This window comes from Aythya marila (assembly GCF_965140915.1).
Source record: "Aythya marila genome assembly, chromosome: 36".
NCBI lineage: Eukaryota > Metazoa > Chordata > Aves > Anseriformes > Anatidae > Aythya > Aythya marila.
Window position 1 is genome coordinate 1 of NC_139077.1, and position 133,524 is coordinate 133,524.

General features: G+C 54.4%; 8 protein-coding genes across 10 annotated transcripts; 4 read left to right on the forward strand and 4 right to left on the reverse strand.

Annotated features, from left to right (window-relative positions):
- Window positions 1–2,152: 2,152 nt before the first annotated feature.
- Window positions 2,153–17,113, forward strand: LOC309889331 (leucine-rich glioma-inactivated protein 1-like; the record flags this gene model as incomplete). The annotated part of the gene is made up of 8 exons (XM_082782104.1): window positions 2,153–2,324; window positions 2,825–2,896; window positions 3,471–3,542; window positions 5,009–5,080; window positions 7,602–7,771; window positions 10,044–10,208; window positions 12,568–13,076; window positions 15,018–17,113. Coding segments are annotated over 8 exons (1,535 nt in total), but the record flags the coding sequence as incomplete, so codon positions are not given.
- LOC309889344 (FXYD domain-containing ion transport regulator 3-like) lies at window positions 17,097–21,050 on the reverse strand. Its single transcript, XM_082782118.1, has 8 exons — window positions 20,981–21,050; window positions 20,277–20,334; window positions 19,696–19,731; window positions 19,136–19,159; window positions 18,937–19,011; window positions 17,890–17,920; window positions 17,338–17,381; window positions 17,097–17,188 (listed from the first exon to the last, which is right to left on the reverse strand). The coding sequence occupies exons 2-8, from the start codon at window positions 20,317–20,319 to the stop codon at window positions 17,169–17,171; spliced, it is 273 nt and encodes a 90-aa protein (XP_082638244.1). The 5' UTR covers window positions 20,320–20,334; window positions 20,981–21,050; the 3' UTR covers window positions 17,097–17,168.
- A 2,661-nt stretch (window positions 21,051–23,711) lies between these two features.
- Window positions 23,712–32,793, reverse strand: LOC309889336 (sushi, nidogen and EGF-like domain-containing protein 1; the record flags this gene model as incomplete). Its single annotated transcript, XM_082782110.1, has 6 exons — window positions 23,712–24,008; window positions 25,819–25,956; window positions 27,306–27,593; window positions 29,419–29,564; window positions 31,599–31,654; window positions 32,783–32,793. 6 exons carry the CDS (start codon window positions 32,791–32,793, stop codon window positions 23,712–23,714), a joined length of 936 nt encoding a protein of 311 aa, XP_082638236.1.
- A 1,446-nt stretch (window positions 32,794–34,239) lies between these two features.
- Window positions 34,240–62,688, reverse strand: LOC309889334 (IgGFc-binding protein-like). Of its 2 annotated transcripts, none has more exons than XM_082782107.1 (21): window positions 62,619–62,688; window positions 61,430–61,483; window positions 58,107–59,327; window positions 57,209–57,552; window positions 56,244–56,814; window positions 55,020–55,621; window positions 53,916–54,480; window positions 52,703–53,292; window positions 51,670–52,237; window positions 51,007–51,206; window positions 50,075–50,216; window positions 49,198–49,529; window positions 48,264–48,837; window positions 46,759–47,357; window positions 45,394–45,958; window positions 43,060–43,661; window positions 41,604–42,117; window positions 39,724–39,923; window positions 37,865–38,239; window positions 35,332–35,616; window positions 34,240–34,379 (listed from the first exon to the last, which is right to left on the reverse strand). In XM_082782107.1, exons 2-21 carry the CDS (start codon window positions 61,479–61,481, stop codon window positions 34,377–34,379), a joined length of 8,904 nt encoding a protein of 2,967 aa, XP_082638233.1. In that variant the 5' UTR covers window positions 61,482–61,483; window positions 62,619–62,688; the 3' UTR covers window positions 34,240–34,376. The 2 variants fall into 2 exon arrangements, with proteins under 2 accessions (XP_082638233.1, XP_082638234.1); XM_082782108.1 differs by lacking the exon at window positions 62,619–62,688 and adding an exon at window positions 61,739–61,813.
- Window positions 62,689–64,766: 2,078 nt separating this feature from the next.
- LOC309889330 (alpha-tectorin-like) lies at window positions 64,767–68,921 on the forward strand. Of its 2 annotated transcripts, XM_082782102.1 has the most exons (8): window positions 64,773–64,938; window positions 65,620–65,661; window positions 65,749–65,781; window positions 66,052–66,182; window positions 66,651–66,932; window positions 67,934–68,071; window positions 68,476–68,666; window positions 68,803–68,921. In XM_082782102.1, the coding sequence occupies exons 1-8, from the start codon at window positions 64,926–64,928 to the stop codon at window positions 68,804–68,806; spliced, it is 834 nt and encodes a 277-aa protein (XP_082638228.1). In that variant the 5' UTR covers window positions 64,773–64,925; the 3' UTR covers window positions 68,807–68,921. The 2 variants fall into 2 exon arrangements, with proteins under 2 accessions (XP_082638229.1, XP_082638228.1); XM_082782103.1 differs by having other exon boundaries at window positions 64,767–64,938; window positions 65,752–65,781; window positions 68,476–68,921.
- A 2,527-nt stretch (window positions 68,922–71,448) lies between these two features.
- On the forward strand, window positions 71,449–85,279 carry LOC309889337 (IgGFc-binding protein-like). The gene is made up of 12 exons (XM_082782111.1): window positions 71,449–71,529; window positions 72,294–73,541; window positions 74,069–74,385; window positions 74,990–75,320; window positions 75,711–76,306; window positions 77,498–78,062; window positions 78,726–79,318; window positions 80,195–80,768; window positions 81,363–81,562; window positions 82,179–82,559; window positions 83,062–83,348; window positions 85,003–85,279. The coding sequence occupies exons 1-12, from the start codon at window positions 71,463–71,465 to the stop codon at window positions 85,058–85,060; spliced, it is 5,217 nt and encodes a 1,738-aa protein (XP_082638237.1). The 5' UTR covers window positions 71,449–71,462; the 3' UTR covers window positions 85,061–85,279.
- Window positions 85,280–115,679: 30,400 nt separating this feature from the next.
- Window positions 115,680–119,163, reverse strand: COX6B1 (cytochrome c oxidase subunit 6B1). The gene is made up of 4 exons (XM_082782105.1): window positions 119,008–119,163; window positions 117,648–117,755; window positions 117,444–117,544; window positions 115,680–115,870 (listed from the first exon to the last, which is right to left on the reverse strand). The coding sequence occupies exons 2-4, from the start codon at window positions 117,751–117,753 to the stop codon at window positions 115,817–115,819; spliced, it is 261 nt and encodes an 86-aa protein (XP_082638231.1). The 5' UTR covers window positions 117,754–117,755; window positions 119,008–119,163; the 3' UTR covers window positions 115,680–115,816.
- LOC309889338 (uncharacterized protein) lies at window positions 118,227–132,419 on the forward strand (the record flags this gene model as incomplete). Its single annotated transcript, XM_082782112.1, has 10 exons — window positions 118,227–118,239; window positions 119,011–119,158; window positions 120,950–121,095; window positions 122,340–122,411; window positions 122,897–123,052; window positions 124,500–124,594; window positions 126,688–126,858; window positions 128,244–128,376; window positions 131,071–131,216; window positions 132,399–132,419. 10 exons carry the CDS (start codon window positions 118,227–118,229, stop codon window positions 132,417–132,419), a joined length of 1,101 nt encoding a protein of 366 aa, XP_082638238.1.
- Between the last annotated feature and the right edge of the window lie 1,105 nt (window positions 132,420–133,524).

Consider the following 133,524-nt stretch of genomic DNA (forward strand, 5'->3'; position numbering starts at 1 on the left):
CCCTTTGACCCCCCAAACCCTTTTGGGACCCCCCCCATTGCCCCCCCCTCCCCAAAATCCCCCCAGGACCCCCCCCGGGACCCCCCCCCTCCCCAAAATCCCCCCCAGGACCCCCCTTTGACCCCCCAAACCCTTTTGGGACCCCCCCTGGGACCCCCCCCACCCCAAAATCCCCCTGGGACCCCCCTGGGAACCCCCCCACCCCCAAAACCCCCCCCCGGGACCCCCCCCAATTTCCCCTCCCCCCCCTTTTGACCCCCCCCCAAACCCTTTTGGGACCCCCCCTGGGACCCCCCCACCCCCAAAACCCCCCCCGGGACCCCCCCAATTGCCCCCCCATTGCCCCCCCCTCCCAAAATCCCCCCCTGGGACCCCCCCAATTTCCCCTCCCCCCCCTTTTGGACCCCCCCAAAGCCTTTTGGGACCCCCCTGGGACCCCCCCACCCCCAAAATCCCCCCGGGACCCCCCCCCCAAAAAAAAAATCCCCCCCCGGGACCCCCCCTAAGGGACCCCCCTTGGGGTCCCCCCTCCCCCGCCCCTCGGAATCCCCCCCTGGGACCCCCCCACGGGGACCCCCCCCCTCTCCCGGGCATCCCCGTGACGTCATCGCGCGAAGCCCCGCCCCCTCCCTCTACTGGTTTCTCCCAGTTTGGCCCAGTTAGAGCCCAGTTTGGACCAGTTAGAGCCCAGTTTCTCCCAGTATGGCACTGGGTTCTCCCAGTTTGGCCCAGTTTGGCCCAGTTTGACCCCAGTTTGGCCCCAGTTTGTCCCAGTTATGCCCCGGTTTCTCCCAGTATGGCACTGGTTTCTCCCAGTTTAGCCCAGTTTGGACCAGTTAGAGCCCAGTTTCTCCCAGTTAGAGCCCAGTTTCTCCCAGTTTGGCACTTGTTTCTCCCAGTTTAGCCCAGTTTCTCCCAGTTTGGCAATGGTTTCTCCCAGTTTAGCCCAGTTTGGCCCAGTTAGACCCCAGTTTCTCCCAGTTTGGCACTGGTTTCTCCCAGTTTAGCCCAGTTTGGCTCTGATTCTCCCAGTTAGACCCCAGTTTGTCCCAGTTAGAGCCCAGTTTCTCCCAGTTTGGCACTGGTTTCTCCCAGTTCGGCCCAGTTTGGCCCAGTTTGACCCCGGTTTGGCCCAGTTACACCCCAGTTTATCCCAGTACGGCACTGGTTTCTCCCAGTTTATCCCAGTTTGGCCCAGTTAGAGCCCAGTTTCTCCCAGTTAGAGCCCAGTTTCTCCCAGTTTGGCACTGGTTTCTCCCAGTTTCTCCCAGTTTGGCCCAGTTAGAGCCCAGTTTCTCCCAGTTATGCCCCAGTTTGTCCCAGTTTGGCACTGGTTTCTCCCAGTTTAGCCCAGTTTATCCTAGTATGGCACTGGTTTCTCCCAGTTTAGCCCAGTTTGGCCCAGTTTGACCCCAGTTTGTCTCAGTTACGCCCCAGTTTCTCCCAGTTTGGCACTGATTTCTCCCAGTTTAGCCCAATTTGGCTCTGATTCTCCCAGTTAGACCCCAGTTTGTCCCAGTTGGTCCCCAGTTTCTCCCAGTTTGGCACTGGTTTCTCCCAGTTTAGCCCAGTTTGGCTCTGATTCTCCCAGTTAGACCCCAGTTTGTCCCAGTTACGCCCCAGCTTGTCCCAGTTTGGCACTGGTTTCTCCCAGTTTATCCCAGTTTGGCCCAGTTAGAGCCCAGTTAGAGCCCAGTTTCTCCCAGTTTGGCACTTGTTTCTCCCAGTTAGACCCCAGTTTCTCCCAGTTTGGCACTGGTTTCTCCCAGTTTAGCCCAGTTTGGCCCAGTTTGACCCCAGTTTGTCTCAGTTACGCCCCAGTTTCTCCCAGTTTGGCACTGATTTCTCCCAGTTTAGCCCAGTTTGGCTCTGATTCTCCCAGTTAGACCCCAGTTTGTCCCAGTTACGCCCCAGCTTGTCCCAGTTTGGCACTGGTTTCTCCCAGTTTCTCCCAGTTTGGCCCCAGTTTGTCCCAGTTACACCCCAGTTTTTCCCAGTTTGGCACTGGTTTCTCCCAGTTTGGCCCAGTTTAGGTCTGGTTTCTCCCAGTTCATCCCAGTTTGACCCCACTTTATCCCAGTTCATCCCAGTTTGACCCACTTTACCCATTTTTCCCCAATTTGAGCCTTTTTTGGGCCCCACCCCCTCCCAGTTTGGCACTTGTCCCCACCCCCTCCCTCTCCCTGGTCCCAGTTTATCCCAGTTTGTCCCAGTTGGTCCCAGTTTGGCCCAGTTTGGCCCCGTTTCTGCAGGTCCCTGGTGCGGTGGCACATCGATGTCCTGGGCGAGGGCAGCTTCCGGGACACCCCGGCCCTGCAGCTGCTGTGAGTGTCCCCAAATGTCCCCAAATGTCCCCAAAATGCCCCCCAATGTCCCCAAATGTCCCCAAGGGTCCCCAGGGTGTCCCCAAATGTCCCAAAATGTCCCCAGGTGTCCCCAAAATGTCCCCAAAGTGTCCCCAAGGTGTCCCCACATGTCCCCAGGGTGTCCCCAAAATGCCCCCAAATGTCCCCAGGGTGTCCCCAAATGTCCCAAAATGTCCCCAAGGGTCCCCAGGGTGTCCCCAAGTGTCCCCAAATGTCCCCAAAATGCCCCCCAATGTCCCCCATATGTCCCCAAGGTGTCCCCATGTATCCCCAGGGTGTCCCCAAGTGTCCCCAAATGTCCCCAAATGCCCCCCAATGTCCCCTAAATGTCCCCAAGGTGACCCCAAGGTGTCCCCAGATGTCCTCAGGGTGTCCCTAAATGTCCCCAAGTGTCCCCAAATGTCCCCAAAATGTCCCCGAGGTGTCCCCAGGGGGTGGCAGCGTCTCTGTCCCCACAGGCTGGTCACTGCTGGGCGCCTGGGGACCATTGGGGACGGGGCCTTCGCCGGACTGGTGCTGCTGGAGTACCTGTGAGTGGCACTGGGAGGCACTGGGAGGCACTGGGATGGGCTGGAGAGGGGCTGGGGGGCACTGGGAGGGACGGGGGGGCAGTGGGAGGGATGCTGGGGGGTACTGGGATGGACTGGGAGGCACTGGGAGGGAGACTGATATGGACTGGGAGGCACTGGGGGATACTGGGATGGACTGGGAGGCACTGGGAAGGACTGGAGAGGGGCTGAGGGGCACTGGGAGGGACTGGGATGGATTGGGGGGCACTGGGGGGCACTGGGATGGACTGGAGAGGGACTGGGAGGGACACTGAGGGGTACTGGGAGGCACTGGGATGGATTGGACAGGGACTGGGAGGCACTGGGAGGGACACTGGGGGATACTGGTATGGACTGGGAGGCACTGGGGGGTACTGGGAGGCACTGGGATGGATTGGACAGGGACTGGGAGGCACTGGGGGGTACTGGGATGGACACTGGGGGATACTGGGATGGACTGGGAGGCACTGGGGGGTACTGGGAGGGACACTGGGATGTACTGGGATGTACTGGGATGGACTGGGAGGCACTGGGGGACGCTGTGGGGTGTCCCCAGGTTCATCGAGGACAATGAGGTGGGGACCATCGCCCCCACGGCGCTGCGGGGGCTGCGGGGGCTGCTCTACCTGTGAGTGACACGGGGACATTTGGGGACATTTGGGGACATTTGGGGATTATGGGATATCCCCATATCCCATATCCCATATCCCCGTGTCCCCATATCCCATATCGCATATCCCAAATCCCAAATCCCATATCCCATATCCCCTGTCCCCATATCCCATATCCCATATCCCAAATCCCAAATCCCATATCCCATATCCCCGTGTCCCCATGTCCCCATATCCCATATCCCTGTGTCCCCATATCCCAAATCCCATATCCCAAATCCCAAATCCCAAATCCCAAATCCCATATCCCATATCCCATATCCTCCTGTCCCCATGTCCCCTGTCCCCAAATCCCATATCCCCATGTCCCCATATCCCAAATCCCAAATCCCATATCCCAAATCCTATATCCCATATCCCCAAATCCCAAATCCCATATCCCAAATCCCATATCCCATATCCCAAATCCCATATCCCATATCCTCCTGTCCCCATGTCCCCTGTCCCCAAATCCCATATCCCCGTGTCCCCATATCCCAAATCCCATATCCCCATGTCCCCATATCCCAAATCCCAAATCCCAAATCCCAAATCCCATATCCCCGTGTTCCCATATCCCATATCCCATATCCCCCATCCCCAAATCCCATATCCCATACCCCATATCCCATGTCCCCATATCCCCACGTCCCCTGTCCCCATGTTCCTAACCCCATATCCCATATCCCCGTGTCCCCATATCCCAAATCCCAAATCCCAAATCCCATATCCCCTGCCCCCATGTCCCCTGTCCCCAAATCCCATATCCCCGTGTCCCCATATCCCATATCCCAAATCCCATATCCCATATCCCAAATCCCATATCCCATATCCCATATCCCAAATCCCAAATCCCAAATCCCATATCCCCGTGTTCCCATATCCCATATCCCCCATATCCCATACCCCATATCCCATGTCCCCATATCCCCATGTCCCCTGTCCCCATGTTCCTAACCCCATATCCCATATCCCTGTGTCCCCATATCCCATATCCCATATCCCATATCCTCCTGTCCCCATGTCCTTGTCCCCATATCCCATATCCCATATCCCCCGTCCCCATATCCCATATCCCATATCCCAAATCCCATATCCCAAATCCCATATCCCCTGTCCCCATGTCCCCTGTCCCCAAATCCCATGTCCCCATGTCCCCTAACCCCATACCCCAAATCCCAAATCCCAAATCCCATATCCCCATGTCCCCATATCCCATATCCCAAATCCCATATCCCCATATCCCAAATCCCAAATCCCAAATCCCATATCCCATATCCCATATCCCATATCCCCATATCCCAAATCCCATATCTCAAATCCCAAATCCCAAATCCCATATCCCCGTGTCCCCATATCCCAAATCCCATATCCCCATGTCCCCATATCCCAAATCCCAAATCCCAAATCCCAAATCCCATATCCCCCGTTCCCGTCCCCACAGGAGCCTGGCCAACAACCGCCTGGAGACGCTGCCCCGGGGCCTCTTCCAGGGGCTGGAGACCCTGACACAGCTGTGGGTCACGGGACGGGGTTATGGGGTCGGGGTGTGGGGTCACGGGGTTATGGGGTCACGGGGTTATGGGGTCGGGATGTGGGGTCATGGGGTTATGGGGTCAAGGGTTATGGGGTCGGGGTGTGGGGTCACGGCGTTATGGGGTCACGGGGATGGGATATGGGGTCGGGGTGTGGGGTCGGGACATGGGGTTGGGATGTGGGGTTGGGATATGGGGTCATGGGGATATGGAGTCACGGCGTTATGGGGTCACGGGGTTATGGGGTTGGGGTGTGGGGTCATGGGGTTATGGGGTCACGGGGTTATGGGGTCACGGGGTTATGGGGTTGGGGTGTGGGGTCACAGGGATATGGGGTCATGGGGTTATGGGGTCATGGGGATGTGGGGTTGGGATATGGGTCATGGGGTTATGGGGTCACGGGGTTATGGGGTCATGGGGATGTGGGGTTGGGATATGGGGTCATGGGGATGGGATATGGGGTCATGGGGATATGGGGTCACGGGGTTATGGGGTCACGGGGTTATGGGGTCAGGATGTGGGGTCACGGGGTTATGGGGTCACGGGGATATGGGGTCAGGATATGGGGTCGGGATATGGAGTCATGGGGTTCTGGGGTCAGGGTGTGGGGTCATGGGGTTATGGGGTCAAGGGTTATGGGGTCGGGGTGTGGGGTCATGGGGTTATGGGGTCATGGGGTTCTGGGGTCAGGGTGTGGGGTCATGGGGTTCTGGGGTCAAGGGTTATGGGGTCGGGGTGTGGGGTCACGGGGTTATGGGGTCACGGGGATGGGATATGGGGTCATGGGGATATGGGGTCACGGGGTTATGGGGTCATGGGGATATGGGGTCAGGGTGTGGGGTCACGGGGTTATGGGGTCACGGGGATGGGATATGGGGTCGGGGTGTGGGGTCGGGATATGGGGTTGGGATATGGGGTTGGGATATGGGGTCATGGGGTTATGGGGTCATGGGGTTATGGGGTCAGGATATGGGGTCATGGGGATATGGAGTCATGGGGATGGGATTAAGGGTCATGGGGATATGGGGTCACGGGGTTATGGGGTCGGGATATGGGGTCACGGGGTTATGGGGTCATGGGGATGTGGGGTTGGGATATGGGGTCATGGGGATGGGATATGGGGTCATGGGGATATGGGGTCACGGGGTTATGGGGTCACGGGGATGTGGGGTCGGGATATGGGGTTGGGATACAGGGACATGGGGTTATGGGGTCATGGGGATATGGGGTCATGGGGAGGGGGTGTCATGGGGCTATAGGGGGTGTCATGGGGCTATAGGGTTGTAATGGGATTGGAGGGGTGTCACGGGGATATAGGGGATGCCATGGGGTTATAGGGGATGCTACGGGGTTATAGGGGATGCCATGGGGATATAGGGGATGCCACGGGGTTATAGGGAATTACATGGGGTTATAGAGGATGCCACGGGGATATAGGGGATGCCACGGGGATATAGGGGATGCCACGGGGTTATAGGGGATGCCATGGGGTTATAGGGGATGCCATGGGGCTATAGGGGATGCCACGGGGTTATAGGGGATGACATGGGGCTATAGGGGATGCCACGGGGCTATAGGGGATGACATGGGGTTATAGGGGATGCCATGGGGATATAGGGGATGACACGGGGCTATAGGGGATGAAATGGGGTTATAGGGGATGCCACGGGGTTATAGGGAATGCCACGGGGCTATAGGGGATGACATGGGGCTATAGGGGATGCCACGGGGCTATAGGGGATTCCACGGGGCTATAGGGGATTCCACGGGGTTATAGGGGATGCCACGGGGCTATAGGGGATGCCACGGTGTTATAGGGGATTCCATGGGGTTATAGGGGATGCCATGGGGCTATAGGGGATGCCACGGGGTTATAGGGGATGACATGGGGTTATAGGGGGTGAGATGGGGTTATAGGGGATGACATGGGGTTATAGGGGATGCCACGAGGATATAGGGTTGTTATGGGGCTGGAGGGGATGCCACGGGGATATAGGGGATGCCATGGGACTATAGGGGATGCCATGGGGCTATAGGGGATGCCACGGGGTTATAGGGGATGCCATGGGGTTATAGGGGATGCCATGGGGCTATAGGGGATGCTACGGGGTTATAGGGGATGCCATGGGGTTATAGGGGATGCCATGGGGCTATAGGGGATGCCATGGGGCTATAGGGGATGCCACAGGGATATAGGGGATGCCACGGGGCTATAGGGGATGCCACGGGGTTATAGGGGATGCCACGGGGCTATAGGGGATGCCACGGTGTTATAGGGGATGCCACGGGGCTATAGGGGATGCCACGGTGTTATAGGGGATGCCACGGGGCTATAGGGGATGACATGGGGTTATAGGGGATGCCATGGGGATATAGGGTTGCCACGGGGTTATAGGGGATGCCACGGGGTTATAGGGGATGCCATGGGGCTATAGGGGATTCCACGGGGATATAGGGGATGCCACGGGGTTATAGGGGATGACATGGGGGTTCCGGTGCCAGGGACCTTCGGGGGAACCCCTTCCAGTGCGACTGCCGCCTGCGCTGGCTGGTGGCCTGGCTGGGCAGCGCCGCCCCCGCCGCCGAAGCCGGGCGCTGCCGGGGACCCCCCCCTCGCGCCGGGACCCCCCTGGCCCAGCTCCAACCCCGCGACTTCGACTGCCTCGTGTCCGGTACGGCGTGCCCGTGACCCCAAAAATTCGGGTCCCCGTTGTTCCCGAATGCTTGGGTTGGCCTTGTCCCCAATATCTCGGTCCTATATGTCCCCAAATTGTGGGTCCTATATGTCCCCAATTTCTGGGTCCTGTTGTCCCCAATATCTTGGTCCCCCTTGACCCCAATACTTGGGTTGACCTTGTCCCCAACACCTTGGTCCTATATGTCCCCAATTTCTGGGTCCTCTTGACCCCAATTCTTGGGTTGACCTTGTCCCCAACATCTCGGTCCTATATGTCCCCAAATTATGGGTCCTCTTGTCCCCAACACCTTGGTCCTATATGTCCCCAATTTCTGGGTCCTCTTGTCCCCAATGTCTTGGTCCCCCTTGACCCCAATACTTGGGTTGACCTTGTCCCCAACACCTTGGTCCTATATGTCCCCAATTTCTGGGTCCTCTTGTCCCCAAATCTTGGTCCCCCTTGACCCCAATACTTGGGTTGACCTTGTCCCCAACACCTTGGTCCTATATGTCCCCAATTTTTGGGTCTTCTTGTCCCCAACATCTTGGTCCTATATGTCCCCAAATTATGGGTCCTGTATGTCCCCAATTTCTGGGTCTTCTTGTCCCCAACACCTTGGTCCCCCTTGACCCCAATACTTGGGTTGACCTTGTCCCCAACACCTTGGTCCTATATGGACCCCAATTTCTGGGTTGACCTTGTCCCCAATGTCTTGGTCCCATGTCCCCAGTACTTGGGTTGACCTTGTCCCCAACACCTTGGTCCTATATGGACCCCAATTTCTGGGTCCCCCTTGTCCCCAATTTCTGGGTCCTCTTGTCCCCAACACCTTGGTCCCCCTTGACCCCAATACTTGGGTTGACCTTGTCCCCAACATCTCGGTCCTATATGTCCCCAAATTATGGGTCCTCTTGTCCCCAACACCTTGGTCCCCCTTGACCCCAATACTTGGGTTGACCTTGTCCCCAACACCTTGGTCCTATATGTCCCCAATTTTTGGGTCTTCTTGTCCCCAACATCTTGGTCCTATATGTCCCCAAATTATGGGTCCTATATGTCCCCAATTTCTGGGTCTTCTTGTCCCCAAAATCTCAGTCCCCCTTGACCTCAATACTTGGGTTGACCTTGACCCCAACACCTTGGTCCTATATGGACCCCAATTTCTGGGTCCTCTTGTCCCCAAATCTTGGTCCCCCTTGACCCCAATACTTGGGTTGGCCTTGTCCCCAACACCTTTGTCCTATATGTCCCCAATTTCTGGGTCCTCTTGACCCCAATTCTTGGGTTGACCTTGTTCCCAACATCTCGGTCCTATACGTCCCCAAATTATGGGTCCTCTTGTCCCCAACACCTTGGTCCTATATGTCCCCAATTTCTGGGTCCTCTTGTCCCCAATATCTCAGTCCCCCTTGACCCCAATACTTGGGTTGACCTTGTCCCCAACACCTTGGTCCTATATGTCCCCAATTTTTGGGTCTTCTTGTCCCCAACATCTTGGTCCTATATGTCCCCAAATTATGGGTCCTATATGTCCCCAATTTCTGGGTCTTCTTGTCCCCAAATCTTGGTCCCCCTTGACCCCAATACTTGGGTTGACCTTGACCCCAACACCTTGGTCCTATATGTCCCCAATTTCTGGGTCCTCTTGTCCCCAATATCTCAGTCCCCCTTGACCCCAATACTTGGGTTGACCTTGTCCCCAACACCTTGGTCCTATATGTCCCCAATTTTTGGGTCTTCTTGTCCCCAACATCTTGGTCCTATATGTCCCCAAATTATGGGTCCTATATGTCCCCAATTTCTGGGTCTTCTTGTCCCCAATGTCTTGGTCCCCCTTGACCCCAATACTTGGGTTGACCTTGTCCCCAACACCTTGGTCCTATATGGACCCCAATTTCTGGGTCTTCTTTTCCCCAATTTCCGTGTCCTCTTGTCCCCAATGTCTTGGTCCCCCTTGACCTCAATACTTGGGTTGACCTTGTCCCCAATACCTTGGTCGTATATAGACCCCAATTTCTGGGTCTTCTTGTCCCCAATTTCTGTGTCCCCCTTGTCCCCAACACCTTGGTCCCCCTTGACCCCAATACTTGGGTTGACCTTGTCCCCCAACACCTTGGTCCTATATGTCCCCAATTTCTGGGTCCCCTCGTGTTCCCTCCGGTGTCCCCACCCTATGGTGGCACAAAGGGGGCACCCCAGGGTGGGGAGGGTCCCCAGGGGGGGGTGTCCCAGGTGTCGGGGGGGGTCTAACGGGGGGGTCCCGCAGAGCTGCGGCCCTTCCAGTCGCTGCCCTTCGCCTCGCTGGCGGCCGAGCCCTTCGCCCTGGGGGGGCACCCAGGGGTGGCCCTGGCCCAACCCTTCGCCGGTGCCTGCGCCCTCCTGGAATGGGACCAGTTGGCCGGGCGCTTTCGGGCCCCCACCATCATCAACGGTGAGTGACGGAACCCCAAAAATGAACCCGGGGGTCGGGGGAACCCCAAAACGACCTGGGGGGGGACGGTGGAAGGGGTTAAAAATGGTTGGGAGGGTCTCGAAAATGGCCTGGAGAACCTCAAAAATGGGTTGGAGGACCTCAAATATGGGTTGGAGAACCTCAAAAAATGGCCTTGGGGACCCAAAAATGGACCTGGGGTTGGGGGAGAACCCCAAAACGACCTGGGGGGGATGGTGGAAGGGGTGGGGAATGGGGTTAAAAATGGTTGGGGGGTCTCGAAAATGGCCTGGAGAACCTCAAAAATGGCCTCAGAAGGCCTCAGGGCCCCAAAAATGGACCTGGGGTTGGGGGAACCTCAAAATGACCTGGGGGGGAAGCTGGAAGTGGTGGGGAATGGGGTTAAAATGGGCTGGGGGCTCTCAAAAATGGCCTGGAGAACCTCAAAAATGGGTTGGAGAACCTCAAAACTGGCCTGGAGAACCTCAAAAATGGGTTAGAGAACCTCAAAAATGGCCTCAGAAGGCCTCAGGGCCCCAAAATGGACCTGGGGTTGGGGGAACCCCAAAACGACCTGGGGGGGAAGCTGGAAGTGGTGAGGAATGGGGTTAAAAATGGTTGGGGGGTCTCGAAAATGGCCTGGAGAACCTCAAAAATGGGTTGGAGAACCTCAAAAAATTGCCTCAGAAGGCCTCAAGGCCCAAAAATGGGCCTGGGGTTGGGGGAACCCCAAAAAGACCTGGGGGGGATGGTGGAAGGGGTGGGGAATGGGGTTAAAAATGGTTGGGGGGTCTCGAAAATGGCCTGGAGAACCTCAAAAATGGGTTGGAGGACCTCAAAAAATGGGTTGGAGAAAGTCAAAAAATGGGTTGGAGAACCTCAAAAAATGGCCTTGGGGACCCAAAAATTGAATTGGGGTTGGGGGAACCCCAAAATGACCTGGGGGGAAAGCTGGAAGTGGTGGGGAATGGGGTTAAAATGGGTTGGGGGGGTCTCGAAAATGGCCTGGAGAACCTCAAAAATGGGTTGGAGAACCTCAAAAAATGGCCTCAGAAGGCCTCAGGGCCCAAAAATGGACCTGGGGTTGGGGGAACCCCAAAAAGACCTGGGGGAGATGGTGGAAGTGGTGGGGAATGGGGTTAAAATGGGTTGGGGGGGTCTCAAAAATGGCCTGGAAAACCCCAATGTCCCCATAGGGTCATCACCATCACCCCAACCTTGAGGTCCCCGTAGGGTTTTCTCCATCCCCTTGACCCCAAACCTTCCACGGGGTTCTCCCCACCACCCCAATGTCCCCATAGGGTCATCACCATCACCCCAATGTCCCCAACATCTCTATAGGGTTTTCTCCACCCCCTCGACCCCAAAACCTCCATGGGGTTGTCCCAACCACCCCAAAGTCCCTATAGGGTTTTCTCCATCCCGTTGACCCCAACGTCTCCCCAGGCTTCTCCCCACCACCCCAATGTCCCTGTAGGGTCATCACCATTACCCTAAGGTCCCTATAGGGTTTTCTCCATCCCCTTGACCCTAATATCTCCCCAGGTTTCTCCCCACCACCCCAACATCCACCTAGGGTCATCACCACCACCCCAATGTCCCCAATGTCCCCATAGGGTCATCACCATCACCCCAATGTCCCCAATGTCCCTGTAGGGTTTTCTCCACCCCCTCGACCCCAAACCCTCCACGGGGTTGTCCCAACCACCCCAATGTCCCTGTAGGGTTTTCTCCATCCCCTTGACCCCAAACCCTCCACGGGGTTGTCCCAACCACCCCAATGTCCCCATAGGGTCATCACCATCACCCCAATGTCCCCAACATCTCTATAGGGTTTTCTCCACCCCGTTGACCCCAAACCCTCCACAGGGTTCTCCCCACCACCCCAATGTCCCCATAGGGTCATCACCATCACCCCAATGTCCCCAATGTCCCTATAGGGTCATCACCATCACCCCAATGTCCCCAATGTCCCTGTAGGGTTTTCTCCACCCCCTTGACCCCAACATCTCCCCAGGCTTCTCCCCACCACCCCACCATCTCTATAGGGTTTTCTCCACCCCCTCGACCCCAAACCCTCCACGGGGTTGTCCCAACCACCCCAACATCCCCATAGGGTCATCACCATCACCCCAATGTCCCCAATGTCCCCGTAGGGTCATCACCATCACCCCAACGTCCCCAATGTCCCCGTAGGGTCATCACCATCACCCCAACGTCCCCAATGTCCCCGTAGGGTCATCACCATCACCCCAATGTCCCCAACATCTCTATAGGGTTTTCTCCACCCCGTCGACCCCAAACCCTCCAGGGGGTCCCTCCCACCCCCCTTACCCACCCACCCCCTTCTCCCCCCCAGGTTCCTCCCCGGTGGCCTGCCACCCCCTCCAGCTCGGGGGGTCCCTGGTGGTGGTGGTGGCCCAACTTGGGGGGGGCTCGGCCGTCTGGCGCCGGGCCGGCGGCCCCGGTAGCCGCTTCGTCCGCCTTCAAGCCTTGGGCAACGGGCGACTCCGACGCCCCCACGCGGTGGCCAGCGCCCGTTTGGGGGGCCACTGGTACTTGGGGGTGGCCGACAGCTCCAAGGGGGGCACCAGCACCCTCTTCCGATGGGGGGGACGGGGTTTTTACCCCCACCAGGCCTTGAGGCCGTGGCACCGGGACACCCACTTGGAGTTTTTGGAGTTGGGGGGCCGGCCGGCCATGGTGGTCTGCAGCGGGACGAGGAGACCCCTGGTCTACCGCTGGAGCGGGGCGGCCTTCGCCCCCCACACGGACATCCCCCACGTCCCCGACGTCTACGCGGCCAAGCATTTCCGGCTGCGGGGTCACGTCTTCCTCTGCCTCACCCGCTTCTTGGGGGACGCCAAGGTGAGGTTGGGTGGGTGGGGGGTCTCGTGGTGGGGAGGTGAGGTGGTTTTTTGGGGAGTGGGGGGGCCACCGGCAGCGTGGGGTTGCGGGGTTCCGTCGGGTTGGTGGGTTTGTTGGGGTCTGTCAGCTGGAGGTGGTTGTGGGGTCTCAGAGGCGTCATGGGTTTATGGGGTTCCATCATCATCATGGGTTTATGGGGGTCCACCACCATCATGGGTTTATGGGGTCCCATCACAATCATGGGTTCTTGGGGTTCCACCATCATGGGTTTATGGGGTCCCATCATCATCATGGACTCACTGGGGTCCCATCACAATCATGGGTTTATGGGGTCCCATCACCGTAATGGGTTTATGGGGTCCCATCATCATCATGGACTCATTGGGGTCTACAGTCATGGGTTTATGGGGTCCCACCAGCATCATGGGTTCATGGGGTTCCAAAACCATCATGGGTTGATGAGGTTCCACCACCATCATGGGTTTATGGGGTCCCATCATCATCATGTACTCATTGGGGTCTACAGTCAAGGGTTTATGGGGTCCCACCACCATCATGGGTTTATGGGGTTCCATCATCAGCATGGGTTTATGGGGTCCCATCACAATCATGGGTTTATGGGGTTCCATCATCATCATGGGTTTATGGGGTCCCATCATCATCATGGACTCATTGGGGTCTACAGTCATGGGTTTATGGGGTCCCACCACCATCATGGGTTTATGGGGGTCCACCACCATCATGGGTTTATGGGGTCCCAGCACCATCATGGGTTTATGGGGTCCCACCACCTCTACCATGGGTTCATGGGGTTCCACCACCGTCATGGGGTCCCACAACCATCATGGGTTCTTGGGGTTCTACCACCATCATGGGTTCATGGGGTCCCATCATCATCATGGACTCATTGGGGTCTACAGTCATGGGTTTATGGGGTCCCAGCACCATCATGGGTTTATGGGGTCCCACCACCTCTACCATGGGTTCATGGGGTTCCACCACCATCATGGGGTTCCACCACCATCATGGGGTCCCACAACCATCATGGGTTCATGGGGGTCTGCCATCATCATGGATTCTTGGGGTCCCACCATCATCATGGGTTTATGGGGTCCCACAACCATCATGGGTTCTTGGGGTTCCACCATCATCATGGGTTTATGGGGTCCCACCACCATCATGGGTTTATGGGGTCCCACCACCATCATGGGTTTATGGGGTCCCATCACAATCATGGGTTTATGGGGTTCCATCATCATCATGGGTTTATGGGGTCCCATCATCATCATGGACTCATTGGGGTCTACAGTCATGGGTTTATGGGGTCCCACCACCATCATGGGTTCTTGGGGTTACACCATCATGGGTTTATGGGGTCCCATCATCATCATGGGTTCATGGGGGTCCACCACCATCATGGATTTATGGGGTCCCACCACCATCATGGATTTATGGGGTCCCACCACCATCATGGGTTTATGGGGGTCCACCACAATCATGGGTTTATGGGGTCCCATCATCATCATGGGTTTATGGGGTCCCATCATCATCATGGACTCATTGGGGTCTACAGTCAAGGGTTTATGGGGTCCCACCACCATCATGGGTTTATGGGGTCCCACCATCATGAGTTTTTGGGGTCTCACCACCTCTATCATGGACTTATGGGATCCCACCACCACCATGAGCTCATGGGGTCCTACCACCACCATGGGCTCTTGGGATCCCACCATCATAATGGGTTTATGGGGTCCCACCACCTCTATAATGGGTTTATGGGGTCCCACCACCAACATACGTTTATGGGTTCCCACCACCTTTATCCTGGATTTATGGGGTCCCACCACCTCTACCATGGATTTATGGGGTCCCACCGCCACCCCCGCTCCGTGACGCCCCCCGCCCCATACCGACCCCTTCCCGTGGTCCCTTTGTTCCCAGGTGATGCGGTGGGAGGGGTCCATGTTCCGCGAGGTCCAGCAGGTGCCGGCGCGGGGCTCGATGGTCTTCCAACCCTTGTCATTGGCCGGCCAACGCTACGTCATTTTGGGCAACGACTACGCCCCGAGCCGCGTCTACCGCCTGGGACCCGGGGGCCACCTAGAACCCGCCCAAGAGCTCCTGGCCCCCGCCCCCCGGGCCTTCGCCCCCATCTCCTTGGGTCACGGGCACTTCTTGGTGGCCTCCAGCTTCAAGGGGGCCACCCAGATCTACCGGCACGTCACCGTGGACTTGGGGGCTTGAGGGACGCGGGGACGTCCCGGCGTCGTGGGGACAGAGGTGACGTTGTCGGGGGGTTGGGAGGGTGGTGGGCTTGGGGTTGTTTGGCCATGATGTCACCGTGGGGCCTAGGTGCACAAGGGACGTGGGACATTGGTCATTGTGTCATCTAGAACCTTAGGACCTGGGGACATGGGGACATTGGTCATTGTGTCATCTAGAACCTGAGGACATGGGGACCTGAGGACATGGGTCATCATGTCACCTAGAACCACAGGACTTGGGGACATCAGCCATTGTGTCATCTAGAACCTGAGGACCTGGGATCTTGGCCATCATGTCATCTAGAACCTCGGGGCCTAGGGACATGGGACATTGGTCATCATGTCATCTAGAACCTGAGGACCTGGGAACTTGGCCATCATGTCATCTAGAACCTCAGGACCTGGGGACATCAGCCATTGTGTCATCTAGAACCTCAGGACATGGGACACCGGCCATTGTGTCACCTAGAACCTCAAGACCTGGGGACATGGGACATTGTGTCATCAAGAACCTCAGGACCTGGGAACATGGGACATTGGTCATTGTGTCATCTAGAACCTCAGGACCTGGGGACATGGGACATTGGTCATCATGTCATCTAGAACCTCAGGACCTGAGGGACATGGGACATTGGTCATCATGTCGTCTAGAACCTCAGGACATGCGACATCGGCCATTGTGTCATCTAGAAACTTAGGACCTGAGGACATGGGACATTGGTCATTGTGTCATCTAGAACCTGAGGACCTGGGGACCTGAGGGCATTGGCCATCATGTCATCTAGAACCTCAAGACCTGGGGACATGGGGACATCGGCCATTTTGTCATCTAGAACCTCAGGACCTGGGGGCATGGGGACATTGGCCATTGTGTCATCTAGAACCTGAGGACCTGGGGACGTTGGTCATCATGTCATCTAGAACCTCAGGACCTGAGGACATGGGGACAACGGCCATTGTGTCATCTAGAACCTCAGGACCCTGGGACATGGGACATTGGTCATCATGTCATCTAGAACCTCAGGACATGGGGACATCAGCCATTGTGTCATCTAGAACCTGAGGACCTGGGAACTTGGCCATCATGTCATCTAGAACCTCAGGACATGGGACATTGGTCATCATGTCATCTAGAACCTCAAGACCTGGGGACATCAGCCATTGTGTCATCTAGAACCTCAGGACCTAGGGACATGGGACATTGGTCATCATGTCATCTAGAACCTGGCGACCTGAGGACATCGGCCATTGTGTCATCTAGAACCTCAGGACCTGGGGACATCAGCCATTGTGTCACCTAGAACCTCAGGACCCAAAGAACATGGGACACCGGCCATTGTGTCACCTAGAACCTCAAGACCTGGGGACATGGGGACATCGGCCATTGTGTCACCTAGAACCTCAGGACCTGGGGACATGGGGACATCAGCCATTGTGTCACCTAGAACCTCAGGACCCAAGGGACACGAGTTGACGGCCACCCCGTCACCACGTTTTTGGTGGCCACCGCGTCACCGTTGACTTCGGGGTGTCACCGTTGTCCCCTCCCAGTGCCCCCACCCACCCACCGCTGTCCCCAACGTCACCGTGACCCCGTTGTCCCCGTGTCACCCAACGCCCCCCCCCGTCCTCACGTCCCTTTGTCCCCTCCTTGTCCCGCTGCAGGGATTTCCCTCAAAATAACCAATTTTCCCTTTTTTTAACACTTTTTTTTATTAATTTCCCCTTTTCCTGGATTTTTTTTTGGGGGGTTTCGCCCCCAAATAAATTCTCCCCCCCCCACCCCTTCCACGCGTCCCTCCTGGGGTTGGGGACGTTTGGGGACACCTCAGCACGAGCTGGCGGCTCCTGGGGAGAAACGGGGGGGGGGGGGGGGGTCAGGGGGGTCCCCAAAACCTGGGACCCCCCCCCAAAAAAAATTTGGGGTGTCCCCCCCCCCGAGGTCACTTGGGTCCCTTTTTTTTTTTGGGGTGGGGGGGACAGGGGGGGACACGTACCGGGGCCGACGAGGTGGGACGCCTCCGGAGGGGGACGGTGGCGGCTGTGGGGGGAGGGGGTCATGGGGGGGGTTGGGACGTCCCCGTGTGTCCCCATGTCCCCCCCCCATGTCCTCCCCATGTCCCCAATGTCCCCCCCATGTCCCCAATGACCCCCCCATGTCCCCAATGTCCCCCCATGTCCCCATGACCTCCCCTTGTCCCCATGACCCCCCCAATGTCCCCCCCATGTCCCCAATGTCCCCCCATGTCCCCCCCATCCCCCCCATGTCCCCATGTCCCCCCCATGTCCCCAATGTCCCCCCATGTCCCCATGACCCCCCCATGTCCCCAATGTCCCCCCATGTCCCCATGACCCCCCCTTGTCCCCATGTCCCCCCCATGTCCCCAATGTCCCCCCATGTCCCCATGACCCCCCCATGTCCCCCCCCATGTCTCCATGTCCCCCCCATGTCCCCAATGTCCCCCCAATGTCCCCCCCATGTCCCCATGACCCCCCCATGTCCCCAGTGTCCCCCCCATGTCCCCAGTGTCCCCCCCCCACCCCCCCACCTTGCTTTGCTCCGGCACTTGCACTTCCCACCTGGGGGGGGGACAACAGAGGTGACAGGCATGGGGGGGGGGACACGATGTCACCCATGGGGACCCCCAGGTGACACCGGGACCCCCCAGTGACACAGGGACCCCCCCTCAGTGACTTGGGGACACCTTGGGGACAACTTGGGGACAATTTGGGGTCATCTTGGGGATATCTTGGGGACACTTTGGGGACAACCTGGGGACACCTTGGGGTCACCTTGGGGACATTTTGGGGACACTTTGGGGACACTTTGGGGACACCCTGGGGACACCTTGGAGACAATTTGGGGACATTTGGTGACAATTTGGGGACACCTTGGGGACAATTTGGGGACACTTTGGGGACAATTTGGGGACACCTTGGGGACAATTTGGGGACACTTTGGGGACAATTTGGGGACACTTTGGGGACAACTTGGGGACACCTTAAGGACACTTTTGGGACATTTTGGAGACACTTTGGGGACACCTTGGGGACACCATGGGGACACCCTGGGGACACTTTGGGGACACTTTGGGGACACTTTTGGGACATTTTGGGAACAATTTTGGGACAATTTGGGTATAATTTGGGGTCATCTTCGGGACACTTTGGGGACACTTTGGGGACACCCTGGGGACATTTTGGGGACACCTTAGGGACACTTTGGGGTCACCTTGGGGACACCCTGGGGACATCCTGGCGACACCATGGGGACACTTTGGGGACACCTTAAGGACACTTTGGGGACATTTTGGGAATAATTTGGGGACAATTTGGGGACACTTTGGGGTCACCCTGAGGACACCTTAGGGATACCCTGAGGACACCTTGGGGACAATTTGGGGACACTTTGGGGACACTTTTGGGACACTTTGGGGACAACTTGGGGACAATTTGGGCATAATTTGGGGTCATCTTCGGGACACTTTGAGGACACTTTGGGGACACTTTGGGGACACCCTGGGGACACTTTGAGGACCCCTTGGGGACAATTTGGGGACATTTGGGGACATTTGGGGACATTTGGGGACACTCACTGAGCAGCACGACGATGCCGGTGACGCACAGGACAGCCGCCACCACCAGGCCCCCCACCCGCAACTGGTGCCAGTCTGGGGGGGGGGGGGGAGGGGACACGGTGACAGAGGGGGAGGGGACATCGTGTCCCCTCCCCCCCCCCCCCTTGGGGACACCGCTGTCACCCCCCCTTGGGGACACCGCTGTCCCCACACTCACCGTAATAGAAGGGACTGGTGGCATCTGGGGGGGGGGGGGAGGGGTCAGAGGGTTGCTGGTACCAGTATGGCCCCTCCCCCAATCCCAGTATAAACCCCCAATCCCAGTATGACCATCCCAATCCCAGTATGAATCCCCCAATCCCAGTATAACCCCCCAATCCCAGTATGAACCCCCCAGTTCCCAGTATAAACCCCCATTCCCAGTATGACCCCTCCAATCCCAGTATGACCCCTGTTCCCAGTATGACACCCCCAATCCCAGTATGACCCCCACAATACCAGTATGATCCCCCCCAATCCCAGTATGTCCCCCCCAGTCCCAGTAACCTCCCATTTCCAGTATGTCCCCCCAATCCCAGTATAGCCCCCCCAATCCCAGTATGACCCACCATTCCCAGTACAGCCCTCCTATTCCCAGTATGACCCCCCCAATCCCAGTATAACCCCCCTATTCCCAGTATGCCCTCCCCATTCCCAGTATAACCCCCCATTCCCAGTACAGCCCCTCCCCACTTCCCAGTTCATCCCAGTTCATCCCAGTTCATCCCAGTAACTCACCCAGGGACTCCGAGCTCCCTCTTGCCAGGGGAAGAACTGGGAGGGGCAAAAACCAGTTTGGGGGGGGGGACAAAAACCCAGTGCCCCCAGTTCCCCCCCAATTACTCCCAGTTCCCTCCCAGTCCCCCCCCAACCCCCTCCCAGTCCCCTCCCAGTCCCTCCCAGTCCCCCCCAATCCCCCCCAGTCCCTCCCAGTTCCCCCAATCCCCTCCCAGTTCCCTCCCAGTCCCTCCCAGTCCCCCCCAATCCCCCCCCAGTTCCCTCCCAGTGCCCCCCAGTCCCCCCCAGTTCCCCCCCAATCCCTCCCAGTCCCTCCCAGTCCCCTCCCAGTTCCCTCCCAGTTCCCTCCCAGTGCCCCCCAGTCCCCCCCCAATCCCCCCCAATCCCTCCCAGTCCCTCCCAGTCCCCTCCCAGTTCCCTCCCAGTCCCCCCCAATCCCCCCCCAGTTCCCTCCCAGTGCCCCCCAGTCCCCCCCAGTTCCCCCCCAATCCCTCCCAGTCCCTCCCAGTCCCCCCCAGTCCCCCCCAGTCCCCCCCAGTCCCCTCCAACCCCCTCCCAGTCCCTCCCAGTCCCCCCAGTACCTGCAGCCAGCAGCACCAGCACCCCCGCGCCGCCCCCCCCCATGGTGACCTTTGACCCCTGGGGGGGGGGGAGGGGAGGGGTCAGGGGGTGCCCCTCCCCCCCCCCGCACCCATCGCTCCCCTCCCCCCCCCCCCAAAAAAAAAGGCACCCTTGGGTGGGGGAGGGGCGGTGAGTCACCCGCCCCGGCGGGCGAATTCCTTACTGGGGCGTTACTGGGAGGCAACTGGGAGGAATGGGAGGGGGGAGGGGGGGGCACCCAACTGTCCCTCCCCACCCCCCCCCCAAAAAAAATGACCCCCCCGGGGTGCCCCCACCCATGGGTGCCCCCCCCCGGGGTGCCCCCCCACCCATGGGTGCCCCCCCGGTCCCCCCCCAATAGCACCCAGCTGCCCCTCCCCCACCCAAAAGGCCCCCCCCCCCCCAAGGTGCCCCCCCCAAAAGACCCCCCACCCATGGGTGCCCCCCCCCAGGGTGCCCCCCCCACCCAAGGGTGCCCCCCCCACCCATGGGTGCCCCCCCCGTAGCACCCAGTCCCCCCCCCTCGCTAAAGAGCCCCCCCCAAAGGTGCCCCCCCCCGAATTACCCCCCCCAAAAGACCCCCACCCATGGGTGCCCCCCCCAGGGTGCCCCCCCCCCCCAGGGTGCCCCCCCCCACCCATGGGTGCCCCCCCCACCCAAGGGTGCCCCCCCCCCCCCCGCTCACCTTCCCGCACCGACACCACCAAAACAGGAACAGGACTGGAGGGGGAGGGGGCGTGGCCTCACCTGGAGGGGGCGTGGCCAACCAAAGGGGTGTGGCCAGGCGAGGGGGCGTGGCCACGCCTCCCCCCCAGGGTGTAAACGAGTAGTGCAAGGTGTAAACCAGTTGTAGTGCGAGATACACGCTGGTAGTAGTGAAAAACACTGGTAGTGTAAGGCACTAGTTGTAGTGCGAGGTGTAAACTAGTAGTAGTGCAAGACGTAAAGTAGTTGTAGGGCAAGATACTAGTTGTGGTGCGAGGTGTAAACTAGTTGTAGTGTGAGATACACACTACTAGTAGTGAAAAACACTACTAGTGTAAGGCACTAGTTGTAGTGCGAGGTGTAAACTAGTAGTAGTGTGAGATACTAGTTGTGGTGCAAGGTGTAAGCTAGTTGTAGTGTGAGATACTAGTTGTGGTGCGAGGTGTAAACTAGTTGTAGTGTGAGATACACACTGGTAGTAGTGAAAAACACTGGTAGTGTAAGACACTAGTTGTAGTGTGAGGTGTAAACTAGTAGTAGTGTGAGATACTAGTTGTGGTGCAAGGTGTAAGCTAGTTGTAGTGTGATACTAGTTGTAGTGCAAGGTGTAAACTAGTTGTAGTGTGAGATACACACTGGTAGTAGTGAAAAACACTACTAGTGTAAGGCACTAGTTGTAGTGCGAGGTGTAAACTAGTTGTAGTGCAAGATAGTAGTTGTGGTGCAAGGTGTAAACTAGTTGTAGTGCAAAATAGTTGTGGTACAAGGTGTAAGCTAGTTGTAGAGCAAAATGTAAACTAGTTGTAGTGCAAGGCACTCACTAGTTGTAGGGCAAGACGTAAACTAGTTGTAAACTACTTTACAAAACTAAACTAGACGTAAACCCATTGTAGCACCCAGTGTAAACCCATTGTACCACAAGTTGTAAACCCATTGTAGCACCAGGTGTAAAGCCACTATACCACAAGGTGTAAACCCATTGTACCGCAAGCTGTAAACCCATTGTACCACAAGCTGTAAACCCATTGTAGCACCAGGTGTAAACCCATTGTAACACCCGGAGTAAACCCATTGTACCACAAGCTGTAAACCTGTTGTAGCACCCAGAGTAAACCCCTTGTAGTGCCAGTTGTAAACCCGTTGTACCGCAAGGTGTAAACTAGTTGTAGCTCCAGGTGTAAACCCATTGTACTGCAAGCTGTAAACCTGTTGTAGCACCCAGTGTAAACCCGTTGTAGCACCAGCTGTAAACCCATTGTACCACAAGGTGTAAACCCATTGTAGCACCCGGAGTAAACCCATTGTAGCACCCGGTGTAAACCCATTGTAATGCCAGGTGTAAACCTCTTGTAGCACAAGCTGTAACCTGTTGCAGCATCCGGAGTAAACCCCTTGTAGTGCCAGTTGTAAACCCGTTGTACCGCAAGGTGTAAACTAGTTGTAGTGCAAGGTGTAAAACCGTTGTAACACAAGGTGTAAACCCCTTGTACCGCAAGCTGTAAACCCATTGTAGCACCCGGAGTAAATCCCTTGTAGTGCCAGGTGTAAACCCATTGTAATGCCAGGTGTAACCCCCTTGTAGCACAAGCTGTAAACCCATTGCAGCACCCGGAGGTAAACCCCTTGTAGGCACCCGGAGTAAACCCATAGTAATGCCACGTGTAAACCCATTGTAGTGCCAGGTGTAAACCCATTGTACCACAAACTGTAAACCCGTTGCAGCACCCGGAGTAAAACCCTTGTAGCACCCGGAGTAAACCCCTTGTAGGCACCCTCCCCCAGCGTCCCCGCCGCCGCCGCCTCCTCCTGGCCCCGCGCCCGTCCCCGCGTCACCCTCCCGGCGGTGCCACCCGGCGCCGGGGGCGGTGTCCCCTCCCCCCCGCCTCCTTGTCCCCAAGTGTCCCCGTGTCCCCCCCACCCCCAAAAATGTCCCCCCCACCCCAAAAATGTGTCCCCCCCCCCCCAAAAAAAAATGTCACACGGGGGGGGTGCTCGGCGGGGGCTTTATTGGCGCTGCCGCGGTGACGCGTCCCTGTTGACCTCCTGGGGGGGGGACATTTTTTGGGGGGGGGGGGGTCAGGGGGTCCCCAACCCCCAGGGGACATCGGGGGGGGGTGGGTTAGGGGGGGGGTCCCCAAATTTTCGGGTGGCTCAAGAGGAAAGGGGTCCCCGAAAGGACACGGGGGGGCCCAAAAATATGTCCCCATGTCCCCAAATGCCCCCCAAAAGGACCCAAATGTCCCCAAACCCTTGTCCCCATGTCCCCAAGTGCCCCCCCAAGGTGACCCAAATGTCCCCAACCCCCAGGGTCCCCAAACACCCCCCAGACACCCCCAACCCCAAAAACCCCATGACCCCAAATGCCCCCCAGGATGCCCCAGATGCCCCCCAGGAGTCCTAAAATGTCCCCAAATGTCCCCAACCCCTTGTCCCCATGTCCCCAAGTGTCCCCCCAAGGTGACCCAAATGTCCCCAACCCCCAGGGTCCCCAAAAACCCCCCAGACACCCCCAACCCCAAAGACCCCATGACCCCAAATACCCCCAAGATGCCCCAGATGCCCCCCAAGATGACCCAAATGTCCCCAACCCCATGTCCCCATGACCCCAAATGCCCCCTCCAAGGTGACCCAAATGTCCCCAACCCCCAAATGTCCCCAAACACCCCTTTATCACCCCCCCAGACCCCAAATCCCCCCCCAAAACCTCACCCCTAGCAGAGATACTCCCTCTCCTCCTCCTCCTCCTCCTCCTTCTCCTTCTCCGTGCTTCGTCCCCGGCTCGTCGCGGTGACCGCCACCGCCGAGGGATTGGTGACGGGGGGTGACACCGGCCGGGGGGGGGTCTTGGGGACCTCGGGGGGGGGCTCGGTGGCCGTGAAGACGTCGACGCGGAAAATCCAACGCCCCGGGACCCCCACGTTGCTGGTGCGGCCTATGGCCAACACGGCGGGCGAGCGCGAGCCCGGGATGTTGTAGTAGTGGACGTCGTCCCCGCTGTTGAAGCCGGCCTGGGGGGGTGGGATGGGGATTTAGTGGGGGTTTTTGGGGGGGTTATGGCATGGGGAAGGGGAATCGGGGCTTTTGGGGGTGGTGTGGGGGTGGTTGGGAGCAATTCCTGGTGGTTTGGGTTCAAATCCTATGAGTGGCGGCCCAAATCCTATTAATTGTATCCCAAATCCCTTTAACTCTGCACCAAATTCCCTGATTTGGGCACCAAATCCTATTGATTCTGCCTCAAATCCCTTTAACTCTGCCCCAATCCCCTTAACTCTGCCCCAAATCCCCTTAACTCTGCCCCAATCCCTTTAACTCTGCCCCAATCCCTTTAACTCTGCCCCAAATTCCCTGATTTGGGCACCAAATCCTATTAATTCTGCCCCAATCCCCTTAACTCTGCCCCAAATTCTATTAATTCCATCCCAAATCCCAATGATTTTGCCCCAATCCCCTTAACTCTACCCCAATCCCCTTAACTCTCCCCAAATCCCCTCAATTGTGCTCCAAATCCTATTAATTCTGCCCCAATCCCCTTAACTCTGCCCCAAATTCCCTGATTTGGACACCAAATCCTATTAATTCTGCCCCAAATCCCATTGATTCTGCCCCAATCTCCTTAACTCTGCCCCAGTCCCCTTAACTGTGCCCCAATCCCATTAACTGTGCCCCAAATCCTATTAATTCTACCCCAAATCCCATTGATTCTGCCCCAATTCCCTTAACTCTGCCCCAGATCCCCTGATTTGTGCACCAAATCCTATTGATTCTGTCCCAAAACCCCTTAACTCTGCCCCAATCCCCTTAACTCTCTCCAAATCCTCTTCACTCTGCCCCAAATCCTATTAATTCCGTGCCAAATCCCATTGATTTTGCCCAAATCCCCTTAAATCTGCCCTAAATCCACTTAACCCTGCCCAAATCCCTTTAACTCCACTAAAATTCCCTTAAATCTTCCCAAATCCCCTTAATTCCCCCCAAATCCCCTTAACTCTTCTCAAATCCCTTTAAATCTTCCCAAATCCCCTTAACTCCTCCCAAATCCCTTTAATTTCACCAAAATCCCCTTTCCTCCCCCCAAAACCCCCTTTCCTCCCCAAAACCCCCATTCCTCCCCAAAACCCCCTTCCCTCCCCCCAAACCCCCTTTCCCTCCCCAAAACCCCCTTTCCTCCCCAAAACCCCCATTCCTCCCCCAAAACCCCTTTCCTCCCCCAAAACCCCTTTCCTCACCCAAAATCCCCTTAACTCCCCCCAAATCCCCTTAACTCCCCCCAAAATGCCCTTAATTCTTCCCAAATCCTCTTTAACTTCATCAAAATCCCCTTTCCTCCCCCAAAACCCCCTTTCCTCCCCCAAACCCACTTTCCTCCCCCAAAACCCCTTTCCTCCCCCAAAATCCCCTTAACTCCCCCCAAATCCCCTTAACTCTTCCCAAATCCCTTTAAATCTTCCCAAATCGCTTAACTTCACCAAAATCCCCTTAACTCCCCCCAAATCCCCTTAACTCCCCCCAAATCCCATTAACTCTTCCCCAACCCCCTTCCCTCCCCCAAAACCCCCATTCCTCCCCCAAAACCCCCATTCCTCCCCCAAAACCCCCTTTCCTCCCCCAAAACCCCTTTCCTCCCCAAAAACCCTTAACTCCCCCCAAAACCCCTTTAACTCCTCTAAAATTCCCTTAAATCTTCCCAAATCCCCTTAACTCCCCCAAAACCCCTTTTCCTCCCCCAAAACCCCTTTCCTCCCCAAAACCCCCTTTCCTCCCCCAAAACCTCTCCCCTGGGGTCGGGGTGTCCCCGCTGTCCCCCGCCATTGTCCCCACCTGTGCCGGGACGCCCCCCAGCCCGGTGTGGGGGTCTCCCTGGTTGGCGATGCCGGTTGTCCACTGGATGTCCCCGTAGTTGAGCATGATGAAGGAGGTGACACCGTCGGTGGCCAGCACGGCCTGGAAGGTGTTCACCTGCGGGGACACGTGGCACCGCGTCACCCTGTCACCCTGTCACCGTGTCACCTTGTCACCCTGTCACCGTGTCACCCTGTCACTGTGTCACCCCGTAACCGTGTCACCCTGTCACCCTGTCACTGTGTCACCTCATCACCGTGTCACCCTGTCACCTTGTCACCCTGTCACCCCGTCACTGTGTCACCATGTCACTGTGTCGCCTTGTCACCCTGTCACCTTGTCACCCTGTCACTGCATCACCGCATCACCCTGTCAGCTTGTCACCCTGTCACTGTGTCACCGTGTCACTGTGTCACCGTGTCACCGCATCACCCTGTCACCCTGTCACCATGTCACCGTGTCACCATGTCACCGTGTCACCATGTCACTGTGTCACCCTGTCACCATGTCACTGCGTCACCCTGTCATCGTGTCACCCTGTCACTGTGTCACCCTGTAACCGTGTCACCCTGTCACTGTGTCACCTCATCACCGTGTCACCCTGTCACCTTGTCACCCTGTCACCCCGTCACTGTGTCACTATGTCACTGTGTCACCTTGTCACCCTGTCACTGTGTCACCCTGTCACCGTGTCACCCTGTCACCCTGTCACTGCATCACCGCATCACCCTGTCACCTTGTCACCCTGTCACTGTGTCGCCATGTCACTGTGTCACCGTGTCACCGCATCACCCTGTCACTCTGTCACCACGTCATCCTGTCACCCTGTCACCCTGTCACTGCATCACTGCATCACCCTGTCACTCTGTCACCCTGTCACCCTGTCACCATGTCACCCTGTCACTGTGTCACCGTGTCACCATGTCACCCTGTCACCGTCACCACATCACCGTGTCACCGTGTCACCCTGTCACCATGTCACCCTGTCACCGTGTCACCCTGTCACTGTGTCACCCTGTAACCATGTCACCCTGTCACCCTGTCACTGTCACCACTTCACTGTGTCACCCTGTTACCATGTCACCCTGTCACCGTGTCACCGTGTCACCCTACCACCGTGTCACCCTGTCACCGTGTCACCGTGTCACCCTGTCACCCTATCAACCTGTCACCGCGTTACCGCATCACCATGTCACCCTGTCACCGTGTCACCCTGTCACCATGTCGCCATGGTCCCCGGATCCACGGCACCCTCTTGTCCCTCTCCCCGTTGTCCCCCCGTGTCCCCGTTGTCCCCTTGTGTCCCCGTGCCCTATATCCAGCCTCATGTCCATCCCGTGTCCCCACCCCCCACCCCGACGTCCCCCCACCGCCCCCCACCCCCTCCCCGTGCCCCCTCTCACCCCCCCCTTTTCATCCCCTCCTTGTCCCCTCCTTGTCCCCACGTGTCCCCCCCCTGTCCCCACCTTATCAGAGGCGGCTCCGAAGAAGGCCACGCGGTCCCAGGTGGCCACGAAGGCCCAAGTGGGGCTGGGGGCTTCCTCGGTGGGGGGCACGGCGGGGGCCAGCTCGCGGGTCAAGCGGGCCAGCAGCTCCGGGGACCGGGTTTGCCGGTAAAAGACGTCCCCTCCCAGTCTGGTGTCCACGTCGGCCCAGTACGGGGCCACGAAGGGGCGGTGGCCGGGCAAGGGGAAGGGGTTGGGGGTGAATTCGGAGACCCCCGTCCCGAAGGAAACCACCCCGTTGTTGTTCACCTGCGGGAGAGGTGGCGGTCAGCTGGTGGCACCCATGGGTGGGGGTGGGGGATGGGGGGGGGGGTGGGGGGTGGGCACCAAGCGTGGTGGCACTCGGTCACGGTGGGGGACACCGGTGGCGGCGTGGTCAAGCGTGGTGGCCACCAGTTAGGGTGTCCCCAACCCATGGTGTCGCCAACTCATGATGTCATCAACTCATGATGTCATCAACTCATGATGTCATCAGCCATGATGGCCCGAACTCATGATGTCATCAACCATGGTGGCCCAACTCATGGTGTCCCCAACCATGGTGTCCCCAAACCATGGTGTCACCAACTCATGATGTCATCAACCATGATGACCCAAACCCATGGTGTCCCCAACCATGATGTTCCCAACCATGGTGACCCCAACTCATGACGTCATCAACCATGATGACCCAAACTCATGATGTCCCCAACCATGGTGTCCCCAACCACGATGTCCCCAACCATGGCGTCCCCAATTCATGACGTCATCAACCGTGACAGACCAAACTCATGATGTCCCCAACCATGGCACCTCCAAGTCATGACATCATCAACCATGATGACCCAAACCCATGGTGTCATCAACCATGGTGGCCCAACTCATGGTGTCCCCAACCATGGTGTCCCCAACCATGGTGTCCCCAACTCATGATGTCATCAACCATGATGACCCGAACTCATGATGTCATCAACCATGGTGGCCCAACTCATGGTGTCCCCAACCATGGTGTCCCCAAGCCATGGTGGCTCCTACTCATGGTGTCCCCAACTAATGGTGGTGTCAACCATGATGACCCCAACCATGATGACCCCAACCATGGTGTCCCCAACCATGGTGTCCCCAAACCATGGTGTCGCCAACTCATGATGTCATCAACTCATGATGTCATCAACCATGGTGGCCCAACCCATGGTGTCCCCAACTCATGGTGTCCCCAACTAATGGTGGCGTCAACCATGATGACCCCAACCATGGTGTCCCCAACCATGGCGTCTCCAACCCATGATGTCATCAACCGTGATGACCCAAACTCATAGTGTCACCAACCACGATGTCCCCAACCATGATGTCCCCAACCACGATGTCCCCAACCACGGCGTCCCCAACTCATGACGTCATCAACCATGATGACCCAAACCCACGGTGTCCCCAACCATGGCATCCCCAACTATGATGTCCCCAACTCATGACGTCATCAACCATGATGACCCAAACCCGTGATGTCCCCAACCATGATGTCCCCAACCATGGTGACCCCAACTCATGACGTCATCAACCATGATGGACCAAACCCATGATGTCCCCAACCACGATGTCCCCAAGCATGGCACCTCCAAGTCATGATGTCATCAACCGTGATGACCCAAACTCATAGTGTCACCAACCACGATGTCCCCAACCATGATGTCCCCAACCACGATGTCCCCAACCATGGCATCCCCAACTCATGACGTCATCAACCATGACGCCCCAAACCCGTCATGTCCCCAACCACGGCGTCCCCAACTCATGACGTCATCAACCATGATGACCCAAACTCATGATGTCCCCAACCATGGTGTCCCCAACCACGATGTCCCCAACCACGACGTCCCCAACTCATGACGTCATCAACCATGACGCCCCAAACCCGTCATGTCCCCAACCACGGCGCCTCCAACCCACGACGTCGTCAACCAACGTGACCCAAACCCACGGCGTCCCACCCCCGGTGTCCCCAAGGGTGTCCCCAAGGGTGTCCCCAACCCCCCGCCCCCCCCCCCCAGCGCCCCGCCCCCTCTTTCCCACAATGCCCCGGGGCCCAGGCACTCACGTAGAGGGAGCGGTGGGGGACCCCGTAGAAGGAGAAGGTTTCCCACAGCGCGATTTCGGGGCTCATGCCGTCGTCCTCGCGGGGGGTGGCCGTGTCCCCCTCCTCCGGCCCGAAGGGGTAGAGCAGCTCGCTCGTGGGGCGCCCACCTGGGGGACCCCAAAAAAAAAACCAAAAAAAAGCGGGCCGGGGGGGGTGGCCCAGGAACACCAGTATCACCTTGGGAACATCCCAGTATGGGGTTGGGACTCCCAGTGTAACCTCTTGACTCCCCAGTATGGGTTTGGGACAACCAGTGTTACACTGGGACCATCCCAGTATGGGTTTGGGACTCCCAGTGTTACACTGGGACCATCCCAGTATGGGTTTGGGACCCCCCAGTATGGGGTTGGGACCCCCAGTGTAACCTCTTGACTCCCCAGTATGGGTTTGGGACATCCAGTGTTACACTGGGACCATCCCAGTATGGGTTTGGGACCCCCCAGTATGGGTTTGGGACCCCCAGGGTCACCTGGGATTATCCCAGTATGGGTTTGGGATCCCCAGTGTCACCCCGGGACCATCCCAGTATGGGGTTGGGACCCACCAGTATCATCTTGGGAACATCCCAGTATGGGGTTGGGACTCCCAGTGTAACCTCTTGACTCCCCAGTATGAGTTTGGGACTCCCAGTGTCAGCCTAAGACCATCCCAGTATGGGTTTGGGACTCCCAGTGTTACACTGGGACCATCCCAGTATGGGTTTGGGACCCCCCAGTATGGGGTTGGGACCCCCAGTGTAACCTCTTGACTCCCCAGTATGGGTTTGGGACATCCAGTGTTACACTGGGACCATCCCAGTATGGGTTTGGGACCCCCAGTGCCACCTTGGGACCTCCCAGTATGGATTTGGGATCCCCAGTGTCACCCTGGGACCATCCCAGTATGGGTTTGGGACTCCCAGCGTTACACTGGAACCATCCCAGTATGGGTTTGGGACCCCCCAGTATGGGGTTGGGACCCCCAGGGTCACCTGGGATTATCCCAGTATGGGGTTGGGATCCCCAGTGTCACCTCAGCACCTCCCAGTATGGCTCTGGGACCTCCCAGTATGACACTGGGACCTCCCAGTATGGCTTTAAAACCTCCCAGTATGGCCCTGGGACCTCCCAGTATGGCTCTGGGACCTCCAGTGTCACCTCAGCACCTCCCAGTATGGCTCTGAGACCTCCCAGTATGGCTCTGAGACCTCCCAGTATGGCTTAAAGACCTCCCAGTATGGCCCTGGGACCTCCCAGTATGGCTTTAAAACCTCCCAGTATGGCTTAAAGACCTCCCAGTATGGCTTTAAAACCTCCCAGTATGGCTCTGGGACATCCAGTGTCACCTCAGCACCTCCCAGTATGGCCCTGGGACCTCCCAGTATGACACTGAGACCTCCCAGTATGGCTTTAAAACCTCCCAGTATGGCTTTAAGACCTCCCAGTATGGCTCTGAGACCTCCCAGTATGGCTCTGGGACCTCCCAGTATGGCTCTGAGACCTCCCAGTATGGCTTAAAGACCTCCCAGTATGGCCCTGGGACCTCCCAGTATGGCTCTGGGACCTCCAGTGTCACCTCAGCACCTCCCAATATGGCTGTAGGACCTCCCAGTATGGCTCTTGGACCTCCCAGTATGGCTTTAAAACCTCCCAGTATGGCTTTAAGACCTCCCAGTATGGCTCTGGGACCTCCAGTGTCACCTCAGCACCTCCCAATATGGCTGTAGGACCTCCCAGTATGGCCCTGGGACCTCCCAGTATGGCTTTAAAACCTCCCATTATGGCTTAAAGACCTTCCAGTATGGCTCTGAGACCTCCCAGTATGGCTTAAAGACCTCCCAGTACGGCCCTGGGACCTCCCAGTATGGCTCTGGGACATCCAGTGTCACCTCAGCACCTCCCAGTATGGCTCTGAGACCTCCCAGTATGACACTGGGACCTCCCAGTATGCCCCTGGGACCTCCCAGTATGGCTTTAAAACCTCCCAGTATGGCTTTAAAACCTCCCAGTATGGCTCTGGGACCTCCCAGTATCCCCCAGATGGGCCTGGGAGCCTCCCACACCCCACGGGTGCCCCATGGGTGCCCCCCCACGTCCCCAGGGTGTCCCCCCCGTGTCCCCAGGGTGTCCCCCCCGTGTCCCCGGGGGTCCCCCCGCACTCACCCGTGTGGCCGAGGAGGAGGAGGAGGAGGACGGGGGCAGCCTTCATCTGCCTGGACCTGGGGGGGGGGCGGTTCCGTGGGTGTCCCCAAGGGTGTCCTTGTCCCCAAGAGTGTCCCCAAGGGTGTCCCTGTCCCCACGGGTGTCCCCTGTGTGTCCCCATCCCCGTGGGTGTCCCTGTCCCTAAGGGTGACCCCATGGGTGACCCCATCCCCATGGGTGTCCCCGTCCCTATGGGTGTCCCTGTCCCCATGGGTGTCCCTGTCCCCAAAAGTGTCCCCATCCTCAAGGGTGTCCCTGTCCCCATGGGTGTCCTTGTCCTCAAAGGTGTCCCCATGGGTGTCCTTGTCCCCATGGGTGTCCCTTTCCTAAGGGTGTCCCTGTCCCCATGGGTGTCCCTGTCCCTGTGGGTGTCACCATGGGTGTCCCTGTCCCCAAAAGTGTCCCCATGGGTGTCCCTGTCCCCACGGGTGTCCCTGTCCCCATGGGTGTCCCCATGGGTGTCCCTGTCCCCAGGGGTGTCCCCATGGGTGTCCTTGTCCCCATGGGTGTCCCTGTCCCTAAGGGTGACCCCATGGGTGTCCCTGTCCCCAAAAGTGTCCCCAAGGGTGTCCCCATCCCCAAGGTGACCCCATCCCCATGGGTGTCCCCATCCCAAAGGGTGACCCTGTCCCCAAGGGTGTCCCTGTCCCCAAAAGTGTCCCCATGGGTGTCCCTGTCCCCATGGGTGTCCCCATCCCCATGGGTGTCCCCATGGGTGTCCCTGTCCCCAGGGGTGTCCCCATGGGTGTCCCCATCCCCATGGGTGTCCCTGTCCCTGTGGGTGTCACCATGGGTGTCCCTGTCCCCAAAAGTGTCCCCAAGGGTGTCCCTGTCCCATGGGTGTCCCTGTCCCCAAAAGTGTCCCCAAGGATGTCCCTGTCCCCATGGGTGTCCCTGTCCCCAGGGGTGTCCCCATGGGTGTCCTTGTCCCCATGGGTGTCCCTGTCCCTAAGGGTGACCCCATGGGTGTCCCTGTCCCCAAAAGTGTCCCCAAGGATGTCCCTGTCCCCATGGGTGTCCCTGTCCCCAGGGGTGTCCCCATGGGTGTCCTTGTCTCCATGGGTGTCCCTGTCCCTAAGGGTGACCCCAAGGGTGTCCCTGTCCCCCCCCCAACCGCAATGTCCCCCCCCAGTGTCCCCACTCACCCCAGTGCCATGGTGCCACTGGTGCCCACTGGGGTGGCCCGGAGCTGATTTATCCCCTGGGAGGGGACGGGGACAAGGGACAGGGACAAGGGGGGGGGGAGGGGGGGGACGGGGGGGGCACCTCCCAGAGCCCTGGGGCGGTTCCGCCTCCGTTCCCACGGCACTGGGGACACTGGGATGTACTGGGAGGGACTGGGGGAGCCAAAAGGGAGGGGGGGCACTAGGGTGGATTGGGGACACTGTGTTGGGGGGGGAACTGGGAGGGACTGGGAGGACTGGAGGGGGTGCTGTGAGGGACTGGGATATACTGGGAGGGACTGGGGACGCTGGGGGTGAGACTGGAGGGGTGAATTGGGATGTATTGGGAGGGCTGGGGGACACTGGGATGTACTGGGAGGCACTGGGGACATAGAGGGGGGTGGAACTGGGACATACTGGGGGGGGGCTTGGAGGAACTGGGGCTACTGAGGATCACTGGGATGTACTGGGAGGACTGGGACATAATGAAAGAGGATGGGTCACTGGGAGTGAACTGGGAGATAACTGGGGACACTGGGAGCGGACTGGGACAAACTGGGGGATAACTGGGAGTGGACTGGGACAAACTGGGGGATAACTGGGACGTAGCCAGGACACCCTGGGGTTAACTGGGGGGGTGGGAACCGCGACACCTTTGGAGTGGGGAGGTGGGAACCGGTGCCAACTGGGACATACTGGGAGGGACAGCGGTGGCCCGGGGCGATGCCAGTGGCGGTTCCCAGTATCCCTCCTGGCACTGGGGACGCATCCGGGACTGGGGGGGGGGGACAGGGACACGTGGCCACCCCCTCGGGGGACCCAGGTGCCACCCCTCACCCAGGGGACCCAGGTGCCACCCCCCCAGGGGACAAAATTGTCACCCACCCCCAGGGTCCCCAAGTGCCACCCCCCCCCCAAGGGGATCCCAGTGTCCGGGTGTCACCCCCCCAGGGGACCCAATTGTCACCCCCCCAGGGTCCCCAGGTGCCACCCCCCCTCCCAGGGGACCCACACGTCTGGATGTCACCCCCCCCAAGGGACCAAATTGTCACCCCCCCCCCAGGGGACACACGTGCCACCCCCCTCCAAGGGGACCCAGATGTCCGGGTGTCACCCCCCCACACCCCCCCACACCCCCAAGGGGGTGCCCTGGGGCCATGGGCAGGGAGGTGACAATGCCACGGGAGGTGACAATGACGTGGTGGCCGTGACGGGAAATATTGACTGAGGGGGGGGAACGGGGACACCTCGGGGGGGGGACAGGAGGTGCCTGGGGCACCAAAGGGCTGGCAGGGGACCCAGGCATCCGGGTCCCCCCCCCCCCACCCATGGGATCCAGGCATCCGGTCCCCCCCCCCCCCCCCCACCCAACCCCCTTTTACCCTAAGCCTGCCCCTTTTTTTAAAAAAAAAAAACACTTTTTTTTTTTTTTTTTTTTCTCCTTAATTTCAGCCATTTTATTGCAAAAACAAAACCCTGTAGTTCTGGGGAGAAAAAGGCCTGGTTTGGGTTAAAAGCCGGCTTTTTGTTACGCTGTGGCCTCAGGGGCAAGGCGTGACATTTCTGTCTCTCTGCGTCACTGGGTTAAAAAAAAAAAAAAAAGAGAAAAATCCACATTAATTAACCCCTTTTTCAGTTCTTTTGCTCATTTTCAGTTTTTTACTCCCTTTTCTCTTTCTTTTTCTCCTCTTTTTATTTCCCCCCCCCCCCCCCCGCCCTCAGTTTAGGCTCTTCCCCCCCGTTTCTCCCCCTTTTGGTGCTGATGAACCAAGCCATTCATTGCAAACCCCAAAGGGCTTGATTCTGGGGGGAGAAAATAGGATTTTGGTTAATATGGTCTACAGTCTGTGGGGGTTCTCCTTGTGTTAAATTTATGGGGAGAAAAAGGTGATTTTGGGTTAATCTGAAGGGATGAGCTGACATATGAAGACCGACTGCTGCTAGCAGGATAACTGACAACTGCTTCTTTTGTGTGAAACTGATGGAAAAAAGCCAATTTTGGTAAATCTGAAGGGATAGGCTGATGAACAGCGGGCTATTGGCAATACCCATGGGTATCTGCCGTGCTTGAAACTGGGGGAAAAACAAACAATTATGGTCAAAATGAAGGGGTTGGCGCCTCCTGGTGAGGGCAGCCCACCTGGGTGCTTCCCTTCCATGAAAATGGTGGGGGAAAAAAAGACAGTTTTGGTTAATTTTGCATGGATATCTTTTGGTGATAAGGGGTGGAGGATGGCAGTTCTATGGACTTCCCTTGCAGCAAATTGAGGGAAAAAAGGCAGTTTTGGTTCATCTGAAGGGTGAGGATGATGGTGGGATGAAGGACAACTCCTGTTGCTACTTCCTTCTACAAAAATTTGTAGAAAAAAAAGGACAATTTTGGTTAATCTGAAGGGTTTTGACCAACTCATGGGCCCTTCTCCAAGATGGCGGCACTGCGGCCTACAAGGCCGCAACCAAACACTACCAATATCACCCCGAATCTCCCCAAAAAAAGCCTCCCAGCGTTGTCACCCGTGGGGGACGCTCACGTGGGTGAAGTCGGGCGCTCTCCAGGCCTTCATGGCCGCCGCCATGTTGGCCACCAAACCCCCATCGGGGCCACGGAGGTCGTTGGCCGCGTCGGCGTCGTAGTTGCCGCACAGGCCGCAGAGGAGCTTGCTCATCTCCTTGGGGACCGTCACCGTCACCTCGCCGGCGGGGCTGAGGCCGATGAGGACGGCGGATTTTTGGGAGAGCCACACGGTGTTCTCGGACTCGTAGACGGTCAACTGGCCGGAGATTTCGGCCGGGATGGAGGCCGGGACCCCGTTGACCTGAAGGAGAGAGAAGGGGGTAGAACACAACGCCTCCATGGGTTAACCTCAAATTTTGGGGAGAAATAGTTGGGGAATTGGTTCTTCCACTCTATTATAGAGGGGGAGCCTAAAATGGGGTGAAATCGCTTGATTTGAGGGCTTTTAGTTGAGTCATGTGGTGTTCTTGGCCTCAAAAATGGTCAACCGGTCAGAGATTTCGGCCAAGATGGAGGCCGGGACCCCGTTGACCTGAAGGAGAGAGAAGCGGGTAGAACACAACGCCTCAATGAATTAACCTCAAATTTTGGGAAGAAATGGATAGGAAATTGGTTTTCCCTCCCCACCATTCTTGGGGAGCCTAAAATAGGGTGAAATCCCTCAAATTTGATGGGGGTTAGTTAAGTTATTTGGTGTTTTTGGCCTCAAAAAAGGTCAACCAGTTGGAGATTTCGGCCAAGATGGAGGCCGGGACCCCGTTGACCTGAAGGAGAGAGAAGCGGGTAGAACACAACGCCTCAATGGGTTAACCTCAAATTTTGGGGAGATATAGATGGGGAATTGGTTCTTCCACTCTATTATAGTTGGGGAACCTAAAATAGGGTGAAATCCCTTGATTTGAGGGCTTTTAGTTGAGTCATGTGGTGTTCTTGGCCTCAAAAATGGTCAACCGGTCAGAGATTTCGGCCAAGATGGAGGCCGGGACCCCGTTGACCTGAAGGAGAGAGAAGAGGGTAGAACACAACGCCTCCATGAGTTAACCTCAAATTTTGGGAAGAAATGGATAGGAAATTGGTTTTCCATCCCACCATTCTTGGGGAGCCTAAAATAGGGTGAAATCCCTTAAATTTGAGGGGGTTTAGTTGAGTTATGTGGTGTTTTTGGCCTCAAAAATGGTCAACCGGTCGGAGATTTCGGCCAAGATGGAGGCCGGGACCCCGTTGACCTGAAGGAGAGAGAAGGGGGTAGAACACAACACCTCAATGGGTTAACCTCAAATTTTGGGGAGAAATAGTTGGGGAAATGGTTTACCCTCCCCACCATTCTTGGGGAGCCTAAAATAGGGTGAAATCTCTTAAATTTGATGGGGTTTAGTTAAGTTATTTGGTGTTTTTGGCCTCAAAAAAGGTCAACCAGTTGGAGATTTCGGCCAAGATGGAGGCCGGGACCCCGTTGACCTGAAGGAGAGAGAAGGGGGTAGAACACAACACCTCAATGAATTAACCTCAAATTTTGGGGAGAAATAGTTGGGGAATTGGTTCTTCCACTCTATTATAGAGGGGGAGCCTAAAATGGGGTGAAATCCCTTGATTTGAGGGCTTTTAGTTGAGTCATGTGGTGTTCTTGGCCTCAAAAATGGTCAACCGGTCAGAGATTTCAGCCGGGATGGAGGCTGGGACCCCGTTGACCTGAAGGAGAGAGAAGCAGGTAGAACACAACGCCTCCATGAGTTAACCTCAAATTTTGGGGAGAAAGAGTTGGGGAATTGGTTTTCCATCCCACCATTCTTGGGGAGCCTAAAATAGGGTGAAATCCCTCAAATTTGAGGGGGTTTAGTTGAGTTCTGTGGTGTTCTTGGCCTCAAAAATGGTCAACCAGTCGGAGATTTTGGCCGGGATGGAGGCCAGGCCCCCCAAATTGGTGGAAAAAAAAAGGCATTTTGGGTCAAAATAAAGGGCTGGGCAGCTGCATGGAGATCTCTTGGTGGTGGGATGAAGGACAAAAATGTGGGGGTCCTTCACTTGCAATATTGGTGGAAAAAGACATTGATTTGGTTAAAATGGAGGGACAAACCAACTCATGGACATCTTGTGGTGAAGGATGGCACCCATGGGTGTTTCCTCTGCTATAAATTGGAGGAAAGAAAGTGATTTTGGGAAAAATTAAGGGCAACAGAGCTGCGTGGCAATCCCATGATGGTGGGATGAAGAACAACACATGGGTGTCCTTCTCTTGCAATAAACCAATGAAAAAAAATATGGTTTTGGTTAAAATTGAGGGACAGGCCAATACATGACCATCTTGCGATGATGGTGGGATGAAGAATGGCACCCATGGGTGTTTCTCCTGGAATAAATTGGTGGAAAGAAGGAAATTTGGGTTAAAACGAAGGGATGAGCTGAAGGATGAAGATCTCCTGATGACGGCAGGATGAAGCCTTGCACGAAACCGGTGCCCCGTGCAAAATATTGATGGAAAACCCACCAAATTTGGTTCCAATGAAGGGCCGGGCTGACAGCAGGGGATTTTTGGGGTGGATTCAACCTACCCAAATCTTCTTGTCCCTCTTGATGGTGATGAAAGACGAACCACCGAAGAAGTGGAGGGCCACCACGACCGGCCGGTCCTCAACCTCCCCGACGTCAACCAAGAGCCGGAACCACTGGGGATGGCCGGGGTTGCAAAGCGAGGTCACCACGTAGTTGCCAATGGCCATGGTGGCTCCGGTGGCCCCGTCGAAGGAGGCGAAACGGGTGGCGGGGACCAGGGTGCAACGGCCGGGCTGCTCCACGCACCCGCGGACGCCGTCGCGCGTGCCGCAGACTTGGCCGAAGGGGCAGCCGGCCGGTTGGCACAGCATGCCGCCCGCCGCCCGGCACGTGCAGCTCTCGCTGCAGTCGGCGGAGAGGATGGTCTCGGCGATCTGCGGGGTGGGAAGGGGGCAGTTAGGGTGGTAAAATCCTTTTGGGGGGGCTGAAAATGCAGCACGCGACGGGGTTCTGCCTTGCTATGGGTGCAAAAATGGGAGAAAGATGCGTGCAAGCAGTTTTTGCCCTTGAAAAGAGTGAAAAAAAATGAAAAGAAGATGCATGCTACAGGGTTCTGGCTTGCTAAGGGTGTAAAAATGGGAGAAAGCTGCATGCAAGCAAATTTTTTCCTTAGCAAAGGGTGCAAAAATGGAAAAAAGCTGCATGCAACAGGGTTCTGACTTGCTAAGGGTGCAGAGAAAAGGAAATAAATGCAGTATGCAATGGGGTTCTGCCTTGTTATGGGTGCAAAAATGGGAGAAAGATGCATGCAAACAAATTTTTTCCTTTGCAAAGGGTGCAAAAATAGAACAAAGCTGCATGCAACAGGGTTCTGACTTGCTAAGGGTGTAAAAATGGGAGAAAGTTGCATGTAAGCAAATTTTTTCCTTAGCAAAGGGTGCAAAAATGGAAAAAAGCTGCATGCAACAGGGTTCTGACTTGCTAAGGGTGCAGAGAAAAGGAAATAAATGCAGCATGCAATGGGGTTCTGCCTTGTAAAGGGTGCAAAAATGGGAGAAAGATGCATGCAAACAAAATTTTTCCTTTGCAAAGGGTGAAAAAATGGAAAAAAGCTGCATGCAACAGGGTTCTGACTTGCAAAAATTGCAAAGAAAATGAAAGAAACGCAGTATGCAGAGGGGTTCTGCCTTGTAAAGGGTGCAAAAATGGAAGAAAGATGCATGCAAGCAGTTTTTCCCCTTGTAAAGAGTGAAAAAAATGGAAAAAAGCTGCATGCAACAGGGTTCTGACTTGCTACAGGTGCAGAGAAAAGGAAATAAATGCAGCATGCAATGGGGTTCTGCCTTGTAAAGGGTGCAAAAATGGGAGAAAGATGCATGCAAACAGTTTTTCCCCTTGCAAAGGGTGAAAAAAAAAAAGCTGCATGCAATAGGGTTCTGCCTTGCAAAAATTGCAAAGAAAATGAAAGAAATGCAGTATGCAATGGGGTTCTGCCTTGTAAAGGGTGCAAAAGTGGGAGAAAGATGCATGCAAATAAAATTTTTCCTTTGCAAAGGGTGCAAAAAATGGAAAAAAGCTGCATGCAACGGGGTTCTGACTTGCAAAGGTTGCAAAGAAAAGGAAAGAAATGCAGCATGCAATGGGGTTCTGGCTTGCTAAGGGTGCAAAAATGGAAAAAAGCTGCATGCAACAGGGTTCTGCCTTGCAAAAGGTGCAGAGAACAGGCAAGAAATGCAGCATGCAATGGGGTTCTGCCTTGCAAAGGCTGCAAACACCCACAGTGGTGCAAAGCTGCCGGTGCAAAATGCAAGCACCCACAGGGCGTGCAATGCTGCACCACTCCCTTTGCAAGGCTGCAAGCACCCACAGCACCTACAAAGGTGCAAAGCCGCCCGTTCGAGCGCCCAGCAGCACCCACCTCGAAGAAGCGGCCGCGGTGCATGCACCCACAGGACTCCATGGGGACGCACTCGCCCCCGTTGAAGACGAAGCCCTCGTCGCACTGGCAGCCCTCGAAGCACTTGCTGGTGCAGCTGCTGCCAGCGGAGAGGCTGGCGCACGTCTGGTCACAAGTGCGGGCACAGAGCTCGTAGTGGCTGTCGGGAGGGCAGGAGAGAGCTGGCGGGGGGAAAAGCAGAAAGAAAAGCTCCAAAATTTGCCATTTTTTGCTTATTTTCTTCCTCTCCCCCCACAAAAGCACCCAAATGTGTTGCAAGATTTGTTCGTGCCCAAAAGACGGGGCTGCGTGCAGGCTGCTCCTCCCTAGCAAAAGCTTCCCCCAAATTCCATGCAAGGTGTTTTCCCTCTGCAAATTTTTCCATATACCAACAAATTGTTGACGCAGCCACCTTTTTCCCCCTTGCAAAAGTTTGCAAGGCCTAAAGGACTGCAGCATGCAGCTGCTCGACCCCTCGTGACGATTTAAAATTGCTGCATGCGTTTGCTTCCCCATGCAAAAAATCAGCAAAAGTAAATTTACATTGCTGCATGCAAACACTTCCTCACTTGCAGACATTTGACACTGCTGCTTGCAAACAGGAACCCCTGCAAGTGGTTTGACCCGTGCAAAAATGCAGTCACTGCTGCATGCAACTGCTTGCAAGCCCTGCAGAACCAAACTGCTGCTGCATGCAACTGCTGGCACTAAAATATGCAAGCATTGCTGCACGGTAATGCGTGCAAAATGTGGCACCAAGCTGTTGCTGCATGCAACTGCTCACATTCTTAGAAAAATGCAAGTGTCTCTGCAGATAATGGTGTGAAAACTCTGCAGAACTACGTGCAAACTGTGGAATTAAACTGCTGCTGCATGCAGCTGCTGGCATGGAAAAAAAAAAAACACAAGCACTGGTGCATGCAACTGTGTGCAAACTCTGCAAAACTGCTGCATGCAACTGCACACAAACTCGGCAGAAGAAGTGCATGCAATAATTTGCAAACTCTGCAGATCTGGTGCATGCAACTGTGTGCAAACTCCACAGAACTGGTGCGTTCAATTGCATGCAAACTCTGCAGAACAAGTACATGCAATCACGTGCAAATTCTGCAGAACAAGTGTATATGATGGCATGCAAACTCTGCCAAATTGGCACATGCAACTGCATGCAAGCTCTGCAGGGAAAAAGTGCATGCAACCATGTGCAAACTGCAGAACCTCTGCATGCAATGGCGTGCGAACCAGGGAACTAAGCTGCTGCTGCATGCAGCTGCTGGCACAGGGAAAAAAACAACAAAACAAACAAGCACTGGTGCATGCAACGACGTGCAAACTCTGCAAAACTGCTGCACACAACTGTGTGCAAACTTCACAGAACTGGTGCGTTCAATTGCATGCAAACTCTGCAGAGCAAGTACATGCAATCACGTGCAAATTCTGCAGAACACGTGTTGGCATGCAAACTCTGCCAAATTGGTGCATGCAACCTCTGCACAAAAAAGGGCATGCAACCATGTGCAAACCGCAGAACCTCTGCATGCAATGGCATGCAAACCAGGGAACTAGGCTGCTGCTGCATGCAGCTGCTGGCATGGGAAAAAAAGAAAAATAAATATGCAAGCACTGGTGCATGCGACCATGTGCAAACTCTGCAAAACTGCTTAATGCAACGGTGTGCAAACTCTGCAAAACTGGCACTTTCAATTGCATGCAAACTCAGCAGGAAGAGTGCATGCAACCATGTGCAAACCGCAGAACCTCTGCATGCAACGGCGTGCAAACCAGGGGACGAAACAACTGCTGCATGCACCAGCTCCCCCCTTTGCCGAACCGCCTCCCCGCCTCCCCCCACGCCCACTCACGGCACTTGGCTGCCTCCCTCCACTCCTGCAGCTCCCCGCCGGCGGCCTGGCAGGCGGCGGCGTAGGCCTGCAAGACCCTGCACAGCTCCGCGCCGCCCGCCTTGCCGCAGCCCTCCTGCGCGCAGCTAGCCGCGTGCTCCCAGGGCGCCACCACCTTGTGGCACCCCCCGAAGGGCCCCGTCTCGTCCTCCAGCAAGCTGCAGAGCTCGGGTTTGCTTTGGGGACAGGGTTCCGGCTGCGAGCCGTGCGTGCAACCCCGGACGGGGATGCCCCAGCTGCTCCCCAGCTCCTCCGGGTCGGCGGCGTCGTTGGCGGCGTCGCCGTCGAAGTTGCCGCAGAGGCCGCCGGTGTGGTGGCGGTAGGAGGCGGGGAGGGTGAGCAGGACGTAGGAGACGGTGTCGTAGAGCAGCTTGAGCCCCCCCTGCGCCCGCAGCACCTGGTGGGCCCCCTCCTGCGTCACCGTCACCGCGCCCCCCGCCAGCGTCAGGGGCAGGAGGTGCCGCTCGCCGTCCACCTGCAAATGGGGAAGGGGAGAAAAGGGGGCGTCAGGGTGGGCATCCCGGGGGGTTGAGGGGGTTTGGGGGGCGGTCTGCAACTTGAAATGGGGTTGCAGGGAAAGTTTGGGTTGCGTTGGAAGTAGGGTTTGCATTTAAAATGGGGTTCGTGCCCTCTGCAGCCTGAAGTGGGGTTGCAGGGAAAGAGAGGATTGCGTGCTCTGCAACTGAAATGGGGTTTGCATTTAAAACAGATTTGCATTTAAAAGGGAGTTTGCATCTAAAATGGGGTTTGTGTGCTCTGCAGCCTGAAATGGGGTTGCAGCTAAAGTGGGGATTGCTTGCTCTGTGACCTAAAACCCCACAGAATCACAAAATTTTAAATGTTTTAAATGCAAGCCCCGTTTGCACGCTTTGCAACCCGAAATGGGGTTGCAGCGAAAGGGAGGGTTGCATGCTCCGCCCTGCAACCTGAAATGGGGTTTGCATTTAAAACAGATTTGCATTTAAAAGGGAGGTTGCATTCCAAATGGAGGGTTTGCGTCCTCTGCAACCTGAAATAGGGTTGCAGCTGAAGTGAGATTTGCATGCTCTGCAACCTAAAACCCCATGGAATCACAAAATTTTAAATGCAAGCCCCATTTGCACGCTTTGCAAGCCGAAATGGGGTTGCAGCTAAAGGGGAAGTTGCATGCTCTGCTCTGCAACTAAAATGGGGTTTGCATTTAAAACAGATTTTTATTTAAAAGGGAGTTTGCATCTAAAATGGGGTTTGCGTGCTCTGTAGCCTGAAACGGGGTTGCACCCAGAACAGGGCTGCAAGAGCACTGCAACAAGATGCACAAGTTCTCCACCTCCAAGCAGCACCTTTGGGTGCACGCATGACCACGACAGGGCGGCAGGAGCCCAAGCAGCACCCTCGGGGGCTCACGGACCCCTTGCACCAACCCCCGGCCCCTCACCTTCACCTCCCACTGCTTCCCCCGGCTCATGCTGATGGTGACGCCGTGCACGGTGATCAGCAGCTGCTGGGTGAGCGGCTCCGGCCCCCTGTGATCCTTCTGCACCCGCACCATGAAGGGCACCAGCTCCACCTCGGGACCCGCGTCCTCGGCCGCCGCCAGGGTGTAGGTGCAGGAGCCAGCAAAACGCAGCGTGCGCCCGTCCAAGGTGCGGAAAGACGCGGCGCCCAGCACCTCGCAGCGCCCGCAGCTGCTGGGGTAGCAGCCCCGCACCCCGTCCTGCACCGTGCACGTCTCGCCCTCGCCGCAGCTCGCCTCTTTGCACTCCACCTCCCCGTCCCCTTTGCAGGTGCAGCGCTGGCTGCAGCGGGGGCAGGAGAAGAAGTCCTCGCCCCGCTGGTAGTAGCGGCCGTCGTGCAAGCAGCCGCAGCGGGCCAGGGGGACGCAGCGGTCGCCGCTCTGCAAGAAGCCGGCGTCGCAGAAGCAGCCCTCGGTGCACGGGGACGACTCGTCGCAGCCTTCGTCCTCCGTCTGGCCCTGGCACGTGGCCGGGCAGGAGGAGCCGCAGAGCTCGTAGTGTTGGTTCGGGGGGCAGACGGGACCTGCAAAGTGGGGGGCAAAACGGGTGCAGGGTCTCACGTTTGTCTGTGCTCAAAGCCCTCCCTGCAATCCCCGGAATCCTGCAGAGATGTGGGCCCAAATTCCTTCCTGCAATCCCCAAACCCTGCAGAGATGTGAATCTCAAATCCCTCCTTGCAATTCCAAAACATTGCAGAAATGCAAACCCAAATCCCTTCCTTCATTCCTGAACCCTGCAAAAATGTGACCCCAGATCTCTTCCTGCAATTCCAAATCCCTGCAGAAATGTGACCACAAATCCCTTCCTGCAATTCCAAAACCATGCAAAAATGCAAGCCCCGAATCCCCTCCTGCAAACCCTAAACCTTGCAGAAATGTGAGCCCAAATCCCTTCCTGCAGTCCCTGAACCCTGCAGAAATGCAAACCCAAATCCCTTCCTGCAATTCCAAAACCCTGCAGAAATGTGAGACCCAAATCCCTTTTTGCAATTCCAAAACATTCCAGAAATGCAATCCCAGATCGCTTCCTGCAATTCCAAACTCCTGCAAAAATGCAAGCCCCAAAACCTTCCTGCAATCCCTAAACCTTGCAGAAATGTGACCCCAAATCCCTTCCTGCAATTCCAAAACCCTGCAGAAACGTGACCCCAAATCCCTTCCCGCAATTCCCAAATCCTGTAGAAATCATGCCCAAATCATGCATGCAAAACCCAGACTTTTCATGTAGACCCCAAATCCCTTTGTGCATGGAAACCCAAACCCCTCCATGCATGCACACCCCAATTCCTCCAAGCAAACCCAAATCCCTCCATGCAAACCCAAATCCCTCCATGCATGCACACCCCAATTCCTCCAAGCAAACCCAAATTCTTCCATGCAAACCCAAACCCCTCCGTGCATGCACACCCCAATTCCTCCAAGCAAACCCAAATCCCTCCATGCAAACCCAAATCCCTCCATGCATGCACACCCCAATTCCTCCAAGCAAACCCAAATTCTTCCATGCAAACCCAAATCCCTCCATGCATGCAAACCCCAATTCCTCCATGCAAACCCAACCCCCTCCATGCATGCACACCCCAATTCCTCCTTGCAAACCCAAACCCCTCCGTGCATGCACACCCCAATTCCTCCTTGCAAATCCAAACCCCTCCGTGCATGCACACCCCAATTCCTCCGTGCAAACCCAAATCCCTCCGTGCATGCACACCCCAATTCCTCCATGCAAACCCAAATCCCTCCGTGCATGCACACCCCAAAGCCTCCATGCAAACCCAAATCCCTCTGCATGCACTCCCCAATTCCTCCATGCAAACCCAAACCCCTCCGTGCATGCACACCCCAATTCCTCCGTGCAAACCCAAATCCCTCCGTGCATGCACACCCCAATTCCTCCATGAAAACCCAAATCCCTCCATGCAAACCCAAACCCCTCCGTGCATGCACACCCCAATTCCTCCATGCAAACCCAAACCCCTCCATGCATGCACACCCCAATTCCTCCAAGCAAACCCAAATCCCTCCGTGCATGCACACCCCAATTCCTCCATGAAAACCCAAATCCCTCCATGCAAACCCAAACCCCTCCGTGCATGCACACCCCAATTCCTCCATGCAAACCCAAACCCCTCCATGCATGCACACCCCAATTCCTCCAAGCAAACCCAAATCCCTCCGTGCATGCACACCCCAAAGCCTCCTTGCAACCCCCGCAGTGCAACCCCAGCGGATCTCCCCGCCCCGATCCCCACGTACTGCAGAAGGCGGCCGTGCGCCACGGCTCGACGCGAATCCCCTGGCTCTGGCAGGCGGTGACGTAGGCGCTGACGGCGCGGCAGACGGTTTCCTGGTGCCCCTTGTAGAGGCAGGTGTCGAAGAGGCAGTCGTCGAAGTAGGGAGCCGGGTCGATGGCGCCGTGACAGGCGGCGAAGGGGCCTTGCTTCTTCACCAGGACCCCGCAGTGCTTGTCGCCGCGGTAGGCGCGCTTCTCCGCCTCGGTGCAGACTTGGCAATCCTTGGTGCAGCCGGCCGAGCAGCCGGGGACGTCGGCCACCTTCCAGGCGTCGGCGAATTGGACCTCGTCGGTGACCGAGGTGCCGTTGGGCAACGCGAAGTCGTCCTCGGGGTTCCCGTCGGCGTTGCCGCAGAGCCCGCAGACGGAGCGCGAGTAGGTGCTGGGGAGGATGACCCTGGCGTAGCTGTGCCAGTCGAAGGTGACGATGACGTCGAAGTCGGTCTTGATGAAGCCGTGGACGCCGCTGATGTAGGCGCGGAGCTGGGTGCCGTGGCTGAAGGGCAGGTCCACCAGGATCCCGTTGACCTGGAAGGGGGAGAGGAAGGGCAGGAGGACGCCGCGCCAGGGGCGTGCAGCCCGCCCAGATGTCGTGGAACGGGCTTGAAATGCAACTGGATGGCTCATGATGACCTCGCAATTCAATTGGACGCCGTGCAACCATGGCCAGTTGGCTCCTGACACCCTTGACACCCAACTAGACTTGTCCCAACGCCCTTGACATCCAACCAATCTTCTCCCAACACCCTTGACACCCAACTAGACGTCTCCCAAAGACTTTGACACCCAACTAGACGTCTCCCAACGCCCTTGACACCCAACTAGACTTGTCCCAACGCCCTTGACATCCAACCAATCTTCTCCCAACACCCTTGACACCCAACTAGACGTCTCCCAAAGACTTTGACACCCAACTAGACGTCTCCCAATGCCCTTGACAACCAAGTGGACTTCTCCCAACGCCCTTGACACCCAACTAGACGTCTTCCAACGCCCTTGACACCCAACTAGACGTCTCCCAACACCCTTGACACCCAACTGGACTTCTCCCAACGCCCTTGACACCCAACTAGATGTCTCCCAACGCCCTTGACACCCAACTAGATGTCTCCCAATGCCCTTGCTACTCATCCACACGCCATACAACGAGCTTGCAACCCAACTGGATGCCACGCAACGGGCTTGTATGACGTCTAGTTGGATTTCTACAACCTTGCAACCCAACTGGACACCGCACAAGGAGCCCGCAAGCTGCCCCGGTGCCACGCAAGGAGCTTGCGACCCAACCAGATGCCTTGCTGCGACTGGATGCCTCTCCCCCTCCCTACCTTGAGCTTCTGGGGGTCTGCTTGGCTGAGGCTGAGGGTCATGTTGTAGACCTTCAAGGTGACCTCCTTGGTGTAGGAGACCACGCGGCTGCCCCGGTTGTTGTTCTCCACCGTGACCACGAAGGGGACAAGGGTGGGGTCTTCGGAGCAGAGGGCAGCGAACTGGTAGACGCAGGTGCCCATGAAGTCGTAGCGGCGCCCGTCGAAGGTGGTGTAGTGGGGGTCCCCGGTGGCCACGCAGACGGAGCGGCCCTTGGCCACGCAGCGCCGCACGCCCTTCACCACGGCGCACTGCTCGCCCGCCTTGCAGCTGGCCTCCTGGCACACCACCATGCCCAAAATCGGGTCGCACCTGCACCGGGAATGGCAGGTCTCGTCGTCCCAAAACTCCTCGCCGGCTTGGTAGTAGCGGCCGTCGCGGGTGCAACCGCAGTCGGCCACCGCCACGCACTGGCCGCCGCTGAGGACGTAGCCCGGGTTGCAAGCACAGGTCTCCACACAGGGCTGGGTGCAAGAGGAGGGCGCGTCCCGGTTGGTGCAGGTGGCCGGGCAGGCGTTGCCACAAGCTTCGTAGTGGCTGTTTTCCGGGCAGGGTAATGCTGCAGGAGAAAGGGGGGGCAATTGGCTGAGGGGTGGGTGAAAATGCAGCGAGGTTGCATGCATTGCAAAGCGTTACGTGCACCGGGCATTTTGCATGCAAGATCCCAAGGGTGAGCACTGCACCTTGTGAATGCACCAAGCATTTTGCATGCAAGATCCCAAGGGTGAGCACTGCACCTTGTGAATGCACCAAGCATTTTGCATGCAAGATCCCAAGGGTGAGCATTGCACCTTGTGAATGCACCAAGCATTTTGCATGCAAGATCCCAAGGGTGAGCACTGCACCTTGTGAATGCACCAAGCATTTTGCATGCAAGATCCCAAGGGTGAGCATTGCACCTTGTGAATGCACCGGACATTTTGCATGCAGGATCCCAAGGGTGAGCATTGCACCTTGTGAATGCACCAAGCATTTTGTATGCAAGATCCCAAGGGTGAACATTGCACCTTGTGAATGCACCAAGCATTTTGCACGCAACAGCTTGCAGATATTGCACCACGCAAATGCACGGAGCACGTTGCATGCAGCATCCTGCAGACGGATATTGCTCCGTGCAAACGCAACGAGCGCTTTGCATGCGGTGTCCTGAGGATACTGCAAAATGCTCACTGCATTTCCATGGTGCAATACTCATTTGGGGATGCTGCATGCAGCATGCAAGCACCCCAACTACTTTGCACGTGTTCTCCTGGGGACTGATATTGCATTGTGCGAGCACACTTTGCAAGCAACCCTCCCTGGATGCATAACTCCCTGCAAATGCACCGATTATTTTGCAAGCACCACCCCAGGGGTAAATATTCCCCCTTGCAAACACGCCAAGCACTTTGCATGCGTCATCCCATGCTGGATATTCCCCCTATTTTGCAAAAGTGCATGGGCAAGGAGGAAGCCCGTTGCTCACAGCAGCCCGACGGTGTCCTCCAGTCATGCACCACGGCCCCTTGCTTTTTGCAGGTGGATGCATAAGCCTCCAGCGCCTTGCAGAGGATGCTTTTCGCCCCGTCGCTCATGCACACGTCGTAGAGGCAGTTGCGGAAGAAATCCCGGGGTTTGACCACCTCGTGGCAAGCCTTGAAGGGCCCCTGGAAGCTTTTTTTGATCAGGCCACAGTACTGGTTGCCACTGTACAGCTCCTTCTTCTCCTCCTCGCACATGGGGCAGTCGCCTTCACAGAAATCCCAGCAAAACGGGTCGTCGTCGGGGACTTTCCAGCCTTTGGCCCAAGCCACGATGGAGGCGACGAGGTTTTCACTCTGCTGGGGGACGTCGTCCTCCGGCTTGAGGTTGAAATCGCCGCAGAGGCCGCAGGTGTGCTTGTAGTAACTACTGGGGAGCTCGATGAGCAGGTACCAGTTCCAGTCGTACGTCACCCGGAGGCCGAAATCGGTCTCCAGCACGGCGGTGAGCCCGCTCTGGAACAGCTCCATCCTGCCGTCCTCCAGGCTCACCGGGAGCAGGGTCAGCACCCCGTTCACCTAGGGATGAGGTGCATTACAATTAGTTTTTCTGCAATTATTTTGCATCCACGTGCAGTTACTTTTGTTGGGCCTCCTGGAGGTGTCCCACCTGCTCTGAGGTTTCTTGCACACTTTTTGGCTTCCTCGGGGGGCAGAAAACCACCCCACGTTGCCCCGTTTGAGTCAGGCAATTCCCCTTGTACCCCAACATTTCAAAACTTCACGTTTTTGGCTTGACGGATTCAGCCAAAAAATGACGGTCGCCTTGATGGAGATGTTGCCCGTGATGGAAGAGATGGGTAGGAAAGGAGGCGGGGATGAGACGGGTGAGAAAGGAGACGGAGAAAAGCCAATCCTGCCCGTTTTAAGCCAACTCACCCTAATTTTGCCCACTTCCTTCTGACGGATGGAGATTTGTTGGCCGTAGACCTCAATGTTGGCCAAGTTGATGTAGGAGACGGACTTCAGCCCGCCTCGGATGTTGTTCTTGGCCTCCACCTTGAAGGGCACCAACCTGGTGTCGTTCCCACAGGATTCGGCCATGGTGTAGGTGCAGGTGCCTTGGAAGTCGAAATCCAGCCCGTCGAAGGTGTGGTAGTGGGGGTCACCCCAACCCCAGCAGCTGGCCACCAGGGACGGGACGCACTTGGCCTGGCCGTCCTCAAATTTGCACGTCTCCTTGGGCCGGCACTGGAGGGCTTTGCAGGGGTCTGGAAGGAGAAGAAATGCCCTTGGGGGGGATGTTTTGGTGAGGAGCACGTCCCGTGTCATCACGCAGACCACGCGTCTTCACTGGCTTTGAGGTCCACCAAGCGTCCTCTGCTCCCCCCCTTGGGCTTTAAGAGGGGCTTGGCAGCTCTGAGATGCAAATCAGAGCACAATAATCCACCCCTGAGCCCAAATCCACCCCTTTTCAGCTCTCTCTCCCCCCCATTTCATGAGGAAAAGCATCAAGATTGGGTCCGTCCTTACCCAAGATCCCTCCTGCCCTTCAAGAAGGTGGTTAAAATTGGATATTTGGGTGGACCCAAAGCAAAGAGTTGGCTTTGCTGAAACCCTTTATTTCTACAAAATCCTCCCACCACGTTTCTGAGCATCTTAGTGTTGAAATGGGATCCGTGGCCTCCATCTCCCCTTGCTGTAGGGTTCCCACCTCGTCCTGCACCTTTATCCACGGATCCCAACCAGCCCCAGGATCTGCTCTGGCTCAGAGATCCCTTTCCCCCCAGCTCATACAACCCCGTTTTTTCCTTACTCTGGTTGATGCAACCCAAGACCCCGTCCCGAATTTCACAGCTTTCGTCATCGCTGCAACTGTGGCTCTCGCAGGTCACGCCCTTGCCGGGGATGCACATGCAACTCGACTGGCAGTTGTGCTGCACGACCGACTCACGGGGCTGCAGGGCAAGAGGTTGTTAATGTTGAGATGAGAAGAGCAAACCACTAGGTGTAAATTCATAAAAATATGGAAATGGAACCCAGGGACCAGATTCTTAATCCCCCATTGTTAGAAAATTAGAAAAACTGCCTCCCTCTTGGAAAAAAAACACCTCCTTTCCGTTTATCCATTTAGTTTTGCTCCAAGAGAAGCTGATTTTGGGTGACTAAGATATCTAGAAAAATGTGGAAAATGCAAGAACTTAATGTTTCTTCCACGTTCTCCTGCAGAGAGAAAAATCAGGTCATCTGAGACATGGAAGAGTGCTCTTTTTTGGTCTTAATGTGCTCAAAAGGGGGGAAAACATGCACTGAGATCTACTGGAGCAAATATACAGCTTGCAAAAGGCAAAATTGCTGAAGAAAGTCTTGTTTTTGTTGCAAGGAAGGAGTCTGGAAAAAAAAAAAATCTGCCTTCTTTCACCTTCCCTAAAGGAAAAATCTATTATTTAGCACCTTCAGCTGTAGAATGCATCGCATCTATCCGCAGGCACCCACGGCTATGCTAGCACTTTTATGGAAAGTGATGAAAAGACGTGAAAATGCCTCAGATTTCTTCATAACAAGGAGCAGAATCACTTGGCAGAGGGAAGATTTTGCGTTTTTCTTTGTGCAAGGTGCTTTGTGCCATGCGCTCACTGCCTTTGAAGGTTCTCGCTTGCACTAGGCTGCTATGCAGGCGGGAGGAATAAAACCCAACTAAAATTGATTAAGAAAACCCCAAATCCCCCAGCCTCGAGACATGACTACCTTGTAATAAATCCCTTCCACAAAACATCCACATTTGTCCTTGGGGACGCAGGCGTTCCCATCAAAGGTGTATCCTTCATCGCAGCGGCAGCCTTCGGTGCATTTTTGGGGGCATTTGGAGGCATCCACGAGCCCCGCGCAGCTGTTGCTGCAGAGGTTGGTGCACAAGGAGTAGCTGCTGCTGGCCGGGCAACTCAAGGCTGGAAGAAAAAGGAAGATTGTCCCCAAACTGAAGGTTGGGCAGCCCAGGATTGCACCCGATAGAGACAGTGGAGCCCTACTTTTGGTGAAAATCCACCCCAATGGTGCTTGTGTTGGCTTTTCCCATTTGTCCCCAAGGGGAGCCAAAACCCACCCCCATTGATACTTGCGTTGGCTTTTCCATTCACCCTCAAAGCCAATAAAAATGCATCGTATTGGCATTGCCAAGTCTCTTCCCACTCAAAACATGCCCCAACACATCGACTTTTCCCAATATTTTCATGCCACCCTCATCATCCCACCCCAACACCACCATTCGCATCACCCCACGCCTTGATGGTGCTTCGGCTCTCCAGACGCTTGGCCAAGACGCTGTCCCTCTGAATTTATCTTTCAATTCCTCCCAACGGGGTGTGAATTCCAGACCAAGGGGGACGTTTCCCACCTCTGACCCCCACTTACGGCAGAAGGAAGGTTTCCTCCACGCCTCGATGGCGACGCCAGCGTCTTGGCAGGTGGCTACGTAGCTCTGGACGCTCTGGCAGAGGACGTTGGTGTTGCCTTCGGTGAGGCAGAGGTCACGGACGCAGGCGTGGAAATACGGGGCGGGGTTGATGGTGTTGTAGCAGGACGAAAAGGGGCCCTCAGGGACCACGAGGATGCCACAGTAGTTGGGTTTCTGGAAGACCTCCTCCTTCTCCTTCGTGCAGTCCGGGCAGTCGTCTTTGGAGCAGTCGTCACTGCAAGCCACCTCGGGTGTTTTCCAGGCCGAGCCGAAAGCGGTCACATCGGGGGCGTTGTGGCCATCGGGGAGGAGATGATCGTCTTCTTGCTGCCCGTTGTAGTTGCCACAGAGCCCACAGAGGTGGCCCTTGTAGCCCTGGGGGGCTGTGACCCTCACGTGGTGGAGGAGGTCGTAGTGTACAACGAGGCCGAAGCTGGTCTGAAGGAGGACGCCCATCCCGTGTTGGTGCACCTGGAGCTGCCCCTCGTTCAGGATGGCCGGGAGGTTGTAGAGTATGGAGTCCACCTGGGACAGAGAGAGAAATCCCATGGTGAGACCTCAGGGAGGGAGGCTACGGGGGTAGGAGCAAAAAAACATCGAGGGAGGCACCTTCCAACCAGTGTTTTTATGAATTTATGGCTCCCAGTTTGCAACTGGAAGGTGAAGTGGGGATGAAAATGGCTTTCTGTTGGGCATAAAGGTACTTTCTTCTCCCCATCAAGGAAAAAAATTGGAATCTCTTGTGTTTGCACACAGAAAGTGGTGAACCCCCAAATTTGGCCTTACTTGGACCGTTCAGTTCTTGCTTCATGCCCAAGCCAACACCAGCCCGTAGACTTTACCATCAGCTTGCAACCAAAGGCGAGATTGAGCATGAAGCCCAACTATATTGGGGTGTCCCCTCCATCTTGATGCCAAAGTCAACATTAGTCTGTAGACTTTGCCACCAGCACGTTCACGCCCGTGTTGGGCCACCAACTACCTCCTTACCATGACTGTTCCCGTCTTGCCTCGTGCCATGGTCAACGTGAGCCCGTAGACTTCAACGGACAACGCTTGGACGGTGGAGACTTTCCTTTTCTGCCGGGAATCCTTCTCGATTTTCACCACGAAGGACTGGACGCTGTCGTCGCCGGCACAGGTCTCGGTGAGGATGTAGGAGCAGGCGCCGGGGATTTCGAAGGCCAACCCGTCGAAGGACACGTAGCTGCGGTCACCGGTGACCACGCAGGTCCCAAGGGCGTCGGATTGGCACTGGGTGACGCCATCGACAACTTTGCACTCGGTCTCGTCGGTGTCAGGAACCTCTTCGCAGAGCACGGAGCCGTTGTCCTGGCACTGGCATTTCTCCTGCTTGGTGGGGTGGAAAGTCTCCCCCAGCTTGTAGTAGAAGTCCTGGTAGAGGCACCCGCACTGGGCCATGGGGACGCACTCATCGCCACTGAACGCGAAGCCGTCGTCGCACACGCAGTCCTCCCGGCAGCGCTCGGGGCACTTCACCGGGGTGTAAATGCTGCTGCAGATCTGGCTACAGCTCTGGGAGCAGAGCTCGTAGTGGCTGTTGGCAGGACACGAAATACCTGCCACAAGACAAAGGGGGGATTGTTAGGAGCAAGGAAATTATGGGACAGAGCCAAGAGGTTTCCTCTAACTGGAAAGAGTTGGGCCCAGAGATGAGGTTGGCTAGAAGTAGGATTTTTTCACCCAATTCCTTCGTGGTTAAATCTCATCTCTTGCTTGCTGTGGACACGAGGGAAGAGATGTCCATAAGGGAGGTCTCAACCCTTTTAGGTGGGGTCTTAAACCCCTGAATCATCTACTTTTTCCCCCATTATTCCCTCAAGCAACACAATTGCTGCCACGTTAGGTTCCTAATTGAGTTTTGACACCAGTCCCTCTTCCTTAATGCAGATTTTTGGTGCATTTTATAAATTTTTGACCTCTAAGCAACCCAGGCAATTAGCCTCGACTCTCATTTTAGCCAAGAATTTGGTGTTTATTGGGACCAAATCATGTATAGCTGGATGAGGGCGTGCATTGGCTGTAGACAACAACAATGGGTCCAAGCCAGACTTTGGGTGGGATAAAACACCGAGTGAGACCTCTGGTTCATCCCCACATGGGTTTTTCCCAGGACTGGGGCTCCCTGTGATGCTCACCACCCTTTGTGAAGCAAAAAAACCCTCCAATTGTCCCAGCTTACTGCAGAAATCGTCCGTCCTCCAATTCCCAATGGTGACGCCGGCGGCTTGGCAGGTGGCGGCGTAGTGGCTGATCTGCTGGCACACCACAGCTTCTTGGTCTGGGAAGAGGCAAAAATCGTGCACGCAGCTCTGGACGTATTTGAAGGGGTCCACCAGAGCGTGGCAGGCTGAGAAGGGCCCGTTCACTTTCGAGATGAGCCCGCAACCCTTCTCTGCGACCTCCTGCTGCCTCGTGGCCTCCAGCAAGGTGGGACATTGCTCCTTCGACAGCTCCATGCAACCCGGGACGTCAGCCACCTTCCAGCTCTGCCCGAGGGCGTCGGGGTTTAGTGTCGTTTGACCGTCCTTCATCATCATGTCGTCGCTCGTGTCCCCGTTGTAGTTCCCGCAGAGGCCACACAGGGCATCCGCGTAAGTGCCAGGCACCACCACGGTGACTCGGCTCTGCCAGTCGTAGGTGACGGTGACGCCGAAGTCGGTCTCCACCACCGCGTCCTGCGCGCTTCTGTAGACCGAGATCTTCCTCTTGTGGTGGTACGGTAAGTTGGCCAACTGGTTGTTGACCTGGGGGCAAAAGAAAAATAAATAAATAAATAATCTCTATCCATCTGTAAAGACAAATTGTGTTTTCATGCCGCCTCAGATAACTGCAATTTTACCATTTCACCATCTAAAGCATTATTCATTATTTAGAAGTTATTTAGAAGACTTTTTAGATCTAAACGTTATTTAGAAGACTTTTCAGATCTAATCATCTGCCCCAAAGCAGAGATGCCCACCATCTTTGAGATAAACAGTGCCTTGGCTTATCACATACTGACCTCCTGGTTCAGGTGAAGACCTTTCAATGAAGGCCTAATATTTAGGCAATTAAATCTTGATTTAATTGCCTAAATTGATTAAAATTAATTAAATTTACCAGGGCAATCAGATCTGGTAGCTCTGGATATCAGCAGCATGGTTGGAGAAGAATATTCAGCATTATCCAATACAGGGGGGAAAAAAAATGAGGAACGAATGTGGAAGAGTGAAAATGGGAAAAGGAGGCTGGGGTGAGGAGCAGGAAGTGAATGTAGAAATGGAACAAAATTTGCCAAACTCACAGTGATTTTGTTGGGGTCCTTCTTGCTGATCACAATGCTTTTCCCGTAGACTTTGACCTTGACGAGAGCGATGGAGGACAGAAGTTGGTTGTTGTGCTGGCCGTTCTGCACCAGCACCTGGAAATCCACCAGGTCTTGGGTCTTCTTGCACAACCCGGTGAACTGATAGACGCACGTGCCCTGGAAGATGAACCTCCCGCCGTCAAAGTCCTTGTAGTGAGTGGTGCCGTAGGCCGTGCAGTTCCCATAGCTCGTAGGGTAGCAATCCTGGATGCCCTGCTCTACCCGGCACTCTTCCCGGGCACGGCAACTGGCCTTACGGCACACCGCCGTCCGCGTGGCCGCGTCGCAGACGCAACGCTTCGTGCAGGTGTTGTCACCCCAAAACTCCTCGCCGAGGCCGTAGAGGCGGCCCTCAAAGACACAACCACACTCGGCCTGGGGGATACACTTGCCAGCGTCCAACACGAAGCCCTCCTGGCACTCGCAGGCCTCCACGCAGGTCGAGGCACCGCAGTCGGTCGGCATCGCGGCGTTGTTGCAGGTAGCGGGGCAGGTGCTGCCGCAAGACGTGTAGTTGCTGTTCTCCGGGCAGGATAGAGCTGTTGAAGGGATGGGACATCACGTTTGCAATGGGTGGGTTGCTCCTTGGCATTAAGGAGGTGAAGCAGAATGGTAAGAGTATCTACAGGGACTTTTGGTAGCCCCTTGTGGGCATCCTGTAGCCCGTGTAGACTCTATGGGGCTTCTATGTGGACTTCATGGGGCTTCTACGTGGACTTTTGGGAGCCCACGTGGACTTTTGGGAGCCCACGTGGACTTTATGGGGCTTCTACGGGGACTTTTGGGAGCCCACATGGATTTCATGGGGCTTCTACAGGGACTTTTGGGAGCCCACTTGGACTTTAGGGTCTTTCTACATGGACTTTATGGGAGCCCATGTGGGTTTTATGGGCTTTTTGCGTGGTCTTCTGCTAGCCTCCATGGGGACTTGCCTTAATAACTTTTTCTAGCCCTCTTTTCATGGAACTCACAATTTTATGCAGCCTAATTCAAAGTGACCCACTTCAGAGGGACAACCATCCCCCTTGGTGCAATTTCCATTTCATACCCGTTCTCTGCCCGTTCCCACCCCATCTCACCTTAATTCCGCCCACCCTAATTAGCACCACGGCACCTCGCTCGCCCAAAGGGACGATTTTCAGCCAACCAGGAGCTACTCACGACAACGCGCCGGCGTCCTCCAGTCATCAACAATGATCCCCTCTTCCCGGCAGTCATCTGCGTAGGCTTTCAGGGCTTGGCACAGCTTGTTATGGAGCCCGTCATTGACACAGAGGTCGTAGACACAGTTGTCCAGATAGTTTTTGGGGTTGATAACGGCGTGGCAGCGCTGGAAGGGCCCTGAGCTTTGACTGAGCAACCCGCACAACGCCTCCACCTTGTACTTTTTGGCCTCATCCTGTGGGCACCTCTTGCACTCGCCGATGCAGCTGTCGAAGCAGACGCTGCTCTCATCCAACACCTTCCACCCCCAGCCCAAATCCACAGTGTTCTGGGCCGTATCCCCATTGGGCAGGAGAACATCGTCCTGGGGGTTGCCGTTGCTGTTGCCGCACATCCCGCACACTTTGTTGGCCAGCACGCTGGGGATCTTCACCACCAAGTGGTCGTCCCAGTCGTACAGGACCTTCAGGAGGAAGTCCGTTTTAATCAGGACGGACCTGCCCTTCTGCTGCAGCTGGAGCTTCCCTTGGGCGAGGGAGATGGGGAGGCGGGAGTACTGGTTGTTCACCTGGCGGGGAAATAAATCAGATGCAAGATGTGTTGAATTTCGAGGTGTTTTCTTGCAAGTTGTGAGCCTCAAACTCAAAAAAAAACATGAGAAAAGAGCATTTCCCCTCCACTTGACCATCCCCAATTTTCCCCTCTCCTTGTGCAGAAATCTGATGATCAGCCAAGAACAACAAAACCCAGACGGGATCAAGGCAACACCATTTTCCTCCAAAAGATGTGAAAATAGCATTGTTTCCACCCACACTAGGGCCAAGGTGGCAAAGGCAATTTTCCTGCCACGCAAGAAATGCCTTCATGGTTGTGGAAATATACACACAATACACACAGAAAATATGTTATTCTAGTAAAACACCACGATATTTTTTAGATTTCTTAATTTTTATCATGCATACCCTCACAAAGCCATCCTCGGACCTGACCACGGTTATGGTAATGTCGTAGACGTGGACGATCACGACACCGACGTAGGAGACTTTTGGGTTACCCCTGTGCTCGTTTTTGGCCTCGACGCTGAAGACGGGCAGGTCCGGGTCTTCATCGCAGGTCTTGGTCATGGTGTAGGTGCACGTGCCCATGAAATCAAAGGTTTTCCCATCGAAGGTATGGTAGTGGGGATCGCCGGTGACCCTGCAGGTTGAGAACGTTTCCTGGATGCACGTGGGCACTCCTTCCACCATCTTGCACCTCTCCTGCTCCTGGCAGATGACGTCGGCGCAGGAAAGCATGGAATAAGTTGCTGAGATAAAAAAAATAGATGGTAAGAAAAAGCAGAAGCATCCACGAGAAAAGCCAGTGGGATGCAAGGTACAACGGTGGGAACAAAGCATGGAAGGGTCAGTGGGTTGGAGGCCATAATTAGTGGAATACCCCAAGGGTTGATACTGGGTCCAGTCCTGTTTAATATCTTCATATTAATATCAATAATATTCATATTAATAATGTTCATAATATAAATATGAAGATATTAATCATATTAATGAAGATATGAATCATTACACCTGGATGATGGGACAGAGCATCCCCCAGGCACAGGAACACGACGGGTTCCAGGTGAACATCAGGAAGAACATCGTTGTGCAGGTGATGGAGCACCGGCTCCAACCCAGTAAGGTGGTGGAGTCTCCTCCTTGGAGGATCTTCAACAGCCACCTGGACGTGATCCTGGGTGACCTGCTTGAGCACGGGTTGGACCAGTTGGCCTCCAGAGGTCAACTTCAACCACTCTGTGGTTCCACAGAGCAAGAAGCCACCACCTCATGGCCACATAACCACGCCTTGAGCCCTACTTACGCGTGGCACAAAGACCAGTGAAGCCAAAGCCTCTGTAACTGTTGAAGCCAAAGACCAGTAGCCCAAAGGTTGCAGAGTGGTGCTCGGCGCTCTGGATCTCGAATGATTTGCTGATGCTGAGCATGGTCCAGGAGAAATCCGAGCCGGGAACTTCTTCCCACGAGCCCTTCAATGTCTTCTGGTTGGCAGTGATGGAGTGCGTGTCCGTGTTCTTGGCGACGATGAGCGCGTAGTTCTTGTAGTCGTTCAGGCTGTTGACCCAGTAGGACGGGCAGTAGCTGCTGATGGGTAGGATGTTGAGCAGGAAAGGGTCTTGCCTCAGCGAGCCTTTTCTGGCACCGGTGAAGAAGAAAACCACCTGGATTGAGGCCAAAGAGTTCACGTAGAACGGCGAATTTTGACTCGTCTCAAATCTGTAGACCTCGCCGGCCAGGACGTCCTTTCTGGAGGCTGAATCCCCCAGGTGGTAGGAAATGGAGGTTTTCTCAGCCGCCACAACGTAGACGTAATCGTGGACCTTCTGCAGCGGGTTGGGGGGCACGATGTAGGTGTTCCCCCAGGCGGTGACGGGCAGGAGCTGCTCCACCACGTAGTCGCAGTCCGTGCGCACCTTCACGCACGTGTGCCCGCTGAAGACGGCCACCGCGTTGTCCGACGTGATCTTGGTGCCCGACAGATCGTCGGTGCTCTGCAGCTGCAGGCTGTGGTAGGGGTCCAAGGAGAGGCGGAGAAGCGAGCCGGAGGGGTAAGTCGTCCCTCTGAAATAAGCACTGCCCTTGAAGGCGATGGAGACGAAGGTCGCGGCCTTCCCGGCCACCACCACGAATTCCTTCAAGCCGTCTTTCGAGCTGTCGTCCGGCGTCACCACGTAGTACTCGGTGCCCAGCTTTTCGAGGGGCAAGACGGCGGTGGCCCCGATGCTGTAGGGCTTGGAGCTGGTGAAGACCACGGAGATGTCCTTGGTGGACTTGATCAAGAGGCTTTTTTGTGAAACCCGGCTCCTGACGAGCTCCAGGGTGCCGGGGACGTAGAAGGAAAACGTCTGGTCTTTCCTGAGGGTGACGGTGTTGCTGAAGGTGTCATCGACCATCGTCACCGTCACTTGGGTGGACTCGAAGTAGGAGGTGAAGAGGAGCTTGATGTTGGGGCGGGTGGCTTCCTCGTTGTTCTGGGGGAAGGCGACTAAGAACTCCTTGCCGCGAAAAGTTGCGGTTGAAAGGCCTAGAAAAAACGGGGGAAAAAGGTGGGTTTGGCTGCAGAAATTATAGTAGGGAATTCTGCGGAAAAAATCCTAATTTAATTGATTTAATTTTTTTTTTTTTGGTTGCAGAAACTTGCAATAGGAAGCTCTAAAAAAATAAAAATAAATAAAAAAAACAACCAAGAAAACAACAAAAAAGAACCCAAACACCCAAAACCAGGAAAAGAATGCTTTTCAGCTGAAGAAATTGCAGTGGAAGGTTCTAAAGAATACAAAAGAAGGGTTTTTAGCCTCAGAAATTGCAATATAAATTTCTGGGGGAAAAAAAAAATATATATATATATATTTCCCCCTTCCCCCCCTCCAGTAGAATATTGTGGGAGAAAGTTCTGAAAAAATGAAACATAGGAAATAAATTTTTTTGTTGTTGTTGCAGAAATTGCAACTGAAATTTCTGAAAGTAGGGAAGTAGGAAATAAAGGGTTTTTTGTTGTTGTTGCAAAAATATACAGTTAAGAAGTTCAGAAAAACTAAAAAAGCAAAAGGTTTTGATGCAGAAATTGCAGTAGCAAGTTTTGAGGTTTATTTTTGTCTTTATTGTTCCTCGTAGTTTTTAAAGCATGCAGTGAAGGGTTTTTTCCGCATAAATTATAGCGCAGAGCCCTGAGAACCAAAATACGAAGAATAGCGGCATTTTGCTGAAGAAAACTGAAGTTTAAAAGTTCAGGGCAAGGAGGACAAAGTCTGCCTGAATACTGTGATTGCAGCAGAAAAGTCAAGGGGGAAGCACCAGAAAAACAAAAATAGCCCCAAAAATTTTCAGCAGAAACTTGCCATAGAAATTCCTATTAACACAGTTAGTAATAGCTATTTTCCCCTCAAAAAAAATAGGTAAAAAGGACCTTTTTACAGTAAAAAAGCCCTTTAGCTGAGAATAAAACAAATAAATGATTTTAATGATTTTTGATGAAAATCAAACAGGTTTTAAGGGGCTTTTAGGTGAAAACCAATACATATTTTCCTGACCTTCCCCCCATCCGAATAAACAGGTTATATATATATATTTAATTAATTAATTAATTTTCTGGAAAGGAAAAGAAGGGAAAAAGACTTTTTTTTTTTTTTTTTTTTTTTTTTAAATAGAATAAAAAGGTAAAGAGAACATTTTTAAACCAAGAAAGAAAAATCCCAGGGAATAAGTTATTTATTTATTTATTATTTTTTCATGCAAACCAATGAAGTAAAAAGGGCTGTTGGGTGGGAAAAAGGAATTTAGGGCATTTTTCTAAACAAAAAAGAATTCAAGTAGTAAAAAAAAAAACTATTTCTGAAAAATGGGACAAGTGATAGGGGAATGCTCTAAAAAAAAAAAAAAAAAAAAGCAGGTTATAGGTTATATAAGGGTGTTGTGGTTAAAAAAAGGAGTTTATAGGGCATTTTTCTCCTAAAAAAATAAAAAATCGGGTATTAGATATTTTTTCCCTTATGAAGTCAAACAGGTAACAAAGACCTTTTTTTTTTTTTTTTTTTCTAAAAAAAAGAAAGGAACAACCACTAAATGGATGATAATAGGTGTTTTCCAACAACTGAAACACAAAACAAGGAATAAACCTTATTTCTTTAAAAAAATAAAAAATTAGGGAAACAAGGGCTTTTCACCCAAAATACAATCATACTGTCTAGTGAAATATAGGATGTTAAGGTTTTATTTTTCTTCATAAAAAACATGTTATAAGGGTTCTTAGTAAAAAGTAATCACAGGTGATGATGGCTTTTTTTTTTTTTTTTGTGAAGAAAATTTGGCAAAAAAGGGAAAGACAGGTGATAAGGACTTTTTTTTTTTCCTAAAAAGTAGGGAGTAAAGAGATTTTCTTGGAAAAAAAGGAGCAGATAATAAAGGTAATTTTGTTTTTATAAAAATGAATAAATAGGTGATAAGGGATTTTTGCTGACAAAGACACAAACTAAAGATTTTTGCAGAGAAAAAAAAAATAATTTTTTTTTTAGAAAAAAAAGGAATAAGGGTTTCTTACTGCAGAAATGCACCAATTTCCCCCCAAAACAAGCCCCATCCTCAGAAAAATGGCATTTTTTGGATGAACAGGGTCATATCATCACTCACCACACATCAGGGACAGCCAGGCTGGGAGCCACCACATCCTGCCCATCGCCATCGCTGGATAAAAAAAACGCCAAGAAAAAGTTAAAAAGAGGCAAAAAAAATGAGCTTAGGGTTGAGCAAGAGCTTGGTGGGGACCTCGATGTCCCATCTTAGCTCAAAACTACCCCAAAGTGATGTTTTTTAAATTTTTTAGGGGGATGAGCCCCACCCTCACCCCATTGCCACCACGTCCAACCCAACACCTGAAGCTCCTCTTGATGCCACCTCCAAAACCTCGTCCTTTCCCTTATTTCCATCAACTCCACCCACCTGGTAACCTTCCACCAAGCCTCCTATGGATGAATCCACCCCCAAATCGTTGAAATTTGGGACAAAAAGGGGCCAAAGTGCAGGTGCAAGCCCCCTGCCCACCTCCAGATGCTCTCAGAAGTGCGGGTTCCTCTCCATCACCCAAGGTCCGTTGGGTTTAGCACCCAACTGATCGGACCAACAGGGACCGGGTGTTTTGGCTGGGCTTGGGTTGGGGAAATAAATCCCTTTTTAATTAATTTGTGGTTGATTTAACCCAGCTGGGACCCCTGCTGGTTGGGTGGAGGTATCACCGACGCTTCATTTTGCTCATGCGGGATGTGTTAGGGGCTCCCAGTAGAACCCGGGATGAGGATGAGGATGGGGATGAAGATGATGAAGATGATGAAGATGATGAAGATGATGATGATGATGATGATGATGGAGATGAGGTTGGGGATGGAGATGAAGATGAGGGTGGGGATGGAGATGAAGATGAGGTTGGGGATGGAGATGAGGATGAGAATGAAGATGGGGATGAAGATGAGGATGGGGATGAGGCTGAGGATGGGGATGAGGCTGAGGATGATGATGATGGAGATGAAGATGACAGTGGGGATGGAGATGAAGTTGAGGTTGGGGATGGGGATGAAGATGAGGATAAAGATGAAGATGGGGATGAGGATGACGATGGAGCTGGGGCTGGGGATGAAGATGGGGATGGGGATGAAGACTGGGACGGGGATGAGGATGGGATGAGGATGATGATGAAGAAAATAATGAGGATGGGGTTGATGATGAAGATAACAATGGGGACGGGGATGGAGATGAAAATGGGAATGAGGAGAAACGTAAATGTAAGAAAAAGAGCAGAAAGTCGCTTAAAAATGGAGCCACTTACTGATAGGCTCAGCGCAGCTCTTTGCTCTCCCCGAAGCCCATGGAAACGTGAGGATGGAGGGGAAAAAAGTGCAGGGTTGGTCCCAAATCCTCCCTTTTTATAATCAGATGGGACCAATCTGTGTTTTCCTGAGAATCTTCTTGCAGAACTCACCCGGGACCACGGGGGGGGAAAGGAATTGGCTCTGAAAAAGACAGATTTTGGCTGATTCGAGAGAATCCTGTGGAGGGGGATAGGGCAGGAGCTGCCGAGATCTCACGTGGCTCGTGGAGGTCAAGTTGCAAAACAACCCCGGGTTTCCTGAAAATGAGGATATCTGGGGCACATGGTGAGCCAGGATCTGAAGATAAGCAGCTGGTTTCCCTCACCCTTGCAATGCTTTCCTTGGAAAAAAAAAAAAGTTTGCAGGGGAACCTTGTGATGGGTGCAGGATCCATGGGAAAGTTTGCAATGGGTGCAGGATCCATGGGAAATCTTGCAATGGGTGCAGGATCCATGGGGAACATTGCAATGGGTGCAGGATCCACGGGAAACCTTGCAATGGGTGCAGGATCCATGGGAAAGTTTGCAATGGGTGCAGGATCCATAGAAAATCTTGCAATAGGTGCAGGATCCATGGAGAAACTTGCAATTGGTGCAGGATCCATGGGGAACCTTGCAATGGGTGCAGGATGCACAGGAAACCTTGCAGTAGGTGCAGAATCTGCAAGTGACCCTGCAATGGGTGCAGGATCCATGGGGAACCTTGCAATGGGTGCAGGATCCACGGGAAATCTTGCAACGGGTGCAGGATCCAACACGGGACATTGCAATGGGTGCAGGATCTGCAGGTGACCTTGCAATGGGTGCAGGATCCATGGGAAACCTTGCAATGGGTGCAGGATCCATGGGAAATCTTGCAACGGGTGCAGGATCCATGGGGAACCTCGCAGTAGGTGCAGGATCTGCAGGTGACCCTACAATGGGTGCAGGATCCACAGGAAACCTTGCAATGGGTGCAGGATTCTCAGGGAAACTTGCAATGGGTGCAGGATCCATGGGGAACTTTGCAATGGGTGCAGGATCCATGGAGAACCTTGCAATGGGTGCAGGATCCAACACGGGACATTGCAATGGGTGCAGGATCCATGGGAAACCTTGCAAAGGGTGCAGGATCTGCAGGTGACCTTGCAATGGGTGCAGGATCCACGGGAAACCTTGCAATAGGTGCAGGATCCATGAGGAGCATTGCAATGGGTGCAGGATCCACGGGAAACCTTGCAATGGGTGCAGGATGCACAGGAAACCTTGCAGTAGGTGCAGAATCTGCAAGTGACCCTGCAATGGTTGCAGGATCCACGGGGAACTTTGCAATGGGTGCAGGATCCATGGGGAACCTTGCAATGGGTGCAGGATCCATGGGGAACCTTGCAATGGGTGCAGGATCCACGGGGAACTTTGCAATGGGTGCAGGATTCATGGAGAACCTTGCAATGGGTGCAGGATCTGCAGGTGACCTTGCAATGGGTGCAGAATCCATGGGGAACCTTGCAATGGGTGCAGGATCCATGGGAAATCTTGCAACGGGTGCAGGATCCATGGGGAACCTCGCAGTAGGTGCAAAATCTGCAAGTGACCCTGCAATGGGTGCAGGATCCACGGGAAACCTTGCAATGGGTGCAGGATTCTCAGGGAAACTTGCAATGGGTGCAGGATCCATGGGGAACTTTGCAATGGGTGCAGGATCCACGGGAAACCTTGCAATCGGTGCAGGATCCAACACAGGACATTGCAATGGGTGCAAGACCCATGGAGAACATTGCACTGATTGTATAACCTGTGGCCACCCCAATTAGCATTATTTCTTTTTTTTTTTTTTGGCTATGGCAAATAAACCCCGCTGAGCGCACAACATCCCCAGCTGCAGCCCAGCACCCTTTGAAATGGTGTTTTTTTTCTCTCTTTCGCTGGAAAAATCCCATCTGGGAGTCCTCAGGAACGACCACCCCCCTCCCCACATCTGCTCCACCTCCTTGCCAAAACCTCACGTAGGATAATGAAAAACATCGGGAGGAGCCAAGTGTCTCCCAGGTCCCGAAATCTTCCCCTGAGATCCCAGGGGACTGCGGTTCCACGCTGCCTTGATGGGCAGAAATTTGGCAGATTCCACTGCGTTTCTGCTTTTTTTTTATGGCAGAGGGAGGCCGTGAGGGCTGCGTGTTAAAAGAAGGGTCAGGATCTGCTGGAAAACTCATTTCTTGGTGGCCACGCTCGTGTCAGTCCCTCTTTTCAGCCCTCTTCGCCTTTCCATTGTGAAATCGGGACACAATGAGATATCGAGGTAAGAGAATTATTTTTTCTCCCCCTTGATTCCTCTCTAAATTGCTTAAAATTGCATAAACCGAGCAGTCTGCTCCTGAGGAAGCACCAGATTTGGTGCAAAAAAATGATTGTTCTGTTTGTTTTGCAAAATACTCATCAAATCATCCTAATGACATCATGCATCCTCTGCCCTGCCTCAGTTTCTCTTTTTCCATCCATCCAAAAAAACTATTTATTATTATTATTATTATTATTATTATTATTATTATTATTATTATTATTATTATTATTATTATTATTATTATTATTTAATGTGCGTGTGTTTATGTGTTTTCACCAAAATCCCACCAATTTATGGCTAGGTTTGCTCCAGGGAGTGATTCCTATGGGTTCAGTCCCCAGACTGGGGCAAAAAGGGGTGATTAAAAGGTTGAAATGCTCAGGTGAAATCTGCTTTTTCTCAACTGCCAATAAAAATAAAAATAAAATAAAATAAAATAAAATAAAAATAAAAATAAAAATAAAATCCTTCTTGGCCAGGCAATGCTTTGAGGACCAACCAAAATAACTCATCGTGTTGTGGGTGAAAATTGCTATGAAAAAGGCTGTTATTTTAATGAGAAACCTTTCACCTACAGAGCATCATCAGGCTGCTTGATCATTGCAATTAAAAATTTACAGAATTTTTACATTTTTGCAGGGGCTGGGATGAAGTCCTTCACTTTCCTGCTCCTGCTGTTGGGTATGTGGGGAAAAAAAATGGGATTTCTTCCAGGGATGCTGTTAGATGGAAACGTGGTGGTTAATATTTTCCCCCTCTCCTTTCCAGAAGCTGTGGTAAACGTCCAACCGGTGCAAGAAAGTGAGTTTTTGGGCAGTGGGATTTACTTTAATAGATGATATTCTCACCCAAAAATGTGTCTGTTTCTGCTTTGGTTTGGGAAGGTGGAAGGGAGTGGGGCTTTCTCATGGATATATGGAAATGCAAGTTTATTATTATTTTTTTTAAGAGTCCCAGACCTGATGAGCTTCACCCCAAAATGCATGAGGCTGGGAGGGGCTGGGGTGGGGTGGACAACGTGGATGGGGCAGGGGTTGGTCCTGCATTACCTCTACCTCTGCCTTCCTGCAGCATCCCTGTTCTACCCCTATGGTTTGGACCAGAAAGACCACAAAAACCCCAAACTTGATGATGGTTCATCGAAGAAGCTGTCCCTCGCCGTGCCCTTCACCTTCTATAACAAAAAGTACCAAACCCTTTATGTACGTGAGCCAAAATTTGTGTGTCCTCCTTGCATGTCTCTCCATTTTCCATCTTTCCCTCATTTTTTTTTTGCTCCCCTTGTCAATCCATTTTGTCACGGGCCCACCCTGAAGTCAACCCTTCCACAGGAGTGACCCACAGAAGACCTAATATGAGTTTTTCTGGTGCATCAAAGCATCCTTGTAGGGTTAGTGGGTCTTGGAGGAGCACTACACCCTTGGGTATGGCCAAGTTGACTTGTGCTACATCCCATCTTCCCCTTGGTTTTGATAGAGCTGTAGAGGCAATAGTGACCTAAATACCTCCAATATGGTCCTAGAGATGTAAAATTTGCTGGTGAGAGCATATCCAGGTCCTGCATCCATCTCTAGAAGCCTGCAAGCAAGAGGACAAGGAGTTGACCTCATATTAGGGCTCCAACATAGCTGGTTGCTGCCCCACCAGCGTTAATCCAGTTTCTTTTGCAGGTGAACAACAACGGCGTGATTTCTTTCGGCAGTCGGGTCAACCAGTACACCCCCGACCCCTTCCCCCTGGCCGACGGGCGCTCCTTTGTGGCGCCGTACTGGGGGGACGTGGACAACGTGCTGGGAGGGGACGTCTTCTACCGCGAGACCACGGACCCGGAGCTGCTGGGGCTCATCACCAAGCAAATCAACCAATATTTCCCCGACATCCCCTTCACTGCCACGTGGGCTTTCGTGGCCACCTGGGAACACGTGGCCTACTACGGCTCCACCTCCAACAAGGTAAGGTCCACAATTAAGGTCAAACAAGGTCCTATGTGCAAAAATTATTTTATTCTACCTCGCTCCATGCAGAGAAACACGTGGACACGGGCAAAAGTGTTGTGGAAGCAGAATGAATTAGGCCCTCAGACTGGTCATCAGGATCAAAGACATCCTAAACCAAAGACCTTTGGCCTTTGTAACCCATTCATTGCTCTTATAACCTCTGTGCTGGCCTTCATGCTCCATTTTGTTGGCCTTCATGTCCCATTTGTTGGCCTCATGACCCTTATATTGGCCTTAAGATCCACTCTTTGGCCTTAAGATCCACTCATTGGCCTGGAGGTCCACTCACTGGCCTTTCCGACCTATTTGTTGGCCCATTCATTGGCTTTCAGATCCCCCATTTTGTCCCTTTCATTGTCTTTATGACCAATTTCTTGGCCTGCACAGCTCACGTATTGGCTTTATGGCCCACTCATTGGACCCCGTGACTCATTTGTTTGCTTTTATTGGCCTTCACAACCCATTTGTTGGCTTTCATGAACCATCTGTTGGCCTTATGACCCATCCATTGGCCTTTGCCACCCACTCTTTTGCCGTCGTGCCTTTTGAGGTGAACACGTGTCCCCCAGTCCCCCCGTTCTACCTGCCAACCCTGGACATCCACACAAAACCCCAAAGAGCTCCCCAACCATCCCAAAGTGCTGACATGCAGGTGTTGTATCCAAACCTTTACTCCTTGATTAATTTACATTTTTTTTTCCTGTGTGGAATGTCAGCTTTTCCACCACACCATCCCTCTGGGCGCCCCGTGCAGAGAAAGAGGCTCTGGTAGAGCACCAAAAATATTTCTCTGGAGGTAGATGTGAAAAAAACTACTTGGATAACCACGGCTTGACCAAGATGGCCTCTTGGCATGGGTCTAGGCGAGGAGTCTGCACTCATTTACACGTGCCAGGGTCCCATCCATACCTGCTCATCCCTCTTCTGATGGTGTTATTTGCTCTTTTCTTTCCCAGGGGAACACCTTCCAAGCTGCCCTGACCACCAACACCGAGACGTCCTTCATCATCCTCAACTACAAGGACATCCAGTGGACCACGGGGGCGGCGAGCGGTGGTGACGCCGAAACAGGCCTCGGAGGGACCCCGGCCCACGTACGTGGGGCTGAATTAAAGGCAGAGGGAAATGGGATGAAGGGAATCAAGGAAAAAGGGAGGAGGTTGACCTGCAGCATCATTTAGGAACACCTTCAGGTTCACCAGGTGGATAGCCCATAATATTCTTGGAGGGGACATCAGGTTGACCAGAGGTAGGAGGTTGCCCTGCTCCATTTTTGGTGGGCCAACTACACCAGGTTTGCCAAAAAATAGAGGGCAGCCCCTTAACTTTTTGGAGAGGACAAGAACTGAGATGGGCCCGTAACATATTTTGGGGTCAACAACGCCAACAGTAGGAGGTTGGGGTCAACAGCACCAACAGTAGAAGGTTGTCCCATACAATTAATTCCCTGTAGGGTGGTGTTTAAGCCCCAAATCCTTCTTTTTTTTCCTATTTTTAGGCTGGCTTCAACAGCGGAGATGAAACCAACTACTACAACATCCCCGGCTCCCGCACCGACGCCGTCATAAACATCACCAAGACCTCCAACGTCAACATCCCGGGGCGCTGGGTCTTCCAGGTGGATAACTTCAAGGTGACGGGCGTCCCCACTGAGATGCCCAAGGTCGCCGACAGCAACAACTGCTGGTTGTGAGTCAGTTTTGTTTTTTTTTGAGGTGTGAATCTAGGAAAAAAAAAAAAAGAGAATTGCAAAAGTAAGGATTTGGAAATTGGTATTATCTTCCCCAGTACTCCGGCTTGCATGAATCTTGATTTTTTCCTGCAGATAAACCAATGCAACTGGGACAGAAGGACTGTCCCCATTGCTCCTGTCCCCATTTTCCCCCTGTCAAACGTGTGCAACAGCCTCTGCCAGAGCAATAAAATTGCAGTCGAGACATCGTGGCTCCTGTGTCGTCTCCATTTCTCACGTGTCCGTGTGCATTTAGGGATTTTTGGAATTTATGTGTCTGAATTTATGCTCTTTGTGTGCACGCATTTAGTTTTTTTTTTTTTTTTTAATATCACGTACATTAATTAATTGATTTATTTATTTTGGCCTCAGTGCATGTGCATTTATGTTTATTTATTTATTTTTTTAGTCTGTACATGCAAATTTATGGGTATATTTTGCCCTTTGTTAACAAATTTAAGTTTTTTTGTGTGTGTGTGTGTGTGAAAAAATCTATGATTTTTTGGCTATGTGCACAATTTTATTATTATTTTTTTGACTTTGTGTGTACAAATCTATGATTTTTGCACTCCACGTGCATGAGTTTATGATTCCTTGTATTATATGCATGCATACCCCCCCCCCCTCCAGCCTCATCCCTTTACCATTCTGCACGAATTTAGGACTTTTGGCCTCTGGGAGCATCAGGGGTCTATTTCTGATCTCCAGCGCTCCCTGCCTGCAAAAAGAGAAAATTCAAGTGAATTTGGAAAAAAAGAAAGAGAGAGAAAAAAAAAAGAAAAACCCCAAATTTGGCAGCTCCGAGCAGCAACAATGGGTGCAAAAATAAAACCCTCAAAACACACAGACAAATTTCCCAAATGCTCTGATTTCATTATGCTTTATTTATAATCCTCAATTTTTCCCTATTTCTTGGCATTTTCATGCAGGGACGTGAAGTCTGCCAATAGCCCAAATGACTAATTTAGGGGAAAAATACTAATTTTACGGGAAAAAAATCACCGAAATGACAAAGTGTTTTTTTTTTATTATTATTATTTTTTCCCTAAAGAAAAAGTGGTTGTGGGAATGTGAGCATGCAACGCAACACAAAACTCAACACATGCTAGGTGTGCACACAACATTGATGTGCACAACATGTGTGAACACACGTGTTTGTGAGTGCACATGCACACGCTGGATGTGTGCACTGCACATGGATGTGCAAAATGCACTTTTGCACACAACGTGCAACACAACGCATGCATGCAACGTGACACACAAGCACACAACACCCTAAGTGTGCACACACCACACGCAAATGTGCACAAAACACCCCCAAAAAACACCTGAGTCCCCAATTTGTCATCCTCCCCCCTAATACTTTGCAAAAAGAAAAATGAGCTCTTCTTGCAAAAATTCCCACCTCCCTCCCTTTTCTTTTTTTTTTTTAACTTTGACTTTTTTTTTGACCCCTTTTTGCACTGATTGGACTTTTTTTTTTTTTTTTTTTTGCATTTTAGTCCCATCCCAATTCTGCAAAACCCCTCGCCTTCCAATTATGAGGTAATTTCACCAGAAAATATACTTTTTTTTTTTTTTTTTTTTTTTTTTTTTTTTTAAACCAAGACCTTTTTAGTGAATCAGAATCAGCCTGGCCTTAATCAAAACCATGCATTCTTTCCTGTTTTCACCTCTTTTCTCGCCAAAAATGATGTCAAAGCACTGGGTGGGTCGGTCCCCCAGCGTCGTCTGCATTTGTCTTATATTTTCCCCCTTTCTGCAAAAAAGTAATAAAGGGAGGAGCTGCCCTGGGGTTACTCTCATCATTCACTGCAAGAAAGGATTTGAGGACAGAAAGGAACGCTTTGGGGCTGGATAAAAATCAGAAGCAGGTAAGGCTCTGCTGCAATATAGTTAAATATAGGAATATATATATTTGCTGTAAAAAGCCCCAAATGTGAACATTTGGCTGAAAATTCCCCAGATATCCTCACTCCCTGCTACCACCCTTGGGTTTGATCCTGGCTGCAGTTGAATTCAATTGTTTCCAGGATGATTTTGTGGGGAAAAAAAGGAAAGGAAGAAAGGGAGGAAAAAGGAAGAAATGGGAGAAAAGGAGGGGAAAAGGAGAAAAAAGGGGGAAAGGGGGAAAAGTGGAAAAATGAAAAAGGGGGAAAGGGAAAAGGTGGAAAAATGAAGAAAGGGGGAAAAGGGAAAAAGAGATAAAGGAAAAGGGAAAAAATGGGGGAAATAAAAAAAAGGGGGAAAGGGAAAAAAAAAAAGATGAAAAAGTCAGGGAAAAAGGAAAGAGAGAAAAAAAGGAAGAAAAAAGCAAATATGCTCAGAGGGGGGCTTGAATTGTGTAAAAATCTGGGGGGAACCAGGTCCATGTGAAGCAACAAATGGAGGTGAGGGGGGGACTTGGGTGGGGGAGGTACATGTAAATGCGAAAAAAAAAAGCAGATTCTGGGGACAAGTATGGGTGTAGGTGTGATAAAAAAGGAGATTTGGGAGACAGGTGTGAATACAACAGACTTGGAGACTTTTGGGATGTGTGCAAGTGAAAAGAAAAACTCAAATTTTCTGTTTTGATTTGCTTTGTTTGTCTGGGACATGTTTGAATGGACGTGCAATAAAATGTTGAATTTTGGGACGAGTACAAGTGCAATAAAGCCCAGACTTTTGGTCTGCGTAGAAACATGAATGTAGTAACAAAATTCAAAGGATTTGCTCATTTTCAATGATTTCTCACCTTCTGCAGCTGAAGTGCCATGGATGGCAGCCCGGGACGGAGAAAAGCCAATGTACCGCTGCGAGGCTGGACCGCCGTGTTATGGGGTGAGTTCAAGCGGTTTTGGATGCATCAGAACCTGTAAAATCTCCTCCAAAATCACCTCAAAATCTGATTTTTCAGTCCAAGGGGACACATCTTGCACTCTCATCCTGTGCCACAGCTGAAAAGAGATAAAATTACCCCTCCAAAATAGGTAGAAGGGAAACCAATGGGCAAAGACCCCACCCAAGACATGTTTTGGGGTGGTTTGGTTTAAAATAGGGCAATTTTCCTTCTGGTTGCAACCCAGCCCTGGCCAGAACTGTCTCCATTCATATTTCTACCCCCATGGCCTTTCTGAGAGGAAAAGGAATACCTTAAAAAGCCCAAATACTCCTCAAATCCAACATCCAACATGAAACCCATCCAAAAAATTCGGTTTCTGCCCCAGGAATTAGTTGGTACCTGTTGTTGGTATCTGTTCTACAAACAGATTTTCATCCGAATGGAAGTCATCTAAACCTATATTCCTTCAAATCAACATTTGTTCTAATTTATGGACCCTCAAATTGGCACTTCTTCCACTTGATATCCCTTCAAATCGATAGCTCATCAAATCGTTGCCTTCAAATCAATATTTGTTTTAATCTCTGGTCCTTCAAAATTGATGTTTCTCCAAAATGATATCCCTTCACTTTGAAAATCCATCTAATTGCTCTTCCTTAACCACCAAAATTAAATCAGGTGCCACCAACTTGACCCTTGGTCCCCAGCTTGGGTTGCTAAATCTGAGTTTAGGGGGTGATGAAGGCAAATTTTCATTTTCTAGGTGTTTTTTACCTGCTCAGCGTTGCAGCATCAGCTCCTCATCACCTGGGGAAAGAGTTTGTGGTGGCCTTCATGCAGAATGGTTTGCAGCAGTCCCTCAACAGTGACTTCAAGCTGCTCATCAGGGGTTATTCGCCCTTCACGGCCGTAACCATCTCCATGAAGAAGCCAGGCTTGAGGATGACGGTGCAGGTGACCACGGGGCAAACCGTCCTGGTGAAGATCCCGCCCCAAGCCGAGATGGTGGGGAGCAAAATTTTTGACAACACCGTGGTGGTGAGGGCCAACAACGCCATCTCCTTGGTGGCCATCAACGAGAAACCCACCTCGGCCGACTCAACCGTGGTGTACCCCGTGGACAGCTGGGGCACGGAGTACCAAATTGTGACACCCAACGTGGGCACGGACCGCTACGGAGAGTTTGTGGTGGCCGCCTGGGATGAGCCCACCACCGTTGACGTGCACCTCAAAGCCACGGTGAACTACCAAGGCCAGTCTTACCCCCGGGGCTCAGTGCTCCCCATCAAACTGGAGCCCTTCCAAGCAGCCCAGCTCCAAAGCCCGGCTGATATGTCCGGGACCCGTATCGTGGCGCAGAAACCCGTGGCCGTCTTCACCGGCCACACTTGCCTGGCCAGATTTACCCAGTGCGACCATTTGGTGGAGCAGCTCCAACCTGTTTCCAGCTGGGGCACCACCTTCATCGTGCCCCCGTTGCCTTTCGACACTCAATCCGACATCGTCTACGTCTCCACCTCCCAAGTCACACGTGTGGAGTCTCAACACGGGGCGAGCAAAACTTCTCGGGAGCTACGGCCCGGCCGGTCAACGCTCTACGGACTCCAAGCCCCAAATTCTTTGTACCTCTCTGCCAACAACGGCATCCAGGTCATTTTTTTTGCCGACGGGGGTAATAAAGACTCTATCACTTACGACCCGTTTTTTATGACCATCCCCGATGTCTCCAGCTACTGCCACTCCTACAACATCTTCGCTCTGGAAGGGTACAATAATTACGCCATATTGATAGCCAAGACCTCGGAGACGGCTGGGATAATGTTCAACAAAACGCCGCTGGGAAATGTCGGGTGGAAGCCTGTCCCAGGCACCGACTACTCCTGGGTCAGGCAGAGCTTGGGTGGTCAATTTGCTGTCCACACGGTGGAGCACAAGACGTCCCCCTTCGGGTTGCTCAGCATGGGGATCCGGGAACAGAAATCCTATGGGTTGGTGGCCGTGTGCGATAGTGGTGAGTGTCCCTTTGTCACCCTCACCTCTCCTTGCTCCCTTTTTACTTCCCTCCTCCTCCCCCGTATCAAAAGTGTGGTTGCAACACAAGGCCAAACCGCATCGGAATTTATTCCTCTGAATTGGGCGTCTCTAATGTTTCCTTTGAACCCCCTGTAGCTAATAGATGCTGAGCTCATGATGAGAAAAGTGTTTAAAAATTGTCTCTTTGATTTGAAACTTGTGTTTTCTCTTGAAGCACAAAGACGGGAAGCTCTGAAAAGTGGTAATTCAACCAACATGGTTTTGGACCGTTTTGGGAGGGGATATTTCTTCTATGAGTAAATACGTTGCCTATAAAAGGAGCCTTGAGCAATCACCACAGATGTTCAAATCTAAGTTTTGGGTGGTCAAACCTAGCTGAGATAAATTCCTGCTTTAATAGAGTGTGATCTGGTGACAGTGACAGTGACATTTGTGTGGCTCCTGAGGCCACATATATACCAGTAAAAGTTGGTCCCGTGATTAATTGTGTGCAATTTCCTCTAGATCCTTGCAGGGCCATGAAATGCCGCGCGAAGGAGACGTGCAAAATAGAGAAGGGGGAGGCCGTGTGCGTGCACGACTACATGGGAACCTGCATGGGGTCGCAGTCCCTGCAATACCACACCTTCGACGGGATGACTGTGGACATCCAGGGGGGCTGCACCTACACCGTTGCCAAATATTGCGGCCAGGATCCCACCCTGGTGCCTTTCGTTGTGGAGGAGAAGAAGAGCGAAGGCAATTTCAAGGAGTGGCTGACCAATGTCCTCGTGTACGGCTACAACATCTCCATCCACAAGGGAGAAGGTGGCAAAATCCAGGTGGTTTTTTTTTTTTTATTCTGGGCCGTGGCAGCGTTATTCTGGACGAAGCCTTTTTGTGGAAAGTAGAAGTGTGGTGGGTGAAACTGAAAAAAAAAAAAATATGAGGAGAACCACCAAAAACACAGCTGGGCAATTTTGCATTACAAATCAAGACAAGGGCAGTTTTTAGGTGTTAATCCATGCCTCCAAGTGTGGGCATCTACTCCAGGGTGAAGTCAGTTTTATCCAAGTGATCCTCCAACCACAGGTATCTACCCCAGAGAGGCAGCCTAGGTGAGATATAAATCAAATTTTCAAGATTAGATGAGGTTTCTCCTACCCATAAAGTTTGGGAATGCAGAGCTGGTTTTAACACAAACCAGATTTTAAGCTCAGAAATCAAAGGAGATGGTTCTCCCATGAGACACTTCATTTTTTTTTACCTTTTGCCACTAAAACCTGTTGAGTATCTGAAGGGCGTGAAGAAAATTTCTGGTTTAGGCTGATAATTACTTTGTCTGGAAAGAAAATTATGTTTCTTATATGATTTGGGGGGTGGTAAACTCTTGGAAAATAGACAGTTTACTGAGATTTAGTCCTTCTTCTTCCCCTTCCCTCCAAGGTGAACGACCAGCTCACCAGACTACCGGCCACCCTGAAGGACAGGAAAATCCAAATCTCCCAAAACGAGGGTAGGGTCATCCTGCAAACAGATTTTGGGCTGCAGGTGACCTATGACGAAGACTGGGCCGTGATGGTGGCAGTACCCAGCAGCTATTTCGGGGCTACCTGTGGGCTCTGTGGGAACTTCAACGAGGATGCAGAGGATGAAATGAAACTCCCCGACGGCACCCAGGCTGCCAGCGTGGAGGATTGGGCTGAGAGCTGGCGAGATCCCTCCTGCCAGGATGATTGTGGAGGTCAAGGGACACTGCAGGACACAGAGGGCTGTGGTGAGCTTGGATGGGGGGTTCCAAAGCATTTTTGGGTAGAAAAAAGGGGGATTTATGCATGGTTCTGGTGGTGAGTGCCTGGGAATTGCTGCCCAGGTCACCAAGTTGATGCTTGTAGGCATCAACGTGGCCAACATCTCCAGCATTGGGGAAGGGTTGTGTTGGTCTTTTCATGCCAAACCACCCCAAAATCTGTCTTATCTGATTTCAGATGTCCATAACATGCAGAATAATGTTGAGTTTTTTTCAAGAGCTGTCCTCATGGGATATCCTGGGGTCCCCAAATTGCTCATAGGCATCAACTGGATGCAGGAGCCCGATGTCCCTCTGTCTCAGGAAGCTTCTTATCTCATCCTTTTTTTAAGATCTTCTCCAATATCATCCCCACAGCTCAGAGATGCCCCCAAAACAGCCACTTTGAGACCTGCGGGACGGCGTGTCCTGCCACCTGCACCCACCCCAAAGCCCCCACGTCCTGCAGCAAGCCATGCACGGCGAGCTGCCAGTGCGACGAGGGCTTCGTCCTCCACGACGACGCGTGCGTCCCGGCAGAGTCCTGTGGTTGTTCCTACAACGACCGCTCCTACAAGGTCCAGGAAGAGTTTTGGGAGGACGGGAGCTGCCAGAGCCGGTGTCGATGCGAGGCGGGGGGCAAGGTGACTTGCAAGAAGTCTGGGTGCAAGGCCCACGAGAAGTGCACCGTGGTTGGTGGTGTCCCCAGCTGCCAGGCAAACAAGTTCCTCACCTGCATCGGGACGGGAGATCCTCACTACACCACCTTCGACGGGTTGAAATATGACTTCCAAGGCACGTGCATCTACCAGTTTGCTGCCCTCTGCTCCCAGAACCCTTCACTGGTCCCCTTCACCGTCAAGGTGGAGAACAACAACAGGGGCAGCAAAGCCGTGTCCTTCACCAAAACCGTCACGCTGGAGGTCTACGGAAACACCATCAGCATGAGCCAGGAGCATCCACGCAAGGTCAAGGTAGGTGGCCACCAAGGACCTCTTGCAACCTGCATCCAAACTACTTATTATCTACGTCGTCCCTCAAATCTTCTTTTTTTAATTCATTCACGCTTCGATGGAAGCATCAATTTCTGTCTGCCGTCTCCAGAGGGAGCCCTGAGCAGCTAGTTTGGATTTCAACACTTTATTTTTAAAACTTAAGAGTTCTTCTAAAAAAAAATAGGAAAAGAAAAACAAAACAAAACAAAACAAAACACAACCCACACAGCTTGGTTTAGATGTGCTGGAAATGGGCCTTTTTTGCTCTGGTGAGTTGAGCAAGTAACAAATATCCATGAATAATAAGACAAATACTTCCACATTCAAAAGCATCCACTTTGGTTGACGTCTTTGGCTTCCTTTTTTTCTGGTCCCATGTGGCTTACTGAGTTAAAAATTCCTCTCTACCCTGGCACCTGCAAACTGACATAATCAGTTTGGGAAAGGTTCAATTCCCGCCTTGTTTTTGGCTGAAGTGTTGCAGAAAAGGGTGTGCTGTGACCATTCCTTTATTTTTTTTCTGAGTAATCATGTCTTCAGTGGAAGAGAGAGCCCTTTCCCTGCAAGTCCTCCCTCTTCAATGGGTTTTGAAGGTACACCCACATCGTCAGCAATTTGTCTTTGCCTGGGAATCCTTCCCCTTGCACTGCTTTTTATGCAAATCTTCAGTGATTTGCACCTGTCTGATTACACTTCCCACGCAAAGGGTTTGCCCCAAACATCCCATATTTGACATATTTGCATCTTCCAGGAAATCTTCCTCATGCAAAAGGTTTCGTGAACAAATAAACTAACAAAAGCCCCACAGATCCCAAGTTTGAAGAAACACCCAATCAATTTGCCTTTGCCTGAAACCCCCCCCTCTTGCAAAACATTGCGTTGGAACACCCAAATCTTGACTGATTTGCATCTGGCCACAAAACCTTCCCGGTGCAAAAGGTTTGCAAAAATCCCCCCACACTGCCTTTTTGCCAGCAACCCTTCTTCTGCAAGGTGTTTTGCAAGAACGCTCAGATCTTGGCTGATTTGCACTTGCCCAGAAATCCTCCCTGTTTTTGCAGAAAAGCCCCAGAAACCCTTCCCATGCGAAAAACTTTGCAAAAACACCCCAATCTTGAGCGCGTTGCGTGAACCCAACACCACCGTGACCCTCTTTACCTCCTTCCCCAGCTCAACGGCGCCTTCGTGGAGCTCCCGTTCACCCAGAAGGACCAGTTCGAGCTCTACCACAGCGGCGTCCATGGTTTTGTCCGCACCAAATTTGGTTTGCGGGTGAGCTTCGATTGGTACAGCTACGCCCGCGTCATCCTCCCCGATGCCTACGCCGGCGCCGTCTGCGGCCTCTGCGGCAACGCCAACGGCAACCCCGATGACGACTTCATCGCCCGCGATGGAAAACGTGCCAAGGATGAAATCCAGCTGGCCGACAGCTGGAAGGTTGGAGATGTCCCCGGTTGCTCGGCGGGATGCGTGGGGGATTGCCCGGTGTGCAACGAAGAGCAGAAACAGCTCTACCGCGGCGACGGCTACTGCGGGGTGATCGCCAGGGCTGGGGGACCCTTCCGAAATTGTCACCGGGTTGTCAACCCTGGGAATTTCCTGGAGGATTGTGCCTTTGATGCTTGTCAGTACAAAGGACGCCGGGACATCTTGTGCAAAGCCATCGCCGCCTACATGACGGAGTGCCAGAGCAACGGCGCCGGCGTGGAGGAGTGGAGGACGCCGTCCTTCTGCGGTGAGTGGGGATGAAGGGAGCTTTCTCCCCTTGTTCGGACAGAAAATAGGAGTTCAAACCCAACTGCATGCCCTTCGCTTTGGTTAGAGCCAAAGGGAACACAAAATGCCTCCAAAATTGGGTTCGTTTGCCCCACTCTTGACATCTCCCAGTGCAACTACTATATCGTCTCCCTCCATGTCTCCAAGGCCAGATGATGAGTTAAGATACAATCACAGATGTGGGAAAAGTCCCTCAAACTCATTGCCAAAGCAAAACTCTTCTTCCTTCATGCATTGCTGCAAAATAAATCCATATTACACTCCACGTTCTTCCATGCGAGGAAGAAAAAAAAATAATAATCCCTGTTTCCCTCCAAATCCTTCCTTAATGCAAAGAAATGAAGTACAAAATCAATCCCCATTGCACTGCAAATCCCTCCTTCATACGAGGAAAGAAAATGAAAAATAAATCCTTATTTTCCTCCAAATTCTTACACAAGGCACGGAAGAGAAATGCAAAATAAGTTTGCATTGCTCTGTGGAGCTGTAATGATGCTCCCCCACCAAAGACTTGCTTGGATTTGCTCCTCAAGCCTCGGTGCAATGAGAGAAATCCTCTCCCTGACGCTTTTGGCTGCAAATCTGAGTGGGAATTTGGGTTTTTCTTGCCTTCTTTTTGCAGCTCCCGTCTGCCCTCGCCATTCCCACTACGAGCTGTGTGGAAACGCCTGCCCCACCACGTGCCGGGGCCGAGCCAGCCCCGAGGGTTGTGCATCAGCTCCGTGCACCGAAGGCTGCTTCTGCGATGAAGGTTTCGTCCTCAGCGGTGCCGAGTGCGTGCCGGCGAGCGAGTGCGGCTGCGAGCACCGGGGCCGCTACTACAAGAAGGGCGAGGATTTCTACGCCTCGTGCCGGGAGAGGTGCATCTGCAAAGCCAACGGGGTGGTGGAGTGCAAGGAAGCCGCCTGCGGCGCCCACGAGGAGTGCCGAGTGGAGGACGGGGTGCTGGGGTGCTACCCCGCCGGCTACGGGCGGCTGGTGGTGTCGGGCGACCCGCACTACGTGACGTTCGATGGGAGAGCTTTTGACCTCCAGGGGTCCTGCAACTACGTCCTGGCACGGGTCTGCAAGCCGGAGCAGCGGCTGGCCAACTTCTCGGTGTTCCTGGAGCACGACGTCAGTGGACGGGGCAACGTGGCCCTGACGAAGAAAGTGGCCGTCTCCATCCACGGGTACACGGTCAGCATGGAGAGGGGTCGGAAGTGGGAGGTGATGGTAAGTTGGGAGGGCTACGTGCCTCGGTGCATGCAGGCATGCAACAAAACGCCTTGATGCATCCATGCATGTTTTAAAAAAAAACTCAGTGCATACATGCATGCACAAAAAAATAAAACCCTTGGTGCATCCATGCATGCACACACACAAAAAAAACTTGGTGCATCCATGCATGCAAAAAAAACCTCCATGCATTAATTTATGCACAAAAACCACCTCTGCATGTGCATGAATGCAAACAAACAAACAAAAAACCCTTAGTGCATGCATGAATGCACCACCCTGCTCGGTGCATCCATGGATCCATTAAAAAAAAAAATCTTGGTGCATGCATGCATGCATGCACAAATCCCTCCATGCATGCATGCAAAAATCCCTTCATGCATGCAAAGTCTTCCTGCATGCAAAATCCCCCCACTGGTGTCAGGACGTCCCCAACCCTTGGTGCACACGTCTGTGCAAAATTTTGGTGCGTGCAAAACGCCCTCCTTGGGAAGCTGGGAAGTCCCCATCCCTTGGTGCACTTGTGTGTGCAATATCCACTGGTGCACACCCATGGAAAACAAAAATCCCCTGGTGCATGCGTGCACGCCAAACCCCCTGCTAAATGCATGCATGAAAAATCCAGTGCGTGCAGAATAACACCAAAACCCTGTGGAGCGTGTGTGCACACAAAGTCTGTTTCATGCACAAGGTGCACGAGGGCATGCCAAAGCCCCTGGTGCATGCAAAATCATGCAAAAAATGGTGCATATGTGCAGGAAGAAATTTGCAGGTGCATGCTTGCATGCATACAAAATCCTCCGGTGCACATAGGTGTGCAAAATCACTGGGTGGGTGTGCAAATGCAAACCTCGTGCTCCATCTGTATCTCAGGTGGACGGGGAGCACTTCACACTGCCACTGGTGACGGAGGACAGGAAGCTACGGATCGGCCAAGAAGGGAACAACATCGTCCTCCAGACCGCCGCCGGCCTCCGGCTCCTCTACAACGCGGCCACCTACCTCCTCATCACCATCCCCGACGCCTACCGGGGCCGCGTCTGCGGGTTGGGTGGCAACTTCAACGGGGACCCCGGTGACGACTTCCAGCTGCCCGGGGGGTCCCTGGCGAAGAGCACCGAGGAATTTGTCACCTCCTGGAAGATGCCAGCGGAAGAGGGAGCGTGCACCGATGGTTGCAACGGCAACGCGTGCCCCGTGTGCGACGCCTCCGCCACTGCTCCCTATGGTGCTGGTGATTCCTGCGGGCTCATCCGGGACCCAATGGGACCTTTTGGGACGTGCCACCACCGGGTGAGCCCAGTGGAGTATTTCCACCACTGCCTCCACGACGTCTGTGCCGCTGAGGGTGCCCGGGATGCCTTGTGCCACAGCCTCCAAGCCTACGCCGCTGCTTGCCAAGCGGCCGGGGCTGAGATTGGAGGATGGAGAACGGTGACTTTTTGCCGTAAGTATTCCAAATTATCCCTGTGGAGACACTTCAAGCCCTATTTCCCCCCCTAATCCACATTTCCCTGCAGAAAAACCCTCCAATTTTATGACTGTGGCTTTTCTGTCCCCACTTTTGAGGCAAACCTTTACCGTCCAGACCAAGACGATGTATGAATGATCTGCATAAAATCATGCAATGCTGATTTTTGCTTAAAGCCCTCCCCCTAAATCTATGATATACCCTAGAAATGTTTACAAACCTCACCCAAAAAGCTCATTTGAGGGCTTCAGTTGGCCTGTTTCCCACCCAAAATACCCTGAAAGAAAGAAATTCCTGCTCACTACCTCCAAAACTTTGATATTTATGTCAAAAGATTTTGAAACAGAAGTCCCTCTAATTTGCTTCAGAGGTGATTAGTGGCATGCAGATGCTTTAATTTGGGTGATAAAAGCAGGGTTTGATGACTTCAGCACATTTTGGAGCTGCCAGAAATGCCCAAGACCATCGATTGTGCTTTGGTTTTCCACCTCCCACTGGCTCAAGGAAAAACAGTCACTTTTTGGGGGGCAATAATGTCATTTTTCCTTTTTTTTTTTTTTTTTTTTCCAGCCCTCTCCTGCCCACCCCACAGCCACTATGAGCTCTGCACCCGTACCTGCGACTTCACCTGTGCCAGCCTCTCCGTGCCGGCCCCATGCAGCTGGACGTGCTTCGAGGGATGCCAGTGCGACGATGGGTACCTCTTCGACGGAGAAGCCTGCGTGTCCTTGGAGCAATGCGGCTGCGTGCACCAGGGACGGTATTTTAAGGTGAGTTTGGCCCTCGAGGCTCGGTGTTTTTAGTGGAAATCAGGTTGAGGAAGGGCTATGGGGCGGGTTGTCCCATCTACTTGATGCCGTTGGGGTTTGGTGGGGTAGATTGTCCCACTGTGTCAATGCAACGGGTTTGGGGACTCAATCTTTGATGAGATGGGTTGTCCCAAGTAGATGATGCAACTGGTTTGGGGTCTCAATCTTTAATGAGGTGGGTTGTCCCAAGTAGATGATGCAACTGGTTTGGGATCTCAATCTTTAATGAGATAGGTTGCCCCAATTAGATGATACAAAGGATGTGGGGGCTCAATCTTTGAGGAACTTGGTTGTCCCCTCTAGTCAACACAACTTATTTTGGGACTCAGTCTTCAGTGAGGTGGATGGCCACTTCGTTTTAAGGACACATGTCCAAAATCATACAATTAATAGCATCCTAAAGTGCCTATTTTGCTCCGCCGGACTGGAGGGTGATTAATCTAAGTTGCACAAATTTCACCAAATCGGTCTCATGGTTTTTCTACCTCTTTGTGGGACTTTTTTGAAATGGGGAGGTTTGGGGGTTAGCTTGGAGGTGGCATCCGTGTGGACTCACCTCTGAGCCTTTCCCTTCGAGGCGGGCGAGACCGTCGTCTCCAACAACTGCTCCACGAAATGCAACTGCCACCCATCCCGGGGGCTCATCTGCGAGGCCACCCGGTGTCCCCCAGACGAGGTCTGTGCCACGCGGGAAGGGGTGCAGAGGTGCATCAAGCAGGAAGGCTGGTGCCGGATTTCCCCGGGGGCCTTCTTGACCACGTTCGACGGTGCCGGAGGGAGGCTCCCCTTCAGCGGCACCTACAAAATCGCCGCCCTCTGCGACGAGCGGTCGCCCAGCTGGTTCAAGGTGGTGGTGGAGGTCAGCGAGTGTCGGGATGACGGCATCCCGGCCGCCGTGGCCGTCTTCGTCTTCTTCCGCGACGCTTTCATCACCGTGAATAACAACATGGAGGTGTGGGTAAGCTGGACGCACGGACGATCCTTGTAGTCAAAAAGATGAGGAATTAAATTAAGAGGCAGAATTTGGGTGGGGTTTACCCGCTCTTCCTTTCAGTCCTCAGTTCAAGACGATCAATAAAGTTAGTTTATCTTCTGGGTGCAAAACCCGGGATTTTTGGCCCATTTTAAATTACTGCTTCAGGATGAGGTTGAAGGTCTCCTTTTGGGCTAGATGTTGAGACATTTAAGTTGAGCTGGGTAGACTTGGCTAAAGAAAGATATTTACCAACTGCAGTTTAGGGACAAAATATTGCCCAAGAGTCTCCAGCATGACTAAATGACTCGATGACTTCATGACTAAATGACTTCATCTCCTTGATGAAGTTTTAATGGGATTATTGCTCTAGTGCAACATGTGGTCCCATGGAGACTTCAACACCGATATCATTGACTTGTGCTGCGTCACTTTACGGGGTTGTTGGGCATTTCTAACCCATTTCTGGCATTTTTCACCCCTGCAGGTGAACGGTCTCTTCACCCACCTGCCGGCGGAGGTGTCCGAAGCCATTTCCTTGAGCACGGCGGCAGGGAACGTCACCATCTCCCACACGTCAGGGTTGGACGTGCTCTTCAGCCCCAACGGGGAGGTGACCTTGACCGCAAGGGCCGCCTTGGTCAACCGTCTCTGTGCCCCTTGTGGCAACTTCAACGGGGACGCCAGCGATGACCTGAAGCTGCCCGACGGCCGCACCGTGAAGAACATCGCGGATGTCATTGACGCCTGGAAAGCCAAGGATTTCGCGGGATGGTGAGTGGCCCCCAAAGAACTCCCCCAAAATGTGGGTCGGTATTTTTTAAGCCTGGGCAAGCAAGAGGGTAGGGAACAGCCTCCGTGGGGCATCAAAGGGTTGGGCGAGGAGGCATCTGGAAAGGACTTCTCCATCTTCTTTGGTTTCATCCACAGCGACTGACACACAAACCCAAGGAAATTATTCTGGTAAGTGACTCTGCTCCTTTGCTCTCACATCCCACGCTACAAACACCCCTTTGGCCCCACGGTTGGATGAGGCCTAGTGTGATTGACACTCCCCAGTTAATTCCCTGAATAATTGGGGTTTTCTGTTGCCTCAGAATGGATCGATGTTAGAGGCACGTGTACAAACAGGAGACACGCAGTGCGTTAGCTCTGATGTAGGCCATCCTGGATTAAATGCCTTTTTGGCCATAATCATGATGCTCAGTAAAGATTTATCTGTAAAAAGAAAAAAATTGTGCAAGCTGAAGAGTGGTACTCCAGCATCTCACATGATATTTTCTGCTTCACTACGCTCATCAGCCCAACATTTTCTCCCCCTGAGAAGCAACGAGGAGAGAGACAAATACAAGGCAATTTGGCTGAATAGCGATTTCAGTGAATAAAGAACAAACTTGCCAAAAATGGGGTGATTCTGCTAAGCATAGAGTGATTTTTCCAAACGCAGAATGATCCTGCCAAATACAGGGCGATCCTGCTGAATACACTGTGATTTTTTGAATATAGGGACATCTTGCCAAATACAGATCAATCTTTCTGAGTATAGTAATTTGACAAATGTACAGCAATTCAGTGGAAAATAGGGTAATCAATCTTGCTGAATGTAAAGTGTCTTCACTAAATATAGAGCAATTTTTTCAAGTATAGTGCAGTCTTACCCAATATAGAGCGAGCTTAGCAAACAGAGCAATCTTCTTGAATATAACACGATCTTGACAAATACTGATCGATTTTGTAAAGTACAAAGGAAACTTGTTGAATATAGAGTGATTTTTTTCCAGTTAATGAGCAGTCTTGCCCAACATGGAGCCCTTTTGCCAAGTACAGACATTTTGCCGACTTTGGGGCAAACCTGAAGTCACTGATGAAGGGTGATGAAGATGACTCCAAGGGCTGTTCCATCTCCACCTCCTGCTTGATTGCCCGCACGCCTTGCCCTTGTGTGCCCACCGGCTTGCCCTCACTCCACCGCTTTCCCCAGCCCTCCCACCACGCTGCTTGTCCTGCACAGCACCTCTGCACCAACGCATGACACCCCAACTTGCCCTCACGCAACATTTTAACCCCCTGCTCCCCCTCCTCTGTGGACTACGAGGATGATCCTGCAGGAAAACAGACAAGGTTGCATCGAGGGGGTGGTGGACGGGGAGGGAACTTCAATTTTTGGGGGCGACATCCGTGATGTGGAGGATGAAGGCAACGACGTTTGAAGGTGGTAGCCGGGTTTGGAAGCTTTTTACCCAATCCCCTGCTTTGGGGTGGGGTTAACCCCATAAAAACATGGTTGCATCGAGCAAAACTCACCTTTTGGGAAGGGGAGGATGTAACTTTTTTCCCTCCTGGTGGGGATGCGATGAGGAAGAGGAAGGTCTAGTGGTTCCTCTTCCAAGGGGGACCCTGATGGCTGCCCATGTTTCGTCTCTTCCAGCCGCGCCTCCAACATCGTGCGGATGGAAGTGGAAGCCCCCGTCTACCCCGTGCAGTAAGACGAAACCACGAGGGGACAGAGGCAAGAGGACAGTTTTCACGCACACCGGCTCATGCACTTCTTGTAAATAGTCCTGCAGAGGTTTTCATGCATATAGAGGCACCAAGCGACGTCTCGGGTTGAGTTTCTGCGAGTGCAGAGGGAAAACCAGCACTGAGCTATGACGGACGTCAACGGTAGGAGGTCACTCGGCCTCAAACACACACACACACAAAAAGGGGCAAAAGCTTGATCTGACCTCAAACTGGTGAGAAAAATAAGGTTTTTTTAAAGACCTGATTTACTTCAGGTAAAGCCCAATGCCGAGATGACCCATCCACACCGGAGCGGCCTGAAGGAAAGCACAATAAATACCCCAATCCACAATGAGCACGAAAATGGAGGGTGGCAGACCCAAATCCCTGCCATTTTTCCCTAGAAATGCACTGTTCCTGTTGACTGTTTTCAGTATAATGCTGCCTGCTGTTGGGTTAAAAATAAACCTTTTTTTACAATTATTATTATTTTATGTTTTTTGCATTCCTTGGGGAGGTTTTGGGTTTATTTGGTGTTTATTTGTTTATTTATTTATTTATTTTTGCTCTGTGATTCCTGGGGTGAGGGGAAAAATGGGAATTGTCTTCTCTGCTTCCATTGTTAGTGGGGAAACGCCTCAAAGTTTTGCTCACAGTGAAACAACCCAACATATTTCTCAAAGGGGAATACCCAGATTTATTTTCCATGTTGGAACAAAACAGAATAATTATCAAAGGGAAATAACCCGATGATATTCTCAAAGAAAAATAAACCAACATAATTCTCAAAGAGAAACAACCCAACATATTTCTCAAAGGGAAATAACCCGACATAATTATCAAAGGGAAATAACCCGACATATTTCTGAAGGGGAAACAACCATGTTTATTTTCCATGTTGAAACAACACGACATAATTCTCAAAGGGAAACAACCAGATTTATTTTCCATGTTGAAATAACCCAATGTAATTCTCAGAGGGAAACAACCCGACATAATTCTCAAAGGGAAATAACCCAGCATAACTCTCAAAGGGAAACAACCAGATTTATTTTCCATGTTGATAGAACACAACGTGCTTCTCCCCATAAAATAACCTATCATGTTTCCTGCTGTGAAATCAATCCGACTCATTTCCCATCGTGAAACTACCTGACACGTTTCCACTCGAGAGCACAGCCAAATTATTATGGAAACGACACAAACACAAGCTCAGCTTTTGTGTTTAGAGAAACAACAGGCTGAGAAATTAAAGCAAAGAAAGAATAATGAATTAAAATTAAACGATAAGTAAATGATAAATTAAAATTAAAGCGAAGAAAGAATAATCTCAAAAAGAAAATAAAAAGAATTTGCTGCTAAATGAGTGAATTATTGGGCTCGTTACAGCATGCAGCTTGCTCAAATTGACAGCAGACACATACAGACATGAATCTTCTCCCTGGGAGGTTCTTTTTTTTTGTGTAATACTTGACTTGACTATCAGTATTTTGCAAAGATAAAAAAAGAGAAATAAATCATTTCCTATGAAATCCATACAAGGTCACTTCAAGTCCACCAAAATCTTTATTTTCATCAGCTCAGCAGGAAATTATTGTCATCAGCAGCTGCTTGACTTCTGGAGCTTTTCACTTTAAGCAAGAATCCCACAACAATAACAAGTTTTGTGCAATCCCTCATAACTGGAGAGAGGGGGGATTATCCTAAAGGGGTTAATGACAAAAATTTCCCAAGCAATTAATTATAAAACCATCCCAAAGCATGATAACAAACCCCAAACTATTTGTAACAAACCCTAAAGCCATTAGAAAGGAGAAAAGTCAAGTATCCCTAAATTAGCTCAAAGCATTTATAATGCATCCCAAACCAATTAAATCAAATCCCAAAGCAATTCTAACAATGTCCCAAAATTTATTACAAAAGGCGGAATTCTAGCAAACCCGAAGAGATTCTAAAAACATCCCCAGACCGTCATAAATCACCCAATTTTGGCCATTCACAACCTGCCCTTGAAAAATCTAGCAAGTGATGATCTTCCACAGAACATCTAATTCACCAGATATCATGCAAACCTGTGATAAATTGAAGGTGATTAATCACTGCCTGGGTTTGGATGTCCTCCCCAGGCACAGGACTTAATCTACTGCTTTTGAGCCCAAATATTTGCGTGGAGTCGGAGCTCGGCAATTTCCCTGGAAAAACGTTTTCTCTTGTATCGTCGATGCACTGGGGGATGTCAATTCTAGTGAAGGGCATTCATCTGGGAATTAAAACCCAGCAGTCAAATAAAAGCACTCTTTTCCCCTCAAAAAAAATAATAACAAATAATAAATGGAGGTGACCCCGTGCGATCAACCCTTTCCGAGCCGGGTCGTGCAATGTCAAAGCAGGGTGCAACCCCCAGAGAAAAGGGCACGTGGCAATCAGTGCAAAGCGTGTTGCCGTTCAAAACAACGTGCAGTGACCCTACAAACAATGCACTGCAACCCCGCAGCAAGGCTGATTGCAAACCGGAGCAAGGCACGCTGAAATCCAAAGCAAGGGGCATTGCAACCTAAAGAAAGGGGCGTTGCAACCCCCAGCAAGAGACTTTGCAACCCAAAGCAACGGGCATTGCAAGCCAAAGCGAGGGGCAATGCAATGCAAAACAAGGGTCGCTACAACCCCCAGCAAGGAGCATTGCAACCCCCAAGGCTAAGGGAATTGCAACCTAAAGCAAGGGGCGTTGCAACCCCAGCAAGGAGCATTGCAAGCCCCAAAGCAAGGGGAATTGCAAGCCCCAAAGCAAGGGGAATTGCACCCTAAAGCAAGGGACATTGCAACCCAAAATAAGGTACACTGCAATGCAAAAACGATGCACTTTGCAACCCCAGAGCCACAGACACTGAAATCAAAAGCCTGCCAGGCCACCGTGCTTTGCACCCTCCCAGCCCCCATTGTGCAAGGCCCTCACAGCTCTTTATTTATCTCCAGGGAGAAAGAAATATCAGGTGTGTCTCTCCTCCCTCCCTCGGGGCCCTGTCTCAGCTAACCCATTGCAAAAGCAAAGACGCAAGCGGGAGGCGAAGGCGGCTTTGGCAGCGGGAGACCCAAATTTCCCAGAAACCGGAGAGGAGCTGGCGGGACGCCCGGCTGCTGTTGCAACCTGAGCCGTGTTTGTCCAAGCCCTCAGCTCTGTGCTCACAAGCAAGGAGCAGCAGGGAACCCAGTGCACGCGTTATTTTTTGTCGTTTCTTTGTGTTTTGTTTTGTTTTGTTTTGTTTTTGCAAAAATCCCAGCTCCAACCAGATTTTGGTTGCAGGTTTCAGGTGAAGGAGGGGGGGGAAGCACGCAAACACCGAGGGGCTTTTTGTCTTTCCCTTGTGCAACACCCGGATTATTGCTCTGCAAAACGAAACGGATCTTTAGCAAGGAGCAACACGCTTCCCTGGGGGTTAATCCCCTCGTAACCGCTGTGTAAACCAGCGATTTCACAATCCCGCCTGCGAAAAGCAAATTTATTTATTTATTTATTCCTCCCCCCAAAAAAAGGAATCCGGATCCAAGAGGTTTCAGAGCGTTTTGTTTAAAATTCGCCTCCGTGAGATTGCGGAGGTGGAAGAAAAGCAGAGGTGGGGAGAGAAGGTAACACAGCAGGTCAGAGAAGGGAGGAAAAACAAATAAAAAAGTGGGAGAAATAATCCCAGCCAGGCCAAATATGCAAAAAGAGCAGTAATTTAACCTGAAGCAAATTGAAAAGGGGGCAGAAATAATTCGTGTCATGTGCAAATGCAAAAATTACAAAGATTTAACCTGATGCAAATGCAAAAAAAAAAAAAAAAAAAAGAGGGAGAAGTAATTCAGGTCAGTTGCAAACGCAAGCAGTGCAACGCTTCAGCCCGGTGCAAATGCAGAAAGAGCAAGAAAACCCAATGCAAATGCAAACAGGTGGAGAGATAATTTAGCCTGGGTGCAAATGCAAACAGTACCAAGTGATAAAAGGGCGAGAAATAGTCCTGCTCAGGTGCAAAAGCACAGACTGTAATGATTTAACCCAGTGTAAATACTAAAATGGGGAGAAATAATCTGGGTGTGAGTGCAGAAAGGGCAATGATTTAACCTGATGCAAATGGAAAAAGAAAAAGAAATGGTGTGCCCAAGGTGCAAATGAAAAAGGTTAATTAATTTAACAAAGGGAGAATTAATTTAGCCTGGATATAAATGTGAACAGTGCAAGGATTTAGCCTGGTGGAAATGCAGAACACGAGGAGAAAGAATTTGGGCCAGGTGGAAATGCAAAAAGTGCAAGGATTAAACCTGGTGCAAACGCGAATCCCCCCCCACAAAAGAAAAAAAAAATAATAATTTAACTCAATGCAGATTTAAAAATAAAAACATAAAAAAAGGAGGGAGAAAATCTTGCAAAAAATCTCAGTGTTGCAAATCTATGGGGCACGATGAAATGGTGGTGTGTGATAAAAACACGAGGGGTACTTTGGGGAGAATTTTGGGGGGATAGGAGTGGGCAGGGAGAAGCATTGCCTGAGGAATTGTAGGGATTAAAAGAATAAAATTTTGTGTGTTTTTCCTAGAAAATGCCTTTTTATTCTTATTTAACGACAGAGCTTTGCAGGCTCCTGAAGCTGGAGGGGTTGGGCCCAGACCCTAAAAAAGACCCATGAATTCGGGGTCTCCTCTCTATGAAGGTGACCAAGGGGATCCCAAGGGTTTTGGGGGCCCCCAAAATCTCAAGGGACTCGTGAACTTGAGGACACCTCTCTATAAAGGTGACCGAGAGAGCCCCCAAAATTTTGGGGGACCTCAGACCCTCTAGGAACCCACGAATTTGGGGGCACCGCTCCATGCAAAGGACCCCCCTGACCCTCCCCTTATTTCCCAGCCATGGCGGGGACGCCCATGAGGGCGTTGCACTGGTTTTACTGGGAGGTGAGTGCTGGGGGCGGGGGCTCGGGTGCTGCCGTCCCCCTGGGGTGGCTGTGGGGCACTCGGGTCCCACTCTCGTGTCGTTGCTGCCATCTACTGCCCGACCTCGGGCCATGCTCACCAACACTGATGCACGCTCTTGCACGTGGCCTCACCCCCCTTTTTGCATTGCATTTTTGCACCCTTTTCTTGCATCACCTTTTTCGCGCCCTCCTCTTGCGCCACATTTTTTGCACGTGCTTTTGCTCCCCCTCCTTGCACCCTCCTTTTGCATCACGTTTTAGCACCTATTTTTGCGCTGTCTTTAATAATCCCATTTATAATAATGGGGTGACAATCCCCTTTCTTGCACTCCCTTTTTGCATTGCGATTTTGCAGCCCTTTTTGCACCCAGTTTTTGCATGCCTCCTTTTGCACACCTTTTACACCCCTCCTCTTATTTCCTTTTTGCATCTCCTTTTCAATCCCTCCTCTTGCTTCCTTTTTGCATCTCCTTCTGCACTCATTTCTCCCATGCCTCCTTTTGCACCTCTCGTCTTGTTTCCTTTTTGCATCTCCTATTGCATCCCTCTTCTTTCTTCCTTTTTGCATCTCCTTTTGCACTGCATTTTTGCACTGACCTCTACCATCCCCTTTTAGCACCTGCTTTTTCACCCTCTTTGTACCTTTTTCCATGTGACCCCACGGTCTCCTTCTGCCCCCACAACTTCGCTTCTGTCCTTCCCTCATGGAGTGCAATGGTGGTGTTGCACGCTCCTCAGGGTGCAAATTCAGTGTTGCACACTCCTTGGGGTGCGAATTCAGTGCTGCATGCTCATCAGCGTGCAAATTTAGTGTTGCATGCACACATTGCACTGGGATTTGGGGTTTGCAACGCACACATTGAACTGGGATTTGGGGTTTGCAACGCATATGTTGCATGGGGATTTGTTATGTCACCTTTGATGGTGACACCCTTTGAGGAGGGGTGGGAGGAGAGGGCTGAAAGTTCAGGGTTGGCCTTGGAGTTGGGTTTGGGGTTGGCCTTGGCTTTGGCATTAGGGTTGGCATTGGGGTAGGCCTTGTGGCCCCAACATGAGGCCTTCATGGGTTTTGGGGGGTGATGGGAGTATGATGGGGTGCTGAGGGGTGGGAGGAGAGGGAAGGGGACTTGGAGGGTTGGGATAGGCCTTGGTGTAGAGTTTGGGGTTGACCTTGGTGTTGGGGCAGGCCTTGGCCTTGGGGTTGGGGTTGGCATTGGGGTAGACCTTGTGGCCCCAACATGGGGCCTTCAGGGGTTTTGGGGGTGCTGAGAGCATGCTGGGGTGCTGAGGGGTGGGGGACTTGGAGGGTTGGGGTTGACCTTGGTGTTGGGGTTGACCTTGGTGTTGGGGTTGACCTTGGTGTTGGGGTCAACCTTGGTGTTGGGGTAGGCCTTGGCCTTGGGGTTGGTGGAGGAATCACCCAAAACACTCTGGGCATCCTCCAGAACTACCATAGGGATCCCCTAAACCTTCCAGAGACCCCAAGACCACTTCAATGACCCCAAAACTACTGTGAGCACCCTCCCATTACTCCATGGACAACCTAAGTACCCCCCAGAACTCCCTAAACACCCCTTACTACCCCTAAATTTCTACAGAGACCCCCCCCACCCACTCTGGGGTCCCCCAAAACCCTCCATGGTCCCCCAAAACCACCCCAGAGACACCCAAGATTTCCACAGGGACCCCCTCTCACTCCCCGCCCCCCCCCCCCAATCTCCAAACTCCTCCGGGGACTCCAAAAATGACCCCAAAGACGCCCTCAGATCACCCTAGGGAGCTCCTAAATCCAGCTGGGATCCCCAAAATGCTCCAGAGACCCCCCTAAAACACCCCCAGAGACCCCTTAAATTCCCCAAGCTGCTCCAGGACCCCCTTGAATCCCATCAGGGACCCCCATGAACCATCATAGGGTGCTCCCAAACCCTCCATAGAACCCCAGATCTCCTCAGAGACCCCTTCAGGCCCCCCAGAACACCCAAATCCCTCCAGGGTCCCCTCAAACCAGCCTAGGGATCCCCTAAATCCTTCCTAGGACCCCCAAACTGCTCCAGAGTACCCCCAAAACAACCCCAGGACCTTCCAGACCCTCTGTCGATCCCAAAATCCACCCCAGAGATGCCCCAAATCTTTCCAGGGACCCCCTCAAACCACCCCAAGGACCTCCCCATAATCACCTCAGGGTCACCCTAAAACCCTCCTGGGATCCCCGAACACCTACAAGAACCCCCCTAAACCACCCCAGGGTGCACCCAAACCTTCCATGGTCCCCCAACACCACCCCATAGACCCCTCCAACCTACCCCAAGCCCCCTCCAACCTACCCCAAGCAACCTCCAACCTACCCCAGGCCCCCTCTAAACCACCCCAAGCCCCCCCAAATTTCCCCAGCTACCCCCCAAACCTGCCCAGGGAACACCCGAGCCCCCCGTATGGCTGGTGGGGAGGGGGACCCCACAGCGTCCGGGCCCCTCGTTAGCGGCTCTCCGGGCCGTGATGCCCCAGTGCCGCCTGTTCATTTGCTCAGCAATTAGCGGCGACGAAGGTGGGGCTGACCCACAGCCGCCTCGGACGCCTGGGTCCCTTTGGGGGGGGGGATTGGGGGCAGTCCCCCCCACACCCCTATGTCCCACAGGGTGATGGTGGTGGGGTCTGAGGAGGGGTCCCCCCAAATGCCTGGGATCCTCTGTGGGGTGGGGAGGAACCTCTGAAGTTCCTATGGGGGCGGGGAGGGGGTCCCCAAACCTGGGTCTCCCAAGGGTCTGGGGTGGGTGGGGGTCCACAGATGCTTGGGACCCCCCCCAGGGCACATTGATTTGGGGAGGGGGAGAAATTTGGGTGCTTTGGAGGGTGGGGAAGGTGCCCTGAGACCCTCAGGACAATAGGGGGGGGTCAGGAGGTGGTGTCCGGGCACTTGGGTCATTATGGGGGTGATGAGGGGGTCCTTGGGGATATTTGGGGAGATGCCCTCCCCCACCTATTCTGGTGGGTCTATGGGTGCTCCATGGAGCTTTGGACCCCCCCCAACCACCTGGGACCCTGGGTACCTCCCCTGTTCCCCCCCCCCCCTCCCGCCACCCCACCTCGGCCGTGCCTATTGTTCCCAAGAACAAAAGGCTCCTGCCCCGTCGCAGCCCCAATTATCCGGAGCAGGAGAGCAGAGGGACCCGAGCGTCCCCAAACACGGCCCTGCCCCACGTCGGGCCTGGCCTCCTGGGTCCTGGGTGCTGGGGGGGGGTGGCAAAAAGGGGGCTGGGGGGCACGGGGATGGAGGGGTGGGAATGGGGAAGGAGGGATGGTGTCCAGGTGGGTGGACGAAGAAGTGGGTGGGTGTAGGGATGGAAGGATGGAGGGATGGAAAGGTGGAGGGATGGAAAGATGGGGGGGTGGAAGGAAGGATGGATAGGTGGAAGGATGGAGGGATGGAAGGAGAAATGGAGGACGGAGAGAGAGAAGAACAATTGGATGGGTGGAGGGATCGTTGGGTGGACAGATGGATGGAAGGGTCAACCGAGGAAGGAATTGTTGGAGGGACGGGTGGACGGATGGTTTAACGGAATAATTCATGGAGGGGTCGTTGGATGGGTAGAGAGGGGGATGGAGGGATCGTTGGATTCGAGGATGGACGGAGGGATCAGCTGAGGAAGGAATTGGAGGGATGAAGTGGACGGATGGATGGAGTAATGGAAGAATGGATGGAGGGATCGTTGGATGGGTAGAAGGAGGGATGGTGGGGTCAACTGAGGAAGGAATTGTTGGAGGGATGGGTGGACAGATGGAGGGATTAATGGAAGAATGGCTCGAGGGATTGTTGGATGGGTAGGAGGAGGGGTGGAGGGATCGTAGGGTGGATGGAGGGGTCAACCGAGGAACGAATTTTTGGAGGAATGGGTGGAAGAAGGGATTGAGGGATCCTTGGATGGATGGATGGGTGGATGGACGGAGAGATCAACAGAAGGATGAATCATAGGATGGACGAACAGATGGACAGACAGATGGAGGGATGGATGGACGGACGGATGGACGGAAGGAGGGATCTTTGGGTGGAAGCAAGGATGGTTGGAAGAAGCATTGAACGGGCAGATGGGTGGACGGACGGACGGACGGATCGCTGCGTGAACGAAGGAGTGGATGGCGAGATGGAAGGACGGATGGAAGGACAGATGGACGGAGGCATCATTGGACGGACAGACGGATGGAAAGACCACAGAGGAGCCACCACCAACACCACCACCACCCCCCCGCCGCCCTGCTGGCGCCAGCACCGGCCCGAATCCATCCAGCCCCAGATCTTATCTCTGCCCCCGGGGCCAGGGTGCCCCCAGACCCCACCCCCCTCCACGGGGACCAGTGGGGGTGGCACTGGGGGGGGGGTGGAGCCAGCACGCCATTGGCTGCTGCCACCCCTTTGGCCCCTACAAAAACCCGGAGCCCTCGGAGGAGTCACAGCCCCGTGGCCCTGGGATGGTGAGTCCTGGACATTTGGGTCCCCTGTCCATTTGATGGGGGTGGGGAGGGTCTATGGGGTCTATAGGGTCTATGGGGTCTATGGGGTCTATGGGGTCTATAGGGGTCTATAGCGGTCTATAGGGGTCTATGGGGTGTATAGGGGTCTATGGGGTCTATAGGGGTCTATAGGGGTCTATGGGGGTCTATGGGGGTCTATGGGGTCTATAGGGTCTATAGGGGTCTATGGGGTAGGGTCCCAGAAGCCTTCATCCCCTTCCTCATTCTGGGGGGTTATGGGGTCTACGGGGTGGAGTGGGGCGAGGTGGGCACCTGGGTCTCCTGCCCTGTTCTGGGACATCGTGGGGTCTATGGGGTGGAGTGGGGCAGGTCCTGGATACTGTGGTCCCCTGCCCTATTTTAGTGGGATATGGGGCTATGGGGTACGGTGGGGCAAGGTGGGTCCTTGACATCTGGGGTCCCCTGCCCCGTTTTAGGTGGGAATGGGTTCTGTGGGGTGCAGTGGGGTCTTGGATAGCTGCTTCCATTGCCCAGCTGTGGGGATTTATGGGGTAGAGCTCCCAAATGCCTGGGTTCCCTGCCCCGTTTTAGGTGGGAATGGGGTCAATGGGGTAGAGCAGGGTCAAGGTGGGTCCTGGACATTCAGCTCCCCTTCCATTCCGGGGGGTTGTGGGGTCTATGGGGCAGGGTGGGTCCCCGGATGCCTGGGTCCCCCCACACCCTTTTTTAATGTCCTCTCTGCGGTGCGTGGTGCAGATGGGGCCTCGTCGGACGTGGCTTCTCTGGGCCTGGCTCGTGCTCCAGTGTGGTGAGTCCAGTTTGGCCAAAACCCCCGTTTCTGCACCCAAACGCCACCCCACCCCTCTCCCCACCAGTCTTTGAAATGGTTTCTCCTTTTCCACCTTGCCCCTCCTTTCCCTTTGCATCTCCAACCTGCCAAATTTTGCATTTCCAGCCCCCAAATCCATGTGTCCTTTCATTGCACCTCTTGCTTTGCTTCTCCCACCCCAAATCTGGCATTTTTATCTCCCAAATCCTTTCATTGCGCTTCTCCTTTTGCATCCCCAATGCCCAGATTTGGTGTTTCTAGCCCAAAATCCATTCAACTCCATAACTGCACCATCCCCTCCCCTGAGAATGGGCAGCAGTGGGCGCTCAACCCTTATACAAGCCCCTAGAGAATACTCACCCTTAAATCCTCCCATGAGTATGCCCCCAAGGGAAGGAAGAGGTGGTTTTAGCAGGAGGAGAGGAAAAGGTGGGAAAATCTGCTTTATTTGTCACAAAAGTAACCCGATCATTGAGCAGTGGATTCTCTGCTGTCTGATAAGGGGTTGGGGCGTCGCTCACCGGGCTCCTGGTTTTGTTCCCCAGGTGCTGATCCACCAGCCCACAGCAGCGCCAAGCTCTGCGCTGGGGTACAATGTGGGCTGGGGACCACTTGCAGAGTGCTGGACGGCAGGCCCAAGTGCGTCCCCTCGCCCTCCTGCAAAAATTACCAGTGCAAAGACGGGACCCAGTGCCAGATGGTGGACGGCTGGCCCCAGTGCGTCCCAGTGCCGTCGTGCAAGAACACCCGTTGTGAAGCTGGAACAGAGTGCAAGATGGTGGACGGGTGGCCAAAATGCGTCCCGTTGCCGTCGTGCAAGAACACCCGTTGTGGAGCAGGAACTCAGTGCCAGATGGTGGACGGGTGGCCCAAATGTGTCCCGTTGCCTTCATGTAAAAACACCCAATGTGGAGCTGGAACTGAGTGCAAGATGGTGGACGGGTGGCCCAAATGTGTCCCATTGCCTTCATGTAAAAACACCCAATGTGGAGCTGGAACTCAGTGCCAAATGGTGGACGGGTGGCCCAAGTGTGTCCCGTTACCATCGTGCAAGAACACCCGATGTGGAGCAGGAACTGAATGCAAGATGATTGATGGGTTGCCCAAATGCGTCCCGTTACCCTCGTGTAAAAACACCCGTTGTGAAGCTGGAACAGAATGCAAGATGATTGATGGATGGCCCAAATGCGTCCCGTTGCCCTCGTGTAAAAACACTCGTTGTGGAGCAGGAACTCAGTGCCAGATGGTGGACGGGTTGCCCAAATGCGTCCCGTTGCCTTCATGCAAGAACACCCAATGTGGAGCTGGAACTCAATGCAAGATGGTGGACGGGTGGCCCAAATGTGTCCCGTTGCCGTCGTGCAAGAACACCCGATGTGGAGCTGGAACTCAATGCAAGATGATTGATGGGTTGCCCAAATGCATCCCGTTGCCGTCGTGCAAGAACTTCCAGTGCCAAGCAGGAACAGAATGCAAGATGGTGGATGGATGGCCGAAATGCGTCCCTTTGCCCTCATGCAAGAACACCCGTTGTGAAGAAGGAACGCAGTGCAAGATGGTGGACGGGTGGCCAAAATGTGTCCCCTTGCCTTCATGTAAAAACACCCGTTGTGAAGCAGGGACTCAGTGCAAAATGGTAGATGGATGGCCGAAATGCGTCCCATTGCCCTCGTGTAAGAACACCCGTTGTGGAGAAGGAACAGAATGCAAGATGATTGATGGGTTGCCCAAATGTGTCCCATTGCCCTCATGTAAGAACTTCCAGTGTGGAGCAGGAACTCAGTGCCAGATGGTGGACGGGTGGCCAAAATGTGTCCCGTTACCATCGTGCAAGAACACCCGATGCGGAGCAGGAACAGAATGCAAGATGGTGGATGGATGGCCCAAGTGTGTCCCGTTGCCATCGTGCAAGAACTTCCAGTGTGGAGCAGGAACTCAGTGCCAGATGGTGGACGGGTGGCCCAGGTGTGTCCCGTTGCCATCGTGCAAGAACACCCGATGTGGAGCCGGGACTCGGTGCCAGATGGTGGACGGGTTGCCCAAATGCGTCCCGTTGCCTTCGTGCAAGAACTTCCATTGCGGGGCAGGAACTCAGTGCCAGATGGTGGACGGGTGGCCCAGGTGTGCCCCGTTGCCATCGTGCAGGAACACCCGATGTGGGGCAGGAACTCGGTGCCAGATGGTGGACGGGTTGCCCAAATGCGTCCCCTTGCCGTCGTGCAACAACTTCCACTGTGGGGCAGGAACGCGATGCAAGATGGTGGACGGGTGGCCCAAATGCGTCCCCGTGCCCTCGTGTCGGAATTTCCCCTGCAAGGGTGGGACGCGGTGCCAGATGGTGGCCGGCAGCCCCAGGTGCGTCCCCGTGCCCTCGTGCCACAACACCAAGTGCGGTGAGGGCATGCGGTGCAAGGTGGTGGACGGGTGGCCCAGGTGTGTCCACCTCCTGCCATCCTGCCGGGACATTCGGTGCTTGAAGGGGACCCACTGCAAAATGGTGGACGGGTGGCCCAAATGCGTGCGCAAGCAGGTTTTCCAGAGGGAAGTGCCACCACCGCCAGCTCCCCAGGCGCCCCCCTCGTGCCAAAACGTTCCCTGCACCAAAGGGACCACGTGCAAGGTGGTGGATGGGTGGCCCCAGTGCGTCCCGACCAAGACGTCCCCAAGGAGACCTTCTTGCGCTGACATCCACTGTCCCAAAAGGACCACGTGCAAGATGACGGATGGGTGGCCCCACTGCGTCCAGAAGCGCCCCTCCTGCAGTGACATCAAATGCGAGAAGGGAACCTCCTGCCAGATCGTTGACGGTTGGCCGCGGTGCGTCCAAAGCAAGACGTCCCCAAGACAACCTTGTCGGGACATCCAGTGTCCCAAGGGAACCTCGTGCAAGGTGACTGATGGCCAAGCGCAGTGTGTCCACAACCCGCCCTCCTGTGATGACATCCAGTGCCAGAAGGGAACCGTGTGCCACATGGTCGACGGTTGGCCGTGGTGCGGGCCAACCAAGACCTCCTACTCGCAGCCCGCCCATAAAACACCGTCGTGCGAGGACATCCGCTGCCAGATGGGGACGGTGTGCAAAATGGTAGACGGCTGGCCCAAATGCGTCGGTCCCCTGCCATCATGCAACGACATCCGGTGTCCCCAAGGCACCCTGTGCAAGATGATCAACGGTTGGCCCAAGTGCATCCACAACCCGCCCTCCTGCAGCAACATCCAGTGCCCGAAGGGGACCAGGTGCCTCATGGCCCAGGGTTGGCCCCGCTGCGTGCAGAGCGGGCCCTTCCACCACCAGCAACCAGTTTCTCCCAACTGGGCAGGCACCAGGAGGTATTTCTACTCCCATCCCGTCCCGAAACAGCTGCCCAGTGAGCAGCCATCTTGCGCCAACGTGTGGTGTCGCCCAGGGACCTCGTGTAAGATGGTGGACAACCAACCACGCTGTGTCCCCAACCCACCTTCCTGTAGTGACATCCAGTGCCAGAAGGGAACCGCGTGCCAGATGGTTGATGGTTGGCCACGGTGCGTCCAAACCAAGATATCCCACACGCAACCAACCCAGAAAAAAAGGACGTGTGAGGACATCCAGTGTGCAAAAGGAACCGTGTGCAACATAGTGGAAGGTGGACCCAAATGCGTTGCCCAACGTCGTTCCTGCAGTGACATCCAGTGTCCCAAGGGGACCACGTGTAGGATGGCAGATGGACAACCCCACTGTGTCCACAACGCGCCATCATGCAGTGATATCCAGTGCCAGAAGGGAACCACGTGCCAGATAGTTGATGGTTGGCCCCGGTGCATCCAAATCAAGATCTCCCCGAGACGGCCTTCTTGCAACGATGTCCACTGTCCCAAAGGGACTGCATGTAATATGATCGATGGCCAACCACAATGTGTCCACAACACGCCCTCGTGCAGTGATATCCAGTGCCAGAAAGGAACCACGTGCCAGATGGTTGATGGTTGGCCCCGATGTGTGCAAACTAAAACCACGGTGAGGCAGCCGTCTTGCAAGGACATCCAGTGTCCCAAAGGGACCACGTGTAAGATGGCAGATGGACAACCCCACTGTGTCCACAATGCACCCTCCTGTCATGATGTCCAGTGCCAGAAGGGAACCACGTGCCAGATGGTTGATGGTTGGCCCCGGTGCATCCAAACCAAGATATCCATCAGGCGACCTTCTTGCAACGATGTCCACTGTCCTAAAGGGACTGCATGTAATATGATTGATGGCCAACCACGCTGTGTCCATAACCCACCTTCCTGCAGTGAGATCCAATGTCAGAAGGGAACCACGTGCCAGATGGTTGATGGTTGGCCCCGGTGCATCCAAACCAAGATCTCCCCAAGACGGCCTTCTTGCAACGATGTCCACTGTCCCAAAGGAACCACTTGCAACTTGATTGATGGCCAACCACGATGTGTCCATAACCCACCTTCCTGCAGTGAGATCCAATGCCAGAAGGGAACCGTGTGCCAGATGGTTGATGGTTGGCCCCGATGTGTGCAAACCAAAACCTCTGTGAGGCAGCCATCCTGCAAGGACATCCAATGTCCCAAAAGGACCACGTGTAGGATGGCAGATGGGCAACCCCACTGTGTCCACAATGCACCCTCCTGTCATGATGTCCAGTGCCAGAAGGGATCAGCTTGCCAGATGGTTGATGGATGGCCCAGGTGCATCCAAATCAAGATTCCCATCAGGAGACCTTCTTGCAATGATGTCCACTGCCCCAAAGGGACCACGTGCAACTTGATTGATGGTCAACCACGATGCATCCACAACGCTCCCTCCTGCAGTGACATCGAGTGCCAGAAGGGAACCGCATGCCAGATTGTTGATGGTTGGCCTCGGTGCATCCAAGTCAAGACCTCTGTGAGGCAGCCGTCTTGCAGGGACATCCAGTGTCCCAAAGGGACCACGTGTAGGATGGCAGATGGACAACCCCACTGTGTCCATAATGCTCCCTCCTGCAGTGACATCCAGTGCCAGAAGGGAACCACGTGCCAGATGGTTGATGGTTGGCCCCGGTGCATCCAAACCAAGATATCCATCAGGCAACCTTCATGCAATGATGTCCACTGTCCCAAAGGAACTACGTGTAACTTGATTGATGGTCAACCACGATGTGTTCATAACCCACCTTCCTGCAGTGAGATCCAATGTCAGAAGGGAACCACGTGCCAGATGGTTGATGGTTGGCCCCGGTGCATCCAAATCAAGGTCTCACCAAGGCGACCTTCCTGCAATGACATCCAATGTCCTAAAGGGACCACGTGCAACTTGATTGATGGCCAACCACAATGCATCCATAATGCGCCCTCTTGCAGTGACATCCAGTGCCAGAAGGGAACCGCGTGCCAGATGGTTGATGGTTGGCCCAGGTGCATCCAAACCAAGATCTCCGTGAGGCAGCCGTCTTGCAAGGACATCCAGTGTCCCAAAGGGACCACCTGTAGGATGTCAGATGGACAACCCCACTGTGTCCACAACGCGCCTTCCTGCAGCGATGTCCAGTGCCAGAAGGGAACCACGTGCCAGATGGTTGATGGTTGGCCCCGGTGCGTTCAAACCAAAATGCCCTCAGTGCAACCTACTTGCAGTGACATCCATTGTCCCAGAGGGACCACGTGTAAAATGGATGATGGTTGGCCACTCTGCATCCAAAACCGACCCTCTTGCCATGATGTCCAGTGCCAGAAGGGAACCACGTGTCAGATGGTCGATGGTTGGCCCCGGTGTGTCCAAGTCAAGACCTCCATTAGGAAACCTTCTTGCAGCGATGTCCAATGCCCCAAGGGGACCACGTGCAATATCGTCAACGGTTGGCCCCAGTGTGTGCAAAACCATCCCTCCTGCAGTGACATCCAATGCCAGAAGGGATCAGCTTGCCAGATGGTTGATGGTTGGCCCCGGTGCGTTCAAACCAAGGTCTCACCAAGGCGACCCTCCTGCAGTGACATCCAATGTCCTAAAGAGACCACGTGTAACATGATTAATGGCCAACCACGATGCATCCACAACGCTCCCTCCTGCAGTGACATCCAATGCCAGAAGGGAACCGTGTGCCAGATGGTTGATGGCTGGCCCCGGTGTGTCCAAACCAAGATCTCCCCAAGACGTCCTTCTTGCAACAACGTGCAGTGTCCCAAAGGAACCACGTGCAAGATACTATTTGGTTGGCCTCAGTGCGTCCACAGACAACCATCGTGCAACGACATCCAGTGTGAGAAAGGAAGCGTGTGCCAGATCCTGGATGGTTGGCCAAGGTGTGTTCAGCACCAGCCAACTTGCAACGACCTCCAGTGTCCCACGGGGACCTCATGCAGGATGGCAGATGGTTGGCCCCAGTGTGTCCAAGTCAAGATGGCCCCGAGGAAACCTTCGTGCAAGGATCTCCAGTGTCCCAAAGGGACCGGGTGCAAGATGCTGCATGGTTTGCCCCAATGCGTCCACAGGCAGCCCTCCTGCCAGGACGTCCAATGCCAGAAGGGAACCACGTGCCAGATGGTTGATGGTTGGCCTCGGTGCATCCAAAACAAGATCTCTCTGAGGCAACCTTCTTGCGGGGACATCCAGTGTCCTAAAGGGACCGTGTGTAGGGTGCTACTCGGGTGGCCTCAGTGTGTCCACAGACAACCATCCTGCAATGATATCCAGTGCCAGAAGGGAAGCGTGTGCCAGATTGTAGATGGTTGGCCACGGTGTGTTCAGAGACAACCTACTTGTAAGGACATCCAGTGCCCTAAAGGGACTACGTGCTCTGTGTTCAATGGATGGCCCCAATGCGTCCACAACCAACCCTCCTGCAGCGACATCCAGTGCCAGAAGGGGACCACGTGCCAGATGGTGGATGGTTGGCCCCGGTGTATCCAAACCAAGATCTCCCCAAGACGGCCTTCTTGCAACGATGTCCACTGTCCCAAAGGAACCACGTGCAATATTATCAACGGCTGGCCCCAATGTGTCCAAAATCGTCCCTCCTGCGGTGACATCCAGTGCCAGAAGGGAACCGCGTGCCAGATGGTTGATGGTTGGCCCCGATGTGTGCAAACCAAAACCACCGTGAGGCAACCATCCTGCAACAACATCCACTGCCCCAAAGGGACCTCGTGCAAGATGCTGCAGGGGTGGCCCCAGTGCATCCACAGCCAACCCTCCTGCAGTGATGTCCACTGCCCCAAGGGGACCACGTGCAATATTGTCAACGGTTGGCCCCAGTGTGTCCCAAACCGACCTTCTTGCAGCAACATCCAATGCCAGAAGGGAACCACGTGCCAAATGGTCGACGGTTGGCCACGGTGTGTGCAAATCAAGACCTCCATTCGTAGACCTACTTGCAGTGACCTCCAGTGTCCCAAAGGGAGCACCTGCAAGATAACAGACAACTGGCCGCAGTGCGTCTACACCCAACCCTCTTGCAACGACCTCCAGTGTCGGAAGGGATCCACGTGCCAGATGGTTGATGGTTGGCCAAGGTGTGTTCAAATCAAGGTCTCCCCAAGGCGACCTACTTGCGCGGACCTCCACTGCTCCAAAGGGACCACGTGCAAGGTGACAAATGGATGGCCCCACTGCGTCCAGAACCCACCCTCCTGCAGTGACGTCCAGTGCCAGAAGGGAACCACATGCCAGATGGTCGATGGTTGGCCCCGCTGTGTGCAAGTCAAGACTTCCATCAGGAGACCGACTTGTAGGGACGTCCAGTGTTCCAAGGGATCCATGTGCAAAATGCTACATGGGTGGCCGCAGTGTGTCCACTCCCAGCCCTCCTGTCACGATGTCCAGTGCCCCAAAGGGACCGCGTGTAATATGGTCAACGGATGGCCCCAGTGCGTCCAAAATCGTCCCTCCTGCAGTGACATCCAGTGCCAGAAGGGAATGACGTGCCAGATGGTGGATGGTTGGCCCCAGTGCGTCCAAACCAAGACCTCCATTAGGGGACCTTCCTGCAGGGATGTTCAGTGTCCCAAAGGGATCACGTGCAAGATGCTGCACGGGTGGCCTCAGTGTATCCATAGACAACCCTCCTGCAGTGACATCCAATGCCAGAAGGGGACCACGTGCCAGATGGTGGATGGTTGGCCCCAGTGTGTCCAAACCAAGACCTCCCCAAGACGGCCTTCTTGCAATGATGTGCACTGTCCCAAAGGGACCACGTGCAAGATGACAGATGGGTGGCCACGGTGTGTCCACAGCCAACCTTCCTGCAGTGACATCCAATGTCCCAAGGGGACCACATGCAATATTATCAACGGTTGGCCCCAATGTGTCCAAAATCGTCCCTCCTGCAGTGACATCCAATGTCAGAAGGGAACTGTGTGCCAGATGGTCGATGGTTGGCCCCGATGTGTGCAAACCAAGACCACCCTGAGGCAACCATCGTGCAACAACATCCAGTGCCCCAAAGGGACCTCGTGCAAGATGCTGCAGGGGTGGCCCCAGTGTGTCCACAGCCAACCCTCCTGCAGTGACATCCAATGTCCCAAGGGGACCACGTGCAATATTATCAACGGTTGGCCCCAATGCGTCCAAAATCGTCCCTCCTGCAGTGACATCCAGTGCCAGAAGGGAACCGCGTGCCAGATGGTGGATGGTTGGCCCCAGTGTGTCCAAACCAAGACCTCCATTCGTAGACCGTCTTGCAGGGACATCCAGTGTCCAAAGGGGACCACGTGCAAGGTGAACGATGGGTGGCCACAGTGCGTCTACACCCAACCCTCCTGCAGTGACATCCAGTGTCCCAAGGGCACGGCCTGCACGATGACAGAGGGTTGGCCCCAGTGTCTTCCCAGCCATCCCCTCTTCCGCTCTGCACCCTGGGGTCACCCTGCTTCTGCCCCCCAAATTTCCGCTGGGGTCTCCCCCATCCCCTCGTCCTGCCGTGGCGCCCACTGCGCTGCCACCCCCGCGTCCTGCCAGAATTTTGCCTGCAAGCCCGGCACCGTTTGCATGGTGGTGCACGGCCACCCCTCCTGCGTCTCCCGGCCTTCCTGCAAGAACCTCCACTGCCAAGCGGGGATGGGCTGCAAGCTCCTCAACGGGTGGCCCCGCTGTGTCCGCATCCCCTCCTGCGGCGACCTGCAGTGCCCGAGTGGGATGGCGTGCCGGGTGGTGCGAGGCTGGCCCAAGTGCGTGCGGATGGTGAGGAGCGTGCCCGCGGCGTCTTGCACCGGCGTCTCCTGCAAATCCGGCACCACGTGCCAAGTGGTGGAGGGCGTCCCCCGCTGCGTGCCCCCCAAGCCCACCTGCGACACGGTGCACTGCTTGGAAGGGACCACGTGCCACGTGGTGGAGGGCTGGCCCAAGTGCATGCCCAACCAGCCCACCTGCGGCGCCGTCCGCTGCCCCGAGGGCACCACGTGCCAAGTGGAGGGTGGTTGGCCAACCTGCGTGCCCAACAAGCCCTCCTGCAGCACCGTCCGCTGCCCGGCCGGGACCACGTGCCAGATGGTGGAAGATTGGCCCAAATGCGTGCCCAACAAACCAACCTGCAAAGAGGTGCATTGCCCGGTGGGGACGACGTGCCAGATGGTGGAGGATTGGCCCAAATGCGTGCCCAACAAGCCAACTTGCAACGACATGCATTGCCCCGCCGGAACGACGTGTAGGGTGGTGGAGGACTGGCCCAAATGCGTGCCCAGCAAGATGTCTTGCAAAGAAGTGCGTTGCCCAGCTGGGAGCACGTGCAGGATGGTGGACGACTGGCCCAAATGCGTCCCCAACGAGCCGTCCTGCAACGACGTGCATTGCCCGTCCGGAACGACGTGCCAGATGGTGGAAAACTCACCCAAATGCGTCCCCGACAAGGCGTCTTGCAACGACGTGCACTGCCCGAAGGGGACAACGTGCAAGGTGGTGGAATCCTCACCCAGATGCCTCCCTGCCTCGCAGCCCCCACTCGTCTGCCACGTTTTGGGGCGCTGGCGCTACCGGGCCTTTGATGGGAAGAGCTACGGCTTGGCGGGGGCTTGCACCCAGACGTTGGTGAGCACTTGTGGCACCCAGTTGCCCACCCTCCATGTCACGGCGGGCGGCCAGTTTGGCGCGGGACCGGGCGCCTCCTTCAGCCACGTCACACTCCGTGGCGATGGCTTCGAGGTCGTCCTGCACCGAGGCGAGGAGACGATGGCGAGGGTGAGGATTTGGCCCAGGGTGGCACACGGGGTGTGAGGGGGGTGTCCCATAGTCCCTGGGAGGGAGCGGGGAACCAGGTGTCTGGGGTCTCCCAACCCCCTAGAACTCCAAGATGAGTGGTGGGCCCAGGTGTCCAGGTCCTCCCCATCCCATTTCCATCCCCAAGACCCCATAGCTTGGTGTTGGACCAGGTGTCCAGCTCCTCCCCATCCCATTTCCAACCCCAAGACCCCATAAATGAGTAGTGGGCCCAGATGTAGAGCTTCACCCCATTCCCTTTCCAGCCCCCAGACCCCATAACCGAGTGCTAGACCATGTGTCCTGCTCCTCCCCATCCCATTTCCATCCCCAAGACCCCATAACTGAGTGGTAGACCAAGTGTCCAGCTCCTCCCCATCCAATTTCCAGCCCCCAGACCCTATAACTGAGTAGTGGGCCCAGATGTAGAGCTCCTCCCCATCCCATTTCCAGCCCCAACCCCATAACTGAGTGGTAGACCAGGTGTCCAGCTCCTTCCCACCCCATTTCCATCCCAAAGACCCCATAACTTGGAGTTGGACTAGGTGTCCAGCTCCTCCCCACCCCATTTCCATCCCCAAAACCCCATAACTGAGTGGTAGACCAGTTGTCCAGCTCCTCCCCACCCCATTTCCATCCCCCAAAACCCCATAACTCGGGGTCTAGGTCCACTCAATCCCCCTTCCAAGACTGAGGAAGGGACCCAGGTGCCCTCGCCGGGGTTGCCCAGCCAATGTCCTCCCTTACAGGTGGCCGGGACCCGGGTCCCCCTACCCCTCTCACTGGCAGGGGGTCGGGTGCGCCTGGAGCGAAGAGGGGGACAACGGCGGGTGGCCACGGCCATAGGCGTGCGGGTGGCCGTTGGTGGGGACGGCGCGGTGACGGTGACGGCACCGGCGACGCTACGGGGACAGCTCTGTGGGCTCTGCGCCCATCCTGAGGAGGGGGCCGGCGAGGGACAGGGGACACAGTGCTGTGAGTGGGGCGTGGGGACGTTAATTGGGGACGGGGACCCCAGTTAGGGGGTCTGGAGGGAATGGGGGACTGGGATGGGGACAGCCAAGGGGTTGGGGATGGGCGTTGAGTTGGGAATGGGGATGGAGAAAGGGGTGTAGGAGGTTGAAGGGATGAGGAAATGGGGGAAGGAGGTTGAAGGGATGGGGAAATGGGAGAAAAAATGGAGAAATGGGTGAAGGACTTTGAAGGGATGAGGAAATGGGTGAAGGAGGTTGAAGGGATGAGGAAATGGGGGAAGAAGGATGAATAGACAAGGAAATGGGTGAAGGAGGTTGAAGAGATGGGTGAAGAAAGATGAGGGGATGAAGAAATGGGTGTAGGAGGTTGAAGGGATGAGGAAATGGGTGAAGGAGGTTGAAGGGATGAGGAAATGGGGGAAGGAGGTCAAAGGGATGAGGAAATGGGTGAAGGAGGTTGAGGGATGAAGAAATGGGTGAAAAAGGTCGAAGGAATGAGGAAATGGGTGAAGGAGGTTGAAGGGATAAGGAAATGGGTGAAAAAGGTCGAAGGAATGAAGAAATAGGTGAAGGAGGTTGAGGGATGAAGAAATGGGTGAGGGACAATGAAGGGATGAGGAAATGGGTGAAAAGGTTGAAGGGTTGAGTGAAGGTTGAAGGGACGGGGAAAATGGGTGAAAGGATGGAGAAACGGGTGAAGGACGTTGAAAGGACGGGAAAAAGGGTGAAGAAGGAAGGATAACTGGGTGAAAAAGGAAAGATAATTGAATAAAAAGGGGATGGAGGAGGACCAAGGAACCCTTCCAGGAGGAGAAGCCAAATAATCAATTCTTCTCTTCCCACAGCCTCCTCCTGCTCACCCAAACACCCCCAGGAGCCCTGTGCCCCCATCCCCAACCCCGTCCCCGTCCCCAAACCCGTCTCCAACCTGGTCCCTCACCCCGTCCCCAACCCCGCCACCTGCTCAGCCCTGGGCATGGGCCACGTCCGCACCTTCGACCGCCTCCACCACGATTTCTCCGGCTCCTGCCTCTACCTCCTGGCCGGACTCTGCCCCGGGACCCAGGGCCCGGAGCCCTTCCGCGTCCTGGTGCGGGGTGGCCTGGGTGGCATCACCGGTGCCGAGGTCCTGGTGCGCCGCACGCGCGTGGAGCTGGAGCCCGGGCGGGTTGCGGTGAGTAAGGGAGGAGTAGGAGAGCACGGGGGTGGTGGTGTGAAGCTGGGGAGTGAGTAAGGGCTACAAGGAGGGAGTTGTGAGGATGGAGTAAACCGGGAGGGAAGGGCTGGATGCTGAGTAGTAATTTCTGCCCAAACTGGGATTAAGTAAGGATGTGTTGACTGACCAAGGGATGAGTAAAGAGGGAGTAGCAGGCAAGTGATGTGTAAAGAGTAAAGACCAAGTAAATCCAGTCCAGATTTCGCAAGGGGAGTAACAAGTGAGTAATGAGTAACACATGAGTAGACAAGAAATGGGGGAAGCGGAAGATGTTAGCCAGCTCAGAGTTGCCCAAGGATGTGTAGGAAGTAAAGCACGAGCATTGAATGAGTAGTGAGTTAGTAAAAGAGCAGGCCTGGATGTAGGAGCTGGCTCAGTGGTGTCACAGAATGCATAGTGAGTAAAGAGTAAGCATGAGCAGTGAGTTAGTAAAAGAGAAAGCAGGGACATTAGCTGGCTGGGAGGTGCTGGGGGGTGACATAGTGAAGAGTGAGTAGTGAATGAGTAGCAAGTGTGTAAATAATGGGTGAGAAGGTCGTAAGTAGGGAGATGTATTAGTTGGCTGGAAGTGCTGAGTAGTGAGAGCATAACTAGAGAGTAAGTGGGTTTGGTCCAGTCCCTGCCACTAGCTGCTTAGGAGGACCAGAGGCAAACTGGTGAGCAGGGAGTGAGTAGCAAGAGAGTAAACCCTGAGTAGTCAGTAAGAGGGCTCAGTCCCGTCTGATTCCTACTACAAGTGGCCTCGGAGGGTGGGTAGCAAAATGGTGAGCAACAAGTGTGTAGCTTGTGAATGCTCCAGTGAGTAAACCACGAGTAACAACCGAGTAAACCAGGAGTAGCGAGTGAGTAAACTATGAGTAGTGAGGAAATGGGCTCCAGAAGGCCTGAAAACCGATTCTGACCCCTCCGGGGGCTCCCTTTACGCCCTGTGTCCCCCCCAAACAGGTGAACGGCGTGCCGACCCTCCTGCCCCACGTGGCCAAGGCCTCGGCGGTGACCCTGGAGCCCCGGGGCTGGGAGGTGGAGGTGCGGACCCCCCGGGGGCTGCGAGTGGCCTTCGACGGGCACCACGGGTGGGTGAGCATCCGCGTGCCGGGCGCCTACAGCGGCCACCTCTGCGGGCTCTGCGGGGACTTCGACGGGGACCCCCGCAACGACCTGGCGCCGGCAGGGGGGTGGCGGGTGGGGGACACGTCGGGGTGCGGGGACGCGGCGGGGTGCGGGGAGGTCGGGGGGAAGGGGCAAGAAGAGGTGGGGAGGGAGTGCGGGGTGCTGCTGAACAAGGAGGGGCCCTTCCGGCTGTGCCACGAGGCCGTTCACCCCGAAACCTACTTTCGGGACTGCGTCGCCGACCGGTGTCACCGCGAGGGGGTCTGCCGCGTCCTCGCCGCCTACGTGGCAGCCTGCCAGGAGGCCGGGAGGAAGGTTCTGGAGTGGCGTTCCAAGGGGTTCTGCTGTAAGTGGCTCGTGGGGGGCTCGGGGGGTAGGGGTTGGAGGGGTTGGAGGGGGACACGGCCCCGTAGAGCACCCCGGGAATCCAGGAGTCTGGGTGGGGTGGGGGCATGATCCCATAGAGCACCCCAAGACCCCGATAAATCATTTTGGGATGGGGAAAGAACCCCGTAGAGCACCCCAAGACCCCATAAATCCTGGTGGGAAGGGGAGGAAGGGGACATGGCCCCATAGAGCACCCCAGGACCCCAAAAGTCTTGGTGGGAGGGAGAAATAACCTCATAGAGCACCCTAGGACCCCATAAATCCTGGTGGGATGGGGAAAGAACCCCATAGAGCACCCCAGGGCCCCAAAAGTCTTGGTGGGATGAGGACATGGCCCCATAGAGCACCCCAGGACCCCAAAAGTCTTGGTGGGATGGGGACATGACCCCATAGAGCACCTAGGAGAAGCCAAGGATCCAGAGGGGACCGAGGACCTTCCCCCAACACCACCTTCTCCCCACAGCCCCCCAGTGCCCCGCGGGCACCCGCTACGCCATCTGCGCCCCCGGCTGCACCCCGGGGTGCCGTGAAGGCTGCGTGTCCCCTGACGACTCCCACGGGGGCACCCAGAGGTGCTCGGCAGAGCCGGCGGCAGCGCCGGCTACCGTGGGCACCCCGGGGACCTGCCGGGCCGTGGGGACCCAACACTACTTGAGCTTCGACGGGGTGGCCATGGCCGTGGCGGACAACTGCTCCTACGTGGTGGCCCGGAGCTGCGGCCCCCCCGGCGCCCACCCTGCCTTCGATGTGACCGTCACCGACCCACCCCGGGGTGGCCCCGGCCCCCGCAGCGTCACCGTCACCGTGCACCAGCACCGCTTCGTGCTACGGGGTGGGCACCCCGGCGTGGTGGAGGTGAGGAGGAGGAGGAGGAGGAGGAGGAAGGGGAGAGCGGTGGGGATGGGCAAGGGTTGGAAGGGGTGGAGAAGGGGGTGAGGGGGGAGGAGAAATGGGTGGGGGGGTGGATGGAGGAGGTGGAGAGAGGGATGGGAGGGTGGGGACGTGGAGAAGGCTGAGGGGGAGGGAGGGAGGGATGAAGGATGTGGAAAGAGAAGAGGATGGTTGGGTGGAGGATGGATGGATGAAGAATGTGGAAAAAGGGGTGAAGAAGGGATGGATATAGAAGAGGATGGATGGATGGTGAAGGACGTGGAAAAAGGGATGGAGAAGGGCAGAGGTGGAGGAATAGATAAAGAGAATGGGTGGATGGATGAAAAACGTGGAAAAAGGGATGGAGAAAGACAGAGGTAGAGGTATGGACAGAGAAGAGGATGGGTAGGTGGATGGAGAACATGGAAAAAGGGATGGAGAAGGGCAGAGATGGAGGAATTGATAAGGGATGAGTGGATGGATGGATGAAGAACATGGAAAAAAGGATGGAGAAAGGATGGAGAAAGAAGAAGATGGATAGATGGTTGAAGAACTTTAAAAAAGGGATGGAAAAAGAGGTAGAGGACAGAGAAGAGGATGGGTAGGTGGATGAAGAACATGGAAAAAGGGATAGAGAAGGGCAGAGATGGAGGAATAGATAAGGGATGAGTGGATGGATGGATGAAGAACATGGAAAGAGGGATGAAGAAGGGATGGATATAGGAAAGGATGGATGGATGGTGAAGAACGTGGAAAAAGGGATGGAGAAGGACAGAGATGGAGGAATAGATAAAGAGAATGGGTGGATGGATGAAAAACGTGGAAAAAGGGATGGAGAAAGACAGAGGTAGAGGTATGGACAGAGAAGAGGATGGATGGATGAAAAACGTGGAAAAAGGGATGGAAAAAGTCAGAGGTAAAGGTATGGACAGAGAAGAGGATGGGTAGGTGGATGAAGAACATGGAAAAAGGGATGGAGAAAGGCAGGGATGGAGGAATAGATAAAGGATGAGTGGATGGATGGATGGATGAAGCACGTGAAAAGGGATGGGGAAGGACAGAGGTGAAGGGATGGATGGATGGATGGATGGATGGACGGACGGACGGACGGACGGATGGAGAATGTTGGACAGATAAAAATGAAAAGGTTTGGAGGAACAAAACTGGATGGATGAAGGAGATTGGGTGGGTGGTAGAATGACAAATGTCTGCTACGAGGACCAGGGGTGAGGACCGGGCACCTACTGGGTGCCCCCACCCCACCCCACCCCACCCCACGCAGGTGGACGGCTCCAAGGTGTCGCTGCCCTTCTGCCTGCAAGGCCAGGCCGTGTGCCTGGCACCCCGGGGTGCCACCACCCTGCTGGTGGCCAACTTCGGCCTCCGCGTCACCGCCGGCCCCGGGGCGGCGGTGGCCGTCACCGTGTCCCCGAGCTTCCGCAACGTCACCTGCGGCCTCTGCGGCAACTTCGACGGCCACCCCTACAACGACCACCTCCACCAGGCCACCACGGCCACGTGTCACCGTCCCTGCCCCGGCCCCAGCTGTCCCCCTTGCCGCCAGCCCCCCAAAAAAGCCTTCGTCCACACCGAGCTCTGCGGCGTCCTGCGGGACCCCCAGGGTCCCTTTGGGGGCTGTCACGCCGCGGTCCACCCCAGGGTCTTCTTCGACGTCTGCCTCTGGGAGCTCTGCGAAGCCCCCGGGGACAAGGAGGTCCTCAGCGAGGTCCTGGGTGCTTACGAGGCCGCCTGCCGCCAGGCCAAGGTCCGCGTGGGACCCTGGCGCGTCCCCAGCGTCTGCCGTGAGTTGGGGACTGCGGGGACACGGGGTGGGAGGTGGCCATGGGGTGTTTTGGGTGATCTTCTTGGGGAGGTTCTCGTGTGGGACTCCCCCAAGGCCATGATATCCACACGGAGCCATCCACGGTGTCATGGGTCCGTCCATGACGTCCCCGTCGCCCCCCACCCTGGTGTCCCCTACGCGTCTGTCCGTCCTTGATGTCCCCCCATGTGTCCCTCCGCGATGTTCTCCAGCTCTCTGTCCAACCACAACATCCCTTTGGGGCCCTTCGTGATGTCCCCTTTGTGTCAGTCCGTCCGTGGTGTCCTACGACTGTCTGACCTACCGTGACGTGCCTACATGACCACAGTGTCCTCGACGTGTCCCTCCAAAACGTCCTCCATCAATGTTCTCCATCTCTTGGTGTTCCTTCACGACGTTCTCCATCTCTTGGTGTTTTTGTCCCCATCTCTTGGTGTCCCTTCATGATGTTCTCCACCTCTTGGTATTCCTCCGTCAACATTTTCCACCTCTTGGTGTCTCTCCATCAACGTCCTCCACCTCTTGGTGTCCCTCCACGACGTTCTCCACCTCTTGGTGTTCCTTTCTCCACCTCTTGGTGTTCCTCCATCAACATTTTCCACCTCTTGGTGTTCCTCCATGACGTTCTCCACCTCTTCGTGTTCCTCCACGACGTTCTCCACCTCTCAGCGTTCCTCTCTCCATCTCTTGGTGTCCCTCCATCAACATTTTCCACCTCTTGGTGTCTCTCCATCAACGTTCTCCACCTCTTTGTGTTCCTCCATGATGTTCTCTATCTCTTGATGCTCCTCTCCCCATCTCTTGGTGTTCCTCCATGATGTTCTCCATCTCTTGGTGTTCCTCTCTCCATCTTTAGGTGTTCCTCCATCAACATTTTCCACCTCTTGGTGTCCCTCCATCAACTTTCTCCATCTTTTGGTGTTCCTCCACGACGTTCTCCACCTCTTGGTGCTCCTCTCCCCATCTCTTGGTGTTCCTCCACGACGTTCTCCACCTCTTGGTGCTCCTCTCTCCATCTCTTGGTGTTCCTCCATCAACATTTTCCACCTCTTGGTGTCCCTCCATCAACGTTCTCCACCTTTTGGTGTTCCTCCATGACGTTCTCCACCTCTTGGTGCTCCTCTCTCCATCTTTAGGTGTTCCTCCATCAACATTTTCCACCTCTTGGTGTTCCTCCATGACGTTCTCCACCTCTTCGTGTTCCTCCACGACGTTCTCCACCTCTCAGCGTTCCTCTCTCCATCTCTTGGTGTCCCTCCATCAACATTTTCCACCTCTTGGTGTCTCTCCATCAACGTTCTCCACCTCTTTGTGTTCCTCCATGATGTTCTCTATCTCTTGATGCTCCTCTCCCCATCTCTTGGTGTTCCTCCATGATGTTCTCCATCTCTTGGTGTTCCTCTCTCCATCTCTTGGTGTTCCTCCATCAACATTTTCCACCTCTTGGTGTCCCTCCATCAACTTTCTCCATCTTTTGGTGTTCCTCCACGACGTTCTCCACCTCTTGGTGTTCCTTTCTCCATCTCTTGGTGTTCCTCCATCAATATTCTCCACCTCTTGGTGTCCCTCCATCTACGTTCTCCACCTCTTGGTGTTCCTCCATGACGTTCTCCACCTCTCTGTCCACCCGTGACATCCCCGTGTGTGATGTCCCCAACGCACCCATGACATCCTCCATCTCCTTCTCCATCCACGACCTCCTCACGCGTCCTCCCCCCGACGTGTCCCTCCCCCCGGCCACGTCCCCACCTAATTCCCGTATCTCCTGCAGCTCCGTGGTGCGTCGAGGGCTCCGGCTGCCGCCCCGGTGTCACCTGCGTCCCCCACCGACTGCGGCGGGACCTGTCTCCAGGTGAGGGGACGAGGAGGGGGACGTGGCGGGGAGAGGGGATGGGGGACCACCAGGTGGAGGAACCATGAAAGAATGAGAAATCATGAAAGGATGAGTAGATGGATGGAGAAAACCATGGAAGGTTGAGTGGATGGATGGAGAAACCATGTAAGGATGAGTGGATGGATGGAGAAACCATCTGAGATCACGAAATCACGTGAAAAAATTAAAGATGCGTGAAAAAGTAGAAGATGGGATGAAGAAATCACCAAAAATAGCTAGAGAAAAGGATGAAAAGGTGGATGGAGAAGCCATCGAAGGACAGATCGATGGAAAAAAATAGTGAAAAGGGATGGAAAGATGGAAAAAAATATATCAAAGGGGAATGGATGGATGGGGAAAACATCTGAGATCACGGAATCGCGTGAAAAATTAAAGATGCGTGAAAAAGTAGAAGATGGGATGAAGAAATCACCGAAAATAGTTAGAGAAAAGGATGAAAAGGTGGATGGAGAAGCCATCGAAGGACAGATCGATGGAAAAAAATACTGAAAAGGGATGGAAAGATGGAAAAAAAAAATATTGAAGGGGAATGGATGGATGGAGAAACCAAAGGGTAAAGAGAAAAATGGATGGATGGAGAAAATGTTGAAGATGGGTGAAGGAACGATTGATGATGGATCGAAGGATGGAGAAACCATTGATGATTGATTGAAGGATGATGGATGGATGAAGAAACCATTGATGAGGGATTGAAGGATGGAGAAATCGTTGATGATTGATTGAGGGATGGAGAAACTATTGATGATTGATTGAAGGATGGGTGGTGGAACTATTGATGATGGATGGAAAAACCATTGATGATGGATCGAAGGATGGAGAAACTATTGATGATGGATTGAAGGATGATGGATGGGTGGTGGAACTATTGATGATGGATGGAGAAACCGTTGATGATGGATGGAAGAATGATGGATGGGTGGTCAAATTATTGATGATGGATGGAGAAACCATTGATTATGGATTGAAGGATGGAGAAACTGTTGATGATTGATTGAAAGATGATGGATGGGTGGTCAAACTATTGATGATTGATGAAAAAAACATTGATGATTGATTGAAGGATGGAGAAACCATTGATGATGGATTGAAAGATGATGGATGGGTGGTCAAACTATTGATGATGGATGGAAAAACCATTGATGATGGATGGAAGGATGGAGAAACCATTGATTATGGATTGAGGGATGGAGAAACTATTGATGATGGATTGAAAGATGATGGGTGGTCAAACTATTGATGATTGATGAAAAAACCATTAATGATTGATGAAAAAACCATTAATGATTGATTGAGGGATGGAGAAACCATTGATGATGGATTGAAAGATGATGGATGGGTGGTCAAACTATTGATGATGGATGGAAAAACCATTGATGATGGATTGAAGGATGGAGAAACCATTGATTATGGATTGAGGGATGGAGAAACTATTGATGATTGATTGAAGGATGATGGATGGATGGAGAAACCATTGATGATGGATGAAAAAAACATTGATGATGGATGGATGGAAGGGCGGTTGGGTGGAGAAACCATCGATGACGGGTGGACGGGTGGAGAAACCACTGCTGGAGGTGTCCTGACCCCGTGTCCCCCCCCCCTCCAGGAGCCCTCCTGGGAGCGCTGCCGCTGCGTGGCCTGGGCTTGACGCCGCTTCTCCCCGGGGTCCTGCCCCCGAACCTGCCCCTGGGTCTCCAACCCCCCCCGCTCGGTCCCCTGGTCCCGTAACGCCCTTGGGGGGGGGGACACCTCGAGGACCCTCGGGTGACCGAGCAAGGGGTCGTCCCCCCCTCCCCGAATTAAATTTGGTTAATTAATAAAATTTCGACGTCGACCGCTCTCGCCCCGTTTTCTCCGTCCCCGCGTCCCCACCACCAGAACCTGGCGGAGCAAAAAAAAAAAAATTCAATAAAACACCCCCAAAACGGGCCAGTTCAACCCTTTTATTGTCAACCGCCCCCGTGACGGCGGCGTCCCCGCCCCGGTGACATCCGTGTCACCTCCTTGGTGGCCGCGGTGGTGGCCCCGGACCCAACCCCCCTCCCCGTGCCCCGGGTTGGAGGAGCTCAGATCTTGCCGGGGAAGGTCCCCTCCTCGCGGTACTCGTCCCACGTTGTCACCTGCGGGGACACGGTGGCCTTGTGGGGACACCCGGGGGGACGTGGTGGCCCCACAAAGGGACGTGGTGGCCCCACGGGGACGCCGGGGTGGACACGAGGACCTCGTGCCCGTGGGGGATGCCACGGGGGGGTCCTGGAGGTGTTGAGGGCTTGGGGACACCACGGGGAGGTTGGGGGGGACCTGAGGGGTGTGGGGACACCATGGGGCCACCATGAGGGGCATGGTGGCCACCATGAGGGCCACAGGGCCATGGGGCCACCCCGGGACACCCAAGGACCATCTGAGGGACGTGAGGGCCACCATGGGACACCCAAGGGCCACAGGGCCACCATGGGACACCCAAGGGCCATGGGGCCACCTTGGGTCACCCAAGGGACACAGGGCCACCAAGAAACACCCAAGGGCCACGGGGCCACCGCAGGACACCCAAGGGCCACCTGGGAGACGTGAGGCCACTATGGGACACCCAAAGGCCACGAGGCCACCCCGGGACACCCAAGGGCCACAAGGCCACCCTGGGACACCCAAGGGTCACCTAGGGGACGTGATGCCACGACGGGACACCCAAGGGCCACCTGGGAGATGTGAGGCCACCATGGGACACCCAAGGACCACAAGGCCACCATGGGACACCCAAAGCCATCAGGGCCACCCTGGGCCACCCAAGGGCCATGGGGCCACCCTGGGACACCCAAGGGCCACCTGGGAGACATGAGGCCACCACGGGACACCCAAGGGCTACAAGGCCACCATGGGACACCCAAGGGCCACAAGGCCACCCTGGGACACCCAAGGGCCACCTAGGGGACATGAGGCCACTATGGGACACCCAAGGGCCACAGGGCCACCACAGGACACCCAAAGGCATTGAGGCCACCATGGGACACCCAATGGCCACGAGGCCACCATGGGACACCCAAGGGCCACCTAGGGGACATGAAACCACTATAGGCCACCCAAGGGCCACAGGGCCACCATGGGCCACGGGGCCACCATGGGACACCCAAGGGCTACAAGGCCACCTGGGGACACCCAAGGGCCACAAGGCCACCTGGGGACACCCAAGGGCCACCTGGGTGATGTGAGGCCACCCCGGGACACCCAATGGCCACAAGGCCACCCTGGGACACCCAAGGGCCACCTGGGAGACATGAGGCCACCATGGGGCACCCAAGGGCTACGAGGCCACCATGGGACACCCAAGGGCCACCTGGGGGATGTGAGGCCACCCTGGGCCACCCAAGGGCTACAAGGCCACCATGGGACACCCAAAGCCATCAGGGCCACCCTGGGCCACCCAAGGGCCACCTGGGAGACGTGAGGCCACCATGGGGCACCCAAGGGCCACGAGGCCACCTTGGGTCACCCAAAGGACACAGGGCCACCATGGGACACCCAAGGGCCACAAGGCCACCCCGGGTCACCTAGGGGACATGAGGCCACCATGGGACACCCAAAGCCATCAGGGCCACCCCGGGTCACCCAAGGGCCACCGGGAGGACCCGAGGCCCACGAGGCCACCCAGGGGCCACCCTAGGGTGCCACGTCACTGGGGGGGGAGGGGCCACTCACCCAGGAGGTGGGGCAGATGGACTTGTAGACGCGGTAGTACCACTGGCAGGGGGTGGCGTCCGCCCCCTTGGCCGCCATCGCCTTCTCGCAGCGGTGGAAATCTGGGGGTCAGGGGGATAAAAGGGGGACACGGGTGTCACCGGGGAGGGGACACGGGGGTCCCAAGGGTGGGGGAGGGGTCAGAGGGGTGGGGGAGGGGCGTACCCAGGTAGTTCTGCCAGCAGTTCTTGGTCTGGTTCTGGTTGGGGAAGCGGCTGTCGAAGGGCGCCGTCTTGTAGCGCTCCAGCTTGGCCCGGATGTCCTCCGCCATGGCTAATTAATTAGTTAATTAGCTAATTAATTAATTAATTAGTTAATCAATTAACTAATTAGTTGTGTTAATTAGTGGTTCGTTTATGGGGGGGGAAGGAGGGGAATGGGGAGGTTTGGGGATGTCGACAGCGGCCCCAATTGGGTCCCAGGAAGAGGTGGTTGGATGTTGTTCCCAGTAAGGCACTGGGAGCTCTCCCAGTAAGGCACTGGGAGCCCTCCCAGTGCTCCCAGTAAGGCCCAGTGATCCCTCCCAGTAAGGACCTGCAAGTCCTCTTAGTAAGGCCCAGTAAGGCCCACTGATCCCTCCCAGTGCTCCCAGTAAGGCCCTGCAAACCCTCCCTGGGCTCCCAGTAAAGCCCAGCTATCCTTCCCAGGGCTCCCAATAAGGCCCTGCGAGCCCTCCCAGTAAAGCCCAGTAAGGCCCAGTGACCCCTCCCAGTAAGGCCCTGCAAGTCCTCTTAATAAGGCCCAATGATCACTCCCAGTAAGGCCCTATGAGCCCTCCCAGTTGCCCCAGTGCTCCCAGTAAAGCCCAGCTGTCCTTCCCGGGGCTCCCAGTAAGGCCCAGCAAGCCCCAAGTGCTCCCAGTAAGGTTCTGTCATCACTCCAGTATACCCAGTAAGGCTCAGCAATGCGCCCAGTACTCACACTGAAGCTCAAAGATCCCTCCCAGTCCTCCCAGTACAGCCCAGTCACCACCCCCATACACCCAATGCTCCCAGTAAGGCCCAGTAACCCCTCCCAGCGCTCCCAGTAAGGCCCAGTGACCCTTCCCATCTCTCCCAGTAAGTCCCAAAGATCTCTCCCAGAGCTCCCAGTAAAGCCCAGTGATGTCTCCCAGTTACCCCGCTGCTCCTAGTAAGGCCCAGTGACCCCTCCCAGCGCTCCCAGTAAGGCCCAGTAACCCCTCCCAGCGCTCCCAGTAAGGCCCAGTGACCCCTCCCAGCGCTCCCAGTAAGCCCCAGAGATCTCTCCCAGCGCTCCCAGTAAAGCCCAGTGATGCCTCCCAGTTACCCCGATGCCCCCAGTAAAGCCCAGAAACCCCTCCCAGTGCTCCCAGTAACCACCCCAGTCCACCCAGTGTTCCCAGTAAACCCTACAAACCTCTCCCAGTAATGCCCAGCGTCTCCCCCAGTGCCTCCAGTAAAACCCAGCCCCCCCAGTGCCCTCCCAGTGCTCCCAGTAGACCCCCAGTGCTCTCCCAGTAGCTCCCAGTATCTCCCAGTCGCTCCCAGTTCCCCCCCCCCCGCACCAGCCGCCGCCGTTCCCGTCAAAGTGACTTTCACCGCCGCCGCTGCCCTCACGCCGGAACCACCGAGACGCGACAGGAAGCGTAGTGCGCCGCCGGAAGTAGCGGCAGCGGCTCAGCTCACAGAAGGGGAGGAGCCGTCGAGACGCGGAGGGTAGAGCGGCCCTCGCCGAGGGCGGGGCGGGAGCGGGGAGGACTGCGGGCGGGAGGGAAAATGGCGGCGGGGAGGCCGCGGCGCTCCCCAAATCGCCTCAAAACGCCCCAAAACGGCTCCGAAATGTCCCAAAACACGCTCAGAAGCCCTCGTAGCACCCCCAAATAGCCTGAATGTTCACCAAATCCCTCACAGCGTCCCCAAGTTTTCCTTAAATACATCAAATTGGCCCCAATTTGTGCCTTTCTCCCACACAGGTCCCTAAATAAAACATCCCAAATCCCCATTTTTGTCCCCAAACATCCCCAGACCCCCCTAAATGCCCCATGAATGTCCCCATACGACCCCTAAATGCCCCATCCCTTTATCCCTCGCTCCAAATCCTCCCCACTTGCCCCTAAATATCACTCCCAAAATGTTCGTTTCTGTCCCCAAATTTCCCCTCAGGCCACCAAACGCCACGTCCCTGACCCTAAATACCCCCCAAAATCTCACATTTGTGTCTCTAAATCCCCCCCAGAACCTCTGGGCTCTCTCTCTGATCCTAAATACCCCCTAGATGTCCCCGGATCCCCCAAATATCCCATTTTTGTCCTCAAAACCAGTTCAAGACCCTAAAAACCCACTTCCCATACATAAATCCACACAGCTCCCCCTCAAATACACTCTTTTTACCTCTAAATAACCCCACAAATCCTAAATATCTCATTTTTGTCCTCAATTATACTTCAAAACCCCCAAAGCCCTGTTCCTATATACAAATCCACACAGCTTCCACGTCAAATGTGCCATTTTTACCTCAAAATAACCCCTTAAATTCTCCAAATTATTAATATCTATCTCCAAAATACCCCCAGGATCTCCAAATGCCCCAAACCTGTCCCTAAATATTCGCAGGATCCCCTAAATGCTCTCAGGACCCCCTCCAAATGCTCCATCCCTGTTTTCAGCCATACTCTGGACCCCACAAAATGCCCCATTCCTGTCCCCAAATCCCCCCAACACCCCCCAAATGTCCCATCCCTTTCCCCAAATACCCTCCAGGACCCCAAATCACCCATTCTCACCCCGAAATCCCCCCCCCAAATCCCCCACATTCTCCATCCCTTTCCCAAATCCCCTCCATGACCCCAAATCCCTCCCAAACATCCCCAAATGCCCTATCTGTTTCTCCAAATAGCCTCCATGACCCCAAATCCCCCATTCCTGCCCCCAAATCCCCCCAAAACACCCTGATATCCTTCATCCTTTTCCCTCAATACCCTCCAGCACTCCAAATTCCCCTATTTCTGCCCCCAAATCCCCCCCAAACACCCCCATATCCTCCACACCTTTCCCCAAATCCTCTCCATGACCCCAAATCCTTCATTCTTGTCCCAAATCCCCCCCCAAATACCCCCATATTTTCCACCCCTTTCCCCAAATACCCTCCAGGACCCCAAATCCACCATTCTGGACCCCAAATCCCCCCCAACCTCCCGAAATGCCCCATCCCTTTCCCCAAATACCCCACAGGACTGCCAAATCCCCCATTCCTGTCCCAAATCCCCCATTCTTGCCCCCAAATCCCCCTCAAACACCCTAATATTCTTCATCCATTTCCCCAGTTCCCCTCCATGACCCCAAATCCGTCATTCCTGTCCCCAAATCCCCCATTCTTTCCCCCAAATCCCCCCCAAACACCCTAATATTCTTCATCCCTTTCCCCAGTTCCCCTCCATGACCCCAAATCCGTCATTCCTGTCCCCAAATCCCCCATTCCTGCCCCTAAACCCCACGCCCCTATTCCAGGGGTCGCCCCTGGGGGGCGCTTTTAGGACACGGCCGGGCGCTAGGACCCAGCGAGATCCCGGCCCTGCGCGGTTACTTCCGCCCGGCGCTGCTTCGGGAGCGGTGGTGCGCATGCGCCCTGCCCGAAACTGGGCGGGGTCTAGCGGGTGACGCACGGCGACTTCCGGCAGCGGGAGAGAGCGCGCGGCGCGTGAGGCCCCGCGTGGAGCAGCGGCGGGATGAGGCCGGGTGCGGACTGGGAGCACTGGGAGGGACTGGGAGGCACTGGAAGGCACTGGGAAGGACTGGGAGGCACTGGGAAGGACTGGGAAGGGACTGGGAGAGGCTGAGGAGCACTGGGAGGGGACTGGGAGGGGCTGAGGGGCACTGGGAAGGGACTGGGAGGGTAACGGAGGGGAACTGGGGGGAACTGGGAGGAACTGGGAGGTAACTGGGGGGACTGGGAGACACTGGGAAGGGATTGGGAGGCACTGGGAGAGGCTGAGGGGGACTGGGATGGGACTGGGAGGGTAACTGGGGGTGACTGGGGGGGACTGGGAGACACTGGGGGGGACTGGGAGACACTGGGGGGGACTGGGAGGGCAACTGGGGGGGACTGGGAGGGAACTGGGGGGACTGGGAGACACTGGGAGAGGGTGGGGGGAACTGGGATGTAACTGGGGGGGAGTGGGAGGCACTGGGAGAGGCTGGGGGGAACTGGGATGGGGCTGGGGGGAACTGGGAGGTGACTGGGGGGTGCTGGGAAGGGACTGGGAGGGTAACTGGGGGTAATTGGGAGGGACTGGGGGGGACTGGGAGACACTGGGAAGGGATGGGGAGTGGCTGAGGGGCACTGGGATGGGACTCAGAGGGTAACTGGGAAGCACTGGGAGGGGCTGGGATGTAACTGGGGGGGGACTGGGAGGCACTGGGAGAGGCTGGGGAGAACTGGGATGGGACTGGGAGGGTAACTGGGAAGCATTGGGAAGGACTGGGATGTAACTGGGGGGGACTGGGAGGCACTGGGAAGGGACTGGAGGGGCACTGAGGGGAGCTGGGAGAGACTCGGAAGGGACTGGGAGGTAACTGGGAAGGGACTGGGGGGGACTGGGAAGGATCGGAGGGACGGGGGGCAACTGGGTGTGGACTGGGAGGTAACTGGGTAGTAACTGGGAAGGCACTGGGGGTAACTGGAAGGGAACTGGGAGGGATTGGGGAGGTAACTGGGAGGGACTGGGGAGAACTGGAGTGGAACTGGGAGGGATTGGGGGCAACTGGGAAGGCCTGGGGTTTAACTGGTGTGGAACTGGGCAGACTGGGGCACTGCTGGGCTTGCTGGGAGGGAACTGGGAGCCCCCTCGGGCCATCCCAGTGCTCCCAGTTTGCCCAGTAACACTTCTTTCTCCCACAGGTTTCAGCCCCCGGGGGGGGCGCGGAGGCTTCGGGGACCGGGGGGGTCGTGGGGGCTTCCGGGGGGGGCGAGGTGAGTGCCCCCCGTCCCAGTTCCCCTCCCAGTGCTCCCAGTATGCCCAGTTCCCTTCCCAGTACCCTCATATCCCCTCCCAGTAAGCCTAGATCCTTTCCCAGTGCAGCCAGTCTCCCATCCCAGTGCTCCCAGTAAGCTCAGTTCCGTTCCCAGTGCTCCCAGTTCCCCTCCTAGCCCCCTATCCCCTCTCCCAGTGCTCCCAGTTCCCTTCTCAGCCCCTTATTTCCTCTCCCACTGCTCCCAGTTCCCTTCCCAGCCCCCCATCCCCTCTCCCAGTGCTCCCAGTTCCCTTCCCAGCCGCACCATCTCTCCTCCCAGTGCTCCCAGTTCCCTTCCCAGCCCCTTATCCCTCCTCCCAGTGCTCCCAGTTCCCTCCCCAGCCCCCCCAATCCCTCTCCCAGTGCTCCCAGTTCCCTCCCCAGCCCCTTATCCCCCCTCCCAGTGCTCCCAGTTCCCCCCAGTGCCCACTCCTCTTCCCACAGGTGGCGGTTTCAAGTCCCCCGGGGGGGGCCGCGGCGGCGGTTTCGGGGGCCGAGGACGAGGAGGCCCCGGCCGAGGGGGCCGGGGGGGGGGACGCGGAGGCCGGGGGGGCTTCAAGGGGGGCAAGAAGGTGACGGTGGAGCCCCATCGGCACGAAGGTATGGGGGGGGGCGATATATGGGGTCTGGGGGGCGATATATGGGGATTTGGGGGTGATATATGGGGCTGGGGGGCAGTATGTGGGGTTTTGGGGGTGGTATGTGGGGTTTTGGGGCGATATATGGGGCTGGGGGGCAGTATATGGGGTTTTGGGGGCGATATGTGGGGTTTTGGGGGCAATATGTGGGGGTTTGGGGGGCGATATGTGGGATTTGGGGGGTGATATGTGGGGGCTGGGGGACAGTATGGGATTTGGGGGCGATATATAGGGGCTGGGGGACGATATGTGGGGTTTGGGGGGGATATATAGGGGCTGGGGGGCAATATATAAGGGCGGGGGGCGGTATATGGGGGCTGGGGGGCGATATATGTGGTTTTGGTGGTGATATGTGGGGGCTGGGGGGCGATATATGGGGTTTTGGGGGCAATATATAGGGGCTGGGGGTTGATATATGGGATCTGGGGGGCGATATATGGGATCTGGGGAGCGGTATGTGGCATTTGGGGGCGATATATAGGGGCGGGGGGGCAATATATGGGTTTTGGGGGCGATATATGGGATCTGGGGAGCAGTATGTGGGGTTTTGGGGGCGATATATGGGGGCTGGGGGCGCTATATGGAGGCTAGAGAGCTGTATGTGGGATTTGGGGGGTGATATATAGGGGCTAGGGAGCGATATATGGGGTTTGGGGGGCGATATATGAGGCAGGGGTGCAGTATGTGGGATTTGGGGGTGATATATAGGGTCAGGGGGTGATATATGGGATTTGGGTGGCGATATATGGGGGCTGGGGGGCAGTATGAGATTTGTGGGGTGATATATGGGATTTGGGGGGCAATATTTAGGGGCTGGGGAGCAATATGTGGGGTTTTGGGGTGTGATATATGAGGCAGGGGTGCGATATGTGGGATTTGGGGACGATATATAGGGGCGGGGGGGTACGTGGGGTTTGGGGGGCGATATATGGGGTTTGGGGGCAATACATGAGGCAGGGGTGCGATATGTGGGATTTGGGGGCGATATGTGGGGTTTGGAGGGCGATATATGGGGTTTTGGGGGTGATATATGGGGTTTGGGGTGCGATATATGAGGCAGGGGTGCAATATGTGGGATTTGGGGGCGATATATGGGGTCCGGGGGGCGATATATGGGGGCTAGGGAGCTGTATGTGGGATTTGGGGGGCGATACGGGGTTTTGGGGGCGATATATGAGGCAGGGGTGCGATATGTAGGATTTGGGGGCGATATATGGGGCTGGGGGGCGATATATAGGATCAGGGGCCGATATATGAGACTACAGGGAGCATATGGGGCAGTTTGGGGATTTTGGGGGCAATTTGGGGGCGTTATGGGGCACTTGGGGGTCCGGGGGGGCACTTGGGGGTCTGGGGGGGCATTTGGGGGTCCCATGGGGCAGATCCCCAAAATTTGCCCCCCCCCCCAGGGGTATTTATCTGCCGGGGGAAGGAGGACGCGCTGGTCACCCGCAACATGGTGCCGGGGGAGTCGGTGTACGGCGAGAAGAGGATCTCGGTCGAGGTGGGGCACTGGGAGGGACTGGGAGATACTGGGAGGGACTGGGAGGGTGCTGGGGGGAAGTGGGAGGGGGTTAGGGGGAGTTGGAAGAGGGTAGGGGGAACTGGGAGGGCACTGGGGGGAACTGGGAGGGGGTTGGGGGGAACTGGGAGGGGACTGGGAGGCACTGGGAAGCCCTTGAGGCAACTGGGAGAGTCCTGAGGGTAAACTGGGGTCAACTGGGAGGCTCCTTGGGTCAAGTGAAGTCAACTGGGCGGCCTCTTGGGTCAACTGGGAGGCCCCCTTGGGCAACTGGAGTCAACTGGGACAGCTCTGGGGTCAACTGGGAGACCTCGTTTGGTCCCGTTGGTCAACTGGGAGGCCCCTTTGGTCAACTGGGAGGCCCCGTTTGGTCCCTTTGGTCAACTGGGAGGCCCCGTTTGGTCCCGTTGGTCAACTGGGAGGCCCCATTGGTCAACTGGGAAGCCCCGTTGGGTCCCGTTGGGTAACTTTGGTCAACTGGGGTCAACTGGGAGGCCCCGCTGGTCAACTGGGGTCAACTGGGAAGCCCCGTTGGGTAACTTTGGTCAACTGGGAGGCCCCGTTGGTCAACTGGGAGGCCCTTCTGGGTAACTGGGGTCAACTGGGAGGCCCTGTTGGTCAACTGGGAGGCCCCATTGGGTAACTGGGGTCAATGGGAAGGATCCTTGTGTCAACTGGGAGGTTGCTTTGGTCAACTGGGAGGCCCCATTGGGTAACTGGGATCAACTGGGAGGCCCTGTTGGTCAACTGGTGTCAACTGGGAGGCCCTTTTGGGTAACTTTGGTCAACTGGGAGGCTCTTTTGGTCAACTGGGGTAAACTGGGAGGCCCTGTTGGTCAACTGGGGTAAACTGGGAGCCCCTTTTGGGTAACTGGGGTCAACTGGGAGACCCCGTTGGTCAACTGGGAGACCCCGTTGGTTAACTTTGGTCAACTGCGAGACCCCGTTGGTTAACTGGTGTCAACTGGGAGGCCCTTTTGGGTAACTGGTGTCAACTGGGAGGCCCCGTTGGGTAACTGGGGTCAACTGGGAGGCCCCGTTGGTCAACTGGTGTCAACTGGGAGACCCCGTTGGGCCCCTCTGGTCAACTGGAAGACCCCGTTGGGTAACTTTGGTCAACTGGAAGACCCCATTGGGTAACTTTAGTCAACTGGGAGACCCCGTTGGGTAACTTTGGTCAACTGAGAGGCCCCATTGGTCAACTGGGGTAAACTGGGAGCCCCTTTTGGGTAACTGGGGTCAACTGGGAGACCCCGTTGGGCAACTGGGAGACCCCGTTGGGTCGCTTTGGTCAACTGGGAGGTCTCTTTGGTCAACTGGGAGGCCCCGTTGAGTCGCTTTGGTCAACTGGGAGGCTCCTTTGGTCAACTGGAAGACCCCGTTGGGTCCCTTTGGTCAACTGGAAGACCCCGTTGGGTAACTGGAGTCAACTGGGAGGCCCTTTTGGGTAACTGTGGTCAACTGGGAGGCCCTGTTGGTCAACTGTGGTCAACTGGGAGGCCCCGTTGGTCAACTGGGAGGTCGCTTTGGTCAACTGGGAGGCCCCGTTGATCAACTGGGGTCAACTGGGAGGCCCTGTTGGTCAACTGGGGTAAACTGGGAGTCACTTTTGGGTAACTGGGGTCAACTGGGAGGCCCCGTTGGTCAACTGGGAGACCCCGTTGGGTCGCTTTGGTCAACTGGGAGGCCCCATTGGTCAACTGGGAGGTCGCTTTGGTCAACTGGGAGGCCCCGTTGATCAACTGGGGTCAACTGGGAGGCCCTGTTGGTCAACTGGGGTAAACTGGGAGTCACTTTTGGGTAACTGGGGTCAACTGGGAGGCCCTGTTGGTCAACTGGGAGACCCCGTTGGGTCGCTTTGGTCAACTGGGAGGCCCCGTTGGTCAACTGGGAGGCCCCGTTGAGTCGCTTTGGTCAACTGGGAGGCTCCTTTGGTCAACTGGGAGGCCCCGTTGGGTAACTTTGGTCAACTGGAAGACCCCGTTGGGTAACTGGAGTCAACTGGGAGGCCCTTTTGGGTAACTGGGGTGAACTGGGCACCCCGTTGGGCACCCCTGACCGGCGCGCGTCCCCAGGACGGTGACACCAAGGTGGAGTACCGCGCCTGGAACCCGTTCCGCTCCAAACTGGCCGCCGCCATCCTCGGGGGCATCGACCAGATCCACATCCGCCCGGGGACCAAAGTCCTCTACCTGGGCGCCGCCTCGGGGACAACGGTGTCCCACGTCTCCGACATCGTGGGGCCGGTGAGGGGACGGGTTTTTGGGGGACGCGGGGGCATTTTGGGGGACGCGGGGGGTTTTGGGGGGCGAGGGGATGTCGCGGAGGGGGGTGATTTGGGGGGTATTTTTAGAGGGTTTTGGGGTCCGGGGATGTGGGTATGGGATATCGTGGAGGTGGCACTTTTGGGGACATTGTTATAGGGTTTTGGGTCAAGGGGAGATGAAAATGGTACTTTTGGGGACATTATTTTAGGATTTGGGGTCAAGGGGATATGGTGGTGGCAGTTTTGGGGACGTTTTTGTAGGATTTGGGGTCAAAGGGACATGGAGGTGGCACTTTTGGGGACATAGTTATAGGGTTTTGGGTCAAGGGGAGATGAAAATGGCACTTTTGGGGACATTATTTTAAGATTTGGGGTCAAGGGGACATGGAGGTGGCACTTTTGGGGACATTGTTCTAGGGTTTTGGGTCAAGGGGAGATGAAAATGGTACTTTTGGGGACATTATTTTAGGATTTGGGGTCAAGGGGATATGGAAGTGGCACTTCTGGGGACGTTTTTGTAGGATTTGGGGTCAAGGGGACACGGAGGTGGCACTTTTGGGGACATAGTTATAGGGTTTGGGGTCAAGGGGAGATGGAGGTGGCACTTTTGGGGACATTATTTTAAGATTTGGGATCAAGGGGACGTGGAGGTGGCGCTTTTGGGGACATTATTTTAGGATTTGGGATCAAGGGGATATGGGTTGGGAATATCATGGAGGTGGCACCTTTGGGGACATCGTTATAGGGTTTTGGGTCAAGGGGACATGAAGGTGACATTTTTGGGGACATTATTATAGGATTTGGGGTCAAGGGGATATGGTGGTGGCAGTTTTGGGGATGTTTTTGTAGGATTTGGGGTCAAAGGGACATGGAGGTGGCACTTTTGGGGACATAGTTATAGGGTTTTGGGTCAAGGGGAGATGAAAATGGTACTTTTGGGGACATTATTTTAAGATTTGAGGTCAAGGGGATGTGGAGGTGGCATTTTTGGGGACATTATTTTAGGATTTGGGGTCAAGGGGATATGGGTTGGGGGTATCGTGGAGGTGGCAATTTTGGGGACATCATTATAGGGTTTGGGGTCAAGGGGACATGGAGGTGGCCCTTTTGGGGACATTGTTGTAGGATTTGGGGTCAAGGGGAGATGGAGGTGGCACTTTTTGGGACATTGTTGTAGGATTTCGGTCAAAGGGGTATGGAGACGGCATTTTTTTGGACGCGATTATCGGGTTTTTGGTCAAGGGAACGTCCCCAGTGCTGTCCCCAACTTTTGGGGACCCCATGGACATCTCCAACCTCGGGGGACCCCAAAAACTGTCCCCGGGGGAAGGTGGGTGACCCCACAAAAAATGTCCCCGTCCCCAGGAGGGCCTGGTCTACGCCGTGGAGTTCTCGCATCGTTCGGGGCGCGACCTCATCAACGTGGCCAAGAAACGCACCAACGTCATCCCCGTCATCGAGGACGCCCGGCACCCCCATAAATACCGCATGCTGATAGGTGAGACCCCGTTTTTGGGGGATCCCAAAAGAAGTTTTGGGGTCTCGGGGGGGTTTGGGAGAAGATTCGGGGGGGTTTTGTAGGGTTTTGGGGTGTTTTGGAGGTACGGGAGAAGGTCTGGTGGTCCTTCAAGGTGTTTGGGAGGTTGTTTTGGGAGCATTTGGGGTTTTTGGGGTGTTTTGGGGCACCCTGAAGAGGTGTTTTGGGGTCCCAGGAGATATAGGATGGGTTTTTGGGGTGTCTTGTTGAAGTGGGATGGGTTTTGGGGACATCTGAGGGCAACTGGAAGAGTTTTTTGGGGTTAATTTGGGCGTTGAGAAGGTGTGAGGTGGGTCCTGGGGAGTTTTGGGGTGTCTTTGGGAAGATTTTAGGGAGTCCTACGGAAGACCTTGGGGTCCTGGGGAAGAATTTGGGGTCTCAGGGGAGTTGGGAGAAGATTCGGGGGGATTTTGTAGGGTTTTGGGGTGTTTTGGAGGTACGGGAGAAGGTCTGGAGGTCCCTCAAGGTGTTTGGGAGGTGGTTTTGGGAGCATTTGGGGTTTTTGGGGTGTTTTGGGGGGTCCTGAAGAGGTGTTTTGGGGTCTTGGGACATATAGGATGGAATTTAGGGTGTCTTGATTGGGGTGGGATGGATTTTGGGGACATCTGAGGGCATTTGGAAGAGTTTTTGGGGTTAATTTGGGCGTTGAGAAGGTGTGAGTTGGGTCCTGGGGAGTTTTGGGGTGTCTTTGGGAAGAATTTGGGGTCCTTTGGATGAATTTGGGGTTCTGGGGAAGAATTTGGGGTCTCAGGAGGGTTTAGGAGAAGATTTGGGGGGATTTGGTAGGGTTTTGGGGTGTTTTGGAGGTATTGGAGAAGGTCTGGAGGTTCCCTCAAGGTGTTTGGGAGGTGGTTTGGGGAGCATTTGGGGTTTTTGGGGTGTTTTGGGGGATCCTGAAGAGGTGTTTTGGGGTCCCAGGAGATATAGGATGGGTTTTTGGGGTGTCTTGATGAGGTGGGGTGGACTTTGGGGACATCTGAGGGCAACTGGAAGAGTGTTTTGGGGTTAATTTGGGCGTTGAGAAGGTGTGAGGTGGGTCCTGAGGAGTTTTGGGGTATCTTTGGGAAGAATTTGGGGTCCTAAGGGTGAATTTGGGGTTCTGGGGAAGAATTTGGGGTCTCAGGAGGGTTTAGGAGAAGATTTGGGTGGATTTTGTAGGGTTTTGGGGTGTTTTGGAGGTGTGGGAGAAGGTCTGGAGGCTCCTTCAAGGTGTTTGGGAGGTGGTTTGGGGAGCATTTGGGGTTTTTGGGGTGTTTTGGGGGGTCCTGAAGAGGTGTTTTGGGGTCTTGGGTCATATAGGATGGAATTTAGGGTGTCTTGATTGGGGTGGGGTGGATTTTGGGGACATTTGAGGGCATTTGGAAGAGTTTTTTGGGGATGTTCTGGGCGTTGAGAAGGTGTGAGGTGGGTCCTGGGGAGTTTTGGGGTGTCTTTGGGAAGAATTTGGGGTCCTAAGGATGAATTTGGGGTTCTGGGGAAGAATTTGGGGTCTCAGGAGGGTTTAGGAGAAGATTTGGGGGGATTTTGTAGGGTTTTGGGGTGTTTTGGAGGTACGGGAGAAGGTCTGGAGGCTCCTTCAAGGTGTTTGGGAGGTGGTTCTGGGAGCATTTGGGGTTTTTGGGGGGTCCTGAAGAGGTGTTTTGGGGTCTTGGGACATATAGGATGGAATTTAGGGTGTCTTGATTGGGGTGGATTTTGGGGACATTTGAGAGCATTTGGAAGAGTTTTTTGGGGTTAATTTGGGCGTTGAGAAGGTGTGAGGTGGGTCCTGGGGAGTTTTTGGGTGTCTGTGGGAATAATTTGGGGTCCTAAGGATGAATTTGGGGTGTCTTAAGGGAGAATTTGGAGTCCTAGGGAAGAATTTAGGGTCTCAAGAGGGTTTAGGATAAAATTTGGGTGGATTTTGTAGGGTTTCGGACGTGTGGGAGAAGGTCTGGAGGTCCCTCAAGGTGTTTGGGAGGTGGTTTTGGGAGCATTTGGGGTTTTTGGGGTGTTTTGGGGGGTCCTGAAGAGGTGTTTTGGGGTCTTGGGACATATAGGATGGAATTTAGGGTGTCTTGATTGGGGTGGGGTGGATTTTGGGGACATTTGAGGGCATTTGGAAGAGTTTTTTGGGGATGTTCTGGGCGTTGAGAAGGTGTGAGGTGGGTCCTGGGGAGTTTTGGGGTGTCTTTGGGAAGAATTTGGGGTCCTAAGGGTGAATTTGGGGTTCTGGGGAAGAATTTGGGGTCTCAGGAGGGTTTAGGAGAAGATTTGGGGGGATTTTGTAGGGTTTTGGGGTGTTTTGGAGGTACGGGAGAAGGTCTGGAGGTCCCTCAAGGTGTTTGGGAGGTGGTTTTGGGGAGGTTTTGGGGTGTTTTGGGGGGTTCTGAAGAGGTGTTTTGGGGTCTTGAGTCATATAGGATGGATTTTGGGGTGTCTTAGTGGGGTTGGATGTTTTGGGGTCACCAGGAGAAGCTCTTGTCCCTTTTGGGGTGCTCTTCGTTGGCCATGGCCAAGAATCGTGACCATTTTGGGTCATTTTTTTGCGTTCCTGGCGGATTTGGGGTCATTTTTTGGGTTATTCCCGTGGAATTTGAGAACTTTTTAGGGTCCCGAGGATCTCGGGGACCCTTTTGGGGTTGGGCTTTGGGGTCATTTTTGGGGTTTCCCCAGGGATGGTGGACGTCATCTTCGCCGACGTGGCGCAGCCCGACCAGTCGCGCATCGTCGCGCTCAACGCCCACAACTTCCTGCGCAACGGCGGCCACTTCGTCATCTCCATCAAGGTAACGGGCACCAGTATAGACCAGTATGGACCAGTAAGGGGCGCTGGGAGTTGGGTTGCCTCGGACGGGTCGCTGGGGGGCACTGGGAGCCAGGAATGGGCTACTGGGAGCTCAGGATGGGTTACTGGGAGGTCAGGATGGGTTACTGGGAGGTACTGGGAGCCCGGGATGGGTTACTGGGAGACAGGGACAGGCAACTGGGAGCCACTGGGAGCCACTGGGAGCCTGGGACAGGTTACTGGGAGCGTGGGACAGGTTACTGGGAACAACTGGGAGCCAGGAATGGGTCACTGGGAGCTACTGGGAGCCCAGGATGGGTCACTGGGAGCCCGGGATGGGTTACTGGGAGCAACTGGGAGCCACTGGGAGCCAGGGACAGGCAACTGGGAGCCACTGGGAGCCAGGTACAGGTTACTGGGACCACTGGGAGCCCTGCTGGGGCAAATCCCCCCTCCCACCCCATTTCCCCCCCCCTTTCTCCCCAAATCCCCCCCTTCCACCCCATTTTTCCCCCCTTAATGGGGTCGAGCAGGGTCTTGACCCCCCCCAAAATTTTTTGGGGACCCCCCCTTTAAATTTTAGACCCCCCCATAATATTTTTGGGACCCCCCCCATATTTTTTGCCCCCCCTTTTCCCCTCTTTTTCCCCCTTTTACCCCCATTTTTCCCCAAATCCCCCCCTTCCACCCCATTTTTCCCCCCTTAATGGGGTCAAGTAGGGTCTTGACCCCCCCAAAATTTTTTTGGGAGCCCCCCCAAATATTTTTTTGACCCCCCCCCATTTTTTAGCCCCCCCGACCTCCCCTTAACACCCTATTTTCCCCCCCTTTCCCCCCATTTTTCCCCAAATCCCCCCCTTCCACCCCATTATTCCCCCCTTAGTGGGGTCTTGACCCCCCCAAAAACTTTTTGGGACCCCCCCCAAATATTTTGGGCCCCCCCAAAATTTTTTTTGCCCCCCCCTTTTCCCCCATTTTTCCCCCTTTCCCCCCATTTTTCCCCAAATCCCCCCCTTCCACCCCATTTTTCCCCCCCTTAACGGGGTCGGGCGGGGTCTTGACCCCCCCCAAAATCTTTTAGGGACCCCCCCCTTTAATTTTGGGCCCCCCCTCATTTTTTAGCCCCCCCAAACCCCCCATAACACCCTATTTTCCCCACCTTTTCCCCTTTTTTTTCCCCAAATCCCCCCCTTCCACCCCATTTTTCCCCCCTTAGTGGGGTCAGGCGGGGTCTTGACCCCCCCCAAAATTTTTTGGGGACTCCCCCCTTAAATTTCGGGCCCCCCCCAAATTTTTTTTGCCCCCCTTCTCCATTTTTCCCCCCCTTTTCCCCCATTTTTCCCCCTTTTACCCCCATTTTCCCCAAATCCCCCCCTTCCACCCCATTTTTCCCCCCTTAATGGGGTCGAGCAGGGTCTTGACCCCCCCCAAAATTTTTTGGGGACCCCCCCCTTAAATTTTGGACCCCCCCATAATATTTTTGGCCCCCCCCTCCATACTTTTTGCCCCCCTTCTCCGTTTTTACCCCCCTTTTTCCCCTCCTTTTTCCCCAAATCCCCCCCTTCCACCCCATTTTCCCCCCCTTAACGGGGTCGGGCGGGGTCTTGACCCACCCCAAATTTTTTGGGGACCCCCCCCTATTATTTTGTGCCCCCTCCCATATTTTTTACCCCCTCTTCTCCATTTTTCCCCCCCATTTCCCCCCCTTTGTCCCCATATCCCCCCTTCTTCCCCCAAATCCCCCCTTCCACCCCATTTTCCCCCCTTAATGGGGTCGAGCAGGGTCTTGACCCCCCCCAAAATTTTTTGGGGACCCCCCCCTTAAATTTTGGACCCCCCCCTTAAATTTTGGACCCCCCCATAATATTTTTGGGCCCCCCCTTCTCAATTTTTCCCCCCCTTTTCCCTCCTTTTTCCCCCCTTTCCCCCCCATTTTTCCCCAAATCCCCCCCTTCCACCCCATTTTCCCCCCCTTAACGGGGTCGGGCGGGGTCTTGACCCCCCCCAAAATTTTTTGGGGACCCCCCCCTATTATTTTGTGCCCCCTCCCATATTTTTTACCCCCTCTTCTCCATTTTTCCCCCCCATTTCCCCCCCCTTTGTCCCATATCCCCCCTTCTTCCCCCAAATCCCCCCCTTCCACCCCATTTTTCCCCCCTTAATGGGGTCGGGCGGGGTCTTGACCCCCCCCAAAATTTTTTGGGGACCCCCCCCTTAGATTTTGGGCCCCCCCCCATTTTTTAGCCCCCCCAATCCCCCCTTAACACCCTTTTTTCCCCCTTTTACCCCCATTTTCCCCAAATCCCCCCCTTCCACCCCATTTTTCCCCCTTAATGGGGTCG

Coding starts and splice junctions, on each gene's coding strand:
- LOC309889330 (XM_082782102.1), top strand. Junction 65,782..66,051: donor CGTCCAACCGGTGCAAGAAA/GTGAGTTTTTGG, acceptor GCCTTCCTGCAG/CATCCCTGTTCTACCCCTAT. Junction 66,183..66,650: donor AAAAGTACCAAACCCTTTAT/GTACGTGAGCCA, acceptor TTTCTTTTGCAG/GTGAACAACAACGGCGTGAT.
- LOC309889337 (XM_082782111.1), top strand. CDS start 71,463: ATGGATGGCAGCCCGGGACGGAGAAAAGCCAATGTACCGCTGCGAGGC. Junction 76,307..77,497: donor AGCATCCACGCAAGGTCAAG/GTAGGTGGCCAC, acceptor CTCCTTCCCCAG/CTCAACGGCGCCTTCGTGGA. Junction 83,349..85,002: donor GCCAAGGATTTCGCGGGATG/GTGAGTGGCCCC, acceptor CGTCTCTTCCAG/CCGCGCCTCCAACATCGTGC.
- LOC309889344 (XM_082782118.1), bottom strand. CDS start 20,319: ATGGGGGGGGGCGGCGCGGGGGTGCTGGTGCTGCTGGCTGCAG. Junction 19,732..20,276: donor GCTGGTGCTGCTGGCTGCAG/GTACTGGGGGGA, acceptor TGCCCCTCCCAG/TTCTTCCCCTGGCAAGAGGG. Junction 17,382..17,889: donor AAGTGCCGGAGCAAAGCAAG/GTGGGGGGGTGG, acceptor CTCCCCCCACAG/CCGCCACCGTCCCCCTCCGG.
- COX6B1 (XM_082782105.1), bottom strand. CDS start 117,753: ATGGCGGAGGACATCCGGGCCAAGCTGGAGCGCTACAAGACGGCGCCC. Junction 117,545..117,647: donor CTGCTGGCAGAACTACCTGG/GTACGCCCCTCC, acceptor CCTGACCCCCAG/ATTTCCACCGCTGCGAGAAG. Junction 115,871..117,443: donor CCATCTGCCCCACCTCCTGG/GTGAGTGGCCCC, acceptor GTGTCCCCGCAG/GTGACAACGTGGGACGAGTA.
- LOC309889334 (XM_082782107.1), bottom strand. CDS start 61,481: ATGGCGATGGGCAGGATGTGGTGGCTCCCAGCCTGGCTGTCCCTGATG. Junction 56,815..57,208: donor CCGAGGATGGCTTTGTGAGG/GTATGCATGATA, acceptor TTTCCCCGCCAG/GTGAACAACCAGTACTCCCG. Junction 49,530..50,074: donor CTTGGGTTGCATCAACCAGA/GTAAGGAAAAAA, acceptor TTCTCCTTCCAG/ACCCCTGCAAAGCCCTCCAG.